This window comes from Lacerta agilis, chromosome 6 (assembly GCF_009819535.1).
Source record: "Lacerta agilis isolate rLacAgi1 chromosome 6, rLacAgi1.pri, whole genome shotgun sequence".
Lineage (NCBI taxonomy): Eukaryota > Metazoa > Chordata > Lepidosauria > Squamata > Lacertidae > Lacerta > Lacerta agilis.
In genome coordinates this window covers 51,504,705-51,618,443 of record NC_046317.1, presented here as the reverse complement: position 1 = coordinate 51,618,443, position 113,739 = coordinate 51,504,705, and the positions used below count along the sequence as shown (strand labels likewise).

General features: G+C 41.7%; 3 protein-coding genes across 4 annotated transcripts; 1 reads left to right on the top strand and 2 right to left on the bottom strand.

Annotated features, from left to right (window-relative positions):
- Positions 1–4,574: 4,574 nt before the first annotated feature.
- On the bottom strand, positions 4,575–60,541 carry UHRF1BP1 (UHRF1 binding protein 1). The gene is made up of 21 exons (XM_033152639.1): positions 60,412–60,541; positions 38,016–38,178; positions 36,309–36,347; positions 34,501–34,592; positions 29,719–29,908; positions 28,668–28,808; positions 27,594–27,764; positions 24,763–24,934; positions 23,300–23,386; positions 22,410–22,580; positions 20,808–20,962; positions 19,336–19,477; positions 16,047–16,240; positions 14,002–15,533; positions 12,763–12,959; positions 11,379–11,530; positions 11,115–11,265; positions 9,391–9,656; positions 8,193–8,301; positions 7,415–7,518; positions 4,575–5,063 (listed from the first exon to the last, which is right to left on the bottom strand). The coding sequence occupies exons 1-21, from the start codon at positions 60,453–60,455 to the stop codon at positions 4,938–4,940; spliced, it is 4,398 nt and encodes a 1,465-aa protein (XP_033008530.1). The 5' UTR covers positions 60,456–60,541; the 3' UTR covers positions 4,575–4,937.
- A 2,666-nt stretch (positions 60,542–63,207) lies between these two features.
- SNRPC (small nuclear ribonucleoprotein polypeptide C) lies at positions 63,208–70,517 on the bottom strand. 2 transcript variants are annotated; one of them, XM_033152637.1, is made up of 6 exons: positions 70,427–70,517; positions 68,793–68,835; positions 67,610–67,718; positions 66,157–66,246; positions 65,653–65,757; positions 63,208–63,562 (listed from the first exon to the last, which is right to left on the bottom strand). In XM_033152637.1, the coding sequence occupies exons 1-6, from the start codon at positions 70,492–70,494 to the stop codon at positions 63,438–63,440; spliced, it is 540 nt and encodes a 179-aa protein (XP_033008528.1). In that variant the 5' UTR covers positions 70,495–70,517; the 3' UTR covers positions 63,208–63,437. The 2 variants fall into 2 exon arrangements, with proteins under 2 accessions (XP_033008528.1, XP_033008529.1); XM_033152638.1 differs by having other exon boundaries at positions 65,653–65,754.
- Positions 70,518–74,383: 3,866 nt separating this feature from the next.
- Positions 74,384–103,883, top strand: ILRUN (inflammation and lipid regulator with UBA-like and NBR1-like domains). The gene is made up of 5 exons (XM_033152636.1): positions 74,384–74,673; positions 90,416–90,570; positions 94,902–95,099; positions 96,046–96,374; positions 102,823–103,883. Exons 1-5 carry the CDS (start codon positions 74,516–74,518, stop codon positions 102,856–102,858), a joined length of 876 nt encoding a protein of 291 aa, XP_033008527.1. The 5' UTR covers positions 74,384–74,515; the 3' UTR covers positions 102,859–103,883.
- Positions 103,884–113,739: the final 9,856 nt, after the last annotated feature.

Below are 113,739 nucleotides of genomic sequence, written 5' to 3'. Positions count from 1 at the left end.
GAACTACATTTAAATATTTTTTTCCATGACACTGTTTGATTCTGCATCTAGTTCTCTAATATTAAACTTACAAGTTATGTGAAATATAAGACCTGGTCATTGCAAAACTCCTAGAGTGTGCAACAATCAAATCGAGCCGACAGGTGCAGCTCCAAAAACCGATAAAGAGTTACCTAAAGTAATGGATGCAGTTGTGTAATGACTTTACCTGTGATGTTTTCTAATAAAGGTGGAACAAATGTGCTTCACTGGAAAATATGTTCATAATATGTACCATTTATCAATTCATATTGCCAAGCACGGTTCACTTTTCGTAGCTGCAGCAACAGCAATAAAAGGATAAGCTGCTGAATATCAGATCGATAGCCCGACTATAATACTGGAAAGTTAAACTTGAGAAATAAATCAACAGAAACAGAGTTAATCAATTTAATTTATAACTCAGAAGTGGTTCACAGAACCAATACAATCATAGGAGGAAAAAGTATATTGCAGCAAAATCCAATACTGTTGAATGCTTTAGTTTAGATTCAAGTCAGACTTGTATCCAGTACTCTACCTGTGCTTGTAGCATTCCTGGTCATAGTTACAGCAGGAGCCACAAGAAACTAGGAGAGCCTTGCAACAAGTAAGAATCCCTTGGTATATAAGTTACAGTATTACAAAGTAGCAAGTCGTGCTCTTCACTTCTTTTTACATTTAAATATAGCACTGAAAAAAGGGAGTGTCTTTAAGAACAGAACAGTAATGCAGTTTAGTAGTCCAGCGTCTCAGTATCAGCTTCAGTGGATTTCCTCCCTATTCCAGTAGTAGATGTAGAGGAATAAATTAATCCTCAATTGGGGGGAAGCATCTGGACCATGCGCACCACAGTAAGCTGATAAGCAAGGCTCTTCCTACCATCAGTAATTAAAACCAAACAAGCCACACCATAAACTTAACATACCAGTATATCTTCTCTATGCTTTGCCTTATTTTAAGCTCCCCCCCCCCATGTACTGGAAACTGCTAGAAAACTATTTTCAGCAGGACAAAAATACATAAACTGCATTGTGCAGTTAAATTCTGTGTACCATTCTTATACATCCATCTTTTCATGTTTTAACATGCTGCATTTTGCACCAAAAGATAGATTTTGATTTTTTAGCATTCAAGTTAAGAAAAAGCAGTGGGTGGCCTATATAAAATCTAGCCATGGCCAAGACTATTTTGCTTCTTTCTTAGCAATAGAAGATATGCATATGCAGAATTGTTTACTGAAAGTTCAGGTTTGTTGGACAGCATGATCAGCAACTGCATGTAGGAAAAAATACTCTATGTGTAGTACACTTAACAACTAGTTGTTTACTTGTTGAATTCACAGAAAGTGCATGACTATACTTAAGATGTATTAATTTGGTGTGTTGTTTTGGTACTATACGACAAATAGTATGAACTGCACTGTCAACCCCATAAAGATAAATTTTACAGACTTCAAAAACAGTTCTGTTCATTAGGCAAGAGTGGTTTTATACATATGAGCCAACAGTAATACATACTACTCTTTTAATAGAGTTTTTCTGCCACTGCATTAAAAAAGGGCTGCCCCACTTGGGCATTTTCCAATATGGAGAGGGTGATTCATGCTTACTCCAGTGTGTGGCTTGGGTTTGAGGGGAGTGTTTTAAATAGGATGCCCTAGGAAGAAGGCATCAGCAATAGTTCACTGCACAGAAAATGAACAAGCAGAAGCTACAGCACATGCTGCCCGATATGCAGAAATCACCACTGATGAATTAATGAAAGTGACAGCACTACAGCACAGCTGGCAAAGCTTTCTGGAGTACAGCAGCCCATTGCTAGCCTCGAGGGCTAGCAAATTATCTTAGGCAGCTGAAGACAGAGTCTCTTCCCCCCCCCTTTCAGAACAAAAATTGTTTTAAGCTTCTCTCTGGTTCACATAGTGAAGGTCACACAGTGACTGCTCCAAGGCAATCAGATCAAGGCAGACAAGCAGATGTCAGACACAAAAAAGATGCATTCTGCAGCTATAGCTAGGGACTGGCATTGCCTCCAGCTACAAACTGTTTAATAAGTACTAGATAAGATTGGTTAACCATTAAAATGCTACTAATTTACAGCAAGATTGCTTATTATGTTATAGCCCATTACCCTCTTCATGCTCCATTTTGTTCTGAACTCTATATTAATATAGTCTGTAGCTTTGATGGGACATTACATAACTCAGACTATTTATGGTACTTATTCTGCTGTTACGATTTCTGCAATACCTTTTTTTTAAAAAAAAATAATTAACCCAGTCTGACTAATCCAAATGTACAGTAGCAGAAACTTCTTCCCTAAATGTAAGATACTTGACTTAAACTAAACCCACTAATTCCTCTTATCTGACCAATCTTAATCCATATCATACTTTTAGCAGCCACATCTATGTATACCTGTATTAAGCATGATTCTTATGTCTCCAGTTTTAATATTCTAAAATTAACCACTTTTTAAAAATTGTGTAAGAACACATTCAGGCCTATATGTTATAGCTACATTTTCTTTTTAGGGATAAAAACTATCAAAAGTCAGCACAGGCATGTATACATCAGCCTAATCATTCACAAGGAAAAAGGACAGCCTTTGAATTTGCATCTAGGCATATGGTTTGGGAAGAATTGGCAATCCCTTCTTGTTGCTTGAATGTAGTGCATATTGTATCATCAGTTTGTTTTGCATCCATACAACATTAAAATAGTGTCTTAACGCACTACAAAGACTAGCCCACAAAAGTATTAAATGTAGTCATATCCAACGGTATGAAAAGTCAGGTGCTATGGGTGGCTTTTTGGTAGAGTGTAGCACAGGATTGTATTCCCTAGTTTAATCTTGCAGGACTTTACAAGAGAGGTTGCTATCACTCTTCCACATTTGTTTTCCTACTGTGGGGGCAGGAAACCTGTGGCCCTTCAGTTGTTGCTGGACTTGATCTCCAGCCAGCATGCCCAACAATCAGGGTTCTTGTGAGTTTTAGTCCAGCAACACCTGGAGGATCACTGGTTCCCCATCTTTGCTCTACTGGGTCTCATATGCTTCTTAGGGACATGGATGTACAGTCAGTTTCAGAGACTGGCCAACAACTAACATTTTGTTGAGTTGTGTGTTTATCAATGATAACACAAAATTAAAAACAACAACACCAAAATGGCTGGTGGAGGAGGGTGAGAAGTGTGAGCATTCACACATTTGCTCATTCCCCCAGTTCCAGGAGTGTTGTGCAATATACCTTCACGATTTACACCCTATGCCCTTTTAAAATGGGGGGGGGGGTTTGGAGAGGGGAGGCTATTGGGTTGTTGTTTTTATTTTTGTTAGGTATTTTGTGGTTTTATATCTTGATTTTATTCTGTGAACCGCCCGGAGACCCCCCCAGTATAGGGCGGTATATAAATGCAATAAATAATAGAATAATTCAACCAGGCACAGAACTCATTATAGGCTTGTCATTCATTAGAGGCTTAACTAACATCTAATTTCTGTAATCTTCAATATGGTAGTTCATGTATAGTGAGCAAGCATAGGTCTTCTGTTGTAAATTGTTAGACTGTGTTTACTTGCCTGAGACTGGCTTTAACTGTTTGGAGAGTCATATTGTACTAATTTACAGGCTGCGCCTAAGGCTGGAATCCCTGGATTTTTATGGAGACACTCTTTCCTCCTTGCTTTTACCATTTCCCTCTATGTAGGCTTCATCATGCCTTGTTAAAACTGCTTCAGAGCAAAATCCCCTCTAAAATTGTTTTGGACACAACCTCTTTATGGAAACATCCAAGAAAACTAGCATTGGCCAAGCCTGTTCCAGAGCTTAATTGCTGTTTCAATCATTCCAAATAGCAAACAACGAGTGAAAGCAGAAAAAAAGAAAGGGTTGAGCATTCAGCCACTCTACATAATCGCACACTAGAACAATTTCAACCAGCATTAATCTGGATTACAGAAGGTTGCAGCATAGTTTGTGGTTCATCATTTACTAAATGAACTGCTAAGGACAATGCATGACCTAGAGGGAATTGGCAGAACCCACTTCCTCTGTGCTGTCCTGGCTTATCTGTGTAGTGTAATGCAAAGGAAAAGTGCTTCCAACATGTCTCAGCTGTCAAGGATAGGACATTTGCAGTTTTTCACTAAATTATACCCAGTAAGGGTTGTGATACTGCAAGAAGGCAATGGTGAAGGTCAACTGAGCTTATGAAGAAGTGGGAGGAAGGCTAGTGAAATGCTCCACTGAAAAGTGTCTTACTGGAAAAGAGAAGGGGGGGGCAGTTTAATGGGAAACTGTGGCCACCAAAACGCCTATCAGGCCTGATTAATTTTATACTTTCTGTTCCTAGCACCCTTTCCTGTGCTCAGCCTTGTACCCCACCCCTCGTTCTTCTATGCCTCAGGCTCATGGTACTGCACCAAAGCTCCATGAAATTTATTTTCAATGGTTAACAATGCTTCAGCAAAGAAGACTGACTCTTAATATTTTGGTGTATTATACACATGTCCCCAACGCTAACCATCACCTCTATCAGGAATGAAGCAGATGATGAGAAAGATTATTCATTTTTTAGCACCACTTTTAGACAACTTGAATGGGACAGAAACCTAGTTCTTCCTTGTTTGGCTTTGCAGCTTTTCAGTGCTGCCATGTTTCAGCTGAAGTGTAGTTTCATGCTATCTGGACATAGGCTGCAAAACCGAACACTCCAGACCATCATATCCCCATGTTTCCTCACTGCCTGTCCATTTCCATGTTCCATCTCCTGTAATGGCACACTGTTTCTGCTCCTCAAGGCAGTTACTCTGGATTGAAGATGGCCTAGGCAGCTGTAATGTAACAAGCAAGCTTTTTTATGCTGCTGGTGATCTCTGGTTGCCCTGAGCATCTTTAGCTCAGTCCTCTGCTGTCAAAGCTGGAAGAGAGGATCATATTTCCTTATTTCCTGTAGTAGGCGTATTTTGTCCAGATTTGCTTCTGCAAGGGCTTTTTTAGTGACCTGTAGCTCTCTCTCCAAAGCTGGCACTTCTTTTAGCTACAAAGACAAAATAAGGAGGGGGGGAGGGGTGAAGAGAAATAAAGTATTTTTCAAGCTGTGAACTGCAAGACACAATTTGGATAGTGAGGCATTATACCTATATTATTCAAAGAGATAACTTCCCCAACAGGAGTACTTGCCGATAGTGTAGTCTAATAGCTATTAGCTTTCAGTGACTTTGTTTTTTAATGCAGTAATTCTTATTTCAGAAATTATTAAGTGCTTCATCAAATTAAAAAGTGGTTCATATTACACACACACCCCGCATTGCGGGGCGGTCTCAAGAAAGGAAAAGCAGATTGCAATCAGGACCATTATTCAAGTTCCTGAAAATCTGAGCACGGTTCTCTGTAGAGCAATCCCCGATTTTTCTGCCCAGCTTTTGGTTTTAAGTTTTCCATTACTATTCAAACTGTAACGTAAGCATATAAATCAAAATATGTGCAAATAATAATAATAATCAACATTAGATTCATCAATACTGAACATTAGCCCATCAACAGCAGCATCAGCATATAAGAAGAACCATGAGCTTATCTTGTCCAACATCCTGTTTCCAACAGAGGCCAACCAGATGTCCATGTGCAGCTAAGTTTTTTAAGGCACAAGGCAAAGGCCACAGTATCTTTCATCTTTAAAATAGAAATTAATGCAAAACAGCATCATATTTTGTACTGATACCTATTTGTTTGGGATGTGCATGTTTGTGTACATCCACCCACCCACCCTATACTATATTTGCACTAGTCTGTCATTATGCAGCACCCAATGGAGGAATTGTAGCACTACATCACAATCCTGAAGTCACAGCAAGATGGGGGGTGGGGGTGGGAAGAGAAGGCAGATTGCATAACATCAGTGGCTGTGATACGGTAGCAAGAAAGGAGAGACAATGAGAGGGGAAACGTGGTGGCTTAAAATAATGGAAGAGGTTTGAATAGATCAGAAAGAAGAACATGGGGGAATTGCTTTAAAATAGTTTTAACAAGAAGAAATAGTGCAGATGGGTACAACACAGAGGCAAACACCAAAAAGCTAACACAACAAAGCCTCTCTCAATTCCCTTCTCACTGTACTCAAATCTTGTTTTAACCCCCACCCCCTTTCCTTTCTCTTGCTCCATTCAAACCTTTGTTGTTGTTTAAAACTACCACATTTTCCCACTCAGTGTTTCTCCATCACTGCTCTACTCAAATCTGTTCCTCTTGCATTCTTCAGCTGCCTCATGTGTGACAAAAAATGCAAAGTAGGCATTGCAAAAGAAATGCAGCAGGTTTTACAAGCCTAAAACTGTGGCAGAAAATTATCTGGGACTCTGATTTATACATGGAGATATGTACACAGGTTCCTAGTTTACTTTACTGCTTTTCTATTAACTTTAACAGTACAATGAACTGCCATATTTTGTTGATTTTTACTATAAACAGAGAATGTTTACAACAATACAGCTCACAGTGGAAACTACAATATTAATAGTGCTTTTCCTGAATTATTGATTGTTTTTGAAATAAATCTGCAGCCTCAGAAACACTAAAAAGTAATAATAAAATACTAAAGTAATTGTCTTTTAGAGGGAAACATTGTAAGCTAGCACTATATTGGATGTTTTCCTCTAAAAAGCAAATGTTTTATTACTATTGACACAGCACTTTGTGATGGAGTCCACAATTCAGATTTCTTTATTTTGGTCATTTCTTACAACCATGATGCAAGTAAGTTAATTGTAATTTCCCTTATAGGGAGGGAAAGGCCATTAATCAGGATAAGAATGCATTTATTACTAATGAAGTTGCCCAGTATGCTAGCTTACTTCCTACTATTGCCAGAGCCATTAAAAACAACAACAACCCTCTACAGTCTTCGGTACCAGAGACTGAATGATTCTATTATTCATACATTATCATGAACCAACTGTGTTGATGAAGAGTGTTTGAAGTCATAATGCAAGATGGTTATAATAGAATGCTCTTTCATCTTTTTTTCTTGCTATCAGTGTTATCTGTTACACTCTTAATCACTTTGATATATGTAATAATATTTATTCCATTATTGTGGTAATTGGTGAATATAAATATTATATTGTATCTATTCAAAATCCTGCTTCAGACAGCAGTCTTTGCAAGAAATGCTACGGTGCTGTCTCTGAGAATCAGCAAATGACATGCTTGCCTTTGCTTCTGCAAAGAAATGTGAAAAGAGGGAAGGGAACTGAAACTGAGATATCCAGAAATGAGTACACAAGAGCTGATATTTGTAAGTACATTAGCAAGGAAATAAACACGCAAGTAGGGGCTTGTATTTCCCTCCCTTTTCCTTTAGTGACTGCAAGCTGTTAAGATATGGCATACCTGAAGTTCATCACTGGTTCCTGCTGAAACTGCAGAAATTCTCCGCTGTTTCTTAAGATCTTTCTGAAGCCTCTTCTGCATAGAAGATTCTTCCCCCTGTGGAACTGAAAAGTCATGCAGAAAACACAAGTATGATAAAATAACCTGCAGGATGTGGATGTTAAGATAAAGCCTCCATTATTTTTTTAGAATGAGAAACTGAAGATAAGGGAGGGAAATGGCTGAGCAGCAATATCCAACAGCACATTGCAATTTTAGTCTCCCAATAAATATTTTGCACATCACTTAAATGTCATATTAATCATATCAATGTACCAGTAGCAACAAAAAGGAAGCTGGGGTGGGTTAAAGGTTCTAGCAGGCTTAGCTGTTTTAGCTGCAGCATCTTCTGGCCACTGCTACTGCCATTCACAGTAAAGATAAGGTAAGGGACCCCTGACTGTTAGATCCAGTCGTGGACGACTCGGGGTTTACGGCGCTCATCTTGCTTTACTGGCAGGGAGCCGGCGTACAGCTTCTGGGTCATGTAGCCAGCATGACTAAGCCGCTTCTGGCAAAACCAGAGCAGCGCACGGAAATGCCGCTTACCTTCCCGCTGGAGCGGTACCTATTTATCTACTTGCACTTGACGTGCTTTCGAACTGCTAGGTTGGCAGGAGCAGGAACCGAGCAACGGGAGATCATCCCATCGTGGGGATTCAAACCGCTGACCTGATCAGCAAGCCCTAGGCTCTGGTTTAATCCACAGCACTACCCGCATCCTGTTCACAGTACTGACCTTTTATACAGAATACTCCATCATCATCACAACAAACAACAATGTGGTCCACTGCTAGGATTAAAGGCACAGGACCAGGTGATGTAGGGTATATTCGAGGACTGTCATCCTGCAAAACAAAGAATATTAGCTATAAAAATTATTCTCTCCAATTTTTGCAGAAACCATATTATCAATGCAAGCATTTCCACACTCTATCCCATGAAAAAAGAAATCATTATTATAATACAATGGAAGATCAAACCCAGTCTGTGGTCGGAATATAATGATGCCCATACTTCCATGTATGTGGGCTGGGAGCAGGGAAGATGCAGTTAACTTTTGGCAGCAGCTCTTTGCTGCCATCTGTAGTGCAATGCCACTACAGATATGTAAAAGCTAAAAGGTAACGGTAAAGGACCCAGACATACAGATATGAATTCCGTTTTTATGGGGACTAATTGAAATAGGAAAGTTGAAAGACTCTACATTATGTATGCTAGATTGTGCATGGTCCTGAGGATTTCGGCCTATAAAATTTCATTTATTACACATACAAAATGATATAGAAGATATACCCCAGTGTTTCCTTTGCTTCAGATACCACTGCACTCTAATCAGGTAATAAGTGTTCCTTTTGTATGATACAGTATTTTACAAAGGGTGGTGGAATATTTTAAAGCCTATATTATAACTGTGGATTGCAAAGCACACAAGATTTGTTTATTTTCATTATCTTGCCTTTCCAAGGCTGAAAGAGGCCAACAAGAAACCTGAACAAGACTGATGTCATGAGTTAAGTATGCCCTTGTTATCAGTTCCCAGAATGAAGAGCAATTAGCAGTCTTCTGAGGTTACCTGTTAAATTTTTAACAACTCACAGTGCTAGTTACATAACTCATGACAAAACATCAAAGAGATAGATTCTGAGGGCTCTACCACATGGTCCAAGTTTCTATCCTAATAGGGTTAGAGTGTGGGGTGGTGGGGGTGGAAGACTAAAAATACAATGTCTACCAGTAATCCCCATTCACATGTTTACTGACATTCCTGAAGAACACTAAAAGGACAATGACGCAGGATGTACCTTTGCAGAAGGAAAGTTCATTCTTTTCCAGCAATACTTGTTGCTCTGTATACTTGAAAATGTGAACATACGTAGTAATATCTACACTTCCTCCCAATCCATTCTAAAGCTAATGTACACACTCTCTCTCACCTTCAGTGTAATCTTGGTGTCCACAATTTCAATCTTCATAGGAATAACTTCAGGGATCACCTCATCCTCAAGGAAGGGTCCAATGCTGGAAACAAAGGATGTCAGCAGCTCTGCACGATAGCTATGAATCAGCATGTGGAAAAACCCATTCTGAACAGCCAGAGGTGAATGCACTGCAGCACTTGGTCCTATTTCATATTGTAAAGACACTTCAGGCTGGGTCAGGTTAGTTTCACTGGTTTGAGGCCTCTCCGAGTTTAGCTCTCCTAAAAGTATAAGGTGGTTATAGCAGCAGTATTCTATAGCTTACAATGTTGATAATTTTCCCATCCTCTCCTCCTACTAAAACTGTTTAACTAATGCTATTAATTCTATCAGCTAGCACAGGGATGGGAAACCTGTGGCCCTACAAAAGCTGTTAGATTCTGATTCTTATCAAGCATGGGGAATGATCGGCGATGAAGACAGCTGTAGTTCAGCGAGATCTTAAAGGGCCAAAGGTTAGCCACACCTTAGCTAGTGGAAGGCACTATTACTGTTCAGAGGCTCCAAGCAGGTAGATTAAATCAATTTTGCCTTGGATCATCAGCCTCCCTAATAGAAATCACAACTACAGACATGGAAGATGGAATAATTTAATATGATCCCAAACAGCTTACAGTGTAATCTTTTAACATAAACACAGAAGTAAACCCCAGTGAGTTCTGTGGGGCTTGCTCTTCTCTAACTCGATATATTTTCTTGCTTTCAGCAGTCTTATATTAATGGAAATTTATGTGTATTTGATTATCTAAAGCATTCAGCTTTATTTATACAAAATGAAAGCTCTCTTTGATAACTAGCCCTGAGCTTTGTAAAACTGGCTTTTCAAACTAAGATTCCCTCTCTGTTATTCTTTTGAACACCCCGTCCTCCAAAGTATATTACCAGCTTAATTCCATCCTATTATATCTTGTGCTCTCTAGTGGCCAAAAGATATACAACAAGGGGCCCACATTAAGTTCAATTCCATTTTTAAAATGGAAACTTGTGCTACTAAAATAATCCATTTTAAGAGTCTGAAGCCATGTAATTTTGACAGAGACATCACACTGCTGTCTTACATCTACATCTCCTTCTGAAATCTAGCATTGTCGCTTACCTCTCATTAACCGCATCCTGACACACTCAATATTAGGGATGAGGACTTAAAAAATTATAATAAAAATTGTCCACTGCCTTTCCCCAGCCTTTTTCTGACTTCTGCACCACACATATTCCACTTTTTAAATTTTTTAACTATTCAGCAGAATCATGTGCCTGCTATTGGTAGAAAAGACAGGAAATAGTGATTAATAGTTCACCTTGGGGAAAAGAGACATAGCTCAATGGTAGAGCATGTGCTTTGTATACAGAATGTGTCAGGTTGAATATCTGGCATTTTCAGATAGGGCTGGGAAAAGACTCATGGCCTGAAACCCTGGACACTCCTGCCAGTCAGTGCTGACAAACCTGAGCAAGATGGACACTTGTGTAAACCTATCACAAAACCTAGAAGTCAGAGTTGTACATCTATATCCTAGAGATGTTTGTATGGAAAAAAATAGTGGGGGTTTTCTTCTATGTAAGACTGGAAGGCAAACATCCCACACAGGCACCAACACTCCTGGTTGTATTGTACAGGGATAAACGGATCTCTTCACATGCATCAAAACTACTGAACTGTACCTTGGTCAGTAACATACCTGTGCAGTCACCTTGCAGAAACTGCCACATACTTAGATTTCCTAGGTGCGCAGGGGTTAGCTCCATAACCTGAAGGGCAAGTCCCATATCATCTCCTTTCGTCTCTATCACACAGTTTACTTCTTTCATTTTCAACACCAAGACAGATACCTAAAACAGCAAGCCATAGAACAAATGAGTGCTGCAGCCTAGTTGCTCTCTCTCTCTCTCTAACTCCTCAGGGAAATAATATTTAAAAGAACAAGAAAGTGATGAAATCTGACCATCTGGGGGCTGGAGTCTGGTCCGCTGGGAGAAGCTGAGCTGTTGATATAGGTTGATTCTCTTTCCTCATCTGCCATTGGGCTTGACCTGTGGCCTGCATCATCAAGGACTTGCAGAATGTGCCCAGGGGTAAGAGGATCCAGGCTAGACTCTGAAGAAAAATCAAGAAGTTCAGTAATTACTCTACCATTTCACTAATAGGTTTTGACCTCCACTTTTGTACAATTCCTACAGCACTTACAGGAATGTCAGAATCTTGAAACATCTAAAAAGACTACACTTGGACTGGACTTACCGGTAATTTTAAAAACGTAAATGCCCCATAAGGAAAATTGCATTTCTGAGTAAGAGCTTATGTGCCAGGCAATTCACGAAACATTTTAGTGACAATAAGGGGAGACAATTTTTGCTTATTTCCCTCTGAAGTGCTCAGCACCACACCCCATGCTGTTCCACGGTATTTCCAATCCTTTGGAGAATATTTCTGGGAGACATAGGGCATTGCAAGGGGAAGGAGAAATAGATGAAAATTGCCTCTTCCACCAGGAGGATATCTCCACAGGATCAAAAGACTTCAATGGGTAGAAGGAGCCCTTCCATTCACCGAAAGCTAAGCTTGGATCCAGCCCACAGTTTGCATTAGAACCGGGGCGAACGAAGGCGTCGTGACACCCCGGGCGGGGCATCACTATGTAGGGCGCATGTGTGGCATCGCTATGTACAACGCATGCACCGTATGTAGTGTCGCCGCACATGTGCTGTACATAGCGGTTTGCCGGTGGCGCCGCTCGAGTGACATACAGACAGTGCCAGGATCCCTCTGTCACTGCTACAGCCGCGGACAGAGGATCCTCTACATGCTGCTATAGCGGTGACGGAGGGATCCCACCGCCATCTGTACAGCGCTTGAGCAGTGACGCCGGCAACCCGCTATGTACAGCGCATGTGCGGCGGGGTTACGTACAGCGCATGTGTGCGGTGCCACACATGCACTGTATATAGCGGTTTGCCGCTGGCGCCAGGATCCTCTGCTTGTGGCTTCAGCAGCGAATGGAGGATCCTCCACATGGGGCACGGTGGCTGCTTGCGCCGCCACGAGCCCCTGTGGGGTGCCTTCTTGTCACCCCCCGACATGGCACCCAGGTCGCACCCCCCCCACCCCGTTGCGACGCCACTGATTAGAACCCCCTTCTCCAACCATCACCACACCAATTCTATGATGAATTTCCCACAATCCATCCCACCTAGTTATTAAAAAGTGTCTTTTAATTACACAAATGCTGTTTTTGTACAAATCATACCCTCAAGTAAAAAACACAAGTATTTTATAACTTATTTGATGAATTCATAAAGGGAAAGAAAGTGCAAGTTAAATCTCATTACCAGATTCTATAAGCATCACAAAACCATCACTGCCATCGCTATCCACCGACAACCTATCTTCAGGAACACTGCCATCTAGAGAGCTGGTATCAATGGAATGTTGGGAGGCAGTCCTTTTCATGGAGAAGAAACGCATTCGTCCACTACTGCCTCCCACTGGAGTCAACGGCCCCTCTTCAGTCTTCGGTGTGGGATCCCTAACAACAAGCACAGATCAAAGCTGTTTGGTATTACTGGGTTAGATGCAAAATTATACTTGAAAGATGCCCATTGTTATGATAGCTAGTACATAGTAAGAGGCACTATATATTGGAGGGAGTGTGGCACAAGGTGTTTTGTACAAAGAAATAAATTGAACTCCCCGCCCACATCCTTCCCTGTTATTGCAAGCTAAGCCATCTACTGTCAGAACTGGATGAACACATTTTTCTCCCGTGGCCATCTTGACATTATTCCTACATGCAGTGCTCTATTGGGAACCACTTGCTTACATAAGAGCAAGATAAAGAAGGTGCATTAGAGGACACTAGTGGGGTAGAGCTGGCGAGGGAACCTGTGGCTCTCCAGATATTAGAATAATAGAACTGTATTGTTGGAAGAGTGCACAAGGGTCATCCAGTCCAACCCCCTGCAATGCAGGAATCTTTTGACCAACTTGGGGCTCGAACCCACAACCCTGAGGTTAAGCGTCTTGTGCTCTACAGACTGAGCTATCCCAGGGAGTCCTACAGAATACAAGTCCCATCAGGGCCAGAAAGTAATGCCCACGGTCGGGTATCATTTGAGTGCTAGTACAACAATATTTGGAGGGCTATAGGTTCCCTGCCTCTGGCTAGTGGTTGATTCTACCTCCTATTCCAGTGACCCAAGTGTCTGGGATGAAGGTCAGGCTTTGTCCACTCTGGTGAATCCCAAATTGTTACATGTTTATCTCACAAAAGTCAATGGCAGCCATTGAGAACTGAGCCATTTCCCCATCTTCATAGGCTAGCTCCATCATCTGCATGTCCCTGCCCAGGTGATGATCTACCTTGGAATTGAGTGTACTTTGAATGAAAAAAATTGCAAGAGATGTGGAGACCTTTGATTTTTGTATCCAGCAAAATAAGACTGGTTTATCTGGCATTTATTCTATTTTCCATAAAACTATTCCCAACACTATAAAGAAAACTCAAGTGTGAAAAGCCACTATCATAGCACTTACAGAATGGCAATATAGGTGATTAGAAAATTACTCACTTAATTTGGGGATGGACAAACATTTTCTGCATTGTGGAGGCCATCTTTTCCCTACTTAAGCTGAAAGCATCTTTTGTCATTGTCATAGCCTCTTTGGTGAGGTCCATGGTCACATGCAAAGCTTCCTTGGTGGCACCTTTGGTTATATGCAGTGCACTAGATAACTCCAGCTCCATGCTTTTCAGAGGGATTAGCTCCTCTTGTCCATTTAGAGAGACTTGTATGCCACCTAAAGGATCTACAAAAGAAGATGGGCTAGAAGGAAGACCTTGAGGAGTTGGACAAAAATTTTCAAGCTCACTTGGTCTTTCTGCACCAAGGACTTCTTCAGCTTCATGTGCTTCTTCTATAGGACCTCTTTCTACTGTGGTTTCTCCTACGAAGGCTCCATCACTCTGGGATTTTAGCATTCCATCCTGCAATGCCGCCACACCATCTGTGTTTTCAATTCCATTATCTTCTAATACTTTTGTGGGGCTGCTATCTTCCTTCTCTGAGCTAGCATCCAATCTCACCTCTCCACCTTCAGCAACCAGCCTCTCCCTGCTCTCTGAGGGGGAGAGTTCAGATTCTATAAGGCTTGTAGTATCTGAGTCAACAGACCTAGGTTCCAATGCAGAATCTGGAGTAGGATGCATTAGCAAGGCCAACTCAGCACTGCCGAACATGACGCCCATACAAGTGGTTATGGAATCTAGAGGGGACCCAATTATTTCCTGAGTGTCTTGGGTCAACTGCTCTTGAAATGTCAACAGAACTTCTTTCATCCTAAGTAGCATCAAATACTGGTAGTGGTTGAGTTGCACCTTCACATGTGCACTTGAATACAGAAGAACATGGACATCTGCAGATACTTCCACATCATCAACATTTCCTTCACCATTAACAATGTGGTTTTCTTCTTCTAAGACTTCCTTTGTCTCTGGGGCGAGGTAGATACTTTTCAAATCCTGCTCAGTCTTCGATCTTTGGCAGAACTGCTCTTCTCTGGAAAGGTGCTGATGTTTGGCATGATTACTAAAGCTAGCGGAAGGTTTGATTTTAGTTGGTGAGGCAGAAGAGACATGCGGCACTGATGCTTGAGCTATCTCCCATCTCTTTGGGAGGCAGGCCCAGACACAGAGTGGAAATGGGTTGATAAAGTTAAGGGCTTTGCCTTTTGACCTCTTTGCTCCCTCAAAGTCAAACGAGAGCTCAGCGAAATTGAAAGACCAAAGGTCTTCAGAAGCAGAGGACTTGCCGGGGGAAAGGGGAAAGTCTACACGTTTCTGGGCTTTAGTGTCCACTTGGTAAGCATGACGTAAAAAGAGGGTATGCAGGAGGCTGAAGTTATCCTGAAATTTAGGGAACTGGGTATAGCTGGAGTGGAAGAATTCTGAAGCAGCAAATTTACGGAACAGATTCTGGAGGGCTAAACAACTGCAGTGTGGAGCATGCCTTGTGTTGGTAGCTGTTATTTCTGATGCGCGAATGGACAGGCATTTGGGACGGTCCCGGTGATCAACCACTTTCTTCTCCACTGGAATGTTTAGCTACAACAATTAGGGGGGAAGTGGGAAATACAAAAAATGATCAACACAGACATGCACACTATCCTATATCCTCAGCTTGAACACATAACAGTTATCCCTTCTTTGGCATTTTTTTTTTAAAAGATGCTTTTAAATAATTCATGGCTGAGTCAGAAATTGATCTGGTTTAGCACACTGAAGGAACTATAGTAGTGTTTGGTAAAAGAATTTTACTGCAACTGGTGAGAAGGCTCTGAGCCAGCCTTCCCCAACTTGATGTCCTCCAAATATTCAATACTGTGCTACATATTCTGATTACTGAACCACTAGTACTTTCCTCTTAACTAGGGACTTTCATGATTTGCCTCAATAATAGCACCAGTGAAAGCTGCCAACCTTCCACAAGTTGCATAGAGAAGGATAAATAGCAAAACTATAATTTCAAAAAGCCAAAGGTTGTTCCCCTCACCCGCCCACCCTCCTTGTCTTATGAGTTCCCTTTTACCTCATTCAAGTCAGAGCAGAAAAAAATACCTTGAGCATGAAGCCATCCAGTCTGACATCAATGTGCTCATCCTGCTTGCCAGAATTCTCTAGTTTGTATATAGCTTTGAATTGCTGTAAGCTGCGATAGAGATCAAGGCAAAACAAGTTCACCCAAAGCACGCTTACTGTGTCCAAGGTGAATATCAAACCATTCAGCTGCAGGTACAAGTTTGGGCATGGGACTAGAGAGAATGAAAAAATGACAAGTTAGCCTTCCATTAGTTTTGGCAGCACTAGATAAAGAAGTGTGGGGGTTAAGAGCTGCATGTGTGTTACAACACAGCATCTAATTCAGTATTTGGCCTCTTACAACAATCCATTTTGAAATACCTTACGGTTCTATAAGGGCCTATTACTATGACCCTGCCATTCTTTTTCCAGTTTAAATCCATCAGATACATTCTGGACCTCTCTGGCAATGTCTATCGCCTTGATTACACCATGTAGTTAATTTGACAATTTCGTTTTCTGAAGTCAGCTGTATTACTGGTTTTCAACAACATCCAGGGCAAAGTAAATGGGATGTAATCTTGGGACACAGCTGAGATGAAGCAAAACCTGCTTGTCACTGAAGGCACAAGGAGTAGGAAACAGGTTTTGCCCACACCCCAGTTATGTCCTCGGGTGCATGCCTTTACTTTCTTCCATACCATTCTGGCTGAGAAAGGTATTATTGTGCTTCCACCACCCCAAGCAGAAGCTGGACTGAAGAATGGAGACAATGAAGCAGGGATGATTCATCCTTTGCCCTCCAGAATGGATACAACTTCTTGGTTGCAAGGGAGGGGGGAAATTATTCACCTCCTGCACCCACAGGGCCTTGAAGTTGTCTTTGGTTCAGATAAGCAGGGTAGATCCAAGCTCCCCAAGCCTTCCAACAATGGTATGTCTCCAATAATACATAGAAGGATAGGGAATAGAGATTCAAAAAGTAGAAGGGTGTTGACAGAAGCAGTAAAGGTAAAGGGACCCCTGACCATTAGGTCCAGTCGCGGACGACTCTAGGGTTGCGGCACTCATCTCGCTTTATTGGCCGAGGGAGCTGGCGTACAGCTTCTGGGTCATGTGGCCAGCATGACTAAGCCGCTTCTGGCGAACCAGAGGAACGCACGGAAACGCCGTTTACCTTCCCGCCGGAGCGGTCCCTATTTATCTGCTTGCACTTTGACGTGCTTTCGAACTGCTAGGTTGGCAGGAACAGGGACCGAACAACGGGAGCTCACCCCGTCGCAGGGATTCAAACCACAGACCTTCTGATCGGCAAGCCTTAGGCTCTGTGGTTTAACCCACAGCGCCACCCACGTCCCGACAGAAGCAGTAAGTGCAAGTAAATAACGGGATGCAGAAAAGACTTTTCGCCTCCCCTCCCTCCCATTTACAACACTCTCCATTGCCAGTTACCAGTGTCACTTTGCATCCAATTAGCTCAAATATTTTGCAGGAATTAAATCTCCACAATACCCACTGTGAAATAAAGGCCACACAAGGGAACACATATTATATACAATGTTATCAGAGATTGGTGGCAGATATTTAAGAAAAGAAACTGGCAAAATCTAATTAAGTGTGAGGGAAAGAAGAAATGAAGCATGGGTTGCTGAAGGGATTAACACTCCGGGCAAGCACTACTGAAAAAGCCTCCCCCCCCCCAACCAGTTTCTAATCTAATCTGCATTGGGACAACAGTCTTCTGGCACTTCATTTCTCCCTCTCTGCTGGTTGGGTGAAAATGTGATATCATTTCTTATTTACTGAAACAGTTTCTTCCAAAGGGTTGGAATGCTTTGAAGAAACAAGTAGTGGTTTCACATTTTCATCATACATTATTTTTTTTTAAAAAGGGGAACTGAGCTAGGAAGATTTCTCTCATCTCTGATGACCAAACTAACGTTGGGATTCCTCAATCTCCTCATAGGCTTTCTTAAGGCAAATTTCCAAACCTGCAGAAAGATACGGAATCAGCTTCGCCAGAGTGCAAAAGCAAATAAAGAGAAATCATATTCTCAATTAGCGAATGTAAACTAGACAATAAGTTAGCTCCATATCTGTGCCCTCAAGTGTAGTTATTTGCTAAGGAACATAGGAGTCCTTTCCCAGTCCTACCTGGACATTAAACTGGGCACCTTTTGTATGCAAACCATGTGTTCCACCATAGAGCTAAGGTCCTTTTTTTTTGTTTTATAATTTATACAAAATGCCAGTGCTGGATCAGGAACCTGGTGTGGGAGGTTTTAACCCTTTGTCTCCCAACAATGGTCTCAGATCAGATTGATTTCCCCACTCCAAGCATTTGCATAGGGGAGAAAAGCTCCCACTGAAGTTAACAGAAGTTTTTCATATGCTAATTGCCACCATTTAAAAAATCTATAGTTTCTTAGGGTTTTCACAGTACAGTTTCTTATTCCACACACACACACTAGTTCTCCCTCCCTCCCTCTACCCTCCTGCACCCCATTTTTATAGTTACAGCATTTTAATTTCCAATGTCCAGTTGTTTGGTGTGTTATACACAGTTCAGAATCACACTCTCAGAGAGGGGTTAGGATTAATGAATGTAAGTACTGTGTTGGGGTTCTCTGTGAACACTTGTTAGGTTGGAGAAGTTGTGTCCCCGCACTTCTTCTGCTTGTGGGTATTACTCAGTGAATAGTTCCAAAAATGTACTCCAAATCTCTTGGAAGCTGAACTTTTAAAGTAGTTTATGGATTAGAATTTTCTGAAGGGTTGCTAGTTGCAGGAGGTCTCATATTGAGTTTTCTGTGCTTAGTGTGGCCCAGGCTTTCCAGTGTTGGATGATTATTCGTTTTGCTGCTGGTGTGGAACCATTCATCTTGACCTTTTGATAAGCTTCACCTGACAGGTATGTCACCACATGGTGTCTCCTTTTGACATGGTTTTGTCCAGCCCCAAATTATTCTCATTTCTAGAAGAGTTTGATACTGGGCAGTTCCAAAAGAGTTGGGCTAGGCCTGCTTGTGGCCATTTACACTTGCAGAAGTCATCTGTGGCTGTAATGCCCATGTGCTTCAGGTGTTTTGGTGTTCAGTAGGCTCATAGGAGTATTTTATGTTGGGTTAATAACATGGGGCTTTTCCACATTGTGGAGCTTCTATTTCTTTGCACTGATTGGAACTGAGACAATAGCAATGGGCAAAGGATTATACTCTTCATGCTGGCAATTTGTACTATAAAAATGTTGCGTTCAAGTGCACAGATATGGAGGTAATTTATCATCTAGTTTGGCCTATAGACTCCTGAGGAGATGTAGAATAGTTACCTGGAAAATCTGGATTGTCTGGGAAGTAGTACTCCGTGAACTCAATATGAATGGCTGAGGTATGTTCAGGAAGATTCAGCAGTTTCCTTCTACATGAGAGCAGCGTTGAGGGTTTCTTACTATGTTGTCCAGCTGTGGAAACCTGAAAAACAAGGAGTTGTAGATTCTCATTCAAGAGTAAAAATAATGAATGTCAGAAGACAACAGAAGTCAGTGTATAAAAGACAGTGATTTGGCCTTGTGGTGCCCAAGGTCTAAAAGACAGAAGAACTGTTTCTCTGAAGCACTATTTCAATCTAGAATCTCAAAAATTAAGAGCCCTGAAGCTGAAAAACATGTGAGCACAAACAAGTCAATAGCAAAAAATGATATACTATATGACCATATTACAGTAGTACCGTATATACCCGAGCATAAGCCGACCCGAATATAAACCAAGGCACCTAATTTTCCTACAAAAACCTGGGAAAGTTTATTGACTCAAGTATAAGCTGGTTCACCAATGCCGCTGTGGAGGAGGAGGAGGAATGAGCAGCCTGAAAGCAGCCCTTTGGGCTGCTCCTTCCTCTTCCTCCTTTGCCAAGTTTGCATTTATGTGAGCAGTTCAGGAATGGAACAAGCTGCCTGGGGAGAGTAAAGAACCGCCATTCTTGTACACTTCTTAAGGAATGGTTTGACTGGGGAGAGCGGGTGGAGGCACGAGCGGAGAGAAAGGGCTTCTTTCTCGCCGCCCCCACCGCCCGCCTTGCTCGAGTATAAGCCGAGGGCAGCTTTTTCAGCACAAAAAATGTGCTGAAAAACTAGGCTTATACTCAAGTATATACAGTATATTTTCTCTCTTTGAGGAAGAGTGATCATCTGTTTGCTTCTTTGACAAACAAAACAAAACACCAGAATATGTGGTAACAAAAGGCAGCAGCTTAGATTGGAAAATATTTACTAAGAGGCCTACTTTCAGCCACAGAACAACATTTGGGCTGATATTGTTTAAGATCAAATTAAAAAATGAACATGTATTGGGCATTTGTACTTTAAAAAGCAGAAAGAAGTAAGCAAGTGTCTGAACCTATGGTTTGGTTCACAACTCAGGAAGAATGAGCAAGTAACAATGTAGCAGCGGACAGTGGTGTAGGAAGCTGCTCGGGCACCCAGAGCAGCAACATGACATGCACTTGGGGGCGGGGCGTCGCTACGTAGTGCGCATGTGCAGCAGGTTGCTGGCGGCGGCACTCCAGTGCCGTACGGACGCTGCTGGGATCCTCTGCTCGTGGCTGCAGCCGCAAACAGAGGATCCTCTACATGCGGCTGCAGCCGCGAGCAGAGGATCCTGGAACCGTCCGTATGGCGCTGGAGCACCGCCGCCAGCAAACCGCATACCTTGTCACTCCCGGAGAAGTGGCACTGGGAGTGGCCCGCCCCCACCGACCCCCCGTTGCTACGCCACTGGCAGCAGATACTCTGAATAACTTTACCTGATGAATATCCAAATCATCAACTCGGACAACCACACAGCTAGATCGGAGTCTATTCCATGCAGGCCGCTGGAGTCCAAATAGGATAGGTGATGGCATGCTTGTTTGAGGTATCCCTTTCTCTGGTGAGCTTGTTTGAGAACTAGAAAGACCATCTTAAAGACATTTTTTAGTCATCAGAACAGGCAAAATTATATTTCAAACACTAAATTTAACAAGGCAGTCCTCCCCCCACCAATTCTGAATTGAGATGGAACATTGGCTTTGAAGCAGATAATCTAGCACGGAAAAAATGTAATACTTTGAGAAAACACAGTAGGCTCTTCCAATCAATAATTTGTACTTAAAAATGAAACTAATCATGGTTCTTGGAAAACCTGTCCACTACTCTAGATTCAGGGACTTCGGTGAAAACTCAAAATCAGGGAGTCACAGACTGTGGCTTGACTGCCCAGCTATTATTTATCATGGCCACTGACTACTCCCATTTAGGAAAGCCCTGCTATATAGCGTTTGGGGAGGGAGAAAAACACAGAGGCAGGAATTGGTGTATGAGTGATACAACAAAACTTTTTAAAGCATTGGCCCTAGCCAGGGAGGACCATTTGGGTCCTACTTCAGGCACCAAAGCATCTTGGACCAGCGCAGTCACCCCTCTCATTTTCAGTACATGCCAGAGGTTTCGGAGAAAGGGCAGAAACTTTGCTCTCACTCTGCACTACACTTTGTAAAAAGAAAAACACAGTAGTTACTTGCACCACTCCCCCCTTTCCCCATGCCTGCACAGGTGCTGGGGAAGCCCTAATTTTCTCCTCAAGTGTTCTAGAGCAGGCACTCAATGATCACACCATAAATTGCAGCAAGTGGTTCCCACATCCACAAAAGAATGCTCATTCACCCTAATTATATTCAGGTAGGGAGGCAGCAGTATACCCTCTGCCCACAATCTCCCTCAACTCTAAGACCCAAGAGGAAAAAAAGTAGGTAGAAATTGAAATCACTCTTTTCCTAGTAAACCTCAAACAAAATACTGGTACATGGTGGGTCATGAAACTTGGTTTGTTCTCTTTTGCCACAAGGTGGCCAATTCTTCCTTACCCTAAGGCAGTGGATGAGGAAGACTCAGTGCCAAACCTCTACCACTCCAATATGCTACAATGTTGGTGGGGGGAAATAAATCCCCCCCTCCCCAAAGGAAATGGCCAACGGCTTGGGGGCAAGAAGAGATGGTGCAGCTTGGAACAACTGCTGGACCCATGTCTTATCTTAGATGGTTACTTGGGAAAGGAGGGAGGAGGCTGTTGACACAGCTGACCTGGCAAGTTGGTTTGTAGAATTCTAATCAGAAATCTTTCCAGAATTAAACCAGTAAGGACATTATTTTAGGTGTCACCTTTGTTTTATTCTGGTCTCAGAGCTAACTTTTGCAATGTTCAACATGGCACATTAGTAACTGTAGAACTGTGGCAGCTGGAGGATTCAACAGCAGTTTACAGAACCCAGGGTTACTCATATTTTGAGGGCCACATGTCTTCTCAAAAGCCTCCAGAAGTTGGTGAATTCATGATTAAGGAAGTATGAAAGATATGTATTTTGTGTTACCTGGTCTCTTTTTGAAGGGAGAATCTTTTCCTATGGTTTTGGAGAAGGCAGAGCTTAATTTTTCACCATGTTTTGCCATTTTGCTTTGGAATTCGTTCACCAGCTTTTCTGCCCACTGTTCCCGGGTTTCCATGGCCTCACAATACTGCACCCAGTGTTTGCAGCTGTCTCCTGAATAATACAGTAGGTTAATATTGAAAGGACCACTGTCTCTCAACTGCACAATGATCCATTCTGCAAATGCTCTACTGTACTCTGCAAAACCTTCCTCAAACAGCCAAAGCATTCGTTTTCCTTGTTAGTGGCATAGTTCAGTTTTCAGATGGGAGTTTGTGTTCATGCGATATTCTCCTTTTAGTACCACTCATCGCACAGGTGAACATATTTTGCCATTTGGGTTTCAAATTGGAAAGCTTTTCAAAGCTGTATCTCTGCTCATTGTTGTATGTTAGGGAATTTCTGCACTCACTTACTAATTTGTTGCACTCAGTTCTTTCAAATCTTCCCTTGACAGTGAATTCCTATTTCATAGAAATCATGTTTGTTGAACATTGCATTTATTCTGTTCATTGGTATTATGACTGCTATGAAAAATGTTGTTGCAGTTAATGCAACCTCAGCAATGTTCTGTACATTGAGCCCTGCTAAAAAACAACAACAACCCATAAACCTCAACCAGAAAGACCATGTATGCCTTTCCACACATCTCTTTTGTGTACCTTCCCTCCTCTCCCTACCCATTCCATGTTGGTGATAGGTAATGTTGGTACTGGAGAAGTTTATTACAGCAGCACACTAACAAAACTAAATTGAGGTAGACTGACTAAAATTCCAGTTCTTAGTCATTAACTCTGTTTAAATTATAAATGAGACTCACAGAATGTTCTTACCTGCCCAGTGAAAAGGATAATAGTCAAAGGCCAACCTCCTAAATGTTAGTTGCATTGCACCTCCCATTATTCCATGTTTGGAAGCACCTATGGTAAAATGAAAAAAAACCCCATTTATTTATTTTTTAGTCTTTTACTAGTCTTACACCAGGAGAATCAGAAACAAACTGTGCAGGTGAGCATTCTTCTTTCAGTGATACTGAGTCCAGTATTCTCACACAGGCTGAAGATGATGCCATATCACAGTGCTATAACCACTTCACCACTTTGGAGAAGACAATTTCTTCACCAGCAGGGACTCTGTCCTTCCATTTACACTACAAAATTGTCACTCCTTGTGCTTCTGTCTATATTCTGACTGCTTCCAGAGGAGTGGATTAACAGGCAATACGGCCACTCTGGACAACTTCCAGAGCAGTTCACTGGCTCCTGACTTCCTCTGGGATTGTTAATTGGTAATCTATGTGAATCAGTGGCTTGTGTGGACCAGCTTTCACCTGCTGTAACGAGTGGATGAGAAATAATTTAAAATATGTGAGAAAGATCACTGGCAGAGAATAATAAATAACTTGGAATAAGAGTAAAGCACTTTGTCCCACCCACCAATTTTCTCTGGAAGTGCCTCTTGCATAATTTGCCTTAGGGGAAAAACAAAGGGCTGGGAATCTCATGTTTCTGCTCAAAATATGCAGTTTTGCTCTTAGGCACTTCTGGACTGTATCACAATATTAAGAGTGAACCATGGTTACTGCCTCACTGTTGCCTGTAAGAAGTCTCTCATCATATAGTGTAAGGAGTTTCAGTGGTTGCTCATGAGAAATCAGGCAAATGCAGAACTTCTAAACACTAAGTTCTTTATTGTGCAGATATTTACAGTGGAGCTAAAATGAAGACGTCCAGCTCATCCCTCTGCAGAGTCTGGGAATGTCCGTTTCCGGCTCTTTGCCCAGCATAAAAGGCGCGGGATCCTGAACCCCCGCCTCCCCCCTCTACGTCCTTCCTCCCTGCTAAAACGGGGCGACGGAAAGGGTTCCTCTCCCCCTCTTCCTGCTTGGTCAGAGGCTCTCCATCCCTGCCACAGCCCCTGCTCCCACTTCCTGTCCCCAACTCCCCCTCCCCACTGGAAGAGCGATCGCTTCCTACACTGGGGGAAGATGACGAGCTGCTCAGCGGAGTTGGGGGTTCCCGGTACTGAAACAGCCCCGGACCCGCTTGCAGCTTCAGCGAGGGCGATTTCCTGACATTTAGTTTTTATATAGACTTGTAACCTGCTTTTTTTTTTTTACTAGACTCCCCATAAGAGCTTACAATATTTATAAAATACAGCTTTTCAACTGGAAAACTTTACAGCTCAAAAATTAAGACCATGCAATGGATAGACACATGAGAAAAGATGGGGCAGGGAGGAAGGGAATAAGGAAAGAGAATTTAGGTTCTCCTAATCTCAGTTTATGTTTGGGTACCTGTCTCTCGGGTGTGACTGTCATCACAGATGTGTAGGTCTAGACGGGAGATGAGAAGGTGGTAGGAAGACTCTTTCATATCATGTTTCTCGAAGTACTGGCTGATCACTTTGTGGCTGTTCCCAAATGACTGAGGCCAGGACTGTTGAGCACTCGGAGCTGGAGGTGTGATCTATAACAGAGAAATTAAGCCTGGGCATATACATATAGAACCAAGGTGAAACAATGGATTTATATTTTACGAGGAAGGAGACAACACAGGTTATACTAAAAAGAAGCCTAGAGGGTGCTCAATTGAAACAGAAATTTAATATGGGGTGGGTGAGGCTTTGAAAATGTCTCATTAAATGAAGATTGTTCATTTGCAGCCTTGGCTCTACCTTTTCACCTGCAGCATGAATTCAAGTGAGGGATATTCAGGATGGGTAGAAATGTTGCCTTTTAGCTTTACTAATTAAAGATCAGGCAGTATTTCTCTCATCTTTGATCTTAGCACTAGAAGATGAGTCTAGCTAGGCTCCCAGGCTGGTGGTTCACCACTGCTGGTTTTGACAAATTCATGGAGGATAAAGCTACTGAAGGCTACTCACCATTGATGACTGCATACCACCTCCAGTATTGGAAGGAGTAGAACTCTAAATACCAGTTGCTGGGAATCACAACTGGAGAGAGGGCTACTTTGCACAGATTTTGCTCGTGGGCTTTCATAGGCCACTGCTAGGCCAGGATGCTGGAATAGATGGGCCTTTGGTCTGATCCAGCAAGGATCTTCTCTATAAATTTATTTTCCATTTAATAATATACGTTCACATCATTACACTCCACTTTAAGTCCCAGGCTCTTTAGAGCGTGTCAACTTCCTTCCCTCCTGCCTCCTGGCTTTCAAAATTAATCTTTATATCATTGTATTTTGTACATTTTCCAATTACACACGTTACAAAATAACTCAAAATTTAAATAAATATAGAAAGGTAGAAAGTTTCTCGTTGTTGTTGTTTAGTCGTGTCCGACTCTTCGTGACCCCATGGACCAGAGCACGCCAGGCACTCCTGTCTTCCACTGCCTCCCGCAGTTTGGTCAGACTCATGTTGGTAGCTTCAAGAACACTGTCCAACCATCTCGTCCTCTGTCGTCCCCTTCTCCTTGTGCCCTCCATCTTTCCCAACATCAGGGTCTTTTCCAGGGAGTCTTCTCTTCTTATGAGGTGGCCAAAGTATTGGAGCCTCAGCTTCAGGATCTGTCCTTCCAGTGAGCACTCAGGGCTGATTTCCTTCAGAATGGATAGGTTTGATCTTCTTGCAGTCCATGAGACTCTCAAGAGTCTCCTCCAGCACCATAATTCAAAAGCATCAATTCTTTGGCAATCAGCCTTCTTTATGGTCCAGCTCTCACTTCCATACATTACTACTGGGAAAACCATAGCTTTAACTATACGGACCTTTGTCGGCAAGGTGATGTCTCTGCTTTTTAAGATCCTGTCTGGGTTTGTCATTGCTTTTCTCCCAAGAAGCAGGCGTCTTCTAATTTCGTGACTGCTGTCACCATCTGCAGTGATCATGGAACCCAAGAAAGTAAAATCTCTCACTGCCTCCATTTCTTCCCCTTCTATTTGCCAGGAGGTGATGGGACCAGTGGCCATGATCTTAGTTTTTTTTATGTTGAGCTTCAGACCATATTTTGCACTCTCCTCTTTCACCCTCATTACACCCTGCTAGTGATGGTAATTGTTTACAATAATCTTTCAAATATCGTATAAATTGACTCCAATCTTTTTGGAATACTTGATCTTGCTGGTTGCGGATTTTTCCTGTCAGTTTCGCCAGTTCTGCAAAGTCCATCATCTTTATCTGCCACTCTTCTTTTGTTGGTACTTCTTGTTGTTTCCATTTTTGAGCTAAAAGAATTCTTGTTGCAGTTGTTGCATACACACACAGTCTTTTATCTTCCCTTGGTATCTCTTCACCCACTATACCCAAACTCTTCACCCACTACACCCACTATACTTCTGGTTTTTTAACAAAAGCATTTTTAAACATTTTCTTTAACTCATTATATATCATTTCCCAGAAAGCCTTTATATCTTTACAAGTCCAGCAGGGATCTTCTTTTATTCTTATGTATATTGTTATTATTACTATCACTCCTCTGAATTTCATCAGTTTTGAGTACAAGGCAACCCTCTCTAAAGCTCTTCCCATCTCTTCTCTTCACTGACTTTACATCTGCTCATAATTACTGAGTCAAAAATCTGTGGGATGTTCTTTAGGAAGTCAGTTTGAAAGTTACTATGGAAAATAAATTTGGATCATCTTAAGCACAGACTGCTTATGCTATCTGAACACCAAGTTAATAAAGATTTTAAAAGGCAGTTAGTGTAATTTAATGGGTGGTTTAAAGAGAGAACACGAGGGAAGGGGCATAAGAGGGATACAAATGCACTGAAGCAGGGGAATGATAGTAACTATTTCACATGAAACATTTGAAGAAGAGGTCTCAAGAGTTTTTTTTAAATAAAACAGTGGCAGAAAAGAGATGGTAGAACTGTCCATTTTTATTTAATATGTTTTGTTCCTCAGGAAGCAGAATCTCTGCAGTGGCCACTATGTGAAAGACAAAAGGGCAGCACAGCTGTCAACTTTTCCCTTTTTTTAAAAAAAAGGGAAATTCCCTTATTCTGAATAGGATTCCTCGCAAGATAAGGGAAAAGTTGACATCTATGAAGGGCAGCCATCTGACAGTGACAGAAAATTCTATACCTAGTAAAGGCTTCTTCACTTATGTCTTTGCTGTTTGCCGAACACCATCATAGCAAGTAAGGAAGAGCTGCTTACATGGACAGGTTCAGGAGCCAAACTTTTCCTTTGCTGGGCTGACTTCTCCATGGCTTCACTCAAGGACTCTGCATACTTCATCATTGCCTTCAGCTGAGAATCAGTCAGCACCCACAGCAAGTCATCAAGAAGGAACATGAGCTTAGATGCCACCACATTACAATCCTTTGTCTGTCCCATAAACAGAAAAAAAAGTTTAGTATAAACATATGGTCCAAATACATTTACTCCCATTGCTGATGGGACTCACAGAACTAACTAAATGAGTTTCAGTGGACAACATGTGCAACAACAGCAAAGTGAGAAGTAGGCAACCCCTCTGGCTGATTGCATATATCTAGTTCGGGTATCTGATGGGAGTTACATTTGTCGGCATGCTCATAGCTCACCATTTATTACTTTTATCTGAGGAAGAAAGGAACAGGCTGCATTATTAAACTTGCTAGAGCATGAAAACGAACAGATTATGCTGTGTGGGTGTTTCAAGCACTCTTCTCACTGTGGGAATTTTTATATAATAATCAAGTTATCATATGTGAAGAATGATGTACTTCTGTAGGGTGCTTGGTATCTGCACAGCCATGGGCTTTACCACAGTGTCTAAAGGAGGACATGCAATCTGGAGAACATGGCAGAAATTGGACAAGCTGAGGTTTCTTTTTTTTTTAAAAAAAAATTCTTTTTTGGGGAGGGAGGGGAGAGGAAACAGAGATGGCCCTGCAAAATCTTTCTCAAGCATAGTTTCCAGTACCTTGACCTCTGCTTCTATACACCTATTACACACCCTAATGTTAACTATGAATTCCCACTCCTCTCTATTACTGTTTGAGACAGAACATACTGCAATGCCACACAATGTCCCTCACAAAAACCTTAAGAAATAAAAAATAAAATAAAAAGCAATTTTTAATAATTCATTACAGCTACAGAACACAGACTTTCTAATTGAATGTAGAATGACTGCATAAGCAAAGGATTTCAGATCTCCAATATTCAGTAGAAGACCAAAGGATATTATCTGAACACACTTGTGGGGCATACTAAGTATTATCCAACTGCGCTTTCCATACTTGCCTTTCTCTTAAGAGATATTTGGATTCTGCCCTGGTTCGTAATAAGTCTTAGTGGGGTGGTGACAGGATCTTGATCTCCGTTATCTGTAGCATCTGCCTCTATGCGAAGTGTTTGCCAGGTGAGTTCTTTAAATGTTAGAACCTATGCAGAGGGGAGAGAGAGAGCACAAAGACAAAAAGGGAAGAATGCTGAACTTTTAAAGATGGATACAATGTATTGTAGCAAATCACAAGTTAGGAAACATACTTTACTGAAACAGGAAGAAAAAGTGTGATTGCACTCTAGGGGAAACAACAGAACTCTTCAGCATCCCAATTTGTTTCAGAATGAGATGTGGCCAAAAGCAGCCTTAGAGCAACCTCTAACTTTTGGGCCTAATTAGGCCTGGCACAGGTTGCAATTTGAGCCATAAGGCTGTTTCCCACAAACCATGGCCACCTGTCCCATACATGACAATCAGAAGGTTAAAATGAGCTCCCAGTTACTCCTTTGCAAACAGGGTTACCTGCCAGCAGAGATAGGCAGAGACAGGGAACCCCAACAAGACTGGCAGCACTAGGTAGTTCCCTGCCAAGGTTCGCTTTCTCAGTGTGTGGGAAGCTGGTTTAGATTCAAAACCCCTTGAAAGTATAGCTTCAAAGGAGGTTGCTGTAACCAGCTGGATCAGTAGCAGATTATTAAAGGTGTGTGTGTGTCACTGAATGTCTATACAGTGGTACCTCGACTTACGAATTACTCGACATACGAATTTTTTGACTTATGAATGAAAAAAGTGCCTGCACGCCTACAAATTTTTCGACATCCGAAGGACATCATTGGCGGTTTTAGATAGGGTTTACTTGACTTACGAATTTTAGATGCGGTTTACGAATTTTTTGTTTCCAATGCATTCCTATGGGGAAAATCGCTTTTTTCGACTTACGAATTTTTCAACCTACGAATGTGCATTCGGAACAGATTAAATTTGTAAGTCAAGGTACCACTGTATTCCAAATCCTTGTGAGTCAGCAGAAGAGATTTCAAATAAGAGACAATTTAATTGGGGTCTTACCTCTCCCCTGTTTGAATCAGTGATGCGGGTGAAGCGGAGATCACTTTGCTGCCAGTTGGGGTTGACACTGTATCCTTGAAGCTGCCACAGTTCAAAAGAAGCATGGAAGGCCTTGGAGTGGATCTTGATGGTGATGGAATTGACAGCAATAAACATACCCTCTACTACCTTCTCAGCAAAGCCATATTCACTGTAAGGAGAGAAAGGGCTTTTAAAAGGGCAGGAAATTTGATCATTGCAGCATGAACATAACATTGTTACAAGGCAAGTTTCTGCTAGGAAGGTATTAAACACAGCAGATTCATAAGCTAGATGTGACCTCTATGCTTATACTCTCCAACCCTTCTTCAGTATCAAGGAACACTGTGTAGTAATGAAATGTCTCTCTGTTCATGAATGTGAAATTCCGATGTTTCAGGATATTATAATGTATTCAGTAATTGAATTCAATTTATAAACTGAAACACTCATGAGCAATTATGATCTTACAGTAATAAACAAAGAGGAGCAAGTCATCTTTTTCTTTTCCTGAAATATAAAAATATTCACAGAAGAAAAAAAATACTGAAATATACAGATGGCATCGATTTAAATCTTAGGACTGAAAAGGACCAGGTAGTCATGATATTCAAGCAGAACACTGAGACAGGATTTTCTATACCTTAGTTATGTAAAGACTGAGTCACATAATTCAGAACAAAGCATACCGCAAAGACTGGAAGCAAACAGCAAAAAGCCAGCAATTACTTTTTATAGATACCTACTAACAATAAATATGGTTGATATGCAGACATTAAGAAATGAATGGAATAAAGAATTAGAATTTTCAATATTACCTAGACAATGGGAAAGTATTTTTACCTCTATACCTATGGTATCAATTGAATTAAGACTCATAGAGCAGAAAATAATACAGTACAGTATTTAGAATCTATTGGACTCCTTTACGTCTGTATAAAAAAGGATTTGCCAAGATTGCATTATGCTGGAGATGTGGTAAGGACAATGCGTTCCTGAAACATATGTTTATACAGTGTTACTAAATTTTGGGAGAAAGTACTGGATTGTATGACTGCTCAGAAAAAACTAAAATTTTCAGCAGAGAATATTCTTCTGAACTATATACCTGCTATATGGAATGGACAACATATGAACTGGACAACAAAAATGGATTTTATGTGCTCTAATGGTAGCCAAGAGGCTGATATTAATGAACTAGAAGAAAAAAGACATGATCTCCTTTAATCAGTGGATTGATAATATGATAACACTTGCAACCTACAAACAGACTGTTTACAGACGTAGACTCTGCCTGGATAAATATGACAATATTTAGAACAGATTTATACAAATTGTAGTAGGCTAGTAATATTTACATTAGTATTGGGATAATAATATCAAATTTATAAAGGAATGTATGGGTTAGGGTATTTTTGTATATTTTCATATAACGTTCCCCCCCCTTTATACAGTTGTGTGTTATGTTCTTTTTTCTTTCTTTCTGTATCACTTTACTAAATAAATAAATAATAGACTGGAAGCAAACATGGTTCATCTCACCCAAAGTGCCTAAGATTAGATGGTTCTCGCAACTACATCATTAAGTGATCTAAGTCACATGCCAAATGGAAAAGCAAATTATGGTTGTTTGACAGGCAAATCAGCTTTGAACTTACTGTATATGGATTTTTTTCTTCAGGTTAAATTAACTGGCAAGTAAGATACATCATCTCTTAAGTGCATGTCCTGTTTTGGTAGTTCACATCAGATTCATCATTTTAATGTACTTTCTCTCCCTACAAGTAATTTGGGCATTAAGGAATCCTAGTAGCTCCTACTCTGTGCTTAGAACACATTCTGGTTTTATCAAATAATAGAAAAAATGCCAGGATATTGGTCCAATCTATGACTGCTTCTTGTGAAGGGTTCCCCTGCCCCACTGCAGGTGTTAATATAACCATCTCAACAATGATTACAAATCTGCTATATATTTAGGCTCTATTTATAACTGACTATAATTTTTGCATCTCATTGCCATTCATCTCCTACCTTATAGTTTACTTCTTTATGTAACTGCCAACAGAAATTTCACTTCATGAATAAGACAAAGTGGGCTTCAGTACATTAAATATTATTGCCATAAAAAACTATTCATCCTTTGGGTGCCACAAGACTCTTTGATAGTTTTTGATGCAAAGGACTAACACTGTACCCCACATGTTAACATGGACTAACACATGTCAAGAATCACTCTGGAAATATATTATTCCACTAAATAAACTGAAACTACTGAAATAGTTTGTGTCATATATTGCTCAGTTAAGGTGGCTAGATGATCCCTTCAGCTCTACTATTTATCAGGTAAAAAGATAAAGGAAAAGGACCCCTGGATGGTTAAGTCCAGTCAAAGGCGACTATGGGGTTGTGGCACTCATCTCACTTTCAGGCCAAGGGAACCAGTGTTTGTCCACAGACAGCTTTCCGGATCATGTGGCCAACATGACTAAACCGCTTCTGGCGCAACGGAACACCGTGACGGAAACCAGGGCGCACGGAAACGCTGTTTACCTTCCTGCCACAGTGGTACCTATTTATCTACTTGCACTGGTGTGCTTTCGAACTGCTAGGTAGGCAGGAGCTGGGACAGAGCAACAGGAGCTCACTCCGTTGTGCGGATTCGAACCGCCAACTTTCTGATTGGCAAGCCCAAGAGGCTCATTGGTTTAGACCACAGCGCCACCTGCATCCCTTACTATTTATCATTAACAACATGAAACACAGCAGCAGTTGCTGGGGCAGCATGGGCTCTTGCCATTGCACCACACTCCTTCTCAGTTACTGGCAGCGACATATGGCATTTGGAATCCACGTAAGCAATGCCACCCTGGTGGCTGCAACTAACTAAACAGAGTATATACCCTGTTTCCACTAGCTACCCATTCTGAAAATTCACTTATCCCAAACTTTACTATATACTCTGCAGATTCAGATATCCAAACATCTGGAGTTTGCCTGCTTCCTTATTTCCTTGCTTGTTTGTGCTTTGCTGGTTGGTAGCAGCCATTTTCAGACAAAAACCATGCAGGGAGGAATGGAGGTAGTGAGATCAGAACAATAATAATAATAATAATAATTATTATTATTTGTACCCCGCCCATCTGGCTGGATTTCCCCAGCCACTCTGGGCGGCTTCCAACAGAAATCAAATACAAAAATATCAAACATTAAAAACTTCCCTAAAAAGGGCTGCCTTCAGGTTTTTTCTGAATGTCAGGTAGTTGTTTATTTCCCTGACCTGTGATGGGAGGGCGTTCCACAGGGCGGGCGCCACTACCGAGAAGGCCCTCTGCCTGGTTCCCTGTAGTTTTGCTTCTCGCAGTGAGGGAACCGACAGAAGGCCCTCGGCGCTGGATCTCAGTGTCCGGGCTGAATGATGGGGGTGGAGACGCTCCTTCAGGTATACAGGACCGAGGCCGTTTAGGGCTTTAAAGGTCAGCACCAACACTTTGAATTGTGCTCGGAAACGTACTGGGAGCCAATGCAGATCTCTCAGGACCGGTGTTATGTGGTCCCGGCGGCCACTCCCAGTCACCAGTCTAGCTGCCGCATTTTGGATTAATTGCAGTTTCCGGGTCACCTTCAAAGGTAGCCCCACATAGAGCGCATTGCAGTAGTCCAAGCGGGAGATAACCAGAGCATGCACCACCTTGGTGAGACAGTCCGCGGGCAGGTAGGGTCTCAGCCTGCGTACCAGGTGGAGCTGGTAGACAGCTGCCCTGGATACAGAATTAACCTGCGCTTCCATGGACAGCTGTGAGTCCAAAATGACTCCCAGGTTGCGCACCTGGTCCTTCAGGGGCACAGTTACCCCATTCAGGACCAGGGAATCCTCCACACCTGCCCTCCTCCTGTCCCCCAAAAACAGTACTTCTGTCTTGTCAGGATTCAACCTCAATCAGGGAACAGGAGAGATCAGAGAAGTCAGTATTTTCTTTGTCTTACTTTTGCTGGTTGCCTGCAGCCATTTCAGGAAGAAACCATGGAGAGAGGGGAAAGAGGCACATCCCCAATTAGAAATGTTCCCATAGGAATCATTGGTAATTGTGGACTCATTATGTGAATGCTTGTCTGACAAACAATTTCCATTGTGTTCAGTAAGTGGGACCCGTGTACAATATGTATAGTGCCACATAACAATTATTTCCACATTAACAAAAATACTCATTTACAGAGTCACATCCAGCAGAGAAGCCAGAAATGATGTAGCAGGGGGTAAGGAACCTCCAGCCTGCAAAACAATAAAAAATAAAAGGTCCCCCATCTAGATCCTACAGTGCAGAGAAGAAAAAAGGGGGGGAACCTGTAACTTTTCTTAGCGGGATTATTAAGCAGGGAAAAGGTTAAGAATCATTTCCCCAGGTTTCTGCAAAAGAATGTAGCCTCCCTGGTTGCATTTTGTAAAAGAAAGAAAAGGATAAAGGGAAAACTACACAAGACTCACAGGAGGGTTGCTATTACACCAAAGCCATATAAAAGCAGAATTTGTTGTGGTTTTGATTCTGAACATAAAATACTTTATTTGTCAATACAGAAGTCAGGTTCTGTATTCTGTAATACAGGCTCAACGTAAGTGTCCAGATTTTCAGTAAAATCTCAAGCAGCAGGAATTGAAAAGTAGAAAACTCGGATTACAAAGTCAGACCCAACGCATCATTTAAACAGGGAAAGCAGAAGTAACATAAAACACTGCAATGACAAATGTTGGTTACAAGCAATATTAACCTTTGTCCAGAAGCAAGGGCAATAGGAGACTGTCCATTGGGTGGCCGGGGCTCTTCACATGTTCGCATCTCCACTTCAACTTTATCCAACAACTGTGAACATAGCAAGGAAACAAGACATGGAAAAGTACAGTTACCTAAGAAAGAAGTGTTCATTAGCTATCCTAAAGGTTTGGGTTTAAGATATTCAGGCTCCTTCTGAAACTGCAGGATTAATTACTAGCACAAATGAGAGGCTAGGCAAACAAGTCTGGTGAGCCCAATAGGTTTCAAGTATGAAAACCTTCCTGGGGCAAATCTCCTTATACAATTATTTACACAGCAATGTCTTCTGTATGATCTACTTGGCTGCTCTCTGTTTTGGATGTTGTTCCTCATTTTTCTTCCCTCTTGCATGTGCTTCCCAAGTCTATATAGTCCTTTATAAAAGTGTCTTAATATCGGTAAATTATCATGAGACCCATTGAAATGAACTCTTGAGTAAGCCTTAGTTGGCTACCACCGTTTAATATTATTATTACTACTACTAGTATTTTATGTCCTGCCTACTCAAGTTTTGAAACTGTAAGTAAGTTCAGCTAGGGGGAAAAAAGCCTTGAGATTGGGGAAATCTCCAGTCAAATATTGGCAAACAAGTGGGATTAAATGCCTTTTCTTCCTACTCAATTATTTACCCTTGTATATGTTGACAACTCCCACCATTACTTTATTCCAGAAAAGGCAAATTAGGGAACACTTGTCTGAAAGAAAACATATAGTTCAGAGCTGTCAACCTTCCTTTTTTTGCACTGGGAAACGGCCATAGCTGTCAACTTTCCCTTTTTTTGCAATGGGAAACGGCACAGGAATAAGGGGATTTCCCGCAAAAAAGGGAAAGTTGACAGCTATGATATAGTTCCACCATAATTTATTGTATTTAGTTTATTTCATAAAATTTATACACCGCTTGATTATTTTAAGAACCCTCAAAGAGATTTACAAAATCTAAAATAGTCAAATCAAGGGGGGGGATCACAACTGTACTATAAAACATACAAAAGTTAAATACTAAAACATATTAAAATGTATGCCTAGATTCAGGGCAAATTTATGTCTACTTTACATATTGCAACATTTCTATATGACAGACATTTCCAGGTAAGGAATTGACATATTGTCCATGTGTGTCAAATGCCCCTAAAAATCCCAACAGTATTCTCATCCCCTCAAAAGGACCAATTAGCTGCTGCTCACAAAATAAAAATCACAATACAAAAGACATTTTTGTGTTAGATCTGAAAAGAAAAGACCTTAACTTAGCCTATCACAACCATGTTAAAAAAATTATTTCATTCTCACAAGTCACTACTCCCAAAAACACAAAACTGTGCATTTGTGTATAATTTTTGAGTGTACACAGGTAAGGCAATAATCTCAGAAGTGACTTAACACAACTGAATCACAACTGAATCAAAACTAGATGTTTGCCTTGGGAACAACTAGTAAAATGCAAGAAGGAACATTATAATATCAAAAATGGCTAATATACACAAAAATGCATATATGGAAAGGTCAGCATATTTCACTAGTGGGTTAGGTATCAGTTCTTTCCTTCCCACATTTTAATTTTAATCATTGGAATTATACAGGACTATACCTCTCAATGAAAGTTGCAATATTGGAAATAGCCCTATGCTGCCACCAATTTGATCAACAGCAGAAGTACATAGCCTTAAGTTCCAGCACTGAAAACACAGGCTCTCTCTTTTTCTGAAACCATCTAGAGTTACAAGTTCTCACTAACAGGGAGGAGATAAGCAAGGCCATTACCAGACAGATTGGGTGAGTCTTCAGCTTTGTCCACTGGATCTATAACAAGAAAGCAGATGTAAAATAAACACAAACTGTCACAAGGGCTAAATAGATTCAGGGTGACAGTAACAAGATCAGTTCCAGCAAACTGCTGCTCTGAAAAGTGACACTGTAAAAGCAGTTCTATGGAAATACAAGCTGTCTGAGGACAATACTAATTCTTGTACTCTTGCATGCAGAAGACATTTGATAAAGAACAAAGAATGCTTTGGGTCTTTAGATTTATTGTGCCATGAACCTTCACGCCTACTTTATCAGATGCCCAAGTACAATATACAGCCAAACAGGAAACAATGGCATGGATCCAAAGATCCGGCTGCACCAGCCAAAGGCATTTCCAGCCATGTAGGAAAGTTACCAGTTCCACCTCTCTGTAATCTCCCATACCCATGAAAGCATCTGAGGATTCCCCAGTTATCCCCCTTGCATGACTGTTATGTTAACTTCATCTTTGTAGCCAAATCAATGTAATTACTGTAATGAGCTCCTCATAACCCTTATTCAAAGCCTGAAATGCTGTTAAATGTTAGTGAATTGCTACAAAGCCCCTTTTATCTTTTAAAACACTTGTCAAGTACTGAGACCCTGAAGTATGAGATGGTCTTTATAGAGACAATGAAACGAAACCTTCACCTCGCTGGTTTCTGTAATTTCTGTTTTTTTTTGTAACCTTCCATTAACCTGAAAAAGAATGGGCCTGTTAAATTTTTCATCACTAAGCTTGCCAATGTGCATGCAGATCAAATCCTGAGTCATGATGTTACACATGAGAAATCTTGCTGTTTGCATTAGTTATACAGTCCCATATTTGGGAGATAACAAACAGTCCACTCCCTTATTGTGTTTGCTTTGCATTTTTTGTAAGGCCTGTTTCTCATGTTAATTTATCAACAAGCATATTAATACACATGTCAGAAAAAAATTAAAATGTATTGGCAAAAGGAGGATCAGTAATTTCAACTCTCCAGTGGTTTCTTCATACATGTGCTGAGAAGGAACAGACATTTCTAGTGTTTCAGCCAATAAACTGTTCCTAAAATGTTGCAAGTATTAACATCCCTATCAAAAAGCACTAACATGAAAAGCAGCTCTGAGTATTAAACAAAGAAGGTAAAAGAGCCGATGGGGTCATTACTCTGGGAACAGTTCAAATCAAAGCTGCACTTTTTATTAACAATCTCCTAAACCATTTTGCATGGGGTTTGTGCCACTATGGGTAATCCTAATGGAGCTTAAACGATTACTCGCTTACATCAACTGAAAAATCAATTTCCTGCTTCAAAAAGAGCTTGGGGCAACATTTTCAGGAGAACATTGCACTCTGTATGTAAATGTTCAATTGCAACTATTAAATGCAATCCTTGCAATTATGCATTTAAACAGAACAAATTCAGATGAAACAGAACAATCAATTTAAAACTGAATTTAACCAGTCTGCTTGTAATTTCTGCAGCGTCTGTGGTTCAGAACTTGATCCTCTTGTGCCAGTTATCAGAGCAGATTTCATAGCACATGTATGGGAAGATTAGAGATTTGGGTACAAAGCCAGAGCAGCTTGGGGGTGAGGATTGCACTTGTTTAGTACGAAAGTAGGAAGAATGGCATGTAGTCAGGACAGGAAATACTTTCAGTACTGCAAAAGCTTTTGCTGATAATTTAACTCACCCTGATGGAAGCCTTGTTACAAAAGACCCGAGTAATGGCAAGCCAGGTGGGCAATTCCAATACATTCTGCAGGACTTCTTCATCTAGTTCAAGGTTAGTCAGCTGCCCCTGTCCTTTGAGTGTGCTCAGGTTGATCTTATCAGGAGAGAGGTTCTTTGTAAACCTGTTGCCAAGGGAAAAAGAGAGAAAGAGTTAAAGCTTGCGTGGATCAGTGGATAGAGCAACCTTTCATCTCAGTTTCAGCTCATTCACCATAATTCTTGTTGTAAAGTAAGAATTATGTCATGAAATTGTCTACTTCTTACAGTGTCCTCCTTTGCAAGATTTGTTGTTGTTCAGTCGTTCAGTCGTGTCCGACTCTTCGTGACCCCATGGACCAGAGCACGCCAGGCACGCCTATCCTTCACTGCCTCTCGCAGTTTGGCCAAACTCATGTTAGTAGCTTCGAGAACACTGTCCAACCACCTCATCCTCTGTCGTCCCCTTCTCCTTGTGCCCTCCATCTTTCCCAACATCAGGGTCTTTTCTAGGGAGTCTTCTCTTCTCATGAGGTGGCCAAAGTACTGGAGCCTCAACTTCAGGATCTGTCCTTCTAGTGAGCACTCAGGGCTGATTTCTTTGAGAATGGATAGGTTTGATCTTCTTGCAGTCCATGGGACTCTCAAGAGTCTCCTCCAGCACCATAATTCAAAAGCATCAATTCTTCGGCGATCAGCCTTCTTGATGGTCCAGCTCTCACTTCCGTACATTACTACTGGGAAAACCATAGCTTTAACTATACGGACCTTTGTCGGCAAGGTGATGTCTTTGCTTTTTAAGATGCTGTCTAGGTTTGTCATTGCTTTTCTCCCAAGAAGCAGGCGTCTTCTAATTTCGTGACTGCTGTCACCATCTGCAGTGATCATGGAACCCAAGAAAGTGAAATCTCTCACTGCCTCCATTTCTTCCCCTTCTATTTGCCAGGAGGTGATGGGACCAGTGGCCATGATCTTAGTTTTTTTGATGTTGAGCTTCAGACCATATCTTGCGCTTTCCTCTTTCACCCTCATTAAAAGGTTCTTTAATTCCTCCTCACTTTCTGCCATCAAGGTAGTATCATCAGCATATCTGAGGTTGTTGATATTTTTTCCGGCAATCTTAATTCCGGTTTGGGATTCATCCAGTCCAGCCTTTCGCATGATGAATTCTGCATATAAGTTAAATAAGCAGGGAGACAATATACAGCCTTGTCGTACTCCTTTCCCAATTTTGAACCAATCAGTTGTTCCATATCCAGTTCTAACTGTAGCTTCTTGTCCCCCATAGAGATTTCTCAGGAGACAAATGAGGTGATCCGGCACTCCCATTTCTTTAAGAACTTGCCATAGTTTGCTGTGGTCGACACAGTCAAATGCTTTTGCGTAGTCAATGATTTGCAAGATTATGATTTGCAAGATTATATAGTGAGAAATATGAAAATTTTAACATCCGTTTTACATTTAAAATGCTGCATAAATTAATACAGGCAGCATCATTTATCTGCATAAAATTCTGCTGGAGCATATTAAGTTCTCTTGTTGCTAGTAATTATAATTACCAGTTAGCTGTTAATTCCTCCTCCTAGAAAACACATACCGGTATATCTTTCAGTACACTTGCCTGCCGAGTAGGTCTCAGATATTAGAGTCAATATGATGACTGAGGATAGTTCTAATGCTGGATAAAAACTGTAAAGGCTTTCAGGGTAAAATAACAGGTAGAAGAATGGAATGGAATGGAAAGTAGAATAGACTTTGGTATGAATATATTAAGCAGTGGGAAAGCCAAGATGGCAGTGAAACTATTAAGTGCATTTCTTTTAAATTTATACTTGGGACTTCTCTTTTGATATTCAGCCCTTTTAATCCCTGGCTGCAATTCTCTGCCCATTTATGAGTTAATATACATAGGCTCAGCTGTGAACCTGTTTTCCTCTATGCTAGAAAATCTTGTCCTGTCCTTCCAAGCAACTTACACCAGCCATCTCCTTGTTATCCACTGCAAAAGAGAATTGCTGTACTTTTTCAAACCCAGTTGTTAATTGTGTGTTCCCTGTTCAGAAATATTACACTGCATAATTAATGTTTGTTCAGATATTTTCCCTATATCGTCACTATAATCTGAAGTTACCGCAAGCACATGCTCAGCCAGAAATTTGTAGGCATTGCCTTAGCAAAGCTAGGCCCCCCTCACCAAGTGCCCCCCCAATCAGCCTAATTTAGAAAGTGAAAGCTTTTTAGTTGTTGCTATTTTCAGATAATTGGAAATCAGAAGCACTTGCTGATCTACTGAAAATCACCTAGAGAAAATCACCTAGAGAGTGGACCCTGATCTACCTTCTGCCTACCTCTGGACTGGACTGTTTTGCAGTAACTCTCCAATGTTTCAGACAGAAGTCTTTTCCAGTCCTATCAGGAGACACTAGGAATTGAACCTGAGAACTTTGGCATGCAAAAGATGTGCTTTACCACTGAGCGGTCCTTCTCCCCAACACAAGGAAGAGGAAACTAATGGACTAATAATCTACCATGCACATGAGTTGTGTCTTTTGTTAAAACTGGAAATTCAAGGAAGAGAAGAAGAAGAAGAAGAGTTTGGATTTGATATCCCGCTTTATCACTACCCGAAGGAGTCTCAAAGCGGCTAACATTCTCCTTTCCCTTCCTCCCCCACAACAAACACTCTGTGAGGTGAGTGGGGCTGAGAGACTTCAGAGAAGTGTGACTAGCCCAAGGTCACCCAGCAGCTGCATGTGGAGGAGTGGAGACGCGAACCCGGTTCCCCAGAGTACGAGTCTACCGCTCTTAACCACTACACCACACTAGCATACACTCCTGAGGTGGTCAAGCTTTTACTGATTCAGAGTGCCTGATTTAATTAGTTATCTCCAATGAGGTAGCAGTGCCTGGGATTGTTTTCTCCCCTATGTATACAAATAAAGATATGAATAGGGCCATGAGAGAACAATTTAAGTCTTTATTTCTCTCTAGACACATGAATCCCTAGGCTGTATCTAATCTGCAACTAGTAGAGTACTATATCACTCTGCAAAAAAAAAAAAGTTCTATTTAAAGCACATAACATTAACATGATTCAACATCGCACTGGGTTGGTGCAATAAGGCTGTAACCAGGTCTCTCAATGTGGTCACAGGCCACAGGGACTGTCAAGGGAAAAACAGATCAAGTTATCCTGCCCACTCCTCTCTCCAAAGGACCTAGCTCCATAGAAAAATATTCTCAGCAAGAAACAATCTGAACTGAAACTGTGTGATAATAATGTATCTTCATCCTTTCTGGATCCCAGTTCATCGAGATTATTCGCCTGATAGTTTGCTATTTATTGAAAACCCAAAAGCATTTCACACACATTCCTCTTTACTGATTCTAATTCTTCACAGCAGCCCAGCAGGTGGAGAAGAAAAGACCCCATTGTTGGCAAGAGTAAGATTAGATTCCAGTGTTAATCACGCCCTGTGGTTCTCTCATTTCCCTTTGCCTGAAAAAGCACTACTTCATTGTGCCTTTCACAAAGACAGACTTCAGCAAAACTCTGCCAGAAACTCAGCGGGGGAAAATAAGAGTGAACAAGGGCTATTCTAGTCACAAATAGAATCAGTTCCAGGTTTGGCTGTGACTCTGCAAGAAACAGATGCTGAACAGGCAGCTGAGAACCTGGTGAACCCAATTTATAGCTAATTCATACATTCCACTGGCCTCTCTATGTGCATTTAGTATATGGTTAACAGATTTTTTTTCAATGAATCCAGGGACACTTTTTTTTTTTAAGCTGAGTAGCAACAGGGACTCAGTAGTGGGGTTGGTAAAGATCCTGGACCCAAGCACACATGCATATTGTATAAAGGTGCAAAGCCCTTCTTTTGCACCCTGTGAAACATAAATGTGCAGAACAAAATAAAAAAAATCCTTCCAGTAGCACCTTAGAGACCAACTAAGTTTGTTCTTTGCATGAGCTTTCGTGTGCATGCACACTTCTTCAGATAAATGTGCAGAGTTTTTTAAAAACTGGGCAACGGCGCGCCATCCGCCTGTGACTCCCGAGCCTCCTCCTGCCCCCTCTCCCCTTTGTTTTGACAGATCGGAGGAGGCTCGGGAGTTGTGGGTGGGCGGACATTGCCCAGGAGGGGCACAAGGTGCGTGGTTTCTCTGCCAAAAAAACACACACCAGGCAAGGTGCAAAGCCCTTTTTTGCACCCTGTGAAACATAAATGCGCAGAGTTTTTAAAAAACCGGGCAACGGCTGCCCGCCCGCAACTCCTGAGCCTCTTCCGATCAGTCAAAACAAAGGGGCAAGGGAGCAGGAGATCTGCACTGCCAGACGTCCCCAGTTCCCCTTTGGCAGTGGCAACAAGCAGCCCAGAGCCAGCCTGGTAGCACAGTTGGCGCTGGCTGCCTTCAAGAGCTGCTCGCTGCCATGGCGCCTGCTATTTTTCCTCGCTGGAAGTCCCCATATGATGTGTTATGCAAGGACACATCATATGGGGACTTCTGGCGAGGAAAAATGGCGGGCACCACAGCAGCAAGCAGCTCCTAAAGCCAGCCAGAGCCAACTGCGCTACCAGGCTGGCTCCGGACTGTTGAGGCTGCCACTGCCACGTTTCCAGGGGACAGATTTGCAAATGTGGGGACATTCCGGGGATGAAATTTGTCCGGGGACAGATTTGCAAATCCGGGGACTGTCTCCAGGAACCAGGGACGTCTGGTAACCCTAATTTAGTAGCATGGACAAATTATCTAATCATATGAGCAGTAAAATTAGGTAGATACTCTTCAGTACTACAGCAGCAACTTCCATGAAAGGGGTGGCTGAATATGTATTTCCTTGTCCACAAAAGTGACTGCCACAGTACTGCATGAGTTGCCATCTTCACACATTATATTGCTCATAGGAATTGGCTACTTTCCTAAGCTCCTTAATGTATAACTAATATACAAGTTGGCTTCCAGGTGGTTGGGTTTTTTGTTTTTTTTGTTAGGCATGCTGATTCAGAATGCCTGATGCTTGTAGGCTACACATAGACACTGTGCAGCCTTCATCTATCTCTGCTAATGCAAATCCCAGGCTAGAGACTAACAGGACTAACAGGATCACAGTCCAGAACAGTAGCTGCTCAAATTCCCTATACTAGTTAATACCTTTTTCTTGCAAAACCTTTTCTTGCACTTTCAGGCAGGTGCTACCAGCTGTAGGAGGAGGTATCGCCTGGACAATCCTCAGCCTTCTGATTCTCTTCTGAACTATTATTCATTGCATGAAATTATTGTTGGATATTCTCTCTGTGTGTGAGAGAATCATTTGTTCCAGAAACAGAGAGGAACAGAGAAGAAGTCTCGAGAAGAAGCAGAAGGCTGAGATTGTTTTGTCTATGCACGGACATTTTCTGTGGGAACTGTTCTTTGGACAAGCACAGTGTGACAGGAAGTACTGATAACAACGGTTCTGTAAAACTTGTTGTGAGTCTCTTGCTTGAGTCTTGTGGTGAGAGAAACAGAGAGTCTCAGACTCTTGCTGGACTCTACGCATGCCTTGACCATGGGAGTAGTGAATGTCTGTATATATTTGCTACCAATATGCTTTTATGCCTGTCAAGTAAAGTTCTACACTTGACTGAAACTTTATGGCGTCCATGTGTGTTTATTGCCTACTGTGTGTACCTCCAACCCTGAAGATGCTTCCAAGGAAGGAACTGCGTTGAGATGTAACTCTGCTGAGTATGGATACTGGCACACACGCACAGTGAAAGTGATGCCGGACCCAGTCCTTCTAAATCATCCATCAGAGGTTGATGGATTGATCCAACAATAATATCAGTGAACAGTGAAACCATGTTATATTCCTATAGTCATGACTTTCATGCCATTCTGCAGTGCAACAGTAACAATGAACTCTGCAACACACCTAAGAATATCTTGAGTTCACAAAAAGAGAGAGACATATTTGCATTAATGTGTGGCTGCTCCTGTGGCAAACAAGAGATCGCCCTGCCTCAAACAGCCAAGGGCAGCCAGGCTAAGCAACATTTTCTAATGTTATCACAGTATATACAAAATGAGAAGTGAGAAAAGTAACTTGTTCCAGCTCACATCATGTGTTTCTGTGGGCAACAGACAGAAATGTTAATTTAACAATTGAGAGGAGGAAGGGCAACTTGGCTGTCTGTTAGTGTCTCAGGCTCACAAAGTAGACAGGAAGCAAATAGTTCCCTGTAGCCTGTCCAAAATAGATTTTCCTTTTAGATTTGAAGTGTGGAACTGCAGGAAGATTACCAATGAGAAACTAGATCAGGAGACTTTGGAGAATATGGAGTATATTGCCAGGGCCGTCTTGTCCATTTGGGCTGGGGGCGCGGCGCACCAGGGCGCTGGGCCCCCAGGGGCGCCCCCGCGAGCCCGCCAGCATACCGGGCGCCTCCTCCCCAACCTGACCCCATGGGCGGGTGGGTGGGCGGGCGCTCGCACGCCGGCGGCACAGCCCTGTCTTCGAGCGCAGCAAGCGGGGGGGAGTAGCGCGGCCTGCCACGGGCGGGGGGGAGTAGCACGGCCTGCCACGGGCGGCCGGGTGCTTGCGCCGCCAGCGCTCTCACCCGGACGCCCCAGATGCATGGGGGTGCCGGAAGGATCGAGCCCACCGGCATACCGGCCGCCCCCCTACCCAACCTGCCCCTGCCCCCAAGAGCGGGCTGTCGGCCGGGTGCTCGCGCACCGGCGGCGCAGCCGCGGCCGCCCATGCCGGTCCCGGGCAGGCTGCGAGCCAGCCGCCCTCGCCTCCCATCCCGGGAGCACTGGAAGGGCGGCAAGTGCGAGAGAGAGGCAGCACGCCGGGGGCGCCGGAGGGATCACTGTGCCACGGCGGCCGATCTCCTTAAGACGGCCCTGTATATCGCATACCCTCATTAATTAAACCCAGTTTTCATGTAACATTAAGCTATGCCATAGCTTAGCATGAACACACGGTTCCCAGAGAGAATATTGTAACCATGGCACTTATTTCCTAGCCTGACTGCAGCTGCGCTACCTGGTGCAGAACCATGGTTTGGGTTTATCATGTCATCCAAGCACAGGCTCATTATTTGTCTGGAGGAGACAAACCACAGCCTGAGTTCTTAGCCCTGGATAGCATAGCAGCAGCAGCAGCAGCAGCAGCAGCAGGAGTACTGGGGAAGAGTTTAGCCACCACAATCTCCTATCTGGGATCACATTAAGCCATAGTTTGGCTTAGCATTATGTGTACACTGAGCCTTAGAATGAAGAGGCAGAAAAGAAGTTTCTGTTTTCCACATATTAATAAAGGTAGGCAACTTTCATAGTTGCATTATGGTTAGCACGGAGATAAACAGCTGATGAGCACTTCACATGAGGGTTCTGTTCCCGACCCCTGCACATGTTGGCTGAGCGCATATAAGCATGCTCTGCCCTGTTATGGCCCCATTCCATTCTGCTCCACCCCCGTTCTACCCTTTTTGTGTCATGTTATATTATGTTTTGGGGTCATATGCTGGTTTGGTGCAGTGCACAATTATGCATCTTTGGGGCATGCATTAATTGGTCGTTGCCTTTATGTACATGACTAAAGGAGCAATATACCAGTAGATTCTAACTTGGCTAACTCATTTTAGCTAATCATGGTTCAGTTGCACTAGCAATACTTCATAACAGGGGTGGCCAACTCCCAAGAGACTGCAATCTACTTACAGAGTTAAAAACTTGCAGTGATCTACCCCCTTTTGGGGGGTTCAGATCAAAGTTGTTGAACTTCTTTGGGGGGAGCCGGTGATCTACCATTGATCTACCACAGGCGTCCAGTGATCTACCAGTAAATCACGATCTACCTGTCGGACGTGTCTGCTTTATAAGACGGGGCAGAGGTGTGATATCAATCAGACCAGACTTGGACCTATTATTGCTTCAGCCACACAATTAGGTCTGAAGGTGATTAGAATTTCCTGTAACAGTCACTCAACCCCTTAACAAAACTACAAATTCCAGAGTTAACTGAAGCATGTGTATGGAACCTCTGGCCCTCCAGATATCATTGAACTCAATTTTCATTAGCCCAGAGATATCATAGTCAAGAGATACCACTAATATCATGGTCAATGGTCAAGGAATTTCCACAAAAAAACCATTGCTATCAAGCCTTTCAACAACTAAATCAAATACATTTGCAGCTGAGTCCTTCATTGAGTTTTAAAGTGCTGAGGGTTGTTTTAGGTTTGTAAATTCTAAACCTTCAAAACCTCTCTAGTGATATACAAAACAATCCAAACCCTTGATTTGTCATGCTGGAGAGGGGTTTGATGAGGCAGAAGTGTTCCTTTCTCCCAGCTTAGTATGAACAGTGTAGGGTTGCCATATTTCAAAAATTTAAAACTATGACACCCCAAAATTGTTGCACTTTTTTTTAGGAAGAGCCGGAAGTTAGTGAGCTTTTTTAAAATAAACCACAAATTTGTTGAGAAAAACTAGACATATGGCCAAGTGGAGCTGTAGACTCAGCAGTGGCAGTGTTGCTCCAATGGTTCTTGGTTTGAGTGGCACTCTAAGGCTTCTACCTCTACTCAATCCACCTTGACTCAATTAACTTCAGCTGGACTGCTTAACTCTTACAAATGACTAAGTGAGACTGCTAATTCTAATGGATTAGCTTTTCTTGACCTATGAGAGTGACACAGGACTTGTTCACTGTAACATCCCATTATGGAAGATGGTTACCCTATTAATGAAACTTCAAGTAAAGAACTGTCCTTATTTACAGGCACCACATCAATTTGAAATTACTACTTGTCATCAGCAACAACCAATTCAAGCCAGAAACAGATCAAGAAACAGAACCTGGCAAACAGCCCAGTGTGTTCTCTATACATTCATCTTTTTTTGACAATTCTATTACTGGACCTCATCATAACATCAGCCACACTATTTAGAAGTAACTTGAGCGGCTTCCAATGTTATATATGTGGGATCTGCTATTGGAATTGAAGCCAATTTACACAGTGGACTTTTGAAATGCTAAACTTATTTCTGTGTTTTCTTAAAAATCCTCACTGATGTAAGGAGTCTACATTTTTATGTACACTTTAAAATTGAATCTAAGTTCATGTCTGAACATCTTGAATTTCAAATTCAATATCCATTCCAAAAAAAAATTCCTAGTTAGCCAAACATTTATGATAAACATCAAATAACATTCTATTGTTCTATAATTTCCTTTAGGTCAGCTATCGAAAAAATTGAGGTTAAAGAAGAGTTGTTTGCTACACACAGCCTACATAGAAATCAATTGCAGTGGCTTCCCCATGCTGCTATTGTGGTACTATTGTGATTCAGCAGTGGCAACATAACTGTATTTATGAAATGGCACTGGGGAGAGGTAGAAGCCTCTTTTGAGAAAATGTCTCTTTGCTCCGTCTTCCTCAATCTTTTAGTGTGGCAGCACCTACACTTTGGAACTCCCTGCCTATTGATATCAGCTTGGCACCTGCTAAAGCATTTTTGTTTAGACAAGCCTACAGAGATATTTAGAAGTCGATGTGAGGTTTAATCTGCTTCGTTTATTGTTATTTTAACAATTCAAAGGTCTTAAATTATTGCTCTTAATTCTTATTGATAGTTTTATTTTATCTTTTTTGTACATTGCTTGGAGGTTTTTGGGTTTTTTATATAATCAAGCGGTGTAAATTTTTTATGAAATAAAATAAATGAAATGTTCCTTGAGTAGCCAGTTATTTTAATGACTGCTTTGCATTGTTTTTATGTTGTTGTATAGCACTCCGATGTTTTGCAAGAGGGAGGTGTATAAACACTTCTATAAATACATACATACATACATACATACATACATATATACAAAGTTTTTAAAAATCTGGACACTTTGTAATATTTCCTGGTTACCTTACTTAACATACATAAATCATTTTGGTTGCCAGATATTGGATATTTGTTTTATTTTGTGACCTTCAGTACTTCCATAGCAGTGTTTATTGTGGAGTCAGTGCTCCTCAGGCATACCAGTTTCCTTCAGCATCCACCTGATACTTTTGGCATCAAAAAGCCAACCCATATTTCCCCCCAATCTTATATGGATTTACGTTTTCAGGGAGAAATTCAATAATTTAAAAATACAGAAAACTGTTGCCAAAACAACACATTTGCAAATTAAACTCCCATTTGGAAACATCCCATATGCCATTCATCTAAGATAAACCTAACTAGATTTTCATAGTATGTAAAAAAAAGACACATTTTCCACTTGTACTCAGCTAAGTCAGTCTCAAGGGGTTGCTGTAAAGATAAATGAAGAAACCTCATGACAGCTATGTTGACCTCCTTAGAAGAAGGACAGTACCCAAATGAGATGATTAATGATACTAAGACGCTGAAAGGTGTCTTCATTTTTATGAATTAAATGCAGACCATCGTGGGAATTTTAATATGTGTGTGGCAGGTAGAGCTGCAATTCTTTGAATTTACTTTTTGGAAGTGTTTATATATATCCAATGAAGCAGATTTACTACCAGACATATTTAGCTATTTAATAAGAGCCTTGGAATATGCACTGCAAAATTATGAATGACACTTAGGCAAATCCATATTCTTAAAAGCCAAGACTTCCTTTGGTTTAGCTCAAAATCAATCAGGGGTTGAAGAAAAGATCAATGATTTCTGAACACTGACAAACATTTAAGGAGTATTGCAGAGTAGCTTCAGATTCAGTAATAAGATGATCTTGGGAAGGCATCAGACAAGAGAACTAAAAATAGCTCTGTTTGGAAAAGAAATAGAACTGAGCGAGTACCAAACATCTATTCTACAAAAAAAAGTAGCAGCTTGGATGACACTCTAGTTAGTACACACACACACACACAGAGAGAGAGAGAGAATAAAAAGGCAGTTTAAGGAGCGAAACCACATGTTAAGAACTCACTTGGGCTGAAGGTGTACTTGTGCAGCAAACAGTCCAATTAGGAAACAGCACTGAAGAACAGATAAATATTGCTCTTATTAGTACAGTAAGCCTGCAACTTGATCACACCTAAAGCCAAAATTGCATGTAGTCAAAACACATTGGGTGCAATTGCAGGTGGTATTGCCAAAGTCCTTTTCCCAGAACCCTGCCCCCTCTCCTTCCTTCCTTTCTTGGCCTCACGAGTTTAAAGATGCTTAAGTTGTGGGCTTACTGTACTAGATTGTGAGTGTTCATGGTATCTCACTTCAGAACAACATAGTTAAATCTATCTTGCTCTATTTTCTTGCATGCAGAAGTTCTTGACCAACAGCAATGATTTTGGTCTGCTCCTTTCCTCCACGTTTAAACTAATGGATTGGGTCCCGCTTTGAATCAATAATGTAATGCGATGACTTGCTTATACATGCAAGTTCCATTCAAAAATTTAAAGATTCAGGGGAGATACCGCATAACAAACAGATAAAACCAACTCTCAATTTTTGCTGAATAAAAAGTACTCTATATTGAGCATTTACCGTATCTGTCCCCTCCCATTAGCTGATCTAGTAAAATGTAAGAAAACAAATGAATAAAGCATACAAACCAAGCAAAAAGTGTGCCTATGTATGTAAAATAATGAGTACACACAGATTATTCTCTAACAGAGAGTTGTGACCTTACCAAGCAGCACTGATAGCCACAACCTAAACCATTTCCATCTCTACACCTGTGGCTATATATTTTTTGCCTATGTTAATCATTTACAAGCATTAAGTCTTGGCAATACCAATATATTTGAGCCTTATCCCCATTTTATTTCTAAAGAAACAGGAGGGTGGTCACATGGAAGATAGAGGTGGTTTGTTTTCTCCTGCTCTGGAGGACTCAAACCACTGGCTTCAAGTTACAAGAAAGGAGATTCCGACTAAACATCAGGAAGAACTTTCTGACAATAAGAGCTGTTCAACAGTGAAACGGACTCCCTTGGGAGGTGGTGGACTCTCCTTCCTCAGAGGTTTTAAAGCAGAGGTTGGATCTGTCATGGATGCTTTGGTTGAGATTCCTGCATTGCAGGGGGTTGGACTAGATGACTTCCAACTCTATGATTCTTCTATATGCCTTACGAGTATGTTTCCTGTCATAACTTTAGCTGGGGAGGCTAACCAAGGTTTCACCTTTGTCTCTATGGTTTAATCTTCAGGGTCAAGACAAAGTGCACTTGATTTTAGGCATTACATGGTTAAATTCAAGCACCAGGAGTGTACTGCTGGCTGGTTGACTTTAAAACACACAGCACCTTTAGGGGGTACATCTTTATGTTAAAAGTTCCATTCCACTAAAAGATCATCCATTTTTAACAGTTCGGAGTTTTGTGGTTTCACACTTCCTTTCAGCTGCAACAGATATTTTAGGCAACCACAGTCTCTAGTTTAACGAAGTCTTGCAAATTATCCCACTACATGTAGGAGGTTATGATATAAACCAAGGGTGGGGGAACTTTTTTTTACTTTCAAGAGACACATTCCCTGGGGAGTAATCTCTCAGGGAATGCATGCCAGCAATATACAAAGCTTTTTTTTTTAAATTAAATTTGTATACCACCCTTCATCTGAAAGCAGTATACAAGGTTAAAGGACAATCTTTCATTCTGCCACATTCCGCCTGCCCCTTGCCAACTGCATGAAATTAGGCCAAGGTCCCCACTTGGTATAAAACAGTCATGAATGCGAAGCTGCTCTTCTTAGGAACAAAGGAAGCTTCTTAATACGGAGGAACCTCGTGTTACGGACAGGATCCATTCCGGAGACCCATCCATAACATGGAACTGACGCAAGCGTAAGTGCAGTGTCTGCGCACACGCACAGCACAATTTAGCGCGTCTTTGCATGTGCAAGCGGTGAAACCCAGAAGTAACCAGTTCCGGTACTTCCAGGTTGCCGCGGATTGCAACACAAAAACACGTAACCTGAAGCGGACGCAACATGAGGTATGACTGTACCATTGGTTCATCTAGCGCAGTACTGTCTACACTGACAGGCAGCAGCACTAGGGCTTCAAAAAGGCATCTTTCCCAGTCCAAATTGTCTATGTGCGGCAGAGGTTTTCAACCTTTTTGGGTCCACAGCTCCCTTGACCAACTACATTCTTTCTGCAGCACCCCTGTGGGGCTCAGGAGCCCAGTTATATCACCCCTTGCCCGCAGAGTGGGCAGCCCCTCACCCCATTTCAAACACCCTCCCTTGTGGAGTGTTCTTCTCCCCTCTCCTTAGGAAACCTCTGAGCAGCTGCTGCCCCTGGTCTCGGAGCTGCCCCCCCCACCCCAAAGAGAGGTGCCTCCTCACACTGCCCCACAGGGGCCTGGGAAGCACCCCATGGCCAGCCCCAAAGGCACCATTCACCCAGGGGGCTTGTAGCCAGGTGTCAGTAGTGCATGCAGGAGCCAGGCCCTGTGACCAGTAGGGCTTCGCAGGACTGGGGCTTTCCTAAGTTTGTTCGGAAGAGGCAAGGCGCGGCAACACAGGTGAGGCCGACTAGTAACGCATATCACCTGGTGGCAAGAGCCGGGAAGGGATATAAGATCAGCATTTCCCTTTAGCTCTTTGCCACAACAACATGCTCCTTGCCTCCTGGTTCCTGATCCTCAGACCCTTGGCTCCTTAACTCCTGACCTTCAGACCCTTGGCTTCTTGACTCCCGACTCTCAGCTTCCAGACTCCCGTTCCTGCTCCCACCCCACCATCTTGCCCCCGGTCCCGACATTCTCAGCCGGGACTTTGACCGCCCGTGAACCGGACCATGACACCAGGACTGCTGTGACAAACAGCTGTGCAAGCCTTTGGGAGGCAGAGACCTGAGAGGGCATCAGAGGAGGGAGTGAAGGAAAGAGGGACAGAGGCCAGTGTTGCCCATGGCACCCCTGACCATCATTCAAGGCATCCCGGGGTGTTATGGCACACTGATTGAAAAACCACAGATGTGGGAAAACCACTGATTGCAGGGACCTTATGCATGCAAACTGGATGCTCTGCCATTGCTTTGCTTCCCATCAGCGAGGCTGAGAGGAGGGAGTGTTTTGTCATCTGGGCAGCCCAGGACCTCCACACACACTGCCCAGGCTTTGCACCATTGAGCTATTGCCCTTCCACTATATGTATGAAAATACTGCAATCTTCAATAATAGTGTGTGGGATATATAGACATTAGAGAGCCAGTGATAGAGAAAGAATGAATAAGAAATACAAATTTGTCCAAAGCAAGGCAATTCACAGATGGGGAATAAATAATTGCCCCCAATTTCTAGCTTATCTAGAGGATACCTAAAGACTATGTTCTCCTCCAGCTCCATTTAAATAGTATACTTTTAACTAGCTAAACACACCCATACCCTCCTTTTCTTAGAGAGAATACAACTGCTGACTAACTGCTCAATAAGTTGATGCTATCCTCAATGGAAGAGATATGAGACCATGACGCATCTTCCCTCCCCCGAAGGATGATGTAATCTAGGTCCGTTTGAAAGAGAACAGTAGAAGCCAGTTTTGCAACATTAAGGAATAAAGAAACTTGCTGTTGAGGCTGACAGAGGAGAGAGAGAGAGTAACCTTCCACCTCTGGAAGGCAAAAGGGACCTCAGGATCCCTCTCTAGGGGCTTCATGTGCGTCAGTGTATTTGCTGCATGTACAAGTGCTGTGCTGTTCTGTTCCAACTTGTGGTGTTGTTGGCAGCCGTCTGTCTCGAGAGACAACGGAGTACACCTGTGGGGTGAAGTCAAATCGCAGTTTAAGCAGCACTGAAGTGACCTCCCCAGGGTGCAAGCCTGGGCAGTATGTCCTGGGCTGCCCAGATAACAAAGTAAAGATAAAAGGTAAAGGAGCCCAGGACAGTTAAGTCCAGTCAAAGGTGACTATGGGGTGCAGCGCTCATCTCGCTTTTCAGGTCAAGGGAGCCGGTGTTTCCGAGTCATGTGGCCAGCATGACTAAACCGCTTCTGGCAAAACAGGACACCATGATGAGTGCCAGAAGAAATGCCATTTACCTTCCCGCCACAGTGGTACCTATTTATCTACTTTCACTGGTGTGCTTTTGAACTGGGAAGAATTGGCAGAAGGTGGGCCAGAGCAATAGAAGCTCACCACCGTTGCACAGATTTGAACCACCGACCTTCTGATCAGCAAGCCCAAGAGGCTCAGTGGTTTAGACCACAGCACAATATGTTTGGCACCAGCTTGGCTGCAGGAGTTGCTGGAATGAGGTGTACAAGGCGCCATCCAACTGTTTTAAAGACTCCAGTCCAGATTTATGTAGTGTTTACTCCTTAGCCTCTTCTTCTCCCAAAGATATCCTGCAAGGCAGCAGAGGTTTGGGAGTTTTCCTTCTTCTGGATGGCCTAGCTTCCCAGATTAATGAGCCCCATCTGCCCCTCATTTCCCTCTATAGCATGTGCAGAAACTGCCTTCTTGACCACTAGCCCCACTATTGGTCTCATCTGCTCAACCCTTAGCAGGTCAACTTGAAGATTTATGGGGCTGGGGAATGCTGGCAGCCAGCCAGCCCCATCACCTGCTCCCACTTTGGGGACTAATCGTTACCACCTACCTGAGGGGCCCCATCCAGCAATACTTGCTTGCAAAATCACTACTTCATGACAGGTATCACACCAGGGACCCAGGTATGGAAACGCCAGAAAATTTGCTTTTACTTTTTGAACTTCAGCCTGTGACCTTCACTTGTACTTCCCCTTCCCTCTTCTCCATTCAGTTTTGTTTCCATCAACCCACCAAAGCAGACTAAACACTTCCTTTTTCTATGAGCCTTCTGGGTTTTGGAAAGATTGTCTTCAGAAATCATTCAGAGGTCTCAAGAGTAACCAGGATGTTTATTATCTACACATTATATTATAGACAAGAATCAAGGTACAGTTTCAGCCCATTACAAAATATTCCACAATATCAAAATAGGACATTATCATAATCTACTATCTATTCTGGAAAGTGGTTTGTCTGTCCATTTGTTCTCCATATGTTCAGATGCTCTTGAGATACCATTGCCAAACTCAGCATGAGGGTTCCTGAGGCTGGAGCTCGCAGGACGCCGTTCTGTATCCAGACAGTGGACAACACTGTCACTTTGACTTTTTTGGTCTACAGTGGTACCTCTAGTTGCGCTTAATCCATTTTGGGGTGCCGTTCACACCCCGAAAAGTCCACAACTAGAGTGCCTCTTCTGCGCATGTGCACGGCGCAGTCATTTCTGTGCGTGCGTGAAGCGCACAAATCACTTCTGCGCATGCGCGGGTGGCGAACCTGGAAGTAAACACTTCCAGGTTTGCCGCATTCGTAAGCTGAAAGTCCGTAACAAGAATGGAATGCAACATGAGGTATGACTGTAATGGATCCAAACTATGCAGATTTGGACAACTCTGAAGATATTGTTGCCCCATTTGGTGGGACAGTTTCAACCTACACGAATTTGGATGCCACTCGAGATATTCTTACCAAACTCAGGATTCCCGAGCTAGAAGCAGGAGTCTTCATCTATATTTGGATGCTGGGCACTATTTTGACACAAGATAGCATGCCAAATTAACCCCAATTAAACACTAGCTCCCCTCAAAATTGATTTGGGACCAACTGAGGTTCTCCCTAGGTCGGATTAAAGTATTGAGTTAGTGTGTGTGCATACACAGTCTCTAAACAAACTACCGGTTTTTATTTTTATTTTTATTCTGATTTCCCCAGTAGCGCTGGGTACTCCACACTAGGCAAATGAAATGGCCAACTTAAAATCCCAACAAAGACCTCGCTAGGGAAGAATATAATAGGCTCAATACGAATTCATTGCAGTGGTTCCACTCCTACTTTGTCAAGTTTAGAAGCTGGTGCTATGGGATTATTGATCGGGCTCACAGAACCAACAAGTTGGGGTTCTTCTTGTTACAATTTCATTTTCACTTTTACCAAGACAATATAGGGAATGACCGATACCTTAACAGGTCTTTCTTTGAAAAACATTTCTTGCTTTGCTTACTGGAGCGAGCCAAGCATTTCTGATGGGGAAAAAAATCAATCACACTTAATTCATCGTGTGAAATGTAATTCTCTGGAAATGACAAATTAGCCCTGTTTAATTCATTTAGTTTTTTCTTCATCTGAGAAATGCAGTTTGTATATGTGATCAAAGGAAAGTCAGGAGAAGCAGAACTACCAATTCTATCATCTTTCTTCCTGGTCCTCTTCTGCAGCAATGGAATATGAAAATCATGCCACAGAATCAGAGTTGTAAGTGACTCCCTCCAACCCCCTGCAATATAGGAATGTGCAGCTGTCCCATACGGGGATCTAACCTGCAACGTTGGCATTACCAGCCCCACACTCTAACCAACTGAGCTATGCAACAATAGTCACTTATCTTAAGGATGTTTCCATTCCTAAGACCCACAATAAAACTTCAATACAAGCAGAATCCCAAAAGAAATGTGGTCACTATTCAAAAAAAAGTTTGAAATTTTAAACACAGACTAAAATTAAGTCATTATATTCAAGAGATCACAATTCAAATATTTTTCAAGCCAGGGCAGAGAAGTTCCTTCCATAAGAAAATCTTTAGAGGGGGAAACGGTCTCAGCACAGTAAGCCACTCAAACACTGAGGTATTGTTGTTGTTCAGTCGTTCAGTCGTGTCCGACTCTTCGTGACCCCATGGACCAGAGCACGCCAGGCATGCCTATCCTTCACTGCCTCTCGCAGTTTGGCCAAACTCATGTTAGTAGCTTCGAGAACACCGTCCAACCATCTCATCATCTGTCGTCCCCTTCTCCTTGTGCCCTCCATCTTTCCCAACATCAGGGTCTTTTCCAGGGAGTCTTCTCTTCTCATGAGGTGGCCAAAGTACTGGAGCCTCAACTTCAGGATCTGTCCTTCTAGTGAGCACTCAGGGCCGATTTCCTTGAGAATGGATAGGTTTGATCTTCTTGCAGTCCATGGGACTCTCAAGAGTCTCCTCCAGCACCATAATTCAAAAGCATCAATTCTTCGGCGATCAGCCTTCTTGATGGTCCAGCTCTCACTTCCATACATTACTACTGGGAAAACCATAGCTTTAACTATACGGACCTTTGTCGGCAAGGTGATGTCTTTGCTTTTTAAGATGCTGTCTAGGTTTGTCATTGCTTTTCTCCCAAGAAGCAGGCGTCTTCTAATTTCGTGACTGCTGTCACCATCTGCAGTGATCATGGAACCCAAGAAAGTGAAATCTCTCACTGCCTCCATTTCTTCCCCTTCTATTTGCCAGGAGGTGATGGGACCAGTGGCCATGATCTTAGTTTTTTTGATGTTGAGCTTCAGACCATATTTTGCGCTTTCCTCTTTCACCCTCATTAAAAGGTTCTTCAATTCCTCCTCACTTTCTGCCATCAAGGTTGTATCATCAGCATATCTGAGGTTGTTGATATTTTTTCCGGCAATCTTAATTCCGGTTTGGGATTCATTCAGCCCAGCTTTTCGCATGATGAATTCTGCATATAAGTTAAATAAGCAGGGAGACAATATACAGCCTTGTCGTACTCCTTTCCCAATTTTGAAGCTACTAACTGTAGCTTCTTGTCCCACATAGAGATTTCTCAGGAGATGGATGAGGTGATCCGGCACTCCCATTTCTTTAAGAACTGAGGTATTACATGAACTGAAAAAAGAGGAAATTAATCTAACCAGACTATTTCTCATCCTTAGGCTAATACTGTATGCCGCTGATCATGAGATCATGTATCGTTTGACACTCCAAAGTCTGCAAGCAAACTACTGAATTGTGAGAGTCAGCAAGTGTCAAAGCAGCAATTCCTTCACATGCACATTGTGCAAACCTCCCCCCCCCCAAAAAAAACCCAACTAACCACCACCACCCTAGGGAGTTAAATGATTCAACAGCAGAAAAGACTGACCCAGAAGGAAACAACCTGGGAGCCTGAATACTAAGAACAAAGTAAATCACTCTAACAGCCTGTGTTTCTATAGCAACTCTCCAATCCCGGTTTGCACAACACAGGAGGCCAAGCAAATGCACAACCCCCCCCCCCCGAAAAAAGCTCACAGCTGCTTTGCTCCTTCCTGGTCCATTTTGCTTCTGTGCCACACTGAGCTAAGCCAAGGTTTGGCTTGTGTGTGGTCCAAACCCAAGCTCACAGTTAAGTTCTCTCCATATTAACCATGGCAGCCCCTGCCTTAAAGAAAGTGCTACACAGAAGCAGCTTCATTGGATGGATGAGGTCCCTTGGAATGCAGGACCTGTGATTGAGAGCCTTCTGATCTCTACCAGCTGTCCAATGTGTTTTCTGTCTTGCTGCTTGATCACAAGAGGCCCTCATCCTGCAGAGAAACACTGGCCTGTGAAGAGCATGGCAGACACTGGGAAGATTTCTTAAATCATCTTATATCTAGTTATATGCTGCCTGCAACCAACTAAACCCTCTGTTTGCTGTCATCACTGTTACTCCTTCATGATAAACCCTCTCCTATTCCACTCTTTCACCATTAACTAGTTTCTAAACTGCAGACATTGGCAACATCAGCTTTAGGTTTTGTATTTTACCTAAGATAACTGCAGTCACAGAGAAAATAGATACACAGTTTGCCTTATGGCAGGGAATATGTGTTTTGCAAGCCTAACAGCTATTTTAATATATTATGACAGTTTTGATGCATTTTCCTTCATCCACTACCAAAATAAGAGCAGATGGAGAAACGAGAATTCCTAACTTAACAAGAGTGTACTTATGTTTTGGTATAATTCTTTTAAAAGCAGCCCTATTAGTAATTGGTGAGTCACTGAATGTATTTACAGGCTTGCTACAGACCATGAACTTTAGTTCAAGTCTTGGAGAAGAGAAGGTTAAGGGGTGATATGATAGCCATGTTCAAATATATAAAAGGATGTCATATAGAGGAGGGAGAAAGGTTGTTTTCTGCTGCTCCAGAGAAGTGGACATGGAGCAATGGATTTAAACTACAAGAAGGAAGATTCCACCTAAACATTAGGAAGAACTTCCTGACAGTGAGAGCTGTTCGGCAGTGGAATTTGCTACCAAGGAGTGTGGTGGAGTCTCCTTCTTTGGAGGTCTTTAAGCAGAGGCTTGACAGCCATCTGTCAGGAATGCTTTGGTGGTGTTTCCTGCTTGGCAGGGGGTTGGACTGGATGGCCCTTGTGGTCTCTTCCAACTCTATGATTCTATGATTCTATTCTATGATTCTTTACGTGTTATTTTGCTGGATGTCAAATCTATATTACTTTCAGTTCAATCATATAAAATGCTTCAAAATATCAGGATTAGCAGCTGAGGGCCAATGCTTCAAACTATGGCTCAAGATATTCACTGAGCTTTATGCTGGATTTTCCCTGACTACTTTCCCCTCCTACATAATAAAAGTGTCTGAATGATTCCCTCCCCCCCCCCACACACACATTTATGCAGTTGCCACCATTATTCATTTGTTGTAAGGGATCTACACACTTATTCAACAAGAATATCACATTTTCACAGTGCTTGAACTGCAATATTTTTTTACTTGGGTAAGGAAAATTAACATTTTAGCTAGCAGAATTACAATAGATAGTATATGGATTATGGCTGTACAGTTGTCAGCTTTCTGTAACTTGTTCTTCTTGGCTCTTTCACTGTTTGGAAGTTCTACTTCATTTTAGAAATACGTTTATGCAAGTTATTTTTTGGGCTCTTGGGCAGGGAGAGGCATGGAAAATTATTTTAAAAACAAACACGCACCTACTATCAATGACAGCCAGGAATTCTCATTTGCACCCATGGTACAACTATACCCATCCACCTATGCTACTCTGTGAATTTTTCAGTTTAATGTTGTTACAATTCTTTATCAGACAAGGGCTACCATGTTTCATAGCACCACCACATGCCCTTTCTCCAAAAATACTTAAAAAGAAGTGGATTTTTTTTTGAGGGGGGGGAGATGCCTAGAGCAGGTAGTCTCAGCTCTAAGCTGCCTTGTTTCACACTGATGGCCCCCATGGCAGCAGTCTTTCCTCCAGCTTCCCCCAAGCATTTGTACATTCTTTTACCTGCTCCAGAATGCACAGCCATAGTTAAGAAGGGAAGGAGCGAAGGGACAGCAACAGGGTTACAGCAATGCTATCCCTTCCCCCACAATCTGCAGGCTGGACAGTACATTATGAGGAGCGGAGAGACTACTGGAGTAAGGGGAAATAATGTGACTAGGGCACGTGTTAACTAATCATGTGGAAAAGCTTTAACTTAACGGGCAGGCTCTTGCAAGCTGTTTCACTTTCTTCGCGTCTCAGTTTTTGGTCAGTATTATAAACAAAAGGTACCTTCATAAAGCCCCAAATGGGTAGGATTCTCAAATGAAAACTAGCACACCATATTTTGAATTAGCACAGTTTGTCCTATGTTTTCCAACTTAGGCGTTTTCTATGTTAGTGACAGCCAGAAATATCATCAGCTTACTAACAAATAATGGTGACACAAGTGAAATGTGGCATGAATGTGTACAAACAACACAGATGGTGAATTTAGTGTTGGGCAAAAGTCCAGATTTCCAGAGTTTTACTTGTGCTGTCCTTGCCCTCTCCACACTCTAAAACATAAACTACCTTGAAACAGATGTCTCCCTGTCTTATGTTACTAATCCCAAATGCAAAGGGGAAAAAACTATCTCATGTAACGGTCCTTCAATTGTTTAAGACTCCTGTCGCCAGCAGGAGAATTATTTTTATTTATTTACTTATTTACTTATTTCAAACAAGCAAGCCAGAAAGATGCAAGCTTCGGAACTATAAGCAGCCCTTAAGAGATGTTCAACCTTCACTGACTCTGTGCAAAACTAAACTGGAAAAGAGGAGGGAGCCAAAGGAATAGATTATATGCACACACAAAATATAAAACAGTGGGGGGGGGGCGGCGGGAGGGGGAGAGATCATCTCCAACATCATTACGGCCAGAGCTGAAGGATTAAATGGCAACATCAAAAGCAGGATTTCTTCTGTTGCCAAGGAAGGGACAGGGCAGAGGGCAGAAGAGAGAGAGAAGGCAAAATACTGCCAATGCAGAATAAGGAGACAGACAGACCCAATGGAAGAATAGACGGCAACAAATGGAATTGGGGGCTGGGGAGGGGAAAGGAGTGCACAAGAAAACAAGCATTGGGGGGTCCGTCTGGTGAACCGTTTCCCCTTTCCCTCGTGGCTTCTGCTGTCGCAAAGACCCTTGCCACAGAGGAAGGTTTATTAGGGACCCGCACCTCCCATTCGCCTCTCTCTGCCTGCCCTTCACACAGCCCCCCCCCCTCCAAGGACTCTTTCCCCCCTTTTTGCCTCCGCACAGCTCGGAAGAGGGAGACCTGCAGAGCGGCCCCTGCTGCCGACGCTCACCTGGACAGGTGCTTCAGGATCTGCTTCTTGAAGAGGCCAGCCATGCCGGGACCCTGGACAAGACGAGGCTCCTCTCAACGCCCCAGGTGCTCCATCACAGCCTCCCTCGCCGCCCGGCGCCTCCGCCGCTCCTGCCGCCTCCTGCCATCGCCAGTCCCCTCCCTCCTTCCTTCCCTCCCTCCCTCCCGGCCTCAGACGCCGACGGAATCCCGGCCACCACCGCGGCCAAGTCCGGCAGAGCCACCTCCAGCCCCCGCCCGCCGGAGAGAGGCGGGACGAACACGGCGGCGTGGCAGCGCCCTCTGTTGGCTCACAGGGAGAGCAGCAGCAGACGCAGCAGACGCAGCAGCAACCTCCTCCTGCTCTCCCTGCATGTTACCGAAGCTGCAGCCAAGGCACACAACATCCCCCCCGTGGTTTCTGTCGTTGTGGGCAATATGGTGCTTTGCTGTTTAATTCTTGTTATTGTTTTAAATTGGCCTTTGTCTGACGGGGAGGGTGGATTTCTAAAATGCTCGAGGTCCCAACGGCCACTTCGGCTGCTGGCCAGGCGGGGTGTGTGTGTGTACACAAACAAACCAACAAACATCATAGTGGGGCTCCCATGCAGTGCTGGCCCAAGACATCTTGCTGCCTGAATCAAAAGTCAAGGTGGCACCGCTTCCCGTGCCATGTACAAACGCCAACCAGGCTGTCAGATGCCTTTTACTTCAACGCTACTGCTTTCCACTGCAAAGGAGGGCAGTAGGCTGGCTTAAGAGCAGGCACACATTCATGCACTTTATCCCATCACCATCCTGCTGCTGCTCTCAGATCTCTAGCATTTGCAGCCCAGTGCAGCTGCCTCACTCCGCCTAAGGGTAGAGCCAGCACCCGCTAAAACCCTTTTGGTTTTGGCAAGCCTACCCAGCTAGCTCGCTGTAATATGTAGGTTTACTTTGAGGCTGCTGATTTTATAGCAACTTGTTTTTAAAATCATACAGCTGGCATCTCCTGGTTTGGAGTATGTTGGATGTAGTTTTGTAAGTGTATATGCAGATCTTTTTGGTAAATGGCTCATGGGGGTACAGCTGATATGGGAGTGCTCCACCCCCTTCACCACAATTTTGCTCTGGTTGGTGAATGTCAAATTTTAGTAAACAAAGAACAAAGCAGATCCCACAAGTCCGCTCATGTCGCCCTAAGCAACTGTACTTCCTTAACCTATTAACAGAGCAATGTCAGCTTGCATATACAGTTCTGCTCGCCAAGCTTTTAATGGTGCAAGTTGCCAACTCCCAATTGGATTTCAAATTCTGCAAGTATGGCAGGAATTTTCTAGGAAAAAGTGAAGGCTACACTGCTGAGAACACACTTCCAACACTTACAAAAAGCAAACATGACTCATTTTAAGGCAGGTCACATGCTATTTTCATGAAGCAATTATCCACGACAAAAGGGTGTATAGTTGCCCACAATTGCTAGCTCAGCAGCCCTGGTGACTCCATATGTCCACATCAAAAAGCATAGGTCATAGCATAGCAATCTGCTTCTTGCACAACCAGAAGCTGTTAATGAAGTCATAAATACACAACCTCAAACCAGAGATCAGTGGTCTTTGACGTTTCAAGGAGTGCTAGGATTGCAGACAAATTTTCCATGAAGGTTCCCTTTAGGTTACAGAAGCAAATTGCTGATAACAATAAGTATCAGGCTTAATATTTTACAGAATGCTGTTTTTAAATAGTTTTCCATTTCATAGTTTATTTTAATTGTATTATCTACTTGTCAACCACCTTGCAAGGCTTTCCCCCTTAAAAGCAGGATATATATATTACAGAAAAATTAATACAGTGGTACCTCGGGTTACAGACGCTTCAGGTTACAGACTCCGCTAACCCAGAAATAGTACCTCGGGTTAAGAACTTTGCTTCAGGATGAGAACAGAAATCGTAAGGAGGTGGCACGGCAGCAGCAGGAGGCCCCATTAGCAAAGTGGTACCTCAGGTTAAGAACAGTTTCAGGTTAAGAACGGACCTCCAGAACGAATTAAGTTATTAACCCGAGGTACCACTGTAAATAATAGTTTCTACTTGATGGGAAATTTGATTTTATTGAAACCAAATAGTTTCACAGAGTGCTGTAATACTATGTTTTTCAAAAAGATTAAATAACACATTCATTTACAAATAGCATGTATTATTCTGCAGCATCAAACTTTTTTTGAGTGTGCCATATGCAGAAAGCTTTTTTTATTATTAAACAAAAATCTCATATCTGCATTATGAGTTTAAGGAATATAAAACTTTAACTGTTTTTCTATTCTATACAGCATGAGTGGTCACTGTGCTCAGGAATCATTTGCATTTCTCAGACTCAAACTGTTCAGAAGCATAACTCCCCAGCAGTGCTATATCAAGGGTTTCTGCTGCTAGAAGACTTGCTGCTTCATACCATCCCAACCAAAAACAAAGGTGGTGATGGTAGGAACGCATACCGAAGGAAACCTCCAAGGCAGATCACCAAGAAGCATGGGGAAGGGTAGCTAGGAACACTGAGGTAGAGAGAGCAACTGTGTGTGGTGGGGTGTGTGTGTGTGTGTGTGTGTGAGAGAGAGAGAGAGAGAGAGAGAGATCCAATAGCAGGGAGGGTGAGAGGATACCATGTGCAGCTCTTGCGGAGAGACAGGGAACGTGGAAGAAAGGCAGTAGTGGCAGCATCATGAATTGTGCTTCAACCATACGAGCAATCTCGTTTATGACTTATTTGCCCTGCTGCACCATGTACGTGGGATGAACAACACACAGACGATGTGTCTTAACAAGTATCAAAGGTTTATTCCAATAATGAACAAGGACATGTGTCTGATAAATGTTACAAACCTCTAGTCCAGTCTTCTGTTTCTCCCCTCCCTCCTTCACCCATTTAAGTTTGGAAACTGAAAAACCAGGTGGTTTGTTGCTGCTTGGGACAATGGAACTCCCAGGGCTTTCGTTCACAGATGGGTGTACACAAAACACAGGCAGAATGGTCAGTCCACTTCCACTTTATCTGTCTGGACGAGCCATTCCTGGTCTGGTTGGCACCATCATGGGTCTGGATGGAGGTCTCATCATAGGTGGCCCTGGCATCATTGGCATATGTCCTCCCATGGGCGGCCTCATTCCTGGAGCTACAGCAAAGTAAATTTAAAGCATAAGAAATATACTAACCAATTTCTAGTCAAAGACACCACAATGTCTATTAAAAGTGTCCTGAAAAGACAACCTAGATTTCTAGGAAGAAGCTTCCACGTTTTCAGTATGGAAAGAGAAAACTTTCCTAGACTAGTGGTTCTTTGGAAATGTTTTGTCATTTCTTCACTGCAGATCACATTGGTTTAGATCCTAAATTGTTCTTCCATTTACACAGGAGGTGTTTCAGATGACTTTCTTCCATTCTGTATGCCAATCCCCCATGCCATTCCCAAAGGCCTCCCATCTCCTAGGAGCAGATTTCAAGTGGTACAGGAAAGTCCTGTTCCATGAAATGAAGTTTCCTTGAAGGAAAGTTGATATCCAGTTCCACTGTTTTACCTATGATAGTGCTATGATAGTACATACTTCAAAAACAAGTTCTAGATTAGATAGCTTCCAAATGCCAATAGTGCCCCCAAACACTGATAATGCCTTCAAAGCTCCAGAATTGGGCAAGAGCTTACACAACATACTTACACAACCAGGTCTTTCAAGTATGACACATTGCTGTTTTGTACTGCATTATATATTTGGTATTTCATGCAGAAGACATTTAGGAGACTCAAGTAACTAACTTATTTGGGCATACTTAATGGTCACATGGTAAAGAGCACACCCAACACTTTGCTTACTGCTAAGAGTGCTTCCTATTTTACACACTTTGAATGGTGGCAAAGGGTATTAGTAATTTTGCTCCAGCACTGCTTGATGAACAATTGCCTGTTTTAGGTGTTGTGGTCAAACCATGATTTTGGGATTGAGAGCACCTCCCTCCCTTGTTTAACTACAGTATGATGTGACATCTGAATCAGGCAAACAATGGTTAATGCTAACTAGGACAACTTCTGAATCACAGTTTGCAAACCCACTTTAAGCCATGGATTGAAGGCAATTTTTAGTTTGCTAAATGTGGACTTCACAGCAGGCTATGGCATAAGAAAATCAGGAAAGAAAAATGGAATCTGCAAGAGAGTGGGGAAGAGTTTGAGCCTGAAGAGTATTCATCATGGCTTAACCAGAATTTTCCTAGTGGAAAGGTTGGAAATTTTGGGCGACACTGAAAAAAGCTTTCTTTTGGAATCAGTGAAATGCTTTTTTAAGATAAGGTTTTATTCACCCCAGGTGTACAGTACGATCTTTTAAATCAGGCATCCCCAAACTCGGCCCTCCAGCTGTTTTGGAACTACAATTCCCATCATCCCTGACCACTGGTCCTGTTGGCTAGGGATGATGGGAGTTGTAGTCCCAAAACAGCTGGAGAGCTGAGTTTGGGGGTGCCTGTTTTAAATGCATAACAGCCTATGCAACAGCACTACAGAATAATCAGAATAATTCCTGGCACCTTCTGATCACTCCAAATTGCACAATGAAACAAAACCAACAAGCGTTAGAATTCTTAACAAACTTGTAAACTGTACTATTGAGGGCTAGGGAGGTGGGAGGTAGAGGAATATGGGATGTCTCTTCTTCATTATTATGCTTTACTTATTGTTTTCATTTTTAGTTTTGTAAAATTATATAAAAAGCCAAGAAAATAATATAAAATATTTTTAATAAATCGTAACAAGATTAAATATGCTAAAGTTAAAATGTATTTTAAAAGTAAATAAAAATAAATTTTTTGACAGAAATAAGTTTAAGAACCATATAGAGAAACATCTCAGCTACCACTTTAATCAGTAAATATCAATATATATTTTTCAGATCTGTATCTATACATAAAAATATGAGATCTTAAGGATGGAAGCTCCCAAGGGTCCTATGAAACAGGCAAGACCAAATTTTAAATGAATGGTTATTATACTCTGGCAAGAGGCTTATCACAGGGGGGGGGGGGGGGAAATGGGTTAACCCAGACACTAGAGAGATGGGAGAACTTCCTGGACAATGAAGGTTTTAGGGAAACTTACAACATACGGGAGATCAAGCTCTAGTTAAGGACCCATGCACATGTACATACACATATATCTTCAGAATATAAGGAATTAAAGCAAAAAGACAAATATTTATGTCATCCGGAACTTACCAGGGCCGACTGGCATCATTCCCGGGGGTGGTGGGCCCATCATTGGCATCATTGGAGGGCCGCCCATGTGGGGTGCTGGCATCATACCTGGCCGTGGAGGACCCGCTCAAGTATGAAAACAATGGGCAAATGTCAAAATAAGTTTGCACATCAATCTGACATCTCAGAAACACTTCAGGTTTTTGAAGATTGCCAACAATTTTTTTCCACTCCAACTGTCTGCTAGTTCTTCACCATAAGAAGTTAGGAGTTAGTGAAATATCTTATCTATTCACCATAACAACCTGTTGTTGTAATGGTGAATAGATAAATATTGTAATGAACATGAGCTGTTCATCATCCATAGCTAACCTTACAGGAAAAGATGCAATGTTATACGTAATTAATAAAGGGCTGCTATTCTGTTTACAGTACTCCCCAAATAACCACCTAAAGTTTTCCCTGTAACACATACCAAAGTATTCCCATACTAGCCAGAGATAAAACATCAATATTCATACTTACGGATATTAGGTGGTGGTGGTATCATAGCTCCTCCTGGAGGTGGCGCAGAGAATGGAGTAGGTGGAATTTTGCCTTGCTGAAATGCAGCCGCTACATTAATGCAAATAAATAAAAGCCAAACATAATTAGTTACTGAAGTTTTCCTATACATTTCTGGCTCTTTTTACTTTCTATGTGGAACTGCCTCAAGTTCTCTAGTCATGCAATCTCTTCAATTCTGCAGCTGCCTGGATTTATTCCTTCCAGCCAATTTATCTAATCCCACAAGAAGGAAAGCTTCATCCATTTCAATAAACCATATTTTCAAATAAGTACTGTATAAGAGCGAGAGAACATTTGACAAGCACATTTCTGTTAAAAGTGACTGGTGTAAGGAACTTGGCAACATTTACAGTAAATTACCATGCATGTCTCCTCAGAAGGAAAACCCACTGAGTTCAACTGAACTTAATTCCAAATAAATTTGCTATTTTAAACACACTGACTGCCAAGTAAACCTCAGTGAGCACATTGGGACATTAAAATACCTGTAAGCATGCATAGGATCCTACAGTAAGGCCATTAAGATGTGCAGTTGAAACTGAAGTGCTTTCAAAAGTTTCAAAACAAGGTTTTAAACTGGGGCTACATTCCTATCACCACTTACCTAAGGGTAAGACCCACAGAACTCAATATGACTTACATATGAGTAAATGTGCATAGGATTGCTCCATAAAACATCCACATTTATTTATTTAAAGTTGAAAACATTTCTAAACCACCAAGATTAAGAAAAAGTATCAGAGGTGAAGAGCATGAAACAATAAAACTAAGTTTACAAAGAAAAAGTACAAAAGATACTACAAAACAATAGATCTGCTCAATACATCAAGCGAGCTGGATCTACCCTCAGGGAAAGCCTGGACAAACAGGTGAGTTTTAAGCAGGCACCGAAATGCCAATACTGCAAGTGCCTGCCTGGTTGGGAGCACATTCCAAAGGGCAAGGGCCCTTAGTGGACACAAGATTTTTTTTTAAAAAAAGAGCATATGGCACTACTAAGAGTGTCTCTTAGAAATGTTTGTCAATGTGCTGGACAAATATACTTAAAGGAACCATTTCCCCAATATTTTAAGAGAAACATCACCAAATATGGTCCCCTCAGCTCAACAAGAAAACAACTGAATAATAGGTTATAATTTTTTGTTGTTGTTAAGGGCTTGATGGTGGTAATGTAGGACACAAATTCCACAATTCTTCAACAGGGAATTCTTATAAAAGTCTGCATTCATTATTACATAACATGGCCTTTAAGTCCAGCAGTTCTGCAACTTTCCCATAAAGGAGCTGAAAGAAGCAGAGTTTCAACTGCAAACATGTTGTGCAAAAAGGATTGAACTAATTCCCTAGGTAAGTATAAACTTCAATCAAATAAACAAATATGTGAAACAGCCATTGCATTGATATGACTTACTTGTTTTGTCAATCAGGCTCTGTGCTTGTTCTTCCATCCATTTTTGATAGTAGTCTTTCACATTTTCTTTATGTTTCCTACCACTGCAATGGGTTTTCCTGACAGATGGCTGCAAGACATAAAACTTTTGCTCTCCAAGCACCAAACATACCCATGTGTCTAAAATATTGATAAATTTCACCTAACCGTTCCTGTACTAATATAGGAAGAGAACCTTTACATATAGTCTCCAATACAGTAATCATGATTTTATCTCAAACTAGTAAACTACTGAGTAGACCTGAGAATCTAGTGAGTTTGCTCACTGAGTCATCATCTTTCAGTATTTGTGATGACATAAAGTAAAATTGACATTTCTCTTTAGAAAGAAAATTGTCAGGACAACAGATAAAGGTAAAGGACCCCTGGATAGTTAAGTCCAGTCAAAGGCGACTACGGGGTTGCAGTGCTCATCTTGCTTTCAGGCCAAGGGAGTCAGTGCTTGTCCACAGACAACTTTCCAGGTCATGTGGTGAGCATGACTAAACTGCTTCTGGTGCAACGGAACACTGTGACGGAAACCAGAGCTCATGGAAATGCCATTTACCTTCCTGCTGCATTTATCTACTTGCATTGGCGTGCTCTCGAACTCCTAGGTTGGCAAAAGCTGGGACAGAGCAATGGGAGCTCACCCCATCATACTGATTCGAACCGCCAACCTCCAGCAAGCCCAAAAGGCTCAGTGGTTTAGACCACAGTGCCACCCGCTTTTACCTACCTCAGGATAAAAATGAACAGTCAGTATAGTGATTTTATTAAGGTCATGGTTGATCACTAAAGCAACCATCCTGCAGCAAACCAATAGTCTTCAGTTCACATCCATGATCTTGAGCCCATGCATATTTAACTTCTTCTCTGACCCGCCTCATTCATTTAATAATTCATCATGTATATACATTATAATGAAATTAATCATGTATATAAATATTTGCAGCATGGCACAGAAAACTATTCAAATTCACCACACAATTTCATATTGAGGGTGTTTTTAGAATGACATTCTATCTATGTATCTATCTATCTAGATGCCAGTGATAGGCTTGCATATTACAGGTAGACTTTATTTAGGAAATGTATTCAGAAGCAATCCTCTGAAGAACTGTTTTAACTTTCATACTGTAACATTGTGAAATGTCCTACTTACAGAGTCATGGGTGAGGTAAGTATCACAGTAATCACAATAAAACCTGGAACGAGAGACAAATATGCACTGGAAGTAGGGTAATGACTGTTTGCTTCTTAAAATATGAAGAGTTATCGAAAGTTTAATATGCTTTTTAGTTAGACTAGTAATTTAGTTCTGTTGTTTTTACAAGAAGAAGCTATTTCACTATATTTTCCTCAGAAAAACATTCACCTGTTTTATGCAATGGCAGCCTTCATATTTACTTATCTTTATCTATGTGCAAAGATAGATTCTATCTAGTCACTCTCATTGATACTAATATGAATCTCTTCTTAAAGAGAAAAGAGAAAAGAAATCATTGTGTTGTATGCAGTGCTCTTTGTGTGCAAGTGGAACAGAATTCCACTTGCAATCAGGACCACCATCCTCTCTTCCCCCCTATAGCCTCCATGCATCCTCAAAATCTGCTCCAGAGGCTTGGAGGAACAGATTTTGGGTGTGTGTTAGGGTAGCAGAGGCTGTCCCCTTGTAAAAGCAAAAGTCCACTTATGCAATACTAGATTTGGCTCATTCTTTTCTTTCTTAAGTGACAGAAGAACAAAATGCACTGGTTAACAGTGACTGTGTCAATCACAGCTAACATCAGAATATGTTACAATTGTTCAGCCTAGATAGTTCAATTGGTTAGAGTGTGGTGCTGATAATGCAAGGTTACAGGTTTGATTGCCTTATGGGACAGCTGTATATTCCTTTATTGCAGGGGTTTGGACTATACGACCCTTAGGGTCTCTTCCAACTCTACTATTCTATGATTCTATGAATAGCTTGTCCCCGCACACAGGGCAGCTGAGTCTGTGAGCCACCAAGTATTTTAATTATTCAAAATGCCTCAAATATTCCCTGGCATGGTGCGAAGTCTAAATGGGTTCTTCCCAGAGAGCAGTTTACCAGGAGCATAGCTGTTAACCCTCCCTGCTGTCTCCCAATGCTATAATAAGGGAATTTCCCGCAAAAAAAGGAAAAGGTTGACAGCTGTGACCAGGAGGCAGCACAGGTGGTCAGCAAAATATGCAGTCAAATCTCATGATCAGTGGGACATAGTTGAAGTAAAAAGAAGGGTCACAGCTCAGGGGTAGTACCTACTGTTTTGACGACAAAAAGAGAAGACGGGTTCAATCCCCATCATCTCCTGGTAGGACTGGGAAAGCCTCTGAAATATGGAGAGTGGCTAACAGTCAGTACACTGGCAGCAGTAATGAGCTAGATGGACCAATGATCTGAGCGGATATAAGGCAGTTTCTCTATGTTGCTGCGAAGACCTCAGCCTTAAGGCCTCTGCACGCACGCAGACAAAAATGGTGTGTGTGTTATTTGAATTCACGAATATTTGCGAGGAAGCCCGACCAAGCATTAAGAGCCACAATTCTCTTTAGTGAAGCTATTAGGAAGCCCAATTAAAAGAATTACATGTGTACAAACCGGAACCAGCACAGAGAACGCACACAAACAATATACACAAATATATGGGACAAACCACCTTGCCCCCCCCCCCCCGCTTCCACAGAACATTGTTCTACTCAGTCTGCATACACTTTTCACCCTTCCCAGTTCCCACCAGAGCTTTTCATACGAAGGTTCTCCAGTTTACTCACTTGGGCATGTTGCTCGCTAGCGATGCGCTACCGGCCGCGCAAATGTCTAAAGGAAATGGCGCAATCATTATGCGACAACAGTTCCCGGTGTTTTTTTTCCACCATAGAGATTTAAAAAATCGGACTTCCGGCAAAAACAAACGGCGCCCTTGTATTGAGTCTCTATGGTCAATGCAGAACAGAGACGCTCTGAGCCTTAGGCATTTCTATGGTAAACCCCCCACTCTATATTCCTTGCCTTGGAAATTAAGAGAGCAAAACCATATAAATTTCAGGCCGGAAGTTATAATAACCGGTTATTACTGTGATCATCGTTACTTTTATGAATGGCGTCGTACAAAACACGGGAGATAGATTCCTACCTGAGGGGCTTACAATCTGCAAATCAACAGAGAGGAAGGAAAGGAAAAGGGAAGTAGGGTAAAGAGGGCTAGATCTTCTGTCAGTTGCGTATTTAGGTTAGTTGTTGTATGAGGTGGGGTTGTGTCAAACGGATTCATCGAAAAGGTAGTTATTTGTTTTTAACAACTGGAAAAGTCCATAACTTATGATGACTCATTCCCCTCCCCTCATCTGTGTTAATTGGAAATTAATGATATTTTTAATATTCCTGTTTTTGACCTATCCATGAACCTGTGTATATGGATGGAGACAGACCTGGCTAACAAGAAGCTTTTGTATTTTCAGAGATGGGGAATTAGCCATGGTTAGGCTTGCTGCTTCCCAGTAAACCTTGGTGCAACAACTGGGTACTCGCACAACACCCAGAGCTTTTCTTTTTTAAGCCAGAAATCACTGTAGATAGTTTATAGGAAAGCTTGGGATTGATAACTCTGGAATCAGCAACATTGTATGATAATACTTCCTGTTCAGTATTGTTTTAGACTTTAGGTGAGGGAGTCATACAGGCAACCCTCCCCGCAATTTACGTGGGGGTTATGTTCTGGGCCGTCACAGTGGAGCACACGTAAGCCCGTCCCCATTCCAACCCTGCCCTCTTCTGGTGCCAAAAACAGTGTGTGTGTGTGTGTGTGTGCGTGCACGCGCAGTCGCACACACATCAAACATGCACAAATTGAGAGTTGCCTGTATTTTAAAATTCTCCATATAGAATATTCTCATTGCATGCAGAAAACTAGAATAACAGGACTGATGGGGAGGAAATTGCTGGCACCTGCAGATTGAAATGGTACAGTTCATAAAGGATGGTATGTGATTTTGCTGACAATGTGTCTGGTAATACTAGAGACCTTCAAGTTCAAGTAGTTTTTTTATTCACCATGGGGACAGTGGGGTCATTGGGCAAGGCAGCAAAATGGGTAGACTTACTCTAACATTCCTCCCTAACACATGATAAGAGGTCCAACACATGATAGGTCCAACAAAGTTCCAGTTGTCTTGGGAAAGGCATTCAGCAGTCTTCTGCATGCTAATGATATTTAGAGACCTTAAATTGAAGCAATTCCCATTTGTGCAACTAACTTAGTATAAAGTATATATGACAGAATTCAAAACCCATGAGCCAGAAATTAAAACTGTCAGATTCTTAGAATATTCCATCCCTTACTCGGGACCAGTGTCATCCTTTCTTTCTCCATGTTGATGGAGAATTGGTCTGTTCTTCCTTTAACAGACTGCCCTAATTTCACCCTAAATTTGTGTTTCAATACTCACTGTAAAAATACTGAAAAACAAAACACTGGTGTCAATATTACATATCAGCTTTTGAATCATCTGTGTTTCAAACAGTACAGTTCTTCCAGCTTCCTACCTACTGTAAATCAAGGCTAACCTGATTATAGGGCAGGTTGGAGGCCTCATATTGGGTGGTGGATTCAAGCAGAATTTTGGACAAAATATGTGATCCGTAGTTCTCAGGTTCCAGCAGCAGCAGTTGGGAAAGCGGCTCCAAAATGTATCCAGGCATATATATTGTGCCCAGGCCCCTGAAACATCTTGTCCTCCACATCTTCAAGTAGTGAAAATATTAAAACTAGACGTGATTTGATTCTAATCCTGCCTAAGGTTCTTTCCCCCACATAATAGATAAAACCTTCTCCAAAGAGATGGACTATTACAATTGACTTGGTTATCAAATGCTTCCTTTTTATGCTGGATGGCATATTATTGGCACTGTCATTCTAAACACTTGGGGCACAATCCAAAGGACTGTTGGCTTTAAATAGTAATAGAATGAATGCACATTATTAAAAATAATACACCTACTTTTTAGATCTAAAGAATTAGTTGAAATGAATTACCATTTATTAGTGGCCATTTAACTTATTTTTGTCATTGGCTATATAACAATTTAGATATGAGTCAGGTGAATTAGTTTTCTATAATTGCATGACAAAGATTTTGTCAAATGATTACTTGTATTTAAACTGAGAACTTCTGCAGTTACCCAGCACAATGAAATGCACAGATATGCTGTGTATATTTAATGTTTTCATAGCTGCATACCTCTTTTGTTTTTAGTTTTTTTTTTGCCTTTGAAATTACCGGTACCTACAACTACCGGTATGTTGTGAAATGCAGTGAACTGTATTTGCATCAGTTTTTCTTTTTGAAACTGAAAATGCTTTGTCTCTATCAGATCTGTAAAAACCGGCCCTTCTGGCAAAACCAGATTAGCAAATTTACAGAACTGTGGTGAGAACATTCTGGCTTGTCTAGTTTAAACAACCAGGGCTGCAGTTTGGGGCATATTTAGGCTTTAATCCTAACCAGATCTACACAGAAGTAAATCCTATTGGATTCAATGGGGGCTTTCTACCAAGTCAGTGGGTTTAGGATTGCAGTCTTACCTAGGGGCAAGCAAGCTCCATTGAATTCAGTGTGACTTCTGAGTAGACATGGTTAGGATTGTAGACTTAGGCTATGAGCCTACACGGACTTATCCCATTGAATTTAAACAAAACAAAAAAATCCTTCCAGTAGCACCATTGAAATTAGTGTGGTTTACTTCTGTATAGACATGTACTTGTGTGTTACATGGTATTGGATGTGTGAAGGCTTACTGAACTCAGCGGGACTTATTTACAAATATACATGTCTAGAAATCGCACATGTTTCTTAAAAGCATCACGATCGCTTTCACTTTCTTGTCACTTTTAAATTTTATTTTAGCTTTCAATGCCTAAGACCAGAGTCAGAAATCTCATTTAAAAAACAAACCCCCAAACACCCTGTGCTTCTTGAGAGTATTTTAGGGTATACAGTACAACGTAGTTAACAGTTACAGGTAGGTTGCCGTGTTGGTCTGCCATAGTCAAAACAAAATAAAATAAAAAATTCCTTCCAGTAGCACCTTAGAGACCAACTAAGTTTGTTCTTGGTATGAGCTTTCGTGTGCATGCACACTTCTTCAGATACACTGAAACGGAAGTCACTAGACCCTTAAATATAGTGAGGGAGTGGGGAGGGGTATTACTCAGAAGGGTAGTGGGAATGGGTGTGGTGATCAGCTGATAGGTGTGGAAAACCAGGCTGTAGACGACTGTTAACGACTGCAATTTGGTCTTACAGGGAAAGGCAAGGGGTGAGACGTAGTTAACAGTATAGATCACTGAGGGTTAAATCCCCTCCGTATTACAACAAGAGAAAGAAAAGGACAGCAGCCGAACAAAACGAACAGAAATGTCGCTTCTACAAAGGATACAATCCGATGCACATTTATTTGGAAGCAAGGAGCCCCGCTGGGCTCAATGGCACTTACTTCCGAGCAAATACGTGTAGGATCGGGTTATACAAGCCTCGCTGCTCAAATTAAAAATAATAATAACCCAAACGCGCTCAATCTACCTTAAGCGCAGCTTATTTGCATCCAGAAACCGCCCCCCCAACTGCATTGGGCTGTTTGTGTTTTGGTACCCTCTGCTATGATGTCATCACGTCTGTGAGGTCACGGTGCGCGGTGACGCTGCAACGTCGGCGTGCCCTGCGTGCTACTCGCTCGTTTGCTTTTCTCGCTCGCTCCCCCCTCCCCCCCATGCAGCTTTGAGGAGGCGGTAGTGGCTGCTCACGGGCAGCCCGGGGCCTAGTGGAAGGGGCCGGGCTGGCGCGGGCAGAGGGGCTCCCGTCGCCATGGAGGGGATGGAAGTGGACCTGGACGCCGAGTTGATGCAGAAGTTCAGCTGCCTGGGAACCACCGACAAGGACGTGCTCATTGGCGAGTTCCAGCGGCTTCTCGGCTTTCAGCTCAGCCCCGCCGGCTGCGCCTTCTTCCTGGACATGACGAACTGGTACAGCCCTGAGGGGAAGCAGGGCAGCGCGCGGGGAGGCGGGTGGGGAAGGTGGGCCGCGGCTGGGGGGTGGGGGAGGCGCGTGGGTTGACCGGGCGTCTTGGCCGTGTCTTCTCGGGAGGGCTGAGCGCAGGAGGCCCTGGCGGGGCTGACTTTGCCAGGCCCAGCTCGCTCTTCCAGTCCTGGGGAAGTTGCCCCGCCAAGGAAGTCCGGGCGAGGGCTGGATCCCGAACGCGCTGGCGGCGGGGGAGCAGTGTCGCGTCTCCTCTGTCTCTCTCTAAGGTGGACCAGCTCCGTCCAATGTAAACAACCCCAGTGTGACGCGTCTTCACTCGCGGAGCATGTCATGCAAGTGCCGCCAAAATATAAAGGAGCAGTAGTCGCTTCTCTCTCTCCCCCCCCCCCCCCCGTAAAGGCATTTGGATGAGGCCCTCTTTGGACAGAAGTAGGCGTCATCTTGGGTCCACATCCGTGGGTCTTCTTGTTCTCCTTAAAGGCTTCGTGCTTCGTGACAGGTTCTGTCATGTTATGGTTTCGTTTCTAATTGTCTCTCTATATATTCAGCAATGCAAAAAGGGTCTGTTCGTTAGAGTGAAAGCCAGATGTTTTCTTCTTAGCTGGAATACAGTTCATATGATCCCAGTGGTTGGATTGCATAGTGGGAATGTGGATTATTAGCTCTTACAGGTTCAGAGTTTGGGAAAACATCTTCTCTTGGCATTGTTCACTAGTTTCTTCTGCCAGGTTTATAATTAAAAGTTGACAGTGTCTGAAATATGGGGTCAGCTGTCAAGGATTTATGTATAATCGGATATTGATTTGTTCTCCTTTTCAGTGTTTTACTTCACAGCTATCCTGTGAGGTTGGCTAGTCAATTTATTATTATTATTATTATTATTATTATTATTATTATTATTATTTGTTGGGGGTTTCAAGCTTAGGGGCTGTGCAGTGAGTCCATGATAGAAGCAAGGCTTGGATTTCTAGACCCAATCCCAGTTCTCTATCAGTAGGATCACACTGTAAACATTGGAGGTCAAATAATTTACAGTATGGGTAATTGTGGGCCATGGGTTGGGCCAGTCACATCTGTATGGGCCACAGTTGAAAAGTCTGGAATCATACAAATCACAACTTTAATTACTACTTCCTAAAGAATGTCGAATTCTCAGGTTTGTAAACTAGAGGTTCTAAAAAGCCATGCCTGCAGCGTGTGAGAATGTGGTGGAGAGGTGTGGTGTTGGAGCATGTTTTCAGTGGCTAGCTCTTCCTGTATCTTCCTCATACTTTTCCTGCTGTCAATCTACTACATGCATAACCTTCCTCAATCCTTTCACCCACCAACTTTGCTTTACAAAAAAATGCCACTCTATTAAAAATATTATAATTGGAACTAAATACAAAAATGTGTGTACACGTATAAAATTATTTTGAGCATGGGGTATCCAACACCTTGATAGCAAATTAAAGCTCAAACTGCTGAACAAGGGAGCATGAAAAGTATATTCTTGCCACATTTCAACCATACATGGAAATCCAGTTGAAATTAATGAAGTAAACATGATTAGGATTGGACTTATAAATAAGACACCAGTAACTGGTTTTCTGTCTTGTGTATCATTTCTTCATTTTCTTTGTCAAGTATGTATTTTACACTTTTTCCAAGGATCTCAGCTTGGTGTGCATAAGCGTCTCATTTTATCCCAAGAAAAATAAGAGGTACTTGTAGGTATGGGTTATGCCTAGACTAGAACCTAGACTATGTCTGGAATATACAATTTCAAAATGTAGGTAGGGACTTGCATAATTGCATGCTTCATTACGGGGGGAAATGATTCCTACAGAAAGCAAGTAAGTCAAGAAGAAGAAACCTATGATGGCACTCTCTACCTTTACATACGAGTTCACTGTGTGAAGGGTTTTATATTGGTGTGTAACAACATTTGTCGGGAGCCCCCACTTGCTGTCTGATGTTGTGGCCCTTGGAAAAGGGTGGGGTCCAGCTGTAGAGTGCAGGGATACTAAAAATAATTGGTTTATTTCATTACACTTCCAGTTAAAAGATCCCTGGTATCAATATACATAAAGATCCTCTCTTTGAGATGCTGGAGATCTGCATCTAATCTGTGTCACAGATAGTGGGTTAAATTAACCAGTCTTCTACTTTAGGACATGTAAAGCCATACTATAGGAGGAGATCAAATGCTTCTTTTTAAATTTTTAAATAACCAAAGTTCCATGTTATGTCTGAACTTTGGCTACTTTAATATTTATGCAATGATTTGTGAACAATTTAGGATCATCAACCATGGTTTGACCTGTTGGAACTAACCATAATCTAAACTAACTAGAGTTCCCAGAGTTTAAACACAACATAGGAGAGCATGCAGGAAAGTATGCAAGACTGACGTTTGTTGTAGCTTGTGCACATAATGCTAAATTATGGTTTAGGACAGGGGTCAGCAACCTAAGGCCCATGGGCTGGAAGTGGTCCGCGGAGGTCGTTTGTCTGGCCCACAAGCCGCCCCCGAACTGATCTGCCCGCTAGCATGCTGCACTAAACTGGCGCAGCACGGCACAGGGACTCATTTCCGCGGCACCGGAAATCGCATCTGCACATGCACAGACGCCAAAAATCATGGGGTGGGGGCGTGCTCATATGGGCGCACAATCCAGCCCACGGAGGGATCTCTGTGGGACCAATTCGGCCCAGGCAAGATAAACCTTGCTGACCCCTCGTTAAGGTCATGTTCTTCTGTCCAAACTGGCCTTTATTGTTACATTATCCAGCTTGCTACAACTTTACATTATCCAGCTTGCTTGTAAGGGTTGAAGGGTATATTCTGCTCTGCTCCTTCTAATTTGCTCCCCCTATCCCATTTTGGGTCCCACATTATCTGTGGAGTATTCTGTCCTTGCATCCCTGTTAAAACTTGTGGAGTAGAATTCCTGGTAGATGTCTTGTGTTCAGAGGCCTGTAGTAAGACTCCTGTGGGGAGTGTGAAAAAAATAGGTGTTGTACAGGTGCCATTCGTCCTTTTCTGTTTGAGTCTGTTAACCTTGAGAACGTGTGTAGTTTACGCAAATGGTCTCTTTTGAGCTTCAAAAGCAATTTCCCATATTTTTCAATCTTATTTTTATGTACTAAAGAGTTCAATAGGTTTGTAGCTGAATTTCCCCCAGGAATACTATTTGATGCATGAGCTGACTCATATGTATCTAGTGTTATGATGGGTTACTAGGTAAATATGGCCATGCATGTATACATGGAACTAGTCACGATCTTATTCTCTAGCCTGGTTAGTCAGTGGGATACATCAGTATGCTATTTTCTGCTGCTGACAATTTTAACACTGGTGAAAGAAGAAGGATAGACACTATGCAGGTAAACATTAAATTGGCACTCATCTAACCTGCTCTTTGTAAGTCTTTGTTCTCCCCCTTACTTTTGGCCCTCTAGTAGAGCCAGTATAGTTGAGTTGATGTACCTGTGTAACTGTGGTCCCCTTCCTGTGTTTTTAGTAGCTTGGGAGCTGCTACAGAATGGCACCTTTCACCACTGCTCAGTAATACAAAAAGAAAAAAGAAAAAAAGCAAACATGAGAGCTGCTTGCCATGACTTTTTGCCTCACCACTATCATTCCTCCATACAATTGAAATAATGATGGAAGGGGAAGAAGCTGTAGTACAGTCGTACCTCGTGTTATGAACGCTGCGTGTTGCGTTCGTCACGGGTTACGAACGCGTCGAACCCGGAAGTTACTTCCGGGTTTGGCGGTTCGCACATGCGCAGATGCGCAAAATGATGTCATGCGCAGAAGCGCCGAGTCGTTTCGTGCACATGCACAGACACTGCGCTTCAGGATGCGGACCTTTCAGGTTACGAACAGGGCTCCAGAATGGATCCCGTTTGTAACTACAGATATCACTGTATAGATTCCTTCCACATGACCCTGAACTTTGGCTATTGAATAATGTTCAAAGGAGTCATACTGCAAAATCTTATTGCACCACTGTGGCTATGTTTCCCAGGAGAGCAGATCTGATGTGGCACGGAATCATGGGGTAGGCTTCTTATGTGAAACCACTGAAAGTACTGGGTAACAGTGAAAGAGATCTTCTCTTCTTCTGACTTCGCTTCCATTCCTGTTAGCTGCACCAGAATGGCCTGCTGACGATCTACCTGCGAAAGACCTTAATTGCAGCCCTGTAATGTTTACAGTCTTTGAACAGTACAATATATGATAGGATTGTGTTTAGATTAAAAATATTTTTAAAAGTACTGTAGTGTTTTGCCCTTTAAATTACATAATTTCACTTGCTCTGAAAATGTATGACATTGCACTTTGTAGGATAACCCCCCTTACTGTAAACTACCCTGTGATTCTTGGATGAAGGGTGGTATTGAAATTTAATAAATAATAATAACTTGTGGTCACTAATATGTCCATAGGAACAGTATTCCATTGCCTTGCAACAAAAATGTTATTATTTGATACTGGATAGTACTTTACAAAGAGCCTGGTGGTTGTTTTTTTTAAAAAAAGGTTACTCAGTCTGAATATTAGATATTTGGGTGTATAGCGAAGATATTTTACTGCCAGTTCATCTATGAGAAGTTCTGCTGTTTATTAAATGCTATGCTTAATATGCTGAGCATGCATTCCATTCTTCTCTTCTCCACCAGGTGATATGTAATCTAGAAAGCCTGCTGACTTTGAAAACATATCTAGTACCTTAAGTTTAGATACTGCGATTAGTGAGCTGTCTTGAGCCAATTTAGCATTTAACATTTTCTAACTCCTTTAACGTTATGTTTCAACTTGTCTGAACATGTTCTAGTTCTTAATGGTGTAGAGTTGCCATCTGTCTGGTTTTAAACTGGCCTAATAGTAGGTTTCACCTCTTTTTTTTCTTTGGGTGGTGATTGTTTTATTTTTAGCTCATTCTCAGTGGCCAGTAAAATTTGCATTTCTTTAAATGAATTGTATACATACACATGTGGGACGCAGGTGGTGCTGTGGGTTAAACCACAGAGCCTAGGGCTTGCCGATCAGAAGGTTGGCGGTTCGAATCCCTGCAAGGGGGTGAGCTCCCGTTGCTCGGTCCCTGCTCCTGCCAACCTAGCAGTTCAAAAGCATGTCAAAGTGCAAGTAGATAAATAGGTACCGCTCCGGCGGGAAGGTAAATGGCGTTTCCGTGCACTGCTCTGGTTCGCCAGAAGTGGCTTAGTCATGCTGGCCACATGACCCGGAAGCTGTACGCCGGCTCCCTCGGCCAGTAACGCAAGATGAGCGCCGCAACCCCAGAGTTGTCCGCGACTAGACCTAATGGTCAGGGGTCCCTTTACCTTTATACATACACACATGAGTGGGCTCTTCTGTTTTGAAGTTGAACAACCTCCCTGCGGTAAAGTTTACTGTAATTTAAAGATACTAGACTGCAGTGGTTTTGAAAAAGTGTATATTCTAAGCAAATACCTGCTTTTTAGAGACTGTGATAGAGTTGTGGCATGACTCTGGGCTGAAACAGTTTATCCTGACACATTTCAATCTGGATTCAGACCTGGTTATGGGACTGAATCGCTCTTGCTCACCGTGATGGATGACCTTTATCTTGCAAAGGGCAAGGAATGTGGCCCTGTTATTCTTGTTTGATTTCTCAGTGGTTTTAGATGTTATTAAGCATGCCAACCTTCTGAGCCCACTTAGTGTAGCAAGTATTGGAGGCAGGGTTGGATTAAAAGAATAGCGTTGGATGATTGTCTTTCAGTCATCTGGCAATGGTGCTGTAAGGTGGCATAGGATACTATCTTGTCTCCAAGGCTGTTTAATATTTACATGAAGCCATTGGAGATTTGGAGTGAGGTCTCATTATTACACTGATACCCAGCTCTATTTCTCTGTAACATCTGAATCAGGGGGACTCATGGATATCCAATGAGCCTGCATGTTGGAAAATTAAGATAAAGACAGTACTTATTCACTTAGTGCATAACTGTGGAACTTGCTCCCACGGGAGGTGGTGTCCCTTCCAACTCTACAACTCTATGATTCTTTAATCTAGTTGAGATTCCTGCATTGCAGGGGATTGGACTAGATGCCCCTCAGGATCCCTTCCAACTCTGCAATTCTCAGATTCTGTGTAAGTCCTGAACTGGTGCCTAGACTCAGTAGTGTGCTAGATGAGGGACAATAAACTGAATTTGGCAAGATGGAAGCACTGTGGGTGGGTGGTTTCTGAATCTGGATTAATTGGTCAGTTGCCTGCTTTGGATAGGGTCATACTCCCCCTGAAAGATCAGATTCATGGTCTGGGTGTGCTTCTGGATCCATCTGCCACTATTGGAGTGTCTTCTAAGAGCTACAGTTGATATGACAGCTGTGTCTATTTCTGGACCAGGATAGCCTGACTGCTGTCATCCATGTGCTGGTAACTCCCAGGCTAGATTACTGCATTGTGCTCAATGTAGGGCTTCCCTTGAGGTTGGTCTGCAAGCTACCGGTACAGCTCATGCAAAATGTGACTGCTCAACTGCTTACTGGGGCAGCATATCACCAACATGTTGCCTCTCTATTGAAAGAATCAGTCTGGCTGCCAGTTAGCTACCAGGCTATGTTCTTTGTGCTGGTTTATAAAGTCTTATACAGCTAGGGATCATGATACCTGAAAGAGCATATCACTTGTTATATATCCAATAAATCACTGTACTTTGAAAGTCAGGGCTTCTTGCAGATACCATCTTATCAGGAAGTCTGTTCCATATAATGTAGTAATGGGGCTGTTCATGTTCCTTTGGAATTCTCCCCTTGAATGTGCTGTCTATTTATTTTTTGGCACTTACTAAAGACCTTCTTCTTTCAACACGCCATTTAAACTGAGATCTTTCCCAGTCTGCATCTGTACTGAGATTGTTTTAAATATGTTTGTATTGGTTTATCACTTACTACTTGCAGCCCTGTGCTCCTGTGGTAAGAAAGGCAGAACATAAAGTAGATAAATATACTTTTGGGGGGCATTGGGTAAGAGGGATTGGTAAAAATCTGAAGCACTTCTGCTGGCCCTGAGCAGCTATTGAATACAACACATTGATCGTTTGACATATGTGGTATTGATTAGATCCAGGCTGCTAGCTAAACCTATTTCTCACTGAAATCACTGTGACAAGTTAGTGATGACTTGAGTCCCATTGATTCAGTGGGGCATAATTACAACTAACTTAGTCTGGATCCAATCCAATGAACCTAATGTCTAGACTTGCTGCTGTTGATCCTTTCATTTCACTTTCACTATAAGATCTACTCTGGACCCACCATAAGTGCTTTGCCTGGCTGGAATGTCCTTAAAAAATAGGGGCATTTTTGCCATTCAAATATTTTATTGCTTTTTCACATAAAATAAACCTAATTTGAAATATAAGCAACAACAATAGCAGCTAGTCTCTTGCTTGCTTGGATAGAGGAGAATAAGGAAGGCAGAATGGAAAAACATGGCTTTTGGGTGGCTGGCTGGAATGTTGTAAAGAACGCTTATTCTGCCTGTTTGTGCTTCTGACTTGCTCCATTGCTAGGGGGTAAGTATCCTGTCTTTAACCGAGGTAGTGGTTGGGGAAAACCACCACAGATACTGTAAACATAAAGCAGGCTGTGTTCCCTTTCCTGGACAAAAAACCAGCATCGGCATTCAAAGATGCAAATTCTCCTCTTGCACCCACATTGGGGGATGTTGTCATCAGCCAAACCTGCCAGGTGAAAGGGGAAGAGAGACAGGGTGTGTGTTTTTAAAAAGTTTGCCAAACTTTTATCAGATCATCCTAGAAGAGGGAAGGTGGGGGGCAAAGCTAAGTCAGATTCCTCTATACATGTCAGCACAGACAGAGAACGGTTGGGGGCGGGATCACAGTTGGTTCCAGATTAAAATTGTAACCCCACAAAAATATTTCCTTAAAAATGTTTGGTGCTGGTAGCATGGAACTGACATCTCCCCTCCACTTAACATCTCCAGTCCAGCATATGGAGAGGCACAGGTTCCCTATCCCAGATCTAGACATTATGAACCTGGTTGGGTCTGGAAATTTCAAGGTGGGTGTTAAAATAGTAAAGAGATTTTTGCAGGATTTCAGAATTTGAGCAGCAGTGACGGTAAAGTGTAGTCTTGGTGCTTTGAAGTGCTATGCAGGTTGACTCAGGTCCTAACCTTGCACAATTTTCAGATTTTTCTCTGCTAATGTGAGAACTAGAAACTGATCTCTTTTGGAATAAAAACTGGGGTTCTTGGAAAACTAGATACATCATGCTACAGTGCTCATACATAAAAAATGCACCCATATCTGTTGCAAGCATTTTCTATGCAGATATTCAAACAATAAAATTCAAATACATTTTATTTCTAAATATTTTTCCTAGATTCCTAACAGGCAGGATTCAAAAACATGGATATGTTGTAAGCACTAGCATATTTTTTTTGCCCCACAATCCAGATTTGGTGTCTAGAGAAAAACTGGCAGATGACCAGTGAGAGAGTGCATCCAGTGTTCTCTGTGTGCATACTCCCCTGCATCCAGGAGGCATCTGTTGCAATGATGGCATTGCATTTTATGCAATACTACAGTAGTAGTATCTGTTTCCTTCCTCCCACCCACCACCCAGCCTTTTCAAGCTTGGAAACACTGATATATCACAGGTAGCTGTATCCTGCTTTTTTTAGTTGAGGGATATGGAAAACATAATATGTTTTGTCCCCAGGCAGAAAGAAGGTGAGCAGTGTTGGTGGCTGAATATGGGGTATTTAATAGGGCTTCTAAGCCAGCCAGCCCCCCCCCCCCCCCCCGTTTAGTATTTTCAATTATTTTGTATAATGCCTCTCTCTGACACTCTTCTGAGGAGCTAGCTTGTTGTTGTTTAGTTGTTTAGTCATGTCCAACTCTTCGTGACCCCATGGACCAGAGCACGCCAGGCACTCCTGTCTTCCGCTGCCTCCCGCAGTTTGGTCAGACTCATGTTGGTAGCTTCGAGGAGCTAACTAGCTTCATTTAAAAGCAGTATCAACAGTGACTTTTTCTGCAGACCATGTGGTGAATCATAGTCAGTGTTGTACAAATACACCTAACTTCTGTAATCTAACTAAATTATAAGAAAAGACGCTAGAGTAACTAACCTAGGCTGAAGAGGGCAGGTAAGGAGAAGAAGCTTGAGGCAACTAAACATACTAATCAAAGCACTGTTTCTGGTCCCTTGGACAAGACTAGGATGCACAATAAATGGGTTATTTGAAATTAATATGTGTATGTAGAATTTGTAAAGTGATGTTTCAGTAAGATTTCTTACATGGATACAAATAAACTTGGGAGGGAGGGCAGGCAGGGGTTAGGTGACAGAATTCCCAGATGCTTTAAATAGCCCTGAGGCACAAAAGCTCATTTTATAGTATATCAGTTTCATTTCTGCTACAAACTCTGATAGGCAGCCCTGTGGAAATTTTGCTCTTCAAAGTTCATGCTTGACTGTGAACATGCCTTTTGTACTGCTACTGCTGGTGGGACGTGAAAGATTATCTTACCATTCCCAAGGGTTTCATTGAAAAGGTTTGAAAGTGTATCTAGTCATAGAATAATATAAACATAGAATTGTAGAGTTGGAAGGGACCCCAATTGTAATCTAGTCAGTTTCCTGAAACAGGGTGTAGTTCCAAAGTGGATATTTACACTGATTGTCTTTGCTTAAAATCGAATGAATAAGAAAAAATGCTGTTTGAATTGTTACTGGTTCTTTAATCATATGACTTTGAAGGTATTCACCATGTATTGTCTTCTCTCTCAGGTTTCTGTACAGACTCTGTGGGCGTATCCTAGAATAGCTCTGTGGCAATGAGCACTTGTTCAGTTGAACTTCAGTCAGACATTTGCTTTGTCATCCTGACTCGGCTGGTGTTTCTCCCCCACCCTTGCTCTTTTCTAATATTTCCATTTTTAAAAATTAACTCTAGAATTCGTCATCCTCTTCTTATTGAAAAAGTCAAAGACTGAAACTAACTAGTGCACTCATTTTGTTTCTAATATAGCAATGTATAGAAAAAAATATGTTTAAAATACATTAAGAGAATGAGATAGCAAGTCTGCTTTTCAGTTTCCATTGCCTTCAGTTAGATTTTAACTGGAACAGACATTGAAACCATTCCAAGTGGCAAAGCTGGGTGATGAAATATGACACATGGAGGGGAGGAGAATTGGCAATGAGCCCTGATGCACAAATAGCCCTTTCCCCTTTGAAGCATATTTACAAGATGGAAAATAAAAACATTGCCAGCTGTGGGGTTTTCTGGTTTTTTTGTTGAGAGAAATATTTTGAGAAATGTTCCGCAATATGTATTGTGTGGCTGTCATCCCTATATCAACATGGAATAATTTTGTTAGCATTTATGCACTTTACGTGTACAGCATGGGGCATCTGAAAGCACCTGCATTTTTAATAGGCTGCAGGAAGGTGGTGGGAGGTTGGCTGGTGGGGGGCACTGTGCAGCATGAATTACTTTCTTCTTTTTCACCTCTAGTGAGTTCCATCTCTGGTCAGAACAGAAGGGAAGATATTTCGGTGAAACAAATTAGCATATTTACTGACTGATTTGAACAGGAGTTTCTTGACATATCCCCATTATGAGTTACATAAAGCTCATTTTGTATAGAAGCAGCTAGCAGCTGGTGACATAAAGCATTTGTTTCCACTTAGTGGTTAATGTGACATGCACCTATCCCATACCATTTGACTGAGCTGGCATTTTTAAATATAGCCCTGTCTTCCTGGTTTATAAAAGTTGTAGTGCAGGATTACTCAAAGCCTAGACCTCTGATTGCCCAAGCACCTAAAATATGATGTTGTAACTTACAGTTTGGAAATATTTTTTCCAATAATTATAATAGCATTATTGATTATGTGCAATATACACTCTCTCTGTGAGCTGAATGGAACTGTGTGGATAAGCTTTTAGGATATTTGCCCAGTGGGAAATTTCTGCAACCCATGCATATCATGTTTATAAAGCATGCATAGAAATCCATTGCTCACTAGTTCCTGTTTTCACATAAAGGTAAAGGGACCCCTGACCGTTAGGTCGAGTCGCGGATGACTCTGGGGTTGCGGCGCTCTTCTCGATTTACTGGCCAAGGGAGCCAGCGTACAGCTTCCAGGTCATGTGGCCAGCATGACTAAGCCATTTCTGGTGAACCAGAGCAGCGCACGGAAATGGCGTTTACCTTCCCGCTGGAGTGGTACCTATTTATCTACTTGCATTTTGTGCTTTCGAACTGCTAGGTTGGCAGGAGCAGGGACCGAGCAATGGGACCTCACCCCGTTGCGGGGATTCAAACCACCGACTTCGTGATCGGTAAGCCCTGGCCTAGGCTCTGTGGTTTAACCCACAGCGCGACCCGCATCCTTTTGTTTTCACATAGCTGTCAATAATAACGATAACAGAGCCACCTCCTCCTCCTTGTGTGCTTCCTTCACATAACAGTCTGCATTCTAGGAAATCATCTTATCTGAAAAAAATCAGGGTTAGGGGTTAGTACTAACGTGTTCCTTCTGCCTTTTATCCATTCTCTAAACTTTGTTCAGCAAACAAATAATGCAATATGTTCAGTCCAGTCCACCCTGTGTACAGTACCCATATGGAATAATGTCCATAAGCTATAGCAGAGCACTGTGTATTCTTCTCTAAGTGGTCATTCAGCATGCTAAGCTGATACAGGAAAGGAAGGTCTCTGTGTGCCCTTAAATCCCCATTCAGCTGGCCCTCTTCAGCTTGGTCAAGAAACCAGCTTTCATGTTATTTGATTGGCAGCTGAATGGGGAGATGGGAGATCACACAGGCTGACTGTTCCATGTAACAGCATGGTATAATGTCTGTATACAGTGGTGCCCCGCTAGACGAAAAACTCGCTAGACGAAGGCATTCGTCTAGCGGAAGACTGCCCCGCTAGACGAAAAAGTCTATGGGGCTGCCTCGCAAGACGAAAAATTTTCGTCTTTTTTTCTCTTTTCGTTTTGCGGAGCGCGGCTGTCATTGCCGCTCCGCAAGACGGAAAACCCGCTAGACGAAAATTTTCGCAGAACGAATTATTTTCGTCTAGCAGGGCACCACTGTACATGCTTACACTACAGAGGTGTGGCAAACAGGGTTTCTGCGTAATTGCTGGTGGTGGATTTGATTAAGTCTGGTTTGTTATTGACATCCTGGGCATCAGTGAACTGAAATGGACGGGAATGGGCGAATTCAGTTCGGATGGCCATCATATCTACTACTGTGGGCAAGAATCCCAAAGAAGAAATGGAGTGGCCCTCATAGTCAACAAAAGAGTGGCGAAAGCTATACTGGGATGCAATCTCAAAAATTATAGAATGATCTCGTTACGAATCCAAGCCAGACCTTTTAACATCACAGTAATCCAGGTTTATGCACCAACTACCGGTGCTGAAGAAACTGAAATTGACCATTTCTATGAAGACTTACAACACCTTCTAGAAATGACACCAAAAAAAGGATGTTCTTCTCATTATAGGGGATTGGAATGCTAAAGTAGGGAGTCAAGAGATAAAAGGAACAACTGGCAAGTTTGGCCTTGGAGTTCAAAATGAAGCGGGGCAAAGGCTAATAGAGTTCTGTCAAGAGAACAAGCTGGTCATCACAAATACTTTTTTCCAACAACACAAGAGACGACTCTACACATGGACATCACCAGATGAGCAGCATCAAAATCAGATTGATTATATTCTCTGCAGCCAAAGATGGAGAAGCTCTATACAGTCAGCAAAAACAAGACCTGGAGCTGACTGTGGCTCAGATCATCAGCTTCGTATAGCAAAATTCCAGCTTAAACTGAAGAAAGTAGGAAAAACCACTGGGCCAGTAAGACACAATCTAAATGAAATCCTTTATGAATACACAGTGGAAGTGAGGATCAGGTTTAAGGATCTAGAGTTGGTGGACAGAGTGCCTGAAGAACTATGGATGGAGGCTCGTAACATTATACAGGGGCAGCAACGAAAACCATCCCAATGAAAAGGAAATGCAAGAAACCAAAGTGGCTGTCAAATGAGGCCTTACAAATAGCGGGGGAAAGAAGGCAAGCAAAATGCGAGGGAGATAGTGAAAGATACAGGAAATTGAATGCAGATTTCCAAAAAATAGCAAGGAGAGACAAGAGGGCCTTCGTAAATAAGCAATGCAAAGAAATAGAGGAAAACAACAGAATGGGAAAAACCAGAGATGTATGGAAGTGAGAGCTGGACCATAAAGAAGGCTGATTGCCGAAGAATTGATGCTTTTGAATTATGGTGCTGGAGGAGACTCTTGAGAGTCTCATGGACTGCAAGAAGATCAAACCTATCCATTCTGAAGGAAATCAGCCCTGAGTGCTCACTGGAAGGACATATCCTGAAGTTGAGGCTCCAATACTTTGGCCACCTCATGAGAAGAGAAGACTCCCTGGAAAAGACCTTGATGTTGGGAAAGATGGAGGGCACAAGGAGAAGGGGACAGTAGCAGACAAGACGGTTGGACATTGTTCTCGAAGCTACCAACGTGAGTCTGACCAAACTGCGAGAGGCAGTGGAAGACAAGAGTGCCTGGTGTGCTCTGGTCCATGGGGTCACGAAGAGTCGGACATGACTAAACAACAACAATGGTTTGTTACAGTTTTCAGTTTTGTTTTGCTTTGTTTAAACTTATTTTTTATTAAAGATTTCTTGTTTTACAAAAGTATGTTACATTTTGTACAGATGAGTTTCATTTGTTGAGACATTAGTGTTACATTAGGAAGAAAAGGGAGAAAGGGGTGGGGGTCATGGTGAGGGGTTGGGGTCAGGTGGCAATTCTTCTGTTCTACTTAATGTATGTGTGGGGTTTTGTGGCAGTGTCACTTGTGCAGGTTCTCTTTACTATTCACTTGTGTTCTTTTGGTGGTGAAAGAGGTTGGGGTTGGCCTTGGGTGTGGCTGTTTGTTTGTGATTGGCTGTAGTGAACATTGTATTCATGTGTGAGTGGGGTGGGTGGGTGTTTTTGTATCAGGTTAGCCATATTGATTCTTATGTTGTTGGCAGATTCTTGTCATTGTCGTGTTGGGCTGTACTGTATATGTGATATAGGGGAGCCATACCAGGGTGAAGGCATCTTTTTCTGTTTGTTCCCTTGTCAGTTTCAGTTTGTTGGTTAGTTTTTCTAATAAGTCTGTTTCCTATACTATTTGATACCATTGATCCATGCTTACTCCTGACAGGTCTCTCCAATGTCTGGCTATGATATTTCTGGCTACTGAGAGTAGGTGGCTTATGAGCTCTTTTATGATGTGAGTGGGCATTATTATCTTGGAAGATGTTTAGTAGGGTCAGTTCTGGGGTGACTTCTAATACTTGCTTTTAGTTATTTTGCATATTTCTTATATGATTGTTGTCCAGAATAGTTGGATTTTGGGGCATTCCCACCACATCCTCTCCAGCATTTTGGTGATGTTCCTGGGCATATTAACGCTAGTCTTGGTGTTAGGTACCATCTGTAAGTGAGTTTCTATGGTTTGTTACAGTTTTCTGTTTTGTACTTAAACATTCAGTTTTGTACTTAAACATTACTAATCCTAATGTCACAAACAAGCCAATTCTAATATGATTTGTATTCAGTTTTTATTCAATATACTATATCTTAACTGCTTTTTTAGCATAATTTTTGCAGACAGCAATTACCGGTATTTGATGAGAAGCTTTTTGCTTTTTGTCTGAGTCTAAATGAAAATTGTGAAACCCTGTCTCCAAAAAAAACCCCGTTTTATCTTAGATTTCTAAATTTATTATGAGATAAACTTTTCTGGCCTGAAGTCCACTTCATCAGATACACGAAGTGTAATGATGTGAGTGGGCACGAAGTGTAATGATGTGAGTGTGTGAAGTATAATCCCCAGTTGGCAAGTATATATATATACTGATGAGTGGAAAGGAAAAAATGTAGAAGTTGAAGTCAAATGGCAATGAAATACAAAAAGTACAAATGTCACACTGTACTTTTTGCATTCCATGGTCAGTTAGCTCCAACTATATCTGCCAAGTGAGCATTATACTTTGTGTATCTGTTGAATACATTTCATGTATCTTATGGACTTGGAGCCCACAAAAGTTTACACCATAACAAATGTGTTACTTTAAAGTCTCATAGTCTTATTTTGCTGTACAAACTAACAAAGGTATCACTTAGTAAATTACTTCCCCCTTCAGTTTGTGTTTAAACTTTTAGAGACTCAAATGTATTTGTCCAAAACATTCCCTAATGTCTCTTTATCCATTTTGTGCCAGCACACTGCTCACTTCATATCCACAAGACTCACAAGTCCCTTTCACAGGAGCTTTTCACATTTGTGCCATATGTGCAGAGAAGTAACAGTAGTATTATGTTGGCTGGCCCTACCTTTGACATTCTAATGATTGGCATGATGTTGGAACATCTGCAACGGGGTGCTTATGCATATGCAGCTTTTTGCAGATACCCCATCTCCATGGTGGACATTGGGAATGGGACCTATAGGCACAATCCCATTCTTCCTCCAAATGTATAGTCTGCACATGGAACACAGTCTTTGAGAAGGGCTTTAGTCACAAATCTGAGAAAGTAATGCTCTCATGTTTTAAATGGGATACATTGTTATTTCATTAAGGGGTTATCCCTATTGCAGTATGGTTAAACAAACCTTTTATTCTCTTTCCAGGAACTTACAAGCAGCCATTGGAGCCTACTATGATTTTGAGAGTCCTAACATCAATGTGCCCTCCATGTCCTTTGTTGAAGATGTGACCATAGGAGAAGGAGAATCCATCCCTCCTGACACTCAGTTTACAAAAACATGGAGGATACAAAACACAGGTAAAACAACTCTTCTTGGCTTCTGTCTTGCTACTGGTTGATGATTCCCCTCCTAATAATAATAATAATAATAATTTATAGTAATATAATATAATATAATATAATATAATATAATATAATATAATATAATATAATATAATATAATATAAATACTGTTTTGTAAGGTTATTCAGGAGAATTTTTAAAGCAAATATGTAAGAACGTTTTATTGTTTTTTCCTTAACAATATTTTTCATAGCAGACAGTAACAAGGTAAGAATTGTTCTGTAGGAGTTGAAAATGTTTCTTTGATTTGCATGTGAATACCAGTGTCTGCAAATTAGCTTGCCATGGCAAGTATCCTTTTTCTCTAGCAAACATAATGATCATCTGAGAGAGCCAGTGTGATGTAATGGTTAAGAGCGGTAGACTCGTAATCTGGGGAACCGGGTTCGTGTCTCCGCTCCTCCACATGCAGCTGCTGGGTGACCGTGGGCTAGTCACACTTCTTTGAAGTCTCTCAGACCCACTCACCTCACAGAGTGTTTGTTGTGGGGGAGGAAGGGAAAGGAGAATGTTAACCGCTTTGAGACTCCTTCGGGTAGTGATAAAGCGGGATATCAAATCCAAACTCCTCCTCCTCCTCCTCCTCAAGCTTGGAGTGCAAGAGATCATCCTTGCCATTGTGCTGCATTACAGAGTTTTTCCAAGTACTTCAGCAAACATGGTGCAGTGGAGCTTGGCATTAGATTGAGTGGGGACTGTCTTTGATCTTAATGCTGTTCCTTTGGAGATGCTTGAAGCCCCACTGTTTTACTGAATCAGAAATACAGGGTAATGGTGACCACAATTTTTGTTGGCTAACAAGGCCAGCCAAATTATGGATTCCTGTTCCTCGGAGGCCTATTCAGACATTCAGCCAAATGTGTGAGAGGCTTGACTGTTAAATACAGTCATTGACAATCCAGGTCTGGTAGTTCTAACATGTGGCTGAACAATGGGTTTTCCCAGGTCTTTATTTTTCTGTACCAAATGCTGGAAATGTGCTATTTTTGTTGCATGTCATAAATGCTATGTATCCAGAGCTGGAAAGTAATAAAACTTCTGCAAAATTTTAGCACTTCAGTGTGTTAAGCTTCCTGACACATTCGTACCAGTGTGAATTACTTGTAAAATTTTAAGTGATGTAAATATTTTATTAAATGTCCAAGTCAACAACACAACAGATTTGGGCTGTTGTTCTAGAGTTCAGATGAACCCTGGAAATTAATATAGTTGACACTTTCTTTAGCTGCAATTAGAAACAGATTGGTGAAACTGTTGGGCAAAGGCATAGGCTATCTTGTTTGGTTCAATAATCATTTTTTAAGGATTAGAAAGGAAGAATAAAAAGAAGTGTGGGATATGCTTGATTTTATTTCCCTTGTCTGTTTGGAAAGCAGTTTATGGTGGGGGAGATAAAAACTGAAAGCAATGGCAAGGGGACTCTTAAAACATTTTAGTTGCAATAGCCATTGTGAAATAGCCTTATCTCAAGAGTTTAAATAATAATACTATGATGAAACTTCGAGAAGGGATGAAATGAGGTGAGATGAACAACCCTTGGCACTAATCTACTGGGATATAATTATGAGAAGGAAATGAGATCTGATGCAAGGAAATAGTTCTGCGAACAAATATTGCAATGACAGGATATAATCTGCATTGTTGACCTACCGTATGTATCAGTGCTTTGATTATACGCACAACTTTTGTTCAAAATAATTCCAATAGAAAAAGTCTTGTCATTATATTTTCACACAAAATGCAGTTTTATCTTTTTGGTGTCTGCTATGGGGATTAGATTTGACATAGTAGGAAAAAAATCTCAAACTATTCAGGTATTTCACAGATTCCCAGAGCAACAAAAGGTTCCAGAATTAACATTCAGAATAAATGGACAAAGACATTAATGGCTCTTTTTCTAGCAACTCATCTGATAATTTTCCTTCTCTTAAAAAAACCCAAAACAACACATCCCTAATCAGATTCTCATGGAGTATCTTATGCGTGTTAGTGTCTGATTTACCAGAAAAAAATGGGTGTTGAAATGTTTTTCCCTCTGACATTGGGATTGGGGATTTAGATAGGGGAAACAAAATAATAAACTCATAGCTTAAATCAGTTGATGTCTATTTTTGGGCACTGTATACAGAGATGGCACAATAAATTTCGTTTTATTCAGTAAACTAGTGGAATTAAGAACTTGGGCTTTCAGTCATCTAGTTGTTTCTCTGTTTTCTTTTAAGTCTATCCAGTCTATTTTGTACCGTCAGTGTGGTGAAATGGCTGGAATTTAAATATTCTGCCCATGCCATTATTCTATTAGTTGTTAGAATCTCTTCCTTAACTTTTTCAAAGTCATTCTCAATATAAGCTGAAGCATTTGTTTTCAGTTCCACTGTGATGCGTCAGGTGCATCGTTCGAAATTAGCCAGGTGCCAGGCTCGTTTTGGTCTGGTGCAGGTCCAGTTGCGACCATGTGGAGGTCTCTGGATGCCAGGTTGGCAACTGGTTAAAGCAAAATGTTACCTAGAGAAGAATCAGAAATATTTTAGTTGAAGCTTGAATTTATTTTATTCTGCATTGTTTTATTTGATGTTTTAATGTGTTGTGAACCGCATTGAGATTTGTTCTGTAAAATATAATGCAGTATAGAAATGAAATGAACAACAGCAAGCATCACAGGGGGTGGGGGGGAATGGCACCTAGACATTCCCTTGTGGCAACCTTAACCCAGGTTTAAGGTGCCATTTAGCAATTAGATTATGTATCTGAGTTTCTAACACTGGGTGGAATAAATGCCACTTTTTCAGCTTGTAATTGCTACTTTATTGCTACATTCCTTTCTTTAGTTGTTGTCCTTTAAATTTGAGTCTTGAGCCATCTGTTACGAGTTGCAGAAAACAATGGTAAAAGGAAAACGAGACAATATAGTCTTAAAGTTAAAACTGAGAATTAATACATTACAGTGGTACCTCGACTTACGAGTGACTCGACTTCCACATTTTTCGACTTCCGAATGACCTCCGGAAGCAAAAAAATGGCCGCCGCTTCCGAAATTTTCGACTTCCGAAGGGGAAGTGGCGGCACGATACCTCGACTTACGAGGTTTTCAATGCAGTTTTTTCGACTTGCGAAGTTTTTTTCCGTTCCGAGATGGTGGCTTCGACTTGCGAAGATTTCGACTTATGAGCTCGCCTTCGGAATGGATCAACTTCGTAAGTCGAGGTACCACTGTATTTTAGAGCTACAGGTCTCTGTATGTAAATTCAATTCATGTGAATATGCTACAGGTTCCCTTCCTTCCCACTTGTATGTTCCCAGTATTTCCTTGTCTGGTGTCCTCCAATCATACTTTGCCACAGTATCTGAAGTGTCAGATAATTGTTAGTGCTAACCAGAGTGAGCATTAGTGCCAACCAAAATTGCCCCCAAACTAGTTTTTGGAAATTCATTTCAAGCCATGTTTTTAAAACATGTTATTGTTCATGCTAATCACAAAATTAACTTCATGGTATTTTCCTGGTTTTCCAAATCACTTTGTACAGTGTCAGAAAGTGATATTTGAGCCATAGTGCTTACTATTTGGAATCAGTATTTTTTATTGTTGGACTACTAATCATAAAACTGAGACTTTTAACAACAACAACAACAACAACAACAACAACAACAACAACAACAACAACAGCTTTGTTCAATGGTTAATGGAAACAGTCATACACCACATAGACTTGCATGCTCTTAAATTATAGCTGTTGGTATGCTGATTTAAATTCTTCAGAGAGCCTTGGGGTTTGTGTGACAATTCATGTTAGAATTTGAGCAGAATTTTCTTTCTGCTCCTGAAAGTAAGGGTGAATTTAGACACATGTATTTCACAACAAAGCAGCTTTTTCTGAATTCATGAATGTATAATTCATGTCCCTACCATATATTAATGTGTATGTACCAGTAGTTAATGTGCATAACAGAAACATGCCTTTGACTTGCTGCACAGAAGGAACTTTCATTTGTTGCATTGGTGACATGTCGTGTTCATGGACATGTGTGTCAGTTCATGATAGGGGTTATGTGCACACACAACAAAGAGTTGCTTGGACATAAGTATGCATCCGAGTCAGTCATTACGCTTAGCAATGAAGATGTGCAATACAACTTCCGTTTACTAAGCGTTTACAGATGTTTACGCTTGCTTAATGGGATGAAACACATTTTAATGATAAATTTGCTATCTGTTAATGACCATGTTGAGTCATTTAAGTAGCTTCTCCATTGACAAATGCTTTAATGTAATCTTCACTGAATCTCAGGGACAGAAGCATGGCCTCCAGGTGTTTGTCTTAAATATGTCGGCGGAGACCAGTTTGGCCATGTGAACATGGTGATGGTCCGATCATTGGAGCCCCAGGAGATTGCAGATGTCAGCGTACAGATGTGCAGCCCTAGTACTGCAGGAATGTATCAAGGACAGTGGCGAATGTGCACTGCCACAGGACTTTATTATGGAGGTAAGTGCCTTTTGGCAGGTGTGAGACAAGGATCACTGTCAATATGTTGCTGAAGATTGCTTCCCTTAAAGAGGCCACTGCAGCCCCTTTTTAGGGGGCCAATGCACAACATGAATGTTTTATTTTTATTTTTCAAAACTCAGATCCTACCAATCTTCTGAGGAACTCAATATCATTAACAAACTATTTCAAAATATAGAGTAACTGCTAAGTTATGGGAAACTTTGCACATCTTAAAAAGTTACCTTTCATGGCAAAGCAGCAACAACGACAAACAAACCCTGAACCCAACAAAAATTCCATGTAATTCCAATATTTTATAATCTGGGACACAAACTATTTCAAGTCTTTGAAAGTATTAAAGGTATTAATTGTTAGGTTGATTCACTTGTCTGTTTTGCTGTGTAGCTAACATAGGAGAGATGGAACGAAATATATTAAAAGAACACTGTACAGAAGCACATTAAACTGCAACATTTGTTGTAGATCCCACTTGTGAGATTTGATTGCTGATTTTTCTGTTCGTTTTTATTTCCTGTTGATAATTGGCATGTTTAACAACTTTCACCCCCCAAATGATGGTATTTCTTTCAAGTGAAAGATGTGACTTCCACTGAATTTTCTTTTTTGGAGTCTTTTTGTATAATTCTTTTCATGCTTGGGAATGACTAGAATAAATACCAAGATTAACAGAAGGTGGCAGTATTTCACTATCTTCAAACTTTCGGAATGCCGAATACTAAAACATTCAGGCTGGCTTTGAGCAAACAATGAGCCCTGTTGTAATACCTCCCATGTATTTTAAATGTGGTCCATATTGATATCACAAGGATTTGGCATTTTTGTTTCTTAGGTTTGATCATAAGCAGCATGCTGTTTGAGAGGTATTGAAATTAAGTAAAATAGCAAATTGTATTTTGTGCTGACCCAGGTTTCTCTTTCACAGACATCATCTGGGTGATCCTCAGTGTGGAAGTTGGAGGACTTTTAGGAGTAACGCAGCAACTGTCATCATTTGAAACTGAGTTCAACACACAACCACATCGCAAGGTAGAAGGAAACTTTAACCCGTTCGCCTCTCCGCAGAAGAACAGGCAACCAGATGAAAACAACCTAAAAGACCCTGGGGGTTCTGAGCTAGACACAATCAGCAAAAACACGTGGGGGCCTGCTCCTGACCAAATTGAACAAGATCAGACTGAACTGTCACAAAACTCTGTAAATCTCTCCCCCAGCAGTCACTCGAACAACTTATCAGTAGTGACATACAGTAAGGTAGGTGCCCTGGGGGTACAGGAGAACGGGGAGGTCATGAGTCCATGACGTGTATTGTAATGGTCCTTCCTTGCAAATTGCATGACTCCCCCTTGTGCCTCTGTACACTCCGCTTAAAAGGGCCTGCATTTGGCTGTTCATCTTACAAGTCCCTTCACTGAATTAAAAGCAAGCTTAAACAAGACTATTTTCAAATGTTAAAACTATTTTAACATTCTGTTAAAATAACATTCTTCAAATGCTGCTTGCCGGATTTGAGAAGGCAACAATTTACAAAGCTGCTTTTTTTAAAGTGCATTTAAAATTGGAAGTATATTAGATGGTAAGTGCTAAAAATGTAGTCAACCAGATTTGGAAGCTAAAATGTATGGATAAGAGAATATTTATCAGAATATATTCTAGGTCTGTGCAGAATGTGGGGTAGCCAGGTACACTTGCCCCAGGCCTTGGAGGGCTAAGTTGGGGAGGGGGCTTTTTTGTTTGAGTTTATAACTTTATTCTAAAAAGACTCCCACCCTGCGCCTCAGACAAGTTCTGCATAGACCTGATGTGTTCACTTTTCATTTCCCTTTTTGTTTCTACTTTACTTCAGATCATTACTTAAAATGGTTAGATTCACTTGTTGCATTTTGTTCTGATTTCATTGAAAACTTTTTGCTGCCTTTTGCATAAGAATATACAGAAACTTGTGGAATCATAGTTTACATAATCCAGTGTGGTGTAGATGGTGTTTGTTTTTCCATTTTCCACATGGACAGGTCCATTCAACATGTTGTTCAGCGCACTGAGGCAATTGCCAGTTAGTGTAAGGTTTAAAATAGGATGAATAAAATGTGTTGAGCAGCTAAGGTAGAAGGAAGACAGTTGAAGCAGATAGTGTGTGACTAAAGCTACTCTCAAATGGATTGGATAAGGGTGAATTCAAGTTATGACGAAGAGAGAACATTTCTTGATGCAAGTGATGATTGTATCTTGGAGCAGTTAGTCATAGAATCAACAGGAAGAGAGCCAGCAATTTAATCCTAAACCATGTCCAGGTTTCTATGTAAGATGTAAGTATTATTGAAATACGTAGGCTGTGGTCACAGTTTCTTTCAAACTCAGTGGAAAGTTGCTCCCAAGCTCCAGTACAGTCACATTTACTTTCACAAGGTAGAATTGCACAATTGGTTAAAAGGAAGTTAAGTGGTGGGAGGATCACATCTTTTTACCAGGGTGCAACACCCCACCTCCCCCCAAAGTCCACATTCCTTTTGAGATAATCTGTCAGGAGCACCGTGTCACTAGTGGCAAAGATCAGAGCTTTGCACTCACACACCATCCATCCATTCAGACATGCATACACTCCATTCACCCATTCATTCTTTCTCACAGTTGCATGTGCTGCCTACATTTATCAACAATCAGACTAGCCCCACCGTTGTTCTTTATTCTATCACTATGGTGCACTTCCTGTAGGAGACACCTGAAACATTTACTAATAGGACATTGAAGACTCACCTTACTCACAAACCACACTCAAGCAAAATGGCAAATGGGGTAAGCCTCTAGAGGCCAGCAGACAGATAGGTGACTGGGAAAAATGAGGGGCATGGAAAGCTATCAATGGCTTATACTATATCCAATATCAGAAGCACAGCCTCTGAATATCAGTTCCTTATGTTGAATACAGTGATTTGGGGCATTATCAAGTTTATTCAGTACAGAAAAATGAGGTTTTTAGTATTTTGTATTCCTTAGAGGCAAAAAGGAGCAACAAAATTGCGTGACAATAAATTCTGTTTTGCAATGCAGGAGGAGTGTTATTGAATGCTAACATTTTAATTACAGATGGAATCCAATTAGAGCCCTTGCAGTCACAGAAGGGGAGTTGATCCAATAGATGTCTCCAATAATAGATGGGATGGGGATTTTTGCAATTTCCTCTCTCCCCTGCAGCCCCAGTGCCCCTCCCCCAGATTAGTTCCAGAGGGTTGGGGGACCACTCAGAACCAGGGGGTGGGGAGGTGGCATGAAGGGCTGCAAGGCAAAGAGTGAATTGGAAAAAATCCCTTCTGGACTATCCTCTTTTATATGATATATCCACTGAATCAAACACCCTTCTTTGAACTCAAGGGCACCCTATCATTTCATGCAGAGGGACTAGATAAGCATTTGTTTCTGTGACCTCTCTTACTTTGTAGTGCTTAATATTTTTTTGTCAAAGCTTAGTGACTGGTCTGGGACCAGCAAATAAAGCATTATTGAAGATAACCAGATTTCGATTTTATCAGTAATTTGAATGGGAGACTACTTGAAACCTTGTGTGAGAGAGAAATACTTCATTAAAACCCACATTTTCACCAAAAAAACCCCACAATCAAATCAATTCCATAAAATTTATGTATGCTTAAGTATAAGATGAGAGTTAAATTTGTACAAATATTTACCATATATGGGAAAATTTCTGAATCTGATCAATATTGCATGTAACATCTCCTTTACATAGTAAATATTTGTCACATTCACTCTTTCCCCAATAAGCCCAAAATGGAACTGCTTAAGTTTATATAATCTTTTTTAAGCTGCCATTTTTATGCCTGCAGCTGCGAAATTGATCAACAAGAACTTATGGGTAATAAAGCATGTTTTTAAAAGAATGTGAGCATGATATATAGAAACTAAAATCTAGCCCCTAGAGCAGGAATTTTATTTGCTCTGTGTATTCATTTCAATCTGAAATCTGAAATTTTATTTCTGAAGAATTCCTGCTAGAATCAACTGGCTGAATTCACTGGATAGTCCCCATTTATACTGTGTGCTAAGTATAAAGGTTCCTACATTGATAGGTGTCTGTATGTAGCTTAAGGGGACAACTTTAAAATGTGATTTTTCTCTGCCTACAGTACAAAGAGGGAAGTATGTGCTTTTTCTGAACATGTAGATCAGCTTCTTGTTTAAATAGAAGAGCAGATGAATAGTGGGAAAGAGCTTTGAGCTATTGCATTATATTTGTGCAGCATGCTTTGAAGGGGGGGGTGGGGAACCCTGTTTGTGTTGAGTTTACATAAGTGATTCAAAAGAGCTTTGGGTAGTTTGGAGAAGCACTGACCAGGAACGGGCCAGGAAGTGATGAGAAATAGAGGACGATTGAGTAGTTTTATCTGAGGCTGCCATCAGTGTAAACTGGAAGACTTCTGTTTTGTTTTGCAGCCATGCATCAAAAGCTGATGCCTTAAAAAATAAATAAACTGTACTTCTATTTATTCAAATTCCACCACAAACAAAATCAAAATAAAGCCAATGGTGTTCAACTCCAATCTTTTCTATACTGTATTAGAGTGATACCTAAACTTAGAGAGAAACTTAAGTTATATTGGAATTACGTTTCCCAGTTAACATCATTACCAACAGTAATGTTGAGTTAAGAGCTGGTTCTTACCAAAATAATTTAATTGGGTAGTGTTATCATTTTTTCCTAATTGGGAGGCACATCAGGAAGTCAGTAAGAAAACTACTGGGATAATTCTTGTTATGGAGAAACTTTTGCACTACTAGAGTAAGCATTCCACAGTAGAAGAAGGAGCAGTATTTTCCAGATTACAGATTACTTCAGAACTTGTTACCATCAAAGCACAGACCGCCTAAAGTGAGGGTCACCACCGTGGTCCAGATTGGTGCCCTGGTGCTCACAAAGTCCTTCATAGGCATTGGTGGGCAGAGTCCCCAGCTCTGAGCTTTTATTTTAAAAAGAAAAGAAAAAAGGCTAAATCTCTATTCCTAGAAAGAAAGTTGTGAGGCAAATGTGCAGGTACCATTCTAAGCAATTTACGTATGTGAAATGAGCTCCCATCTGTCATTGTTTTCAGCCAAAGGGCAAATCAGAGCTGTGATTGATAAATAAGCTCTCTCTTAGATATACCCAGGAAATATTAATAGCAGAGACAATAACAAGAGAATAGCCAGTTACACGCTTGACTCTTGTAGCTATAAGCAGCTTCATTTGCTATAGGATACATCCTTTAGGCAAGGGATTGCCAACTTTTTTAGACCAGTGGGCACATTTTGATTTTTGAGAGTGTGCTGTGGCTGCTAGTCACAACATGGCTGCTGTCAGATCGTCAGTGGTTGCTCATGAGTAATCAGCCAGAAGCCGAACTTCTAACAATTAAGTTCTTTATTGTGCAAATATTTACAGTGAAGCTCAAATAAAAACGTCCATCTCATCCCTCACCAGAGTCCGGGAATGACCATTTCCGGTTCTTGGTCCAGCACAGAAGGCGCAGGATTCTAAACCCCGCCTCCCCCTTCCACGTCCTTCCTCCCTTCACGATCGGAGCGTGGGAAAAAGTCCCTGTTCCCCACTTCCTGCTTGGTGTTGAGGCTCTGTGATCCTGACTCCCTGCTTCCATCTCCCCCTCCCCACTGGAGGAGTTGTCTCCTCCTCCAAAGGAGGAGGATGACGAACTGCAGAGAGGGGGAGGTGGGTCCCTGTACCGCAACGGATCTGGGAAAGCTACCTGTCAGGGTGAGGGGGTTTACCTGACAGCTGCCATGGGGGACATGGCATAAATTAGAGGGGGAAACAAAAGGCAAGCTATGGAGATTTCAAGGACTGGAAAATAAGACAGAAGCTGGAAAAGTGAACTAAAGGAGGAGAAAAGAGCAACTCTTTAGGACTCAAGGGATTCTTAATGCTTGGTGTCCAAATAGCTTACTTGCAGAATGCAATGCAACACAACTGATTTCCAGATAATAAGACTGTGCAATAGTGACTGACAAATAATGTGTATGTATATTGCATATAAGAGAAAAGAACATGATAGTAGAGCAGATGCTTTGCGTGCAGAAGGTCGCAGGTTCAATCCCTGGCATCTCCAGCTTGGATCAATGGTCTGACTTGATACAAGGCAGCTTTTTATGTTCCTATATTTCTGGAAAGTTTATAAGGCCAACTAAAATATATCAGTCTTTGATTTCGCTTCCCCACCAACCCTGGGGACCTCTTAAGAAAAAAAATGCAGTGACTTCATATTAGTACTTCAGGGGTTCTGGTAAAAAAATATCCATAAATTGCTATTGGGTGCTTGGTCTTTCAGAGCCTAAAAACTTAATGTTGTCCTAGCATTTGAAATGTATTGTTCAGTGCTATATAGCACACACTTCCTATTAATACTGTAATCACTGTGCCAGAGGTGAGCTAAGGTAGAAAACAAATATGATGATGCCATTTGTATTTTAGAGGAGATTTATTTGAAGAATGCACTGTTTCAGAATGATGCTTTAGTAGAGTAAAGAGTGGCTGAAACATTGTGGATTGGAAATGATAGGTTTATGTGCCTCTTATTATATATGGTCATAATTTAGAAATTAATTTGTGCCTGGTGGCCAGCTAATAAATAGCCATAATTGAAAACCTGTAGGAGTGTGACTTATATTAGTGCTGCCTTTGTTGTTGTTCAGTCGTTCAGTTGTGTCCGACTCTTCGTGACCCCATGGACCAGAGCACGCCAGGCACCCCTATCCTCCACTGCCTCCTGCAGTTTGGCCAAACTCATGCCAGTCGCTTCGAGAACACTGTCCAACCATCTCATCCTTTGTCGTCCCCTTCTCCTTGTGCCCTCCATCTTTCCCAACATCAGGGTCTTTTCCAGGGAGTCTTCTCTTCTCATGAGGTGGCCAAAGTACTGGAGCCTCAACTTCAGGATCTACCCTTCCAGTGAGCACTCAGGGCTGATTTCATTAAGGATGGATAAGTTTGATCTTTTTGCAGTCCATGGAACTCTCAAGAGTCTCCTCCGGCACCATAAGTGCTGCCTACCTTGGCTTAAGTCATGTGAAGTTGGCTCATTGCAAATAGGCCTTTGAAAGTTTACTGTATGCATGTTTCAGAATTTGAAGATCAACTCTGCTAATACTGCCAATTCCGGCTTCCACAAAACATGCATGGGGTCTGCAACTCAATATGGTATCTTAGGTTGGGGAGACAGAATCAACCTTTAAGCCTAGTGAGCAGTTTTATTTGTGCATAAACAGTTGGGGCTAGGACTGTTTTTGGTTCATGAACATGAGCTTTAAAGATTTAAAGAGCTATGTAGGAAACTTAATTGCATTGCTATAGCATTCCAGGCGTTCAGTATACCAAATCCCTTGAAGGTATTTAATATCCCAAACTGGAACTTCACTTCAATAGTTTTGTCAGTGTTTTAGATTTCTCTTTGGACTCAGTATGACAGGTGGCAAGGGAATATATTTTGACTGTGTAGACACTGAAATGTAGCATTGAAATGTAGAAGAGAATAGATTAAAATGAAATGAATTGGATGACCCTTTGTAAAAATTGATTAGAACATAGAACATAGGTTGTAGAGGATTTCATACACTTGGGATGTTGTGGTCACATTGGAACAGACATTGCTTAGTTTACTCCCCTTTCTGAAATTAATTTTTGTCTCTAATTCTTTTCCAGGGTTTTCATGGTCCTTATCCTTTTGGACAGTCTTAAAAACAAAAACGGGTATCGTCGAGAAGAGAATTTGACAAAGAATGAACTTGGGAGGGAGGGGGAGTTCTTATTGCTTATAGAAGATACAACATGAACCCCCTTCTTGGTCTCCATATCCTGAGATAAGAAGAAAACAAACAATAACTTAAGACTAGTTGTTTCCAGAAAAAAACAAAACTAAAGTATGCATGTGTGAATGCTGAATTTCAGGAGTGCTGTTCAGTGCTATGAGAGAGAAAAATACACCAATGTTTTGTTTAGAAGTCATTGTCACAGTTAATTAGGTAGCCTAAAAGAAATTTTTTAAAAAAGATTAAAATGGAAAAGCCATCTCTTTTAAAAAGAAATTATTTTGCCTACAGAGAGGTTGTAGTCTGAGCAAATGTTAATTTTTCGTTCCTTGTTCATAACTTTTTAAAAAGGGACAGCGTGCATTTTTATGGAGATGTGCTTGTTATGAAATGGAAGCTTGCTTAGCATTTTCTTGGTTACTGCAGCTATTTGTTTGTCAGATAGTATTAATTTCTAGCTTGATCAATATCCAGATCCATAAATTTTAATGACGTCTTTTCTTTCTTTCTTTTGGTTATTTGCCTTTATTCTGCTTTTGGTATCATTCTTCTGGGCATGGTGTGCATTAGTCATCTGCTAGTTCTTTTCTGTTTGGTAAAGTTGCTCAGACCCAGTTTTGCCATTCTTTGTGCAGGGCAAGAATGTCAAGAGGGTAAAAACACTGAGCTGATGCAAGAGGGGTGTCTTGTGCTTTGATTGTGGCACATGCTCTTACTTAAATTCCAAAGTTTGCCCTGAACAGTTAGTATATTGAAATATTCCCATGTTCATTAATGTACAGTAACTGTCTTTGAGACAGCTATGCATGTATATGTCACTTTTGTGCCAAGAAGAAAAATTATTTTCCGGAGTGGTAGAGCACCAATTATTAAATTTCCATGACACTTCTAAGATATAAATTTCACATCTTCTGTTTTATATTGGAATGACCACTTTGAGTCTTCATTGATAAATATATATATATATATATATAACTAGCTTGTTGGCAGAGACGAAATTGCTTTGAACGTATGGGAGAAAGAAGAACCATCAGCAGCAATTCTTTCTGCTTATCAGCTTGTTTGTTCTCTGAACACTTGGTTTTATAGACTGGTGTGTGTGTGTGTGTGTGTGTGTGTGTGTGGAGGGTGTGGAACTGTTTAAGATCTAACTGCGTACAGCCCATGAAGAATGATAGCCATATAATTGAGGCCAAGCTGTCCAATTCCATAGAGAATTAGCAGAGCGTGGTCTCTTGAAACTCTTGGGTTTTGCATCGGTTTAAGGAGGAGGGGGGTTCTGTCTAATTCAAAAACTTGAACTAGGCCACAGCAGCCATCTGCCAAAGATAGAATAATATGCAATGCCTCCTTCCTTTCATCTCACTTAGAAGATCAAATTCCTTGTCTGAGATAGTGGAAGTATCAGTATGTACTGATGGGGATAATGCAAGGCCTGAAGTAACATACTTTGAGCTACCTTGTTGGTTTGATTTGCATACGAGGCCTTTGTATTCTTCTGTATAGCTGACCACAACCCTGTTTCCCATCAGAATGAGAATATATGTATATGTATATGTATATGTATATGTATGTATATTTATATATATATCAATCACCCAAAGTCTAAATGGATCTGGCTAGGATCCTAGTAGGCAGGTGTGTAGGTATTCAGTCTTCTAGGCCAGCTGAGCATCTAATTTGATGTTTTCACCTTTGAAGAACTTGTATAATTTTTTTGCATCCCAACTAATTTGAAGAGTATATTACCATAGCCATGAACACTGGGAGAAATGATTGCAAGGGATTCATCTGAGAGGACAAATTATGGGAGTTTAGAAACTATGGATTGCCTTCTTTTAACTTTTCCCCAGCTTGGCTCCCCAAATTCTTATCTTAATCATCATAAGCAGCATATTATTCAGATGCAAAATAAGGTGTAGAAACTGATTATGTATAGCATTAGTCATGATAATTGGTTTTATTTATTGTTCCTGCTCTGGGCAAGCAACTTTTTTGATACGCAAAGAAAAGACTGAGTACACTGTATGGTTTTTTTTAGATGAGTGTGTGTGTGTGTGTGTGTGAGAGAGAGAGAGAGAGAGAGAGAGTAACCTCTGGTGGCAACATTGGAAGTCAGTGGCAACAACTGGCAGCTTCTCTTTAGACCAAGTTAGGTATTCAGAAACCTCACCATCCAAACTGTCAAACATTGTGGAGACTTTAGTTTTTTCATAGTGCAGAGCAAAAACTGATATTTACTGCCAACTACTGTTCATTTACAGCAAGTAGGGATGACCATTTCCTGCAAGTCATCTCAAATACTATCTCCTCTTTTGAGTGCTGATGACTTTTATGAATGAAACAGTTTCTCCACTGAAGAAAGCAGAAATCACAGCCAGGGCCCAGCTTGGTTGCAGTAAAAGTGGTCCTCTTTATTGTCACTAGTTTCTGAGATCTTTCTGGGGATAAACATTCCTCTCTCGGGGGATGATCTCTGTATAAATAGTTACAAAGGGCTCATACCTGTTTGCAGGTATTTTGATTTGAGTGATAATCCCTTCAGTGCTGACAATGGGAGGATGTTTGAAATGCTCACTGTTTTGTGTCTCGTTTCTTTTCTCAAATATTCTTCTCTTCATAAAATACCTCCTTTATTACTCATGGAGCTTCTTGGAACTCTGATTTTAAATTCATTAGTTTTTAAGGCATTTTTTGATGATTTTGGAGCCATTGAAATGGCTGAAGCCAAAATCATGTTTGCTTGGGAGCAACACTTTCAGACAGCTAAGGAGGGCAAGACATGTTTGTGCCTAAGCATAAAGGTTTGATTTTCACAAATGCATAATACTAGCCCCCCTCCTCAACAGATGGCCTATGGCTTCAACAGCATGGGAAGCAGAAACACAGTAGATGTAGCTTTACATAGCATGGAGGTGTAGTAATGGGGGGTGGCTGCACCTGCAGAATAGCTGAATGTCATAAAGGCACAACCCCTTTGTTAGAAAAAGTGGCAATGCTAACCAGTGCCTAGGTTTAACACACAACACTTCTGTACAGATACAATCACATGTAGGGGAAACAGCGTAGACTGCTGAGTTTGGAAGTGGCATGGGTATTTAGATTGCTTTGTTGCAATTACAGGAATCAGAGAGCCACTCATAGCTTTAAAATGCACAAATTGGCAAACACTCTTGCCCACTTCAAATATTACCGTGTATATGCCTCTCGTTCCTCTTGCATGATCTGTAAAAATACGTTGTGAATAAAATAACCCTTTTTACCAAAGTGATACTGCTTGGACATGGAGGAAGCTAAGCATTGCTTGACCCATATCCCTGTTCCTGAAATGTGACTGATTCTTGCTCCCCCAAATTTAGCTTGCTTCATGTAACAAGTGTGGTTGGCTCTGGCCATTTCCCTAGTGGTTCTCATTCTGGAAGAAATGATGGATTCCTGAGGAGGAAAAAGTAATTTTAATTTAACAAAGGGAAGTTTGAATTTCTCATTTGTTTGCAGCGTTCTTTTTTATTTTTATTTTAATGCAGATTAAAACTGTAACCCAAGCTGTTGGGTTTGAAAATGTGCTGGCAACCTCTGCATCTGAAAATGTGACTGTGCCTGGGAGGCAAGAGCACCCAGTCTTCTCACTAGGAAACTGAGCTGGCTTTGAGCCTTGGTGGGTGCAAGTAAGCTCTGTCTCTGTTTGGGGATGGGTGCTAAGCCTGCACAGTCAGGTTGGGCCTATGCTGTTGCTCCTTTTTGGGGCAGGTGAAAGGTGTATCCTAAGGCCTCAGGGATTTGGGAATGTGTATTCATCCCACCCCCCAGCTGCAGATGAGTGCGTCTTGAATCTCTATAGGTACAAGTGTAGCCGGAGAAGCCTGGGGCTAAGAAATGCACGCTGTCCCATGTCTTGGTTTCCATTGTTTTTTCTCTTGTGTGAGTGAGTGGTTGATTCTGCAGCCTGTCTTTATTCTCTCTGGGGGGAGTGCATGTGTAGAGCAGGATGTGTGTTGCTTCATTGAGTCTGGGAAGAATCCTGTAATAGCACATTGTGGGAGAAAACAAAGATGCTTTTTCCTTAATGTATAAATGAATATTTGTATGATTAAATTAACACAAAACAATCTTACACTTGAGTTTTTATTGAATGACCAAAGCTTGGACCTACAGTGCCTTTTCATGGCTTAAATGGTTCCCACTTTACTTTCCTTCTTTCCCATTTGTTGGGGAGTATCATGCAAGCCAGGACTGAGCTGAAAACTCTGTGCTTAATAAATGAAATAAAATGAATTGTGGTTAGGGTGCTGTCTTGTGCCTTCATAGAATCATAGAACTGGAGTTGGAAGGGATCCCAAGGACATCTAAGTCCATCCCCTACAGTGCAGGAATCACAGCTAAAGAATCACTGACAGATTGCCATCCAATATGCTTAAAAACCTCCAATGAAGATGCATCTGCCACCTTCCAAGATAGTCCGTTCCACTGTCGAACAGCTCTTACCTTCATAAAGTTCTTCCTAATGTTTAGTCAGAATCTTCTTTTTTAAAAATTTGAAACTATTGTTTCAGGTCCTATCCTCTGGAGGAGCAGCAAATAAGTTTGCCCCGTCCTCCATATGACAGCCCTTGAGATATTTGTAGAGATCTAGCATATTACCTCTCAGTCTTCCGTCATCTAAGCTAAACATACCCAACTGTGACAACCATTCCTCATAAGGCTTGGTTTCCAGACCCTTTAACACCTTGGTCCCCTCCTTCTTCACACATTCCAGCTTGTTCTGACTTGAAGATCCAAGTTGGCACTGTCAGCAAGGGGCACACTTCAGTGCTCAAATTGTTCCTTTGTAGTCACATTCTTTACCTGCTCAACACTTGACACGGCATATGATGTCAGGGATGGGGTATGATTTGGGGAAAACATCTTCACAGGATTAATTTGGCCCATGTGCTGGAGGTGCCCCACTGCCAACATAGCACATGGTTCTCACCATTTGTTTGTATGCATACATACAGCCTTTCTTTCCACCCCCCAAAAAAAGATTGCAATACATATAAGTGCCATGAAGCACTTTTATTTAAAAAAAATTGTGTTGAAACTGATTTCAGCATAAATTAACCTTTTGGATTAGAAATTAAATTTCTGGAGAAAGTGATGAATTTTTAGCGAATCCTTGAAGAACCACCTTGAATGGAATGAGGCACGTCCCTGTTTAATGACTGTGTCACACATTTCCACATGTAATTGACAGGAGACTTGGGCCAGGCATGACTCCCTTGCACAGCTACTATACTTAACTTTTCAAAATGGCTGCTCCCTTAGAGCGTGTGATACTAGTATACATAATGTAATCATTGGGGAAGGGCTTTAAGCCTTCAGTTCTAATGCCTGATCCCCAGCATCTCCAGGTAAAGGTGAGAGATAGACCCTTGCCTGAAGCCCCAGAGAGACATTGGCAATCACTGCAGAATAGGTTTCCCAAACTGTTGCCAATGAACTACCAGTGGTCCATGAGCTTGCTTCACGTGGTGTGTGGATTTGTTCTCGTCACACTGAGTATTCATACTGATTTTTAATTGTGTTTTATTGCTTTCATTTCATATGTTGTATTTTACTGTATTGCAATGTGAATTCTATGGAATTAGAATTACTACGACATACAGAAATATCTTTAAGTGGTCTGCCAAGACCCTTAGCTATTTTCAAGTGGTCTGCTGAGAGAGAAGCCTGGGAACAGACGATGTACTGAGATGGATCACTCAGCAGGCCTCACTCAGCCTACCTTCCTATTATAAAAAGTAATTTTTTTACAATTGCCTAGATTTGGCTATTTTGTCAGGGAATTGACATCCCTCCCAAACGTATTTTTAATGTGTGGTGGTTGGATTGTTTGAGATTTCTGCTTTCTCTTCCTCACTTCACATCTACTTGTTGTTTACTTTTGAGGTTGTTTGCCATTGGGGCTGAGACCTGTCAGGAGCTCATCAAGGCAAGGCAATCAGCTCACACCTTCATTATAATGCTATCTTTGAAGCAAGCAAATAAATTGTGCCATCATTATGATGCACTCATTATAAATGAAGCAATGTGCCATGACTTTTTACGTGGTATATGCCATGGGTGTGGTGCAGCAGTCGGAAGCCAAGTCAAATAGTTGTAGAGTTGAACAATGTAAGAACTTTTGCAAACACCTGAGAAAATTTAAATATCAAAATATGGTTCATTCGGTTTTCCGCTCCAAGCAACTTAATGATTGATGCCACCCATGGAGAGGAAGAAATTTAATGTAGCTGGCCTGTATATCTGTTCCTAGAGTTACCTGTGCCAAAATCTAGAACGTTGATCCATAAGCAAAGCTTATGCATCCTACAACTTCAATAAGATTTTTTTAAAGCACTGATCTATAAAATTGAGGCTTGCTTTAGATGGTAATTACAGATAAGAACCGTTCTAAAGCAAGGTCCCTCTTTCTACACAAACTGAACAGAACACACTCCCAGTAGCTATTGTAGAGGAGCCCTATTTCTGCAGGTCGAGATAGAAGGTGTTTGTGTGTGTGCGGACACATTTTAAATATTGAAGTATCTTACGCATTTGTTGCTTATTTTCAAAAACCAGTTTTAAGTATTCAGAGAGCATGTGGTGCATTGTTCCCAGGATTTCACCAATTGGACATATGGAACACATATGGAATATAATACATATGGAAAAATGCATATGGAAATTTGTTGGGTCAGAGTGAAAACCAGGCTAGTGCCTCTTGTCCTAATGTCCTGGTTCTGCATATGAAGGAAACCTTAAGAAGAGCATTCAAAAGCAACTTCACCTATTCTGAACTGGCCCAGTCTAGGTAGAATGGTTCTGTGTTTTTCAGACTGGTTGAATTGTTGTGGTCTCTGCTGTTCTTGTCTTCTGGGTAAAGGTGAGTTCTACAAGAATCATTATGTGGAACATTGTTGAGTAGACCAAGGGTTAGCATATTTAAACTCCATATACTCCCTGAAATGTCGGAATGGAACAGATTTCCACAACAAACAAGCCCACAGACACCCATGGGTCATTTGATCCTCCTCTAGCTAACCCACAAGAAGTGCATCATAGTGGCTGCTGCAAGTTGTATTATGCTTTAAGGAATTTCTCTACATGCAACATGGTTTACAATGTGTGCCCTTTCTACTCTGTCAAGCAGACTAGACTGAGATAACAGGCAAGGCACTAAGGTCACTTACTAAACTTCATGACCAAGGAAGGTTTTTAACTTCATCTCCTACATCTGAGGCAGGCAATCTTTTTGTTTTGGCAGACCAGATCCTCCTTTTCCCACCTCTAAACGGATGAATTTGACAGGTAGGTGAGGTCACCAATCTGCCAGTCACATGACATCATAGTGATGTAAGGTGACTCCATACCTTGAAGCATAGACTATCAGGACTTAGAAGCGCAGCATGGGGCTGTGTGAAAGCACTGGAAAATATTGCATGTCGCAGCAGAATATTGAGGGGGGCTGGCCCCCTCCTTGAAATTTTTGGGAGTGCCCTTGGCCCCCCCCCGGTGCCTCTGGGTCTGGAGGTTGCACACCAGTGGTGTGTCTTGCTCACTATTGTCTCTGCTCACTGTCTGGTAGCAGCTCATCCTGGTTTCAGACAGAAGCCTTTTGCAGCCCTACCAAAAATGCCATGGATTGAACCTGGGACTCTTTGCATAAAAAACCACATGCTCTACCACAGAGCTTTAGCATTTCTCAAATTTCTAAAGGTATGGCCTTTCTTTCCTCCACTTCAGGGGCTCATCTGGAACTTGAACTCAGGATCCCTCGCACCCAAGGCACTAATTCTGCCACTAAATCAACAAGCCAGGCACAATTTAAATGTGTGCTTCCTGCAACCTGAGTAAATTAAAAAACCATTTTGATCAGTCTTGTCAAGAGTTGATAGAAAAGCCTATGTTTGTTTGCTTTACTACCTGCCCAACAAAGGTCTCAGGGCAGGTTACAAAATGATAAAAGAATAGAATACAACAGATAATAAGTGATGAAGATAACCAAGTGATAAAATCATAAGTAGAGAGTAGACAATAACTGCATATCCCAAAAGCCTGGGTAAAAAGATGAATCTGCATGTTTTCTGAAAATCACCAGGTGGACACCAGGCAATGGGGAATTTCAGAGCTTGGGGGGGGGAGCACCACAGAAAAGGCTGTCTCATGTGCCACTGGATGTCTGAGGGTGGTGGAATCACCAACAAGTCTTTTCCTTGTGGTATTAAGTCCTGAATCTCTTTATAAAGGAGATAATCTTTCAGGTAGCTGGGACCTAAAGCTGTTTAGAGCAGTGTTTTTCAACCACTGTTCCCGCGATGTTGCCTGGTGTGCCGTGGGAAAAATTGAAAAATTACTTTATATATAGTCAATATAGGCACAGAGTTAAATTTTTTAACATTTTCTAATGGTGGTGTGCCTCATGATTTTTTTCATGAAACAAGTGTGCCTTTGCCCAAAAAAGGTTGAAAAACACTGGTTTAGAGCCTTATGTGTCAAAAACAAAAGTTTGTCTTGGACTCAGAAGCAAATAGGCAACCAGAGCAATTCTGGCAGAACTGGTGTAATATGAAACCTACCAGTTGTGGTGATTAGTCTAGCTACTACATTTTGCACTAGTTCCAGCATTCAATATGTCTTCAAGTGAAGTCCCATGGAGAGTGCCTTGCAATAATCCAATCTGGAGGTTACCAGAGGATGGCTCACTGTTGCTAGGGCACCTCATCTCAGGAAGGGCTGTAGCTGGTACACCAGTCAAAGCTGGAAGTTAAGTGCTCCTAGCCACTGAGGACACCTGGACCTTAAATGAGAGTATTGGATCAAGTAGCACTCTCAAAACTATGGACCTGCTCTTTACAGGGGCTGCAACCTCATTCAGGACACACATCTTACCACATCTTGTATTCAAGTCACCTAATGACTTGAATACAAGATGTGTTGCCTAGATTCAATTTCAGTTGACTGGCTCTCATCTATATGATAAACCGCATCACGCACCTGTCCAGAAGCTTTGTATATACATTGAACAACATGGGTGACAAAAAAAAAAACCCCAAACCCTGTAGGATGCCACAGGTCAGTTTCCATGCCATTAAGCAGTTGGCACTCTCTAGACTCAGTTTCCATAAGTGTGAGTGGAACCATTACCAAATTGTGCTTCTAATCTCCAAGCCTTGGAGTCAGTCCGAAAAGTATCGAAATCTGCTGAGAGGTCAAGGAAAACAAGCAGGGTTGCACTCGGCCTGTCTCTTTCCTGAAAAAGGTCGTCAACCAGGGTGGTCAAGGCTGGGTCAGTTCCAAAGCCCAGATTCCATTGTTGAAGTTCTGTTCCATTCTACATTGACACCCCTCCCCTATACATGAGGGTTAAATAGTTTAATAATATCTGATTTGGCAGGCTCAGTTTAACTTGGACAACCTTTTATTTTACATTCATATTGGCTATAATGATGTCCCACAATAGTACAGCTTATAATATTACAATAAATAATTATCTTACACCAAGACTTAGCAATTTTGCCGTCTTCCTTTACAAATATAGTAATCTAATGGCGTATATTCTAAGGTAGGGGATGTGGAACCTGTGAGTCCAGCAGTTTTGGGGATCCAACTTTCGTCAACTGCAACCAACAAGACTAATAGGGAAGCTGGGATTTGTAATCCAACACTTGGAGGGTTCCCTATTCATGTTCTAGAGTACTGTTGGGTAGCTTCAGGTGACAGCTTACCACCTGGTAGCTGTTTATAATCTTACTGGAGGTTCAATCAGGTGTGTGGGGAGCTATCTACAATGTTTTGCCATGTAGTGAAGTGGTTTTTACTATGCATCTGAAACTACTAAGAAATGTAAGATAGCGGTGGCATGGCTTGATAGGGCAGATTATCTGCTTCCTATGTGACTGCATGCACCCTCCTGTGGTAAGATTGTGTGCCCTTCTCTCAAATGGAGGAATTATGTAAGTTTATGAGATCCAATACTCTGATGAAGGTTTTTCTGAAATTCATCCCTGAAAAAATTAACTCTGACCACTGCCCTTTTATGTATGTCAAGTGCCACAGACAGTTATCTTCTGATAAAATCCAGTGATGTAGCTGTTTCTGAGCCATGCACTGAAAGTTGACAGTTATTATATATGCTTTTTCCTCCATGGCTGCTTACTGTGTCTGATCTGATTCATGCATACTTCATGAATGAAGCAAGGAGCTGAAAGGAATCCAGTTAAATAATTTACTTATTAAACTCTAAACATACCCTTATTGCATTTGTAAGATTGTAAGATGAATGATACAGTGAATTAAGATAGAAATAGGAGCATTCCAAGAGATGAAGAGAACTGGGCCCAAGGGAAAGACAATTGCCTCATCCATAAATATCTATTACTGTGTTTATTTATGACTCTGAAAGTAAGCTTGACTTGCCTACAAAAAACAAAACCATTGTTGAACTAAGACTGCAACCCTAGCTCCACTTACCTGGGAAGAAGCCCCACTGAATTCAATAGGCCTTGCTTCTGAATAGACGTGGCTAGGAGGATTGCGCTGTGGGTCAGTTACTGCTCCAGGCAACAATAAATATTTACGTTGCTGGGATCCCAGTTTGCTTTATTTATGAAAGACCAAGTCACTCCACCCATTGAGGCACAGTAAGAAATGTACTTCATGTTGTCCTGTGGTCACTGCACCATCTTCAGTTCCTATACTTCCTAATGATGTGCTAAGCCTGAAACTTGCCCATCCAGAAGTGCCCACAAGTCCAATGGCTCTAAGACACTGTTTATCCACAGAATATTAT

Bases quoted from the DNA above. Each gene is read 5' to 3' on its own strand.
- ILRUN (XM_033152636.1), top strand. From the start codon at position 74,516: ATGGAGGGGATGGAAGTGGACCTGGACGCCGAGTTGATGCAGAAGTTC. The intron at 95,100-96,045 runs GTAAGTGCCTTT...TCTCTTTCACAG, and splicing joins CACAGGACTTTATTATGGAG to ACATCATCTGGGTGATCCTC. The intron at 96,375-102,822 runs GTAGGTGCCCTG...ATTCTTTTCCAG, and splicing joins CAGTAGTGACATACAGTAAG to GGTTTTCATGGTCCTTATCC.
- UHRF1BP1 (XM_033152639.1), bottom strand. From the start codon at position 60,455: ATGGCTGGCCTCTTCAAGAAGCAGATCCTGAAGCACCTGTCCAG. The intron at 38,179-60,411 runs GTGAGCGTCGGC...CCTTGGCAACAG, and splicing joins ATCCTGAAGCACCTGTCCAG to GTTTACAAAGAACCTCTCTC. The intron at 22,581-23,299 runs GTAAGAACATTC...TGTATTATTCAG, and splicing joins TTATCCTTTTCACTGGGCAG to GAGACAGCTGCAAACACTGG.
- SNRPC (XM_033152637.1), bottom strand. From the start codon at position 70,494: ATGATTGCGCCATTTCCTTTAGACATTTGCGCGGCCGGTAGCGCATCG. The intron at 67,719-68,792 runs GTAAGTAGGACA...TATGTCTTGCAG, and splicing joins CTTACCTCACCCATGACTCT to CCATCTGTCAGGAAAACCCA. The intron at 65,758-66,156 runs GTAAGTATGAAT...TTCATACTTGAG, and splicing joins ACCACCACCACCTAATATCC to CGGGTCCTCCACGGCCAGGT.